The 144,179-nt window shown below is 41.7% G+C and overlaps 7 protein-coding genes and 3 pseudogenes across 11 annotated transcripts in view; 9 read left to right on the plus strand and 1 right to left on the minus strand.

Annotated features, from left to right (window-relative positions):
* The first annotated feature begins 4,021 nt into the window (after nt 1-4,021).
* LOC140199437 (gamma-crystallin S-1-like) lies at nt 4,022-8,288 on the plus strand. The gene is made up of 3 exons (XM_072261539.1): nt 4,022-4,045; nt 6,751-6,993; nt 8,013-8,288. The coding sequence occupies exons 1-3, from the start codon at nt 4,022-4,024 to the stop codon at nt 8,286-8,288; spliced, it is 543 nt and encodes a 180-aa protein (XP_072117640.1).
* A 7,864-nt stretch (nt 8,289-16,152) lies between these two features.
* On the plus strand, nt 16,153-18,264 carry LOC140198750 (gamma-crystallin S-1-like; annotated as a pseudogene).
* Nucleotides 18,265-26,686: 8,422 nt separating this feature from the next.
* Nucleotides 26,687-30,626, plus strand: LOC140199439 (gamma-crystallin S-1-like). Its single transcript, XM_072261540.1, has 3 exons — nt 26,687-26,698; nt 29,218-29,460; nt 30,351-30,626. The coding sequence occupies exons 1-3, from the start codon at nt 26,687-26,689 to the stop codon at nt 30,624-30,626; spliced, it is 531 nt and encodes a 176-aa protein (XP_072117641.1).
* Nucleotides 30,627-35,232: 4,606 nt separating this feature from the next.
* Nucleotides 35,233-39,551, minus strand: LOC140199442 (gamma-crystallin S-1-like). 2 transcript variants are annotated; one of them, XM_072261543.1, is made up of 3 exons: nt 39,543-39,551; nt 38,694-38,936; nt 35,233-35,508 (listed from the first exon to the last, which is right to left on the minus strand). In XM_072261543.1, exons 1-3 carry the CDS (start codon nt 39,549-39,551, stop codon nt 35,233-35,235), a joined length of 528 nt encoding a protein of 175 aa, XP_072117644.1. The 2 variants fall into 2 exon arrangements, with proteins under 2 accessions (XP_072117644.1, XP_072117645.1); XM_072261544.1 differs by having other exon boundaries at nt 35,233-35,501; nt 38,690-38,936.
* A 1,550-nt stretch (nt 39,552-41,101) lies between these two features.
* On the plus strand, nt 41,102-75,180 carry LOC140198752 (gamma-crystallin S-1-like; annotated as a pseudogene).
* An 8,430-nt stretch (nt 75,181-83,610) lies between these two features.
* On the plus strand, nt 83,611-85,497 carry LOC140199443 (gamma-crystallin S-1-like). The gene is made up of 3 exons (XM_072261545.1): nt 83,611-83,649; nt 83,739-83,981; nt 85,222-85,497. Exons 1-3 carry the CDS (start codon nt 83,641-83,643, stop codon nt 85,495-85,497), a joined length of 528 nt encoding a protein of 175 aa, XP_072117646.1. The 5' UTR covers nt 83,611-83,640.
* Nucleotides 85,498-90,817: 5,320 nt separating this feature from the next.
* On the plus strand, nt 90,818-93,595 carry LOC140199444 (gamma-crystallin S-1-like). 2 transcript variants are annotated; one of them, XM_072261547.1, is made up of 3 exons: nt 90,818-90,826; nt 90,924-91,170; nt 93,330-93,595. In XM_072261547.1, exons 1-3 carry the CDS (start codon nt 90,818-90,820, stop codon nt 93,593-93,595), a joined length of 522 nt encoding a protein of 173 aa, XP_072117648.1. The 2 variants fall into 2 exon arrangements, with proteins under 2 accessions (XP_072117648.1, XP_072117647.1); XM_072261546.1 differs by having other exon boundaries at nt 90,924-91,166; nt 93,320-93,595.
* A 10,786-nt stretch (nt 93,596-104,381) lies between these two features.
* On the plus strand, nt 104,382-106,980 carry LOC140198753 (gamma-crystallin S-1-like; annotated as a pseudogene).
* Nucleotides 106,981-120,691: 13,711 nt separating this feature from the next.
* On the plus strand, nt 120,692-122,616 carry LOC140199446 (gamma-crystallin M2-like). 3 transcript variants are annotated; one of them, XM_072261553.1, is made up of 3 exons: nt 120,692-120,700; nt 120,795-121,041; nt 122,348-122,616. In XM_072261553.1, exons 1-3 carry the CDS (start codon nt 120,692-120,694, stop codon nt 122,614-122,616), a joined length of 525 nt encoding a protein of 174 aa, XP_072117654.1. The 3 variants fall into 3 exon arrangements, with proteins under 3 accessions (XP_072117654.1, XP_072117655.1, XP_072117653.1); XM_072261554.1 differs by having other exon boundaries at nt 122,351-122,616; XM_072261552.1 differs by having other exon boundaries at nt 120,795-121,037; nt 122,341-122,616.
* Nucleotides 122,617-138,414: 15,798 nt separating this feature from the next.
* Nucleotides 138,415-144,179, plus strand: part of LOC140199445 (gamma-crystallin S-1-like) — a 13,719-nt gene continuing 7,954 nt past the window's right edge. The window contains exon 1 of the mRNA XM_072261548.1: nt 138,415-138,432. Coding sequence (XP_072117649.1) covers nt 138,415-138,432 — 18 coding nt within the window. The remainder of the gene's footprint in view (nt 138,433-144,179) is intronic.

Here is a 144,179-nt window from a genome sequence, read left to right on the forward strand (position 1 = left end):
GTTATATATTGTCCCAATAGTAATACCTATAACTGGTATCATCCCAAAGTCACTACATAATAGCATTAAAAAGTTAGACCTACATAGCAATATTAATGTAAATCATCAGAAAGCCACAATATTAAATACCACTTCAATAGTTTGAAAGTTTGTAACAATTGAGAAATGAGTGTACTTGGCTATGACCGTACCACAGGTTTTACCAGATTTAGCAGAGAAAAAAAAGTGTTTTAATAATAATAATAATTTTTATTGCTATAAAAATAGATACATGAAATGTGCCAGACAAAGAAAACAGAATTATCAGTTCAAAAACAATGTAAAAGGTATATACAGGACATTGAAACTAAATCTGACACACCAAAATGTCACCAACCCCAGCCCAGAATTACCAACTAACACAGAGAATATGAACTTTTGGTCTAACATCTGATCACACAGGATGACATGCAATCAAGAAGCAAGCTGGAATAGGGAGGAAAAAGGACACACACACATGATTGATGAAATACAGATCCCTGAAATTACAAAGGATATGCTGAAAGAGGTTATAAAAAATATCCACAACTGGAAAGGTATTGGCAGTGATAATATTCATAATTATTGGTATAAAAACTTTACTTGCCTTCATCTGTACCTATTAATACATATCAACAATGTTCCTAAAATTCCTGAAAACTGCCTGAATTTTTAACAGAAGGTAGAACATATCTTTTACTTAAAGAGTAAGTTACAAATGATACATCAAAATATCATTCTATTACTTGTTTACAAACAAATAGTAACATCACGTGTCTCACAACTAATCACCAGTAATTTGGATAACCACAATATACTTACAGAAGAGCAGAAAGGATGTTGGAAGGGTATAAAAGGATGAGGAACAACTTATAACGGATTCCATAATTCTAAATCAAGCCCTGCAGAAAAGCAGAAATCTTTCATGTTGCTATATTGCTATGTTGAAGGAGTTTCACAAGTAATATATATATATATAATTAATAGTATACATGGACGATTTGAAATTATACGCTGCTTCATTAGTAAAGCTAAAGGAGTTAATTCAAATAGTAGAACTATTTTTGAAAGATATAAACATGAACTTTGGACAGGATAGACGCAGAACATTAAACATAAAGAAAGGTGCAACAGAGCTAGTAGAATATAAAACAGAGCAGCAGGATACAATACAACTAATGGATGAATATGAAACATACAAGTATTTGGGATATCAACGAGGAAAGAAAATAGATCATAGTGTGATACAGGAAATACTTTTGACAAAATTTACTTCAAGGTTTAAGAAAATCAGCCAAACAGAGCTCAATATTAAAATTATAAAAAAGGCAATAAACACTTTTGTTATACCCATATTTACATATTCCTTTGGCATAATATCTTTCTCCAAAACAAATCTGGAAAATTTATTAAGAAAAATAAGAACTGAAATGACAGATTTCAGAAAACATGATGTATTAGATTAACACTACCCAGGACAGAAGTGGGAAGAGGAATTAAAGACATTAAAAATTTACACAACAGTTAGATAAACCTTCTAAAGATATACTTTCATCAATGAAGACAGGATTTAGCATTTCACAGAATCATATGCAATTCTGTTAAGTATATACCACTAACCTTAAATGGGATCACAACCCAGAGAAATAAAGACACTGTCACTATTGAGGAAAAAGTCAACAGATGGAATGGTATGACCCTCCATGGAAGACCCTCCATCTCCACGATCTGAGTGACTGAATGTCGCCAAGGAAGTGTCGAACACCTGGCTCAGAGTTGGATACCTCTTCCCAGAAACAGAACGGTTCCTTGTGGAAATACAGGACCAGGTGCTTTACACACAAGAATATATCAAAAATGCATAATAAAAGATCAACAAATTCAAGATGATAAGTGCAGAAAATGCCAAGGAAAAACAGAAACATTCGACACATTACAGGATCATGTAGCAATTTAACTCAATTTGATTACTTAACACAGGCACAATTAAGTGGCAAACATCATTTGTCAAAATCTTGCTTTAAATTACAAACTAATAAAAAAACACCATATCTTACTATAAGTACAACCCTGATCCAGTTTTAGAGTCAGAAAACCACAAATTATATTATGACCGATCCGTTATCACGGAAAGGATAATCCATAATAACCGTCTGCATATAATAATACAGGATAAACAAGCAAAACAACTTACTTAATAGGTACAAACAACAGGAATTCTGCAGATGCTGGAAATTCAAGCAACACACATCAAAGTTGCTGGTGAACGCAGCAGGCCAGGCAGCATCTCTAGGAAGAGGTACAGTCGACGTTTCAGGCCGAGACCCTTCGTCAGGACTAACTTCCTTCAGTTAGTCCTGACGAAGGGTCTCGGCCTGAAACGTCGACTGTACCTCTTCCTAGAGATGCTGCCTGGCCTGCTGCATTCACCAGCAACTTTGATGTGTGTTACTTAATCGGTATACAGGTAGCCACTCCAAACGCACAGAAATTATAGAAATCAAAATGTGTAAAACACCAGAAATATGCTGAATTAAAAGAGGAAGTTGAAAGACTTTGGAACATGAACAGGGTATACATTGTCCAGATGGTATCATTCAAAAGGCATGACACAATAGAATTAAACAATCTGGGCTACACAGCAATATCTATATAAATCTTCAGAAAGCCATAACTTTAAACACCACTAGAAAATCTGAAAGTACCTAGTATTCGAGAAATGAGTGTACTTGGCTATGCCTGTACCTCAGCTTTTACCAGCTTGAGCTGAGAAAAAAACTAATAGAGGTTAACACATTCACAATGCATAAATATTATCGAGCAATGGAACTTGATTCTGTCAGGACAGCATACAAGGACAAACTTCATCAACAGTTTATAACACAATATCCTGTCATGCAAGTAAATGCACAATGAATAGAAAATCAAATTGGAGTGAGAGTAAAAGATAACTTAATTCCTATAGACATGTTAAACCAAATAAAACATGAAGTTGCACAAGAGCTTCAAAGAAGCCAACCTAAAACTATAACAATGCTATGCAAGAGAATAATGAAGATGCAATCCACCAAAGTGCTGATGGAAATAGAATTATTTCAGCTGCTTCACAATCCAACGTTAACAGCAGCAACACATATGTAGAGCCTTCGCAAAATGCCGATGATAAAGCTGAGCTTACAGACAAAATTATCCAAATATTTAACACCACACTGACAGAATATATGGGTATTGATCCAACAAAGGGACCCCACATGTCAAAGTAAAATACATCATCAAAATTTGCAAAAATTGTTAATACTCTCAACAATATTATAATACCACAATATTTTGGAAAACTTGCCACAATTGAAGAACTACACATAATATACTGTGTAGCATTATCAGCAGTACAGTGCAATGGCTACAAAACAGAGGGACTCATTAATAGAGACCCAAAATTGAGCAATGAAATCAAAATACCATAATGGCAGAAGTGATTTTAAAAAATGAAAACCTAAGAGCAGAAATAGCCCACCTAATAGATATAAAATGGATAATCTGAGCAAGAATGATAAGGGAAAAGCCAAGGAAATACAAAAGGAAATGTAAAGTCCATACAAGAAATGATCAGCCTAACAAAAGCAATGTAGAATTTATAGAAACCAGTACACTAAAACAAAAGCTTGTGCACACAAAGCCAGACTAAATAGGTATATGAAATGTGCGAGAGGAAGCAAACAGAATTATCAGTTAAGAAACAATGAGAAAGATTTAAACAGGCCATTGAAACACACACACACACACACACACACACGAAGGAATGAAAATACCCGAAGTCACAATAGATATGCTGAAAGAGGTTATAAAAAATACCCACTAGAAAAGTATTAGCAGTGAGAAAAATGTACTTGCCTTCATTTGTACCAATTAATACATATTAACAATTTTCTGAAAAATCCTGAAAAAGTGCCTGAATTTTTGACAGAAGTTAAAATATATTTTTTACCTAAAAGGAGAATCACAAATGACCCATCAAAATATCATCCTTGTTTACAAAAAATATATAATTGAGACATTATGCACGTAAGACCATAAGACCCTAGACAAAGGATCAGAAGTAGACCATTCAGCCCATTAGGTCTGCTCCACCATTCCATCATGGCTGATCCAGGATCCCACTCAACTCATATACCTGCTCTCTTGCCATATCCTTTGATGACCTGACCGATCAGGAAACTATCAACTTCCACCTGAAATATACTCACTTACTTGGCCTCTATTGCAGTCTGTGGCAGAGTATTCCACAGATTCAATACTCTCTGGTTAAAGAAATTCTTTCTTACCTCTGTTCTAAAAGGTCGCCCCTTCATTCCCGAATCATCCTCGTGAACCTCCTCTGGACTCTCTCCAATGACAACACATCCTTACTGGGATATTGGCTCTAGGACTGTTGACAGTAATCCAAGTGCAGCATGACTAGTGTCTTCTCAAGCCTCAGCATTATCTCCTCACTTTTATATTCTATTCCCCTTAAAATAAATGCCAACATTGCATTTGCCTTCTTTACCACAGACTCAACCTGTAAATTAACCTTCTGGAAGACTTGAACAAGGATTCCTAAGCCCCTCTGCACCTCTGATATTTGAACCTTCTCCCCATTTAGGTAATAGTCTGCACTATTGTCCCTTTTACTAAAATGCATTATCATACATTTCCCAACACTGTATTCCAACTGCCACTTTTTTGCCCATTTTTCCAATTTGTCAAAGTCTTGGTGCAATCACATTGCTTCTTCAGCACTACCTACCCCTCCACCTACCTTTGTATCATCTGCAAAGCCATCAATTCCATTATCCAAATCATTGACAAACAATGCAAAAAGCAGTAGTCCCAATACTGACCCATGAGGAACACCACTAGTCACTGGTAGCCAACCAGAAAAAGCCACCTTTATTCCCACTCGCTGCCTCCTGCCTGTCAGCCATTCCTCTATCCATGTCAGTATCTTCCCTGTAATGCCATAGGATTTTATCTTGTTAAGCAGCCTCATGTGTGGCAACTTATCAAATGCCTTCTGAGAATCCAAGTAAATAACATCCACTGCCTCTCCTTTGTCCACCCTGCTTGTTCTTTTGTTACTATAGCACAAAAGAAATTAAACTACGCATAAAAGGTTGTCACCCTGTTGACATATTAAGCACATTTCACTATTGTACACAAATATATATTTCCTTTTCCAATTTTTGATACAGATGTTGTTGTCAATGTGGTGTTTGGGATGATTTGTCTGCAGATTTTAGAACTGGCTAATTTATACTGTTTTTATTGAAGAAATTTTTCAATGTTCACACGTTGATGTCACTGGGCAAAGAATTGCACAGCACAAGATTTTTGGGCACACTGGTCATTACAAGTTAGAGGGAACATTGCCTCAGCACTTTTTTATTTCTTTTCTGCACTACTTATATAAAATTAACTATTTAATCGTATATACTTCATTTTTCCCTATATTTATTTATCATGTACTTCATTGTGCTGCTGCTTTAAAGCTAACAACTTTCACAACATATGCCAGTGACATTGAACCTGATTCTGAATCTGATTCTTACTTTCATTTTGTAAGCGGTCATATCATTCACACCCTCACACAGCCTTGAGCATCCATCATTAATTCCAGTTTAGCCCATGAAATGCATTCCGGAGATCGTATTTGGACATCTTGTATCTTTGCTGGTCACCAGACCTGAATGCATCTCACCTGGCTCTAAGCAGATTACGGATCTCATGGTTCATCTAGGGGTCCTGGTTGGGGAAGGTGCTGAATGATTTTGTGGGGACACACTCGTCTGCGACTGCTTTTATAATCCACCAGCTTATCAGAAGCAATTACTAATTGATTGGCCTTTCTCACATCAGTAAAAAAAATTAACAGGAATGAGATAGCACAAGGAGGGTGAGGAAATCCAGAATGTAGAGATAATTGAAATGCTGAGCGTATGTGTACAGTTCTTCAATGACAGGAGAGTGGAAGGCTTTGATTGTTCAACGTGTTCACCAAGAGAAATGGAGCAAACATCGTGAATGCCAGAAGTGGAAAAACTACAAGGGACCACTGCGGAAGGCAATATTAACTCTTACTTAGAGGATCAAGTGGGTTATGAAGGGAGAGACAGCAGAGATTATTGAAGGCAAATCATATGTGACTCATCTGGCTGAATTTGCTGATGAAAGAATAAAGGTGGCGGATCAGTGTTGTGTAGCAGAAGCTGTACAGATCGATTGTCAAAAGATGTTTGTCAGTTTAATAAGGTGTCTCCTTAATGTAGGCAGTTTGGGAAAGTGATTCAGAAGGTTACTTTGACATAGGTGAATGGACCTGGGTGATATGTAGCTGTGAATGTTCCTAAACTGTTTAGTTGAAACAACAATTAAAATGATAAGAAAGCACAACTGAAAGAATCCACAATGCAACAAATGTCTTTGTTGTTTTTTGACAATAAATGAAAAAAAGGATTTTGTCACATTTTGCTGATGTTTAATGTTGTGTCATCAGAATAACAAGAAACTGCCTGGTGAGGCCTTTCTACCCTGTATATAAATACCAACTCGTGTTAGACAGTGAAACATTCAGCTGGTTACCAGACTCACTGTGTTCAATATGGGAAAGGCAAGGGCTACTCAGTAAATGAACTAAATGAGAATTCTTCATGAACACCTGATCAACTATTAACACAGATATGTTTCTTCCCACAGATCATCTTCTACGAGGACAGGAACTTCCAGGGTCGGCACTATGAGTGCAGCTCCGACTGTGCCGACCTCTCCCCTTACTTCAGCCGCTGTAACTCCATCCGTGTCGAGAGTGACTGGTGGGTGTTGTACGAGAGACCCAACTACATGGGATACCAGTATGTCCTGAGCAGGGGAGAGTATCCTGACTACCAGCGCTGGATGGGATTTAATGACTGTATCAAGTCCTGTCGCAGTTACCCACCTGTAAGTTGCTGTTGGTAACTGAATTTTATCCTTCGGAGTTTGGCTTTGCTGATGGAGAATTTGCCTCGGAAGTGCCTGCTGGGTATCAAATATGCCTGAGTGTATTATTATGAAGGGTATTTTGAGGCAAAGGAGGTGGTAGTGTTAGGTCTTGTAAAGAGAATTAAGTTGGATAAGTCACCAGGGCCTGATGGGATATTCCCCAGGTTACTGAGAGGGGAAGGAGATTGCTGGGACCTTGACCAACATCTTTGGATCTTCTTTAGCTATCTGGAGTTTAGCAAGAGTTTTGTTCACATCATTATAGGAAGGACGTCAAGGCCTTGTAGGGGGTGCAGAGGAGACTTGGCGGGATGCTGACAGAATTAGGAGGCACGTGCTATATTGTGTTCTTTTCTCTGGAGTGGCAAAGGCTGAGGGGGAGATCTGAGGGAGGTTTTTAAGATTTATAAGATTATGAGATTATGATAGAGTAGACAGACAGTATCTTTTTCCCCACAGTTAAAAGCTATAAAACCAGAGGACATACACTTAAGGTGAGAGGCTGCCTGCTGTGTTATTAGAGACAGACAGTTGGGTACTTCTGCAAAATGTTTTGTTAGGCACATGAATATGAGGAAAGTGGAAGGAAATGGACATTATTTAAGCAGAAGGGATAGTTTAGTTTGCCATTTAATTTAAATGATCACATAAATTTAAATTTACAAATTTAATTGGTTCAGCAGAATATTGTGGGCCAAAAGGCCTGTTCCTGTGCTCTACTGTCATATAATCTATGTTCTAAATGTAGAACTTCTCATATTTTCTCCTACATTTTCCTTTAGCTTCCATTTGAACCAGTAGTAATGCCGGTTGGAGACATTGTTGAGGCAAATGGTTAGAGAAATGATCAAATTGCATCTGACTTTATTTCCTGTTGAAGTCAATGGCCAGACTATGAATTAGTGTTCAGATGTAGTGTACAATGAGTGAATGACCTACGAAATATCATGACTAAAACTGTGTTTTTCCTATTCCAGTACCGAGGTGGAACCTACAGGATGAGGATTTACGAAAGGCCTGACTTTGCCGGGCAGATGATGGAATTCATGAATGATTGTCCCTCTGTCTACGATCATTTCTGTTGCCATGACATCCACTCCTGTCAGGTGATGGATGGTTACTGGATTTTCTATGAGCAGCCCAACTACAGAGGCCGACAGTACTTCCTGATACCTGGGGAATACAGGAGATACAGTGACTGGGGCGGCTACAACTCAATGATCGGGTCCTTCAGGCGTATGAGGGACATCTAAAAGTGGCTCTTGAAAATCTGATTTTATTTTGTTGAAATATTTACCAAGACAATAAAATACATTTGATGACACTATTTGCTCATTCGATTCATTTACCCTGATTCCACTGAAAATTCACAGTCAAACAGTAATCATCATCTGAGTACCACATTAAATTGTTTTACCACAGTTGGTTCCAATATACAGGTAACATTATGATGATTCATAGGAGGCTGAAAAATATAAACTGAATTGAAAGTTATTCTTTGCCTCGTGTTTTTGTGCCTATTGAGAGGCATTATGCTCCATTTCTGAATTTATTTCCAATGAATTTAATGAGTATAAATATCTATCTTTATGATTTCCATAATTCTGATGGTTCTTTGAAATGACTTTACAAAATAAATGATTTTACAATGACGAAGCTACGTAAATGGAGACATGGAATTAAACAGCACAGAAAACGATGCTTTTACAAAACATGATGAATTCAAGTTGAGACCAGCATGAACAACAAGGTGAAATGGACAGAAATCTGCTGGCTAGTTTAAACATATTTATGATTCTGTGTGGGACCGGATTGTGAAGGAGGGAAGTTGAGTGGAAATTGATGTGGAATGATTTAAAGCTGCAGAAGCTTCTAAGGAAATTTAACAAAATCGGAAAGAATTATTTAAACCTTAGTAAACACAGATCCGAAATAATGTAATTAGACTGAAATATAAGTCTTTGAAAGGATGATGAATCTCTGCAATTGTCTATTCGGAGACTGTAGAGGCAGATCGAGGAAGTGGAAACAGTCTAGGGAAATGGCCCAGAAGAGGACAATGACAGGTTCTGATGGAACTTTTTAACCTCTTACCACTTAATACTATAACAGTATGACAGAGATCGGGAAAGTGTATAGTGGTTTAACATAGAAGCACAATCTGAGCTGAAATTGAATCTTAACAAATCCACATATTTTTGGTGGTTTTCAGTTCACCTGGAATTAAATCAAAGCAGAGTGCTGAGAAGGTTTTAATTCTGAAAGTGGGCACCACAGATATTAGAACAGGGCTTTTTGCTGTAGTAAAGAGCAGCAATACCTTACTTCGGAAAGCTTGCCTCATGTCTTGTTGAGGGACAAAAGAACTTTTCCAGATTTAAGTCACATTTCTGTGTTTTTTTGGAGTCGAGTGAAGGATGACCTTATTGACTGAAATCACAGCCTAAACCACACAAAGGGGTTGATGTTGAGATCTTTCCACCACTGGGGTCTTGGACAGTTGTCACAGCTGTCAGATAATGGGTCAAATATTTAAAGTTGTGTTGTTGAGAAATATCTTCTCACTGAAATTGGCAAACCAACAACCCAGTAATGGAGGAGTTAAATAGCTGTAGTGTATGTATCAACTGAATGAACTGCCTGAAATAAACATCTCAGATGTAACTTCCTTAAACATAAGAACTTCCCCAGAGTGAAAGAAACTGATGTGTGACATTATCGAGGTTCTTAAAAAATGAATTGTGTATAAGGTTGAGGGTCACAGTATTTTTATGAGAGTAGAGGTTTAACATGAGACAGCTTAGATTTGGATGAGAGAGGAAAGAGAGGAACTGAGGAGCAGAAAATAGTGTATCAAACTGGAAACAACCAAACAAATGATTCATTGACACATCTTCGATACATGGACGATTTGAAATTATATGCTCCTTCCTTCATCAGGAAAGCTAAAACAATTAACTTAAAGAGTGGAACTATTTTCAAAGGATATAAACATGAACTTTGGACTAGATAACCGAAAAATGTTAAATATAAAGAAAAGTGCAATAGAGCGAGTAGAATATAAAGCAGAGCAGCACAATACAGTTGATGGATGAGTCGGAAATGTAATTAAGTATCAAAATACATAATAAAAGACCAAAAATTAAAAATGATTGAAGAAAATGTCAAGAGGAACCAGAACAATTCAGCACATTACGGTATCCTGTAGCAGTTTAACACAAACTGATTACTTGCACGGTCACAATCAAGTAAAAAAGTACCACTCACCAAAACCTTGCTTTAAAATGCAACCTCAGAAAAGATACCATACTTTATGATAAATAAAACCCAACCCACTATCACAGTCAGTCCTAGAAATTATATTACAACCAATCTATTATTACCTTAAGACAACCTATAATAACTATCCGGATAAAATATTACAGGCTAAACAAGAAAAAACAACTTATTTAATATGTAATGCCCTGTTTAAAATTTCTACTGCTAATGCCTTGGGGTTTTTCATTTAGGAGCTTTCTGTAAAAACAGCGTGTTCTGCTGGTAGAATGTTTTGGTTTCAGCTAAAAGATAAGGGAGTATGATGTTCAGTTTCTGAATGTTTTGTCAGCCAATCAGTATGGTGGAATTGGGAGAAGGTTCTAGAGTGAGCTGGGCGTAGAGATATTTGTGATGGACACTGGTGGGGTTTGTGATCTTATTGGTGGCAGCTGAAGAGAAGAGAATATTGGGAGGGATGGCCGTGGAATTCGATCCGACGGGAAGACGCGATTGCAAGGAGTGCTTCGTGAGAAGATGGAGTTCAAGATGCGAAGCTCTGCTAGTGATTGGTGATAGGAATTCAGCATCATGAGTAATGGTCATTTCCAGCTTTAGGATAATACCAACTCCAACGCCATATGGATATTCAAACTGGTATAACTGTAATAGGCCCTTTCTGTCTTTACTTTCTTTTGTTCCTCTTAATAACTGTTTGATAAAGCTGAAATTAGTAAATACACTTTCATTATAATTGTATGTGGGATATGACCTGTTATTTCTTGATGAATGATAATTGTGTATTGTCTGTATTTACATGGCATTCACTCAACTTGGTGTTCCATTAATCAGAACATCCCAACTTTCCTTTTTGTTGAACCCCATATCACACCAAACCAAGCTGTATATTGTTTATAAAACATAGCCTTCTCACTACTCAGTCAGGTAGCTGTTAGCAGAGTGGGCTAATGGGTCAAGATTGCAGTGACAAATAGATAGAACCATTCAAAACAGATATAAAATACAGAAATCAGCAATTAAAAAGAAACACCAGAAATATGCGGAATTAAAAGAGGAATTTGAAAGACTATAAAAAACATGAACAGGTTATACATTGTCTCAATCAGTGATCATAACACCATTAGTTTCAACTTGATATTGGACAAGGATAGATCTGGTCCTAAGGTTGACGTTCTTAACTGGAAGAAGGCAAAATTTGAAGAAATGAGAAAGGATCTAAAAAGCGTGGATTGGGACAGCTTGTTCTCTGGCAAGGATGTGATCAGTAGGTGGAAAACCTTCAAAGGAGAAATTTTGAGAGTGCAGAATTTGTATGTTCCTGTCAGGATTAAAGGCAAAGTGAATAGGAATAAGGAACCTTGGTTCTCAAGGGATATTGCAACTCTGATAAAGAAGAAGAGGGAGTTGTATAACATGTATAGGAAGCAGGGAGTAAATAAGGTGCTTGAGGAGTATAAGAAGTGCAAGAAAATACTTAAGAAAGAAATCAAGAGGGCTAAAAGAAGACATGAGGTTGCCTTGGCAGTCAAAGTGAAGGATAATCCAAAGAGCTTTTACAGGTATATTAAGAGCAAAAGGATTGTAAGGGATAAAATTGGTCCTCTTGAAGATCAGAGTGGTCGGCTATGTGCGGAACCAAAGGAAATGGGGGAGATCTTAAATAGGTTTTTTGCGTCTGTATTTACTAAAGAAACTGGCATGAAGTCTATGGAATTAAGGGAAACAAGTAGTGAGATCATGGAAACTGTACAGATCGAAAAGGAGGAGGTCCTTGCTGTCTTGAGGAAAATTAAAGTGGATAAATCCCCGGGACCTGACAGGGTGTTCCCTCGGACCTTGAAGGAGACTAGTGTTGAAATTGCAGGGGCCCTGGCAGAAATACTTAAAATGTTGCTGTCTACAGGTGAGGTGCCGGAGGATTGGAGAGTGGCTCATGTTGTTCCGTTGTTTAAAAAAGGATCGAAAAGTAACCCGGGAAATTATAGGCCAGTAAGTTTATCATCGGTAGTAGGTAAGTTATTGGAGGGAGTACTAAGAGACAGAATCTACAAGCATTTGGATAGACAGGGACTGATTAGGGAGAGTCAACATGGGTTTATGCGTGGTAGGTCATGTTTGACCAATCTATTGGAGTTTTTCGAGGAGGTTACCAGGAAAGTGGATGAAGAAGAGAAGGCAGTGGATATTGTCTACATGGACTTCAGTAAGGCCTTTGACAAGGTCCCGCATGGGAGGTTAGTTAGGAAAATTCAGTCGCTAGGTATACATGGAGAGGTGGTAAATTGGATTAGACATTGGCTCAATGGAAGAAGCCAAAGAGCGGTAGTAGAGAATTGCTTCTCCGAGTGGAGGCCTGTGACTAGTGGTGTGCCACAGGGATCAGTGCTGGGTCCATTGTTATTTGTCATCTATATCAATGATCTGGATGATAATGTGGTAAATTGGATCAGCAAATTTGCTGATGATACAAAGATTGAAGGTGTAGTAGACAGTGAGGAAGGTTTTCAGAGCCTGCAGAGGGACTTGGACCAGCTGGAAAAATGGGCTGAAAAATGGCAGATGGAGTTTAATATTGACAAGTGTGAGGTATTGCATGTTGGAAGGACAAACCAAGGTAGAACATACAGGGTTAATGGTAAGGCACTGAGGAGTGCAGTGGAACAGAGGGATCTGGGAATACAGATACAAAATTCCCTAAAAGTGGCGTCACAGGTAGATAGGGTCGTAAAGAAAGCTCTTGGTACATTGGCCTTTATTAATCAAAGTATTGAGTATAAGAGCTGGAATGTTATGATGAGGTTGTATAAGGCATTGGTGAGGCCGAATCTGGAGTATTGTGTTCAGTTTTGGTCACCAAATTACAGGAAGGATATAAATAAGGTTGAAAGAGTGCAGAGAAGGTTTAGAAGGATGTTGCCGGGACTTGAGAAACTCAGTTACAGAGAAAGGTTGAATAGGTTAGGACTTTATTCCCTGGAGTGTAGAAGAATGAGGGGAGATTTGATAGAGGTATATAAAATTATGATGGGTATAGATAGAGTGAATGCAAGCAGGCTTTTTCCACTGAGGCAAGGGGAGAAAAAAACCAGAGGACATGGGTTAAGGGTAAGGGGGGAAAAGTTTAAAGGGAACATTAGTGGGGGCTTCTTCACACAGAGAGTGGTGGGAGTATGGAATGAGTTGCCAGACGAGGTGGTAAATGCGAGTTCTTTTTTAACATTTAAGAATAAATTGGACAGATACATGGATGGGAGGTGTATGGAGGGATATGGTCCGTGTGCAGGTCAGTGGGACTAGGCAGCAAATGGTTCAGCACAGCCAAGAAGGGCCAAAAGGCCTGTTTCTGTGCTGTAGTTTCTATGGTTCTATGGTTCTAATAGTAATCTCTACAACTGGTATTATCCCAACCCAAAATCAGTACACAATAGCATTAAACAATTAGGCCTACCCAGCAATATTTATGTAAATCTTCAGAAAGCCGAAATGCGAAACACTACTTGAATAGTTCCTTGCAATTGAGAAATGAATCTGATTGGCTATGCCCATCCCTCAGCTTTTACCATCTAAAGCTGAGATAAAAACATACCAATAATAATAATAAATAAATAAGCAATAAATATTGAGAACATGAGCTGAAGAGTCGTTGAAGTGAGTGTAAAGTTCATAAGAAGAGTTCAGTCTTGGGACAAGTGAAGTTGAGTGAAGTGATTCCATCTGGTTCAAGAGCTTGATGGTGGAGGAGTAATACTGTTCCCAAACCTGGTGCTGTGAGTCCTGAGGCTCCTGTACCTACTTGCAGAGAGTAGCAGTGAGAAGAGAGTGTGACCTAAGTCATGGGTTTCCTAATGACAGATGCTGCTTTTCTGCGATAACGCTCCATGTAGATATGCTGATTGGCAGAAAGGTCTTTACCCAGAACGGACTTGGCAATATCCATTATGTTTTGCAGTGCTTTCCATTCAAGGGCATTGGTGTTTCCATACCTGGCCATGATGCAGCCAGGTAATATAATCTCAATAACACATCTACATAAATTTGTCAATGTTTTAGACGGCAAGCTGAATCTTCCTAATCCTCTAAGTAAGTAGAGACACTGCAGTGCTTTTTTCATAATTGCACAACAATGAGCAGCCACTTATGTTCTTTCAGCAACAAATTCAGCTGTGACTTACCTTCAATATTCTCAGCTGGGCAGAGTACTGGTCCTATGAAATTGTCACATGAAGGAACTTAAAGTTGCTGATTCTCTCCACCTCTTAATCCTCCAATGAGGACTGGCTTATGGCCCTCGGTTTCCTCCTCCTGAAATCAATAATCAGCTCCTTGGTCTTGCTGACAGGGAGTAAGAGGTTGCCCCTGTGACATCAGTCAGCCCATTTTAAATCTCATTTCTACATGCTGATTCCTCACAACCTGTTGTCACCTATGTCGCCTCATCTTACTTTGTAAGAAGTGGTAGCACTCAAGCTCTGCCACAGCCTGATGATCATTCTTCAGTGATTCAAGTCTACCCCTGAAACGTCACTTCACTCACGAAATGCATTGCAGAGATCATACCCGGACCTCTGGTAACTCTCTTAGCCACCAGACTGGAATGCCTCTGATCTGGGCATCAGCAGATGGTGGATTTCTTGATTCATCCAGGCTCCTGTTTGGGAAAGACATTGGGGATATACTGGTAGATAACACACATCAAAGTTGCTGGTGAATGCAGCAGGCCAGGCAGCATCTCTAGGAAGAGGAACAGTTGATGTTTCGGGCCGAGACCCTTCATCAGGACTAACTGAAAGTAGAGATAGTAAGAGATTTGAAAGTGGGAGGGGGAGGAGGAGATCTGAAATGATAGGAGAAGACAGGAGGGGGAGGGATGGAGCCAAGAGCTGGACAGTTGATTGGCAAAAGGGATATGAGAGGATCATGGGACAGGAGGCCTAGGGGGAAAGAAAACGGGGAGGGGGGGAAACCAGAGGATGGGCAAGGGGTATAGTCAGAAGGACAGAGGGAGAAAAAGGAGATAGAGAAAAAGAACAAGTGGATATAAATAAATGACGGATGGGGTACGATGGGGAGGTAGGGCATTAGCAGAAGTTTGAGGTCAATGTTCATGCCATCAGGTTGGAGGCTACTCAGACAGAATATAAGGTGTTGTTCCTCCAACCTGAATGTGGCTTCATCTTTACCGTAGAGGAGGCCGTGAATAGACTTATCAGAATAGGAATGGAATGTGGAATTAAAATGTGTGGCCACTGGGAGATCCTGCTTTCTCTGGCAGACAGAGCGTAGCCATTCAGCGAAACGATCTCCCAGTCTGCGTGAAGTCTCGCCAATATATAGAAGGCCACATTGGGAGCACTGGACGCAGTTTATCACTCCTGCCGACCCACAGGTGAAGTGTCGCCTCACCTGGAAGGACTGCCTGGGGCCCTGAATGGTAGTGAGGGAGTAAGTGTAAGGGCATGTGTAGCACTTGTTCCGCTTACAAGGATAAGTGCCAGGAGGGAGATCGGTGGGGAGGGATGGGGGGGGAGATGAATGGACAAGGGAGTTGCGTAGGGTGCGATCCCTGCGGAAAGCCGGGGGGTGGGGGAGGGAAAGATGTGTTTAGTGGTGGGATCCCGTTGGAGGTGGCAGAAGTTACGGAAAATAATATGCTGGACCTGGGGGCTGGTGGGGTGGTAGGTGAGGACAAGGGGAACACTATTCCTAGTGGGGTGGCGGGAGGATGGAGTGAGAGCATCCACTGGTAGATGATTGTTTGTATAAACTATAGTTAGTTATTGTAATCTGAGTAATTCATTGAGATATTGGCCTTTCTCACATCAGAAAAATGAATTAAAAGGAATGGAGTATTACAAGGATGTTGAGGAAATCCAGAATGTGGAGGCGATTGAAATGCTGAGTGTATGTGTACAGTTCTTCAATGACAGGAGAGTGGAAGGCTTTGATTGTTCAACGTGTTCAACAAGAGAAGTGGAGCAAACATAATGAATGCTGGAGGTGGGAAAACTACAAGGAACCACTGTGAAAGACAATATTAACTCACACTTGGAGGGTCAAGGGGTTCATGAAGGGAGAGGCAGCAGAGCATATTGAAGACAAATCATGTTTGACTCATTTGGCTGAACTTGCTGATAAAGAATAGAGGTGGCTGATCGGTGTGCAGCAGAAACTGTACAGATAGATTGTTGCAAGACGTTTATCAGTTGAATAAGGTATCTGCTCAATTTAGGCAGTTTGGGAAAGAGAACCAAAATGCTACTTTGACCTTTGTGAATGGACCTGGGTGATATGTAGCTGTGAATGTTCCTAAACTATTTGGTTTAGACAACAATTAAAATGATAAGAAAGCACAACTGAAAGAATCCACAATGCAACAAATGGCTTTCTGTTGCTTTTTGACAATAACTGGAAAAAAGGATTTTGTCACATTTTGCTGATGTTTAATGTTGTGTCATCAGAACAACAAGAAACTGCCTAGTGAGACCTTTCTACCCTGCATATAAATACCAACTCATGTTAGACTGTGAAACATTCAGCTGGTTACCAGACTCACTGTATTCAAAATGGGAAAGGCAAGGACTACTCAGTAAATGAACTAAATGAGAATTCTTCATGAACACCTGAGCAACTATTAACACAAATATGTTTCTTCCCACAGATCATCTTCTACGAGGACAGGAACTTCCAGGGTCGGCACTATGAGTGCAGCTCCGACTGTGCCGACCTCTCCCCTTACTTCAGCCGCTGTAACTCCATCCGTGTCGAGAGTGACCGGTGGGTGTTGTACGAGAGACCCAACTACATGGGATACCAGTATGTCCTGAGCAGGGGAGAGTATCCTGACTACCAGCGCTGGATGGGATTCAATGACACAATCAGGTCCTGTCGCAGTTACCCATATGTAAGTAGCAATTTCTTTTTCAGGGAATTTGATCTTTTGCAGTTTGGCTTTGCTGATGGAGAATTTGCCTCACAAGCACCTACTGGGTATCAAATATGCCTGAGATTATTAATATGAAGGGCATTTCAAGGCATAGGAGGCAGTAGTGTTGGGTCTCGTAAAGAGAATTAAGTTGGATAAATCCCCAGTCCTTGATGGGATATAGCCCAGGTTATTGAGAGAGGCAAGAACTGAGATTGCTGGGACCTTGACCAACATTTTTGGATCTTTTTTAGCTATTTAGAGTTTCGCAACAGTTTTGGTCGTCGAGGCTTTGGAGAGGGTGCAGAGGAGGATTGTCAATAATGCTGTCAGAATGAGAAGACGTGCTATAACGAAAGGGTGGACAATCTTGTGTGGTTTTCTTTGCAGCAGTGAAGGCTGAGGGGGAGATCTGAGAGAAGTTTCTAAGCTTATCAGAGGTATCGATAGAGTAGACAGACAGTATCATTGGCCCACAGTTAAAAAATATAATACCAGAGGACATGAATATGTTTTAAGATCTAAATGCAGAATTTCTCATATTTTCTCCTGGGTTTTTCTTTAACATATTTGAACCAGTAGTAATGCCAGTTGGAGACATTGCTGAGGCAGATAGTTAGTGAAATGATCAAATTGCATCTGACTTTATTTCCCATTGATGTAAATGTCCAGCCTGTGAATTAGTGTTCAGATGTAGTGTATAGTCAGAGAATAGTCTATAAAACATAACTAAAACAGTGTTTCCTATTCCAGTACCGAGGTGGAAACTACAGGATTAGGATTTACAAGAGGCCTGACTTTGCAGGGCAGATGATGGAATTCATGGATGACTGTCCCTCTGTCTACGATCGATTCCGTTACTGTGACATTCCATCACCTGTCAGGTGATGGATGGTTACTGGATCTTCTATGAACATCCCAACTACAGAGGCCGACAGTACTTCCTGAGACCCGGGGAATACAGGAGATACAGTGACTGGGGTGGCTGCAACTCAATGATCGGGTCCTTCAGGCGTATGAGGGACTTCTAAAAGTGGCTCTTGAAAATCTGATTTTATTTTGTTGTAATATTTATGGAGGTAGTAAAATACCTTTGATGACACTATCAGCTCACTTGGTTCAGTTATCCTGATCCCACTGGAAATCCCAGTAGGACAGTAATCATAATCTGAGGACCACATTAACTTGTTTTACCACAGTTGGTTCCAGTTAACAGATAACATTATGATGACTCATAGGAGGCTGAAAAATGTACACTGAATAGGAAGTTGTTCTTTGCCTCTTGTGTTATTGTATCCATTGTGTGGCATTGAGCTCCATTTCTGAGTTTATTTCCAGTGAATTTAATGAGTACAAATATCTATCTTTATGAATTCCATGATTCTGCTGGTTTGTGAAATGACTTCACCAAAAGTCACCTTTTTGTTTTACAAAACATGATGAATTCTACCAAAGTTGAGACCAGTGTAAACAACAAGAACACATGGACAGAAATCTGCTGGATAGCTGGAACATATCTATGATTCTCTGTGAGTCCGCATTGTGAAGGATGGAATTTGATGTGGAATGATTTGAAGCTGTAGAATCTTCTAAGGAAAGTTAACTGAAAAAGAAATAAGCAAGCATTATTTAATCCTTAGTAAACACAGATTAAAAGAATATAATAAGACTAAAAAGTAAGTTTTGGAGAGGATGGTGAATCTCTGAGATTGTCTATCTCAGAATGTTGAAGAGGTGGCTCATTTGGGATATTGAAAGAGAAGCAGAAGCACTTTTAGAAAGTCAAGATATGGGGAAATGGCCCATTTTAGGAGCAGATTCTGGTGGTGTGGCAATAACTTCTTACAAATTAAGACTATATTTGTCTGAAAGAAATATGGAAAGTGTGTAGTAGTTTAGCATAGAAGCACAATCTGAGTTATAATTGAAGTTCATCAAATCCACATGTTTTTGGCCGTTTTCACTTAAGATGGAATTAAATCAAAGCAGAGTGTTGTTTAGGGTTTTAATTCTGAAGGTAGAGTTAATAGATATTAGAGCAAGGTTTTTTGCTTTGGCAATGAGCAGCGATTACTATTACTTTGGGAAGCTTTCCTCATGGCTTGTTGAGGGATGCTAATGTAAAGATAGAAGAACCTTTTTTACATTAAAGTTACTTTTCTGTGTTCTTTGGAGTAGAATGAAAGATGATCTTATTGAAACAAATGACTGCCTAAACCACATATCCAGTTTAATGTTGAGATCTTTCCATCACTATGGGCTTTGAAAAAGTTGTCATAGCTACAATTATTTAAAGTTGAGGTATTGAGAAATTTATTCTCACTCAAACTGGCAAACCAATAACCCAGTAAAGTTACAGCGAATTTATCTGTTGTGTCATCTCATAGAATTGCCTGAAATAATAATCTCAGATGTAACCTCCTTAACAATATGATTTCCCCAAAGTGAAGGAAACCGATGGATGACATTAGAGAGGTTTTTAAAATTATGAGAAGCCTGTGGAAGATAAAGTATTTTTCACAGGGTAGAGGAGACTAAAATGAGAGGACATAGATTTAGGATGTGAGGGAAAAGAGGGGACCTGAGGGGCACATTTTTCCCACAGAGTGTGGTGGGTATATGGAACAAGCTACCGGTGGAACTTGTAATGGTCGGTACAATTTCACTGTTTAAAAAGTATTTAGACAGGTACATGGATAGTAAATATGAAGCAATGCAGGCAAGTTGGTCCTGAAGAGGTGAACAAATCGGTCAGCATGGATAAGGTCAGCAACCACATGGAAACATCTCCACCTGGAAGTTTCTTCCAAGCCACACTCACACAATTGAAGATATGAAAACAGCTGAAGTTACATTGGATATTTTTAAAGCTGTTATAAAAAAACTAACAACTGGAAAAGTACCGACAGTGATAATAGTCATAATTATTGGCATAAAAATTTACTTGCTTTCATTTGTACCTATTAACACATATCAATAATTTTTTCAAAAATCTTGAAAGAGTACCCGAATTTTTGACAGAAGGTAAAACATAACTCTTACCAAAAAGAGAAATCACAAATGACTCATTAAAATATTGTCCTATTACTTGTTTACAAACTATAAGTAAAATTGTAACTTCATGCATCTCATAACCAATCACCACTCACTTAGATATCCACTATATACCTACAGAAGAACAGCAAGGATGCCTTAAGGTCATGAAAGGATGTAAAGAACAACTGATAATAGATGCTGTAATTCCAAATCAAGCCTGGAGCAACAGCAAAAATCTTTCATGTTGCTATATTGACCAGTAAAAAGCATTTGATTCTGTTCCACATTCATAGTTAACTGAACTTCCTAACACAGTATATATAAACTACACCCAATACTTGTGTAATTCCTACATCAGATGAAGCATTGGTGCACTCTATCTATTGACAATTAAAAAAGAACAGCAATCGTTATCAAAATAAACCAATGCATTTATTAGGGCAACTCCCTAAGCCCATTGATTTTGTCTAGCTCTCTAATTTACTGAATTGGATGAAAATAGTGTATCCAATCAGAAACAACCAAACGAATTACACCTTGACACACCTTCTATTCATGGATGATTTGAAATTAAACGCTCCATCATCCGTAAAGCTAAAGCAATTAAATCAAATAGTAGAACTATTTTTGAATGATATGAACTTGAACTTCAGACTGGATTAGCACAGAATATAAAGAAAACTGCAATAAAGGTCATAGAATACAAAACAGAGCAGCTGGATACAAAAGGATGAATATGAAACATTTAAGTATTTGGGATATCAACCGCAGACCAAATAAATCATAGTACAATAAAGGGAAAACTTGCAACAGGATTTTCTTCAAAGCTGAAGAAAATTTGCCAGACAGAGCTCAATAGTAAAACTACAACAACAGCAGTAAACACTTCTGCTTGGACATAATTTCAAGTCCACATTGGGTAAAACTTGAATGTAAATCCGTACAAGGGTTCTCACTGGGTTCTATTTCAGGGACTTTGCTTCCCTTTGCTCTTTCTAAATTGCATAAACAACTGGATAATCCAATAGTTAAATATACTTTACGAATATGGTTTCAATTTCAAAAAATGTTTGGGTTGAATCAATTTATTTTAGTAAGTCTTATTACATCTAATTTTTTTTTCAACCCTCTATTACGGATCAAGCCTATTTGGTTTGGAAAACCAAGGGTACATTACGATTTTGTGATCTATTTTTGGATAACTGTTTCATGTCCTTTGAACAATTATCTAATAAATATAGTTCACCTGTGGCTCTCCGTAGCTGTTTGCATGCTACAGCGGCCATACCCCGGGCAACGACTTCGACAAGCTGGCTAAACCAGGCGAGAGTAGCCGATGGGTCTCAAACCCTGGGTGAGATAGGGAGTTGTCTATCCCAGCATGTGAAGACAGACTCTGGCGGATTGAGCGGACGAGACCAATGGAAGCTCCAACGGTCAAGAAGGTGGTCTCTGCAAATGTGGTGGAATGTGTAGAGCAGGAAAAGACACAGAAGACTTCCTGGTCATCCACTACGCCTAGTCCCATTTCCAGCCATCTCGACTCTGTCTTGCCACTGGATCCAGATGGGAATTGGGAAGAGAGAGTGAGGCTGACGCTGCACAGCTCTCCCTCACTTAAATCCAAATCACGCGTTAGTCTCGACACCATCATAATGGCGTCGAGGTCCCCATCGATGTCAATGGACGAACAGCAGTAGTAATAAATATAATTTGCCTAGATCACATTTCTTTAGATATTTACAGATTAGAAAATTTTTAAATACTGTTCTTCCTACCTTTCCAAATCTATATCTGTAGTGTTCTCGTGCAGTGTGCTGAAACTCTGACTAAACACCAAGTTAAACCGGATCCAATGAAGACAGAGTCGTAGTAAGGTTAAACATTTACTGTTCACTCTTCCACATTAACATCGTATGGTGAAAACTGTTGATAAAAAATACAAACATATACAGCGTCTGTTTCATTCTGGAGACCACCCGCACTCTCTTCTTTTAGCAAGTGTCTCCAGCTGCCCCGAGTAGTGGGCGAGGGGGGTCGTGTCAAACTGCCCTCGGGCTCGAGCTGACCCCGCGTTTGAAATTGAAAAGCCGGCACGTGCACTGCCCCAACCGCCGCTTCCTTAACAGAAACCATGTTAATATTTTTATTTCAAATACATTCTTTTGAACTTATGGCGTTGCTTCTATAATGTTTCTTTGTGGGTAGAAACGGAGCTCTTCACGATCATGCTGCACGCATGACACCCATCTTCACACCTTCTTCGAAGCGAAGTTACACACAAGACGCAGTGAAACCAGAGGTGATGTCATCACATGCCGTGATATACCATAGACAATGAATTTACCTTTGTTAAACTGTAACATAGTTATCAACTTTTAACTTTAACTAGAAAATAGTTACAAACAAATCATTTAAACCGTAGAGCCAACAAAGTCAAATAAATGTCTTAAGGGCAGCACACTCCCCGCCTGACCTTTGTAAGGTCACTATAAACATGGTATAGAACTTTAGTCTCCAGATCAGTCTTTAGGTAGAAGTAGAACAGCCTCTGTAACTGGTCTCAGGTTTCCTTTTCAGGGTACGTTGCAAAGATGTGAACCGGTTGACTGCCTGCTCTTTGTTGTTTGGCAAGCGCTGGCGCGGTTCTCTGAACGGTAGTGGGGTGACCCAGTTGTTTGCTTCGTCTCTAAAGACCTTTGTGTCCATTATTTTTAAGAAGATGGCATCTTTTACTGATGGAGCAAGTTTATTATCGTGCTTAGTTTGAGTGAAGACTGACTGTCCCAGTGTCTTCTCAGTTACTGTACTATGCTCGTGCCTTTGTTGTGCTTCCTTGATACACATAACACTTGTGGAGGGCTGAGAAGTTGAATGGCGGCCTCTTTCTAGCACATTAGTCTTGAGCGTGTTAACTGTCGGTTTGTGTATGTTGCCAGGGCACACCTCTCCTATCACCACCCAGCGCAGATCCAGACGTTGGACGAAGGAGGTGTTGTGTGGTACATTGACCTGCTGCCTGACTTTGTGCACCCTAAGAACGTCTCTTCCGAGTAGCAGGAGTATTTCTGCTTCCGGATCCAGTTCTGGGATGTGCTTGGCAATGTGGTGGAGATGGGGCTGGTGTAGCACTGCTCTTGGTGTCGGAATCTCAGATCGGTTGTTCAAGATCTCATTGCACACTAAGAGTGGAGGGAGACTGATGACGACTTTGCCATCCAGCGACTCGAGCTGGAAGCCTTCTGCCTTCCTGCCATATGTTTCTGCGATGCCAGAGCAAGTTCTGAGGTAGTATGGGAATGGATTACACTTTACGCTGAACAACTTGAAGAACTCTGGTCTCACTAGTGAGCGGTTGCTCTGGTCCTCCAGAATTACATAGGGTTTGATGGCCTTGCCTTTGGCTCCCTTAGGGTATGCCTTAGTGAGGCAGATCTTTGAGCACGAATGGCTCAACTGACCTGGACTACAAACTTCTGACAATAGTTGTATCAGCGTGATGCTCTCCCTCCCTGCCATCCTCTTGTAGGAGTGGAGGAGCCTTGGCAGTTTGCGGTGACGGGCCGGGATGCATGGCTCCATCGTGATTAGTACTGTTACATTCCGAGCACTTTACGTGGAACGTACACTCTTTAGCGAGGTGGGAGGTAGAGGAACAGCACTTAAAACATATTCTGTTTTCCTTGAGAAGGGCCTTTCTTTCGCCAAAGGGTTTGTTTCGAAACATTCTGCATTTTTTGAGGGGGTGAGGTTTGTTGTGCAATGGACAATTCTTGCTAGGGTCATCGTCGATTGCGGAGACTTCGGTTTTATGCACTGAGACGGGTTTATTGATGACAAAATTGTTCAAAATGGGTTCGACTGGCTTGGTGTGAGTTGTGGTGCTGCCTTGATTCATGAAACTAGTGTCGTTTCGCCTCTTTGCCTCCTTGCACACAAACCTACTAAAATACTCAAAGGCAGGGATCGACCACCATTCTCTTCTTTGTACTCTGAGCCAACAGACACCCATCTTTCCTGCAGCCCAAACGGAAGCTTGTCCAAAATTGGTCCAACTCCACGTGAGATATTCAGATACGACAGGCCACTTAAATACCCGTCTTCTTTAGCACCTTGAAGCTCCATGAGTAAATCTCCGAATTCTCGTAATTTAGTGTGGTCTTTGGTTGACACCCTAGGAAAATTGTCCAGCCATTGAAATAGCACCCTCTCAATAATCTCAGGGTCCGCATAGCAGTCCCAAAGTCTCTTCCATGCTTTGTGTAAGGCTAGTTTGGGGTTACTGATGTAAACTGAGCATATGCATTTCACCTGTTCACTTGATTCCTTTCCCAGCCACTTAGTCATAAGGTCCAACTCTTGGTTTGCTATGAGCTGGACTCCGTCGATGGCACTGGTGAATGAGGAGTACCACGCATGGTAATTTTTAGGCTTATCGTCAAACTGGTACAGTCCTGAATTGACGAGGTCTCGTCACGCTAAATACTGTGCCAAGGGTTCTGCTGCAGGTGGCGTGCTAGCTGGGGGAATGTGTTGGGGAACATATGACTGAGCGTGTACGTTCATGATGTGATTTGGTGTTCTGACTTCAGCCTTTGTTTCTGTTCTCGCCGGATCTGGTAAGTTTGGTGTCGGGAAGTATTCGTAATCAGCGCCTTCATACTTGAGTTTGTGGCAAGGGTGCAATTGTGAGTTGTCTTCCCCAGGTGGACCTATTATGGCAATTTTTGGTTTACCAATGACAGAACCAATTCATCTAACCTCTTCAGCTTGTCAGATGATTGCATTTGTTACATTAATGGCTAGAATATCCATTTTGCTGAATTGGAAAGAGATTAATCCTCCTACTACATTTCGTTGGTTCTCTCAAACTATGTTGTGCTTAAATTTAGAAAAAATTAGGAGCGTCATTTATGATCCTTCTATTAAATTCGAAAAGACTTGGAGGCCATTTATTCAACACTTCCATATGATGTAATTTGACCTTTTCCAAACCTATTCTATTAATTTAAAATATATGAAGAGAGGAGCGGAGTTAATGACACTAATGGTCCTATTTGATGTAACATTACAGCCCATGTCTTTTTCTTTTATTCGTTTAGTTGCTTAGTATTGTTTAGTTTAGTTTTTTGGGGGGTATTTTGTTTTTTTCCTTTATTTTTTCTATGCTACTTTTACTTTTTTTTACTTATATTTGTATTCTTATTTTGCAAGACTTTGGGAGTTTTTATATCCATGTGTTAATTGAGTTTATACTTTTATAAGCTAATTATTAATAATGTAAACCCAGTAGCTTTGTATTAATATTATGCTATGTTTAACATTTTGATATCAATTAAAAAATTGGAAAAGAAAAGAACACTTCTGCTATACCCATATTTACATATTCTTTTGACATGATATCTTGGTGCGAATCTGATCTGCATAATTTACAAAGAAAAATAAGAACTGAAATGAGAAATTTTAGAAAACACTATGCGCACTCGAGCACATTTTGAGTAACTCTACCTAGGACTGAAGGAGGAAGTGGAATATCCGACATAAAAAATTTACACAACAGATGGGTAAAACTCCTACGGATATAGTTTCATTAACAAAAACAGGATTCAGCATTCTATGTGAGCATATGTAATCCTGATAAGAAGTACACACAACTAAACTTAAATGAATGCACAAGCCAGGTAAATGAAGAAGTTATCACTATAGAAGAAAAAGTTAACCAATAGAAGAGCATGATCCTCCATGGAAGACATCGCCATGATCTGAGCAGACAAGATGTTGAAATGAAAGCATGGAGCACCTGTCTCAGAGTCGGAGACCTCTTCCGAGAAACAGAGGAGTTCCTTGTGCCAATATAGGACCAGCAGGTTAACACAAAAGTTATCAAAAATACATAATAAAAAAACAACAAATTCAGGATGATAAAAAAGGAAAATGCCAAGAGAAATCAGAAACAATCCTGCAGCAGTTTAACTCAGTCTGATTACTTGCACAGGCACAATCAAGTAGCAAGAATCATACACCAAAATCAAGCTTTAAAATACAACCTCATAAAAGATACCATGCCTTACTATAAATACAAGCGTGATCAAATTTCACATCAAAGTTCTGCAAGATATATTGTGACTGATGTCATAAGCAATGTGTATCAAGACCACGAGAAGAAGAGTCCGTGAAAGTGAGTCCATCAGTTGTGGGATCAGTTTAATGATGGGCAAGTGAAGTTGAGTGAAGTTATCTCCTCTGGTTCAAGAACCTGATCCTTGAGAAGTAATAACTGTTCCTAAATCTGATAGTGTGAGTCCTAAGGCTTCTGTACCTTTTTCTTGATTGCAACAGTGAGAAGAGAGTGGGTGGTGGGGTCCCCTGACGATGGATGATGCTTTCTTCTGACAATCCTCTGTGTAGATGTGCTCAATGATGGGGAGGGTTTTACTTATGATGGACTGGGTCGTATCCATTACTTGTAGTACAAGGGCATTGGTGTTTCAATACCAGCCTATGATACAGCCAGTCAATATTCTCTCTACCATACATCTGTGGAAGCGTCATTCCAAATCTTTGCAAATCTCTAAGTAAGTAAAGGTTCTGTCGTGCTTTCTTTGTAATTGGACAGCACTGATCAACCACCTCTATTCTTTCATCATTAAATTCAGCCTGATGAGTCATATGTGATTTGTCTTCAATAATCCCTGCTGGGCAGAGGACAGGTCCTTTGAAATTGTAACACTGAAGAATTTAAAGTTGATGATCCTTTCTACTTCTGATTCCTCCGATGAGGCCTGGCTCATAGACCTCCAGTTTCCTCCTCCTGAAGTCAATAATCTGCACTTAGGTCTTGCTGACTTTGAGTAAGAGGTTGCTGCTGTGGGACCACGCAGCCAGATTTTCAATCTTTTTTCTATATGCTGATTCATTACCACCTTTGACATGGCTGATGACATTCAAGTCAGCAGCAAACTAAAACCTGACGTTGGAGCTGTGCTTAGCCACACAATCATAAGTGTGAAGTGTGTAGAGCTGGGGGCTAAGCACACAGCCTCGAGGTGCGCCTGTGCTGATGGAGATTATGGAGGAAAATTTGTTGTCAATCCAAATTGACTGGTGTTTGCAAGTGAGTAAATCAAGGATCCAATTACACAAGGTGTTATTGAGGCCAAGGTCTTAAAGCTTATTGGTTAGTTTTGAGGGGATGATAGTATTGAATGCTGAGCTGTGGTCAATAAGGAGCATCCTGTTACACGCATCTTTGCTGTCCAGATGTTCTAGGATGTAGTAAAGAGCCAATGAAATGGAATCTGCTGTGGACCTGCTGTGCCAGTAGGCAAACTGAGGCAGATTTAAAAGGCTTCCCAAGCAGGAGTTGATATTTTTCATCATCAACCTCCCAAAGCACATCATCACAGTGGATGTAAGTGCTCCTGGACAATAGTCATTGAGGGAAGTTAGCATATTCTTCTTAGGCACAGACATAATTGAAGCTTGCTTAAGGCTGGTGAGTACCTCAGACTGCCGCAGTGAGAAGTTAAAGATCTCATTGAACACTCCAGGCAGCTGATCAGACAGCACAGGTCTTTAGTACATGGCAGGTCCCCATTGAAGTTGGATGGCCTCTGTAGGTTCATCCACATGATGGAGGCTCTCACTTTGGCCTCAGAGACTGAAAACACAGGGTCATCAGGGGATGTGGGTGTTCATGATGGTTTCTCCATGTTTTGATGGTCAAAATGAGCATAGAAGACACTGAGCTCATTTGGAAGTGAATCCCTGCTTCACCCATGTCTTGCTTTCACTTTGTACGAAGAGATAGATTTCATCCCCTGCCACAGCTGACGAGCATCCTTCAGTGATTCAAGTTTCGCCTGGAACTGCCACTTCTCTCGTGAGATGGCTTTCCAGATATCGTACATGGATCTCTTGTAACTTTCTTGGTTGTAAGACTTGAATGCCTCAGATCTGGGTCTCAGCCGATTGTGGATCTCATAGTTCATCCAGAGCTTCTGGTTGGGGAAGAATCTAAATGATTTTGTGCAAGCACACTCATCTATAATTGCTTTATAAACCACCAGCTTATCTGAGGCAATTATTGATTGATTGGCCTTTCTCACATCAGTAAAATGAATTAAAAGGAATGCGATATCACAAGTGTGGTGAGGAAATCCAGAACGTGGAGGTAATTGAAATGTTGAGTGTATGTGTAGAGTTCTTCAATGACAGGAGAGTGGAAGGCTTTGACTGTTCAACGTGTTCAGCAAGAGAAGTGGAGCAAACATAATGAATGTCAGAGGTGGGAAAACTACAAGGAACCACTGCGAAAGGCAATATTAACTCTCACTTGGAGGATCAAGTGAGTTATGAAGGGAGAGGCAGCAGAGATTATTGAAGGTGAATCACATTTGACGCATCTGGCTTCATTCACTGGTTTAAGAATAGAGGTGGCTGATCAGGGTTGTGTAGCAGAAACAATACAGATTGGTTGTCAAAAGATGTTTGTCAGTTTAATAAGGTGTCTCCTCAATTTAGGCAGTTTCAGAAAGAGAACCAAAATGCTATTTTGAACTTTGTGAATTGACCTGGGTGATTAGTAGCTGTGAATGTTCCTGAACTGTTTGGTTTAAACAATTAAAATGATAAGAAAGCAAACTGAAAGAATCTACAATGCAACAAATGTCTTTCTGTTGTTTTTTGACAATAAATGAAAAAAAAGATTTTGTCACATTTTGCTGATGTTTAATGTTGTGTCATCAGAAAAACAAGAAACTGCCTAGTGAGGCCTTTCTACCCTGCATATAAATACCAACTTGTGTTAGGCTGTGAAACATTCAGCTGGTTACCAGACTCACTGTATTCAAAATGGGAAAGGCAAGGACTACTCAGAAAATGAACTAAATGAGAATTCTTCATGAACACCTGAGCAACTATTAACACAGATATGTTTCTTCCCACAGATCATCTTCTACGAGGACAGGAACTTCCAGGGTCGGCACTATGAGTGCAGCTCCGACTGTGCCGACCTCTCCCCTTACTTCAGCCGCTGTAACTCCATCCATGTCGAGAGTGACTGGTGGGTGTTGTACGAGAGACCCAACTGCATGGGATACCAGTATGTCCTGAGCAGGGGAGAGTATCCTGACTACCAGCGCTGGATGGGATTCAATGACACAATCAGGTCGTGTCGCACCTACACTTATGTAAGTTTCAGTTTTTTTAGGGTGTTTGATCTTTTGCAGTTTGGGTCTGAAAATGGAGAATTTGCCTAGCCAGTGCCTAATGGGTATCAAATATGCCTGAGTGTATTAATATGCTCAGGCATTCCGAAGTGAAGGAGAAGGTAGTGTTAGTTCCCTTAAAGAGCAAGAATGTGGATAAGTCCCCAGGGCCTGAAGGGATATACCCCTGGCTATTGAGAGAGACAAGAAATGAGATTGCTGGGACCTTGACCAACATATTCATTTCTATTCTAGCCATCAGGAGTTTTGCATACAGTCTTGTTTGCACCATTATGGGAAGTATGCCGAGAATTTGGAGAGGGTGCAGAGGAAACTTGTCAGGATTCTGCCAGAAGTAGAGGGCATGTGCTATAACAAGAGGTTGCAATAGGCTGGGTTGATTCCTTTGGCATGCCGAAGACTGAGGGGAGATCTGATAGATGTTTATCAGATAATGAGAGGTATAGATAAAGGAGACGGACAGCATATTTTGGCCATGGTTCAAATACCAGAGGGTATGCATTTTACGTGAGAGTATATAAGTTCAAAGGAGACGTGAGGGGTAATTTTTTGCACAGAGTGGTGGGTGTCTGGAATGTGTAGCCCCGAGTGATGTTAAAGGCAGCTACATCAGGGACTTCTAGATGATGTTTAGTTAAGCAAATGAATGTAAGGGAAGTTGAAGGATATGAACATTGTTTAAGCAGAAGGGATTAGTTAGTTTAATTTAATTTAATTTAATATAGTTAGTGAAATCATCAAATTGTATCTGACTTTATTTCCCAGTCTGTGAATTAGTGTTCAGATGTCATTTATAATATGTGAATTCTCTACAAAACATCATTACTAAAGTTCAATGTTTCCTATTCCAGTACCGGGGTGGAAACTACAGGATAAGGATTTACGAGAGGCCTGACTTCAGAGGGCAGATGATGGAATTCGTGGATGACTGTCCCTCTGTCTACGATCGTTTCCGTTACCGTGACATCCACTCCTGTCAGGTGATGGATGGTTACTGGATCTTCTATGAATATCCCAACTACAGAGGCCGACAGTACTTCCTGAGACCCGGGGAATACAGGAGATACAGTGACTGGGGTGGCTACAACTCAATGATTGGGTCCTTCAGGCGCATGAGGGACTTCTAAAAGTGGCTCTTGAAAATCTGATTTTAACCTGTTGAAATATTTAAGGATGCAATAAAATATCTTTGATGAAACTATCAGCTCATTTGGTTCATTTCTTCTGATTCCACTGGAAATCACAATAGAACAGTAATCAGGATCTGAGTACCACATTAAGTTGTTTTACACAGTTGGTTCCAGTTAACAGATAACATTATTATGATTCACAGGAGACTGAAAAATATGAGCTGAATAACAAGTTGGTCTTTGCTTCTTGAGTTATTGTGTCCATTGTGTGGCATTGAGCTCCATTTCTGAATTTATTTCCAGTGAATTTATTGAGTATAAATATCTGTCTTTATGAGTTCCATGATTCTGATGGTTTTGTGAAATGACTTCACAAACGTACGAACAACATAAATAGAGACATGGAGTTAAACAGCACATAAAGCAGCAGTTTTACAAAACACAATGACTTCTACCGAAGTTGAGACCAGTGTTAACAACAGGTTCTGTATGATTCTACAGGTTCTATGATTCTGTACGGGTCAGCATTGTGAAGGATGGAGGTTGAGTCGAAATTGATTTGGAATGATTTGAAGTTGTAGAATTTTCTACAGAAATTTAACAAAATAAGAAATAAGAATGAATTCTTTAAACCTCAATAAACAGAGATCTGAAATATCGCAATGGGACTGAACTGGAAGTCTTGAAGAGGATAGAACTGTCTATCCCAGGGGTTGTAGAGGCAGATCATTGGATATTGAAAGAGAAAGTCGAAACACGTTTGGGAAGTCAAGATATGGGGTATTTGGCCCAGAAGAAGAAAGGAGCAGGTTCTGGTGGTGCAGTAATAACTTCTTACCACTTCATACTATCATTGTATGAAAGAGATGCAGGAAGTATTTAGCTTAGAAGCATGATCTGAGGTAAAATTGAAGCCCATCAGATCCACATATTGTTAGTGTTTTTCAGTTAACCTAGAATTAAGTCCATGCATAGTGATGTGAAGGGCTTTAATTCTGGCTTGCTGAGGGATGCTAATGTTAGGACAGATGAACCTTTTGAGTTCTTTTGAGTTGAGTGAAGGATGATCTTATTGAAACAAATAGCACTGATTTGTTGGGTGTTGTATATCTCCTTTGGAGGTAAATAAGGTGGTCAGTATTTTGGTTCAAAACCCACTATCAGGACTGAGAATGCAAAGAGATAACTAGTATTAGAGGCAATGGAGAGGGGTGAGGCAGGGGCTGGTGGGCAACAGGTGAAACTAGGTGAGGAGGGGGATGATGGGCAGATGGAGCCAGGTGTGTGGAGGGGTCAGGGTGGAGTTTGCGAGACCAGTGGGAAATAGGTACAAAACGATAGGGCGAGAGGAGAAAATAAGAGCAGGTGGAGCCGGGTGGAGGAAAACTCAAGGTAGAGAAAGAGGCTGGAAGGTGAAAAGCAGACATACAAAAGGCTGCAGGTACTGGAATCTGAGAAGGGAGGGATAATGGAGCAATATTTTGTGTGCATTCAGATAACAGTCCTTTACTTCTGAAGTTTTTTCCATTTCTCCTTCTCTAACTCCAGCTGGAGGTCGACCCTTTTCACAGTCTGATTACGCATATCGCTATTAGAACCATAGAACCATAGAACACTACAACAGAGAAGACAGGCCATTCAGCCCTTCTAGTCTGTGCCGAAACTTTATTCCGCTAGTCCCATTGACCTGCACCCAGTCCATAACCCTCCAGACCTCTCCCACCCATGTATCTATCCAATTTATTCTTAAAACTTAAGAGTGAGCCTGCATTTACCATGTCAGATGGCAGCTTGTTCCACACTCCCACCACGCTCTGAGTGAAGAAGTTCCCCCTAATGTTCCCCCAAATGTTTCCCTTTTCACCCTAAAGCCATGTCCTCTCATATTTATCTCTCCTAATCTAAGTAGAAAGAGCCTACTCGCATTTACTCTGTCTATACCCTCATAATTTTGTAAATCTCTATCAAATCTCTCCTCTTTCTTCTACACTCCAAGGAATAAAGTCCTAACCTCTTTAATCTTTCCCTGTAATTCAACTCCTGAAGACCTGGCAACATCCTAGTAAATCTTCTCTGCACTCTTTCAATCTTACTAATAGCCTTCCTATAGTTAGGTGACCAGAACTGCACGCAATACTCAAAATTTGGCCTCACCAATGTCTTATACAACCTCAGCATAACATCCCAACTCCTATACTCAGTACTTTGATTTATGAATGCCAGGATGCCAAAAGCTTTCTTTACAATCCTGTCTACCTGTGACACCACTTTCAGGGAATTATGTATCTGAACTCCCCGATCCCTTTGTTCCTCTGCACTCCTCAGTGCCCTACCATTTACTGTGTATGTCCTACCTTGATTTGTCCTTCCAAAATGCAACACCTCACACTTGTCTGCATTAAATTGCATCTGCCATTTTCTGGCCCATTTTTCCAGTTGGTCCAGATCCCCCTGCAAGCTGTGAAAGCCTTCCTCACTGCCCACAATGCCTCCAGTCTTAGTGTCATCAGCAAACTTGCTGATCCAATTTACCACATTATCATCTAGATCATTGATATAGACAACAAACAACAATGGTCCCAGCACAGGTCCCTGAAGCACACCACTAGCCACAGGCCTCCAGTCTGAGAAGCAATCATCCACTACCACTCTCTGTCTTCTCCCACACAGCCAATTTTGAATCCAGTTTACAACCTCTCCATGGATACCTCGTGTCTGAACCTTCTGAACTAACCTCTCATGTGGGACCTTATCAAAGGCTTTACTAAAGTCCGTGTAGACAACATCCACCGCCTTTCCTTCATCCACTTTCTTGATAACCTCCTCGAAAAATTGTACAAGATTTGTTAAACACGATCTACCACGCACAAAGTAAGGCAGCAAGCACCTCCTCCTCTTTAACATCTATATGTTCCATGACACTACTGCTTGTTTCCCTTCCTTCCATATATGTTATGCCAGTTTTCTGAGTAAATACTGATGCAAAAAACCTGTTTAAGATCTCCCCCATCTCGTGAGGTTCCACGCATAGACGACTTACTATTTTTCTTTCTCCTTAACTTTCTGAATTCCCCCAACACTCCCTATTGCCACCTGAACAAGAAGTCCTTGCACCTCACAATCAGGTGACAGGTGGATTCTGGCACCCATCTCATTCTCCACTCCCCCTTCGGTTTATATCCCACCATCTCACCTGGATGCACCAGTCAGTTCTTCGTGTGGCCCCTCTCTCCATAATTTTATACTGGCTACATCCCCTCTATCTTGCAGTCCAGATAGAAATATCAACTGCCCATGTCCTTCCCCAGAAGCTGCTTGGTCACTGGGCTTCTCCAGTCTTTTGCATGTTTCACCAATTCCATGTTGTTCAACCATTTTGGAAAGGAGAAATAAATCTGAAGTATCTGATACTGATGCACGAAGCACTCACAAGAGTAATGAATGAGGAGTGAGGGTAAATGTTATAGGCTTAAGGACAATGGAGAATCACATCTTCTTCTGAAGAAGAATTTTGGGTCCCCAAACTCAATCACTCATCAGATGATTTAGAAACATTAACTTCAGTAAGTGGTGTTAATGTCTTCTGTGCAGGCACTAGAAAGTTTATAGAAGGGATTTTTGAAAAATTACAGAATTGGTAAAATTGCAGAAGGAAGGATGGAAGGAAAATCCAGGAAAATGCAAATCCTCTGACTAAATGTCACATCTCAGGAAATGAGTGGACTAGTTCATCAGTGTTTGAACAGATATATCTGATTGAAGAGATCGTAGGTTTAGAAAAAATAGGACTTATCCCAAAATACAGTTTCACCATGGGCACATCCCTGTCCTCCATTAGGGATATCTTCAAGAGCCTTTGCCTCAAGAAGGTGGCATTCTTGAACCATATTAAGGAACCTCACCATCCAGGAAAGGCCTCTTCGCATTACTACTTTCAAGGAGTGTGTACAGGACACTAAAAGATCCACACACAACTTCTTCCATTTCACCATCAGATTTCGGATCAGTATGTGGACTCACAAGCATCACATCATTATTTACTTTTTTCACTATTCATTTACTTTTGAATCCTCTGAGTGCTCAGGTTTGCTTCTATATCTGAGGGGTGTGTTGATTGTTAGATTAATTCGCCCTGGTAACTTGTCTCATATGTGCAGGTGAGTCACAACTTGGGGGAAATGATGAGTAAAATATGGAGAGTTTTGAAAATGGGATCAATGAAGGATTAGTGCAGGTGGGTGATCAATAGTCAGCACTAACACAGTAGGCCAGAGGACCTCCTTCCATGTTGTATATCTGTCTAAGAGCAGGGGCCCACAGAGGTGTGGCAGGAGCTGAAGATGATCAGATCAATAATGAATTACATGCCCAGTGTGTGTATGGTTAAAATTTATCTCCACAGAGATAGCATCTAAGATGAGAAACAATCATGAGTTAAGGTCAATATTGTTCCAAACCATGAGATTCAAGTACCATTTTGTATATTTTATACAATTTAATACCAATACAAAAATAAATGAATGACAATGATAATTGCTTTGCAAAGGGTATTTTATTTTCTGAAATACATTCTCAGAATAATATCTTGCTTATTGAGTGTAAACTAGAAGTCCCTCATGCGCCTGAAGGACCCGATCATTGAGTTGCAGCCGCCCCAGTCACTGTATCTCCTGTATTCCCCGGGTCTCAGGAAGTACTGTCGGCCTCTATAGTTGGGATGTTCATAGAAGATCCAGTAACCATCCATCACCTGACAGGAGTGGATGTCACGGTAACGGAAACGATCGTAGACAGAGGGACAGTCATCCATGAATTCCATCATCTGCCCTCCGAAGTCAGGCCTCTCGTAAATCCTCATCCTGTAGGTGCCTCCTCGGTACTGGAATAGAGGATTTTAATGAATCTTTAATACAGTATAATCATGTCAAAAATGTGTACAATATACTGTAGATATTATATATAGATGCAGTCGTACCAATCCTCTATAATGATCAATAATTAATTATATTTCAGGACTATCCTTAATGAAATAATATGGAGAAAATTTATCTCTACATTGGGGACAGTTAAACTATAGACAATTGTGATTAAGAATGATATAGTTCACTGTTTCTACAGGAGACGGTGAAGAACCACACAATTTCATAAATATACATTAAAAATAAATTATTTGCTGTTGATCACATGAAAGGTATTTTAAGGATGTTAATACATCCTCTTTCTTCTTTTCCAATATTTTTTGTTGATTTCGATATAGAAGAATACAGAGTTCAAGAGAATACATATTATAAAACAAAAAAAAATATAATAGTACCAGATACAGTATATTGAATCACATTAATGAACTCCTTACTCTATATTCAATATAATCACATGAAAGTGTGTATGACAGAATTATGTTTCTGAAGTAGAGGCACCTTTTGCATATCTAAAAAGTTTAATACCTGGTTGAAGAGCAAGCTCTGGAGTTTTGAATATAGTATTACCAAAAAGAACAAGTTTTAAGGATTTAGTTCCACATAGAGATAATATGAGTCACTTAATGTAAAAGTTGTGTTAGAAGATGTACGTAAGTGCTGGTCTGTGTCTGTAAATAAGATGGTTTCTTAATATAAAAGAGATTGCAAGTTGATCTGTGGACTTAGAACCTGACTTCTTCATTGGTTTGTGTTACTTGACAAAAGTGAACCTGATCATCTTGAAAGTATTTGTAAATTATGGGAGAGGACAAATTGCTTCAACATAGAGTGAACATGGATTCAAACAACCTATTTCCATGCTTTAACCTCACTGTGACCTATGAAATCATGCAATTAAAAAGGGAGAATTGTGTAATCCAGTTCACACACAGCTTGATTCAGTGAATTAGGTGTTTCTGAACCAAACTCTGCACAGATGCATGAAAGGAGGCCACTCATCCCACTGAATCCTTGATAGACAATTTTTTCTTCTTTCCATCCTCTTACTATCTCTTATACGATAAATGGCATAGATGAAATGGATAGCCAGAGATATTTTCCCAGGGTGGTAATGGCTAACATGAGGGCTTATAATTTACAGAAGTAGGACAAAAGTATAGGGGATACATCAGAGGTGCTTTTTCCTACAGCACAGTGCAATAGGCCTGTACTGTGCTGTATAGTTCCATGTTTTCCACTCTCTGCCCATGATGGGTTACAGCACATCTAGAGTAATAGAGCACAAAGGTGGCTCTTCGGCCCAAAAGGTATGTGCTGACCACAATGCTCATCTCTCATTTGCCTACGTTTGACCCTTACCCTCTGATTAATTTTTCTTTGTTTTGTATTTTTTGTATTACAGACGTCTCAGACATCAATGTCCAGGTGTTATAGCTGCATTCATGTCATTGTATAAAACCATCACAAACTGACCAAATATTCTATGTGGCCCAATTAGACCTGAATAAAGGAGATACAAGAGATGGCAGATCCTGGAATCTCGATCAACACAGAAGGTACTGGAAGATCTCAGACAATCAGGCAGCCTCTATGGAAGGAACTTAACAGACAACATTTCAGGATGAGACCCTTTATCAAGACCAGCAAATGCTGGCTGACTGGCTGAGATCGCCCAGAATCTTGTGCGTTGACATTAATAAAGGTTCAGCATAAAAAGTCAAAGATGATAAATGTTACCTTTGTTTCTCTTGAAATGGTTGCTGTTAGATCTAATGTTTTTCCAAAATTTTCTGCTTTTCATTTCATATCCCAGCAACTGCAAGTTTCTATTTGTTTTTGATTCAGCATAACTTTTCTGCTCTATATTTAACACAGCTATTTACGGAGCCCAAGATGACACGATGACAAATATTTTGCTCACACCTTTTAATACGTCCTGATTCTCTGTCCCTACACCTCCTCTCCCCACCTTGGAATTGAGCAATTAAGTCTTCATTGCTTCTCCGCATTTGTTGGGAATCTCTCCACTGCTATTCCAGTTTCACCATACCCTGTGTGCTCTGCCATCTCCCATTCAGAAGCTCTACCCTGGTACATTCCCTTTAGGTTGGCATGAGCTAAATCCAGCCAGGTCTGCATCCTATTTGCCACCTGCATTCTGGGTCACTCTGTCACCTCTGCACATCTCACTACCGCCCACAACCGCTCTGTCCTGGTGGGTTTTTCCTCTGTCTTCTCAGCCTGGTCACACTTCACCCTACCCCATGCCCTGCCTCATCAGCCCACACCTCTTCACATTGCCCGCCATATCTGTTTTGGTGGCAACTTCACTCTGTTCACCCAACACAGTCTTTCCGACCTTCACCCTTTCAGGTCTGTTTTAATTGCACTCCGTGTCATCCTGCTGCCTCTTCATTCCCCTTTGATGCCCGCTGCCCCTGTGCCCTGCGGAGTTCGCTCTCACTTTGTTTTGCCTTCATCCTCACCAGTGCACTGGTTCATCAGTACGCATCTTCTCACATTGTCCCTGCTCACGGGCTCAGGTAGATACTTTGTGATTGCAGAGTTTCTGTCACTGTCACTGTCACAAACCTCAAACCTGACTAACCTATAGGTAAAATACATCTCTTCACTATCCTTTCAATGCTTCTAATAAACATCTTCCCATCCACATCAGATTCAGAATGGTTCATGAAGCCACAAACACTGCCTTACTATTTCTCTTTCACACTATTTATTTGCTTTTTGTAAACTATACTAGTTTCTATATCTTGCACTGCACTGCTGCTACAAATCAACACATTTCACAACTTAAGTCAGTGATAATAAATCTGATTTTGACTCTGATTGTTGGTTGTGCCCTCACAATCACAGATACAGATCTGTCTGTCAAAAGCAACAGGACTTTCAGCCTTCACAACAGATTCACTATTTTCCTGTATCAACTTCATTTCTGTTGATCAATTTAACAATATTTACTGACTTCAAACTTGGCCCCAAATGCCAGCAGCTAACTCTAGCATTCACAGCAGTTTAACATTTCAGAGAAAGAGCTTGTGCACAAGTGTAATTATTGCAAATCTCAGCCATTTTCTAGCGGTGTGCCAAGTGGCATGGAATATCTCAGTCACCAACAGCAACTTACAGGTGGGTAACTGCGACAGGACTTGATACAGTCATTAAATCCCATCCAGCGCTGGTATTCAGGATACTCTCCCCTGCTCAGGACATACTGGTATCCCATGTAGTTGGGTCTCTCGTACAACACCCACCAGTCACTCTCGACACGGATGGAGTTACAGCGGCTGAAGTAAGGGGAGAGGTCGGCACAGTCGGAGCTGCACTCATAGTGCCGACCCTGGAAGTTCCTGTCCTCGTAGAAGATGATCTGTGGGAAGAAATAAATAGCTTAAATCAGACTGGGGACACATGATGGTTACAATATAATTCACAAAATGAAAAGTGGTCTTGCCTTTCCCATTGTGGTGTACGGTCAATAACCAACTGACTACATGTAACTGTAACTGGGTATTTATATACTGGACAGAAAGGCATTTACAGCAATGCCTTTGTAATGTAAATGACGCAAACCTGAGGTCAGCAGAAAACAACATATGTCCCGTGAATGCTGAAAAAGCACCTGAGGATACGAGACGTGTCAGCGATCCAGTGATTGTTTTTGTTTTGCAGCAGGCAATTTAATTCTACAATGCAGTAAATCAGCCTTTTTCTTTCTACACTTTCATTCTAGAGTTTCAAAAAGTCATAACACTGAGATACATCGTAGAATCACAGTCAAAGAACAGAATATTCGGCCCACGCAAATCCATGGCAACCATCAACCACCAATGTACACTAATCCTAAATTAATCCCAGTACTTTATTCCCCCCACATTCTCATTAACTTCTCCTGAATTTTACTACTAATTTACACACTGGGAACAATTTCCTGTGGCCAATTAAGACAATAAGAAATTGGAGAAAATCAGGTCACTCGTCCCATCAATACTGCTCCTTTATTCCATCATGGCTGATTTATTATCCCTCTCAACCCCATTCTTATGCCTTCTCAAGGTAATCTTTGATGCCCAAACTAATCAAGAAATAATTAACCTTCACCTTCAATATACCCAATGCTTAGCTTGTACAGCCTTCTCTGGTAATGAATTCCACAAATTCACCAGCTTCTGGCTAAAGAAACTTTTCCTAATCTCTGTTCTAAATGGATGTTCCTATATTCTGAGGATTTTCACTCTGATCCTAAACTCACCCACTATAGGAAACATCCTCTCCACATCCAGTCGATCTAGGCCTTTCAATATTTGATAGGTTTCAATAAGATAACTCCCCATTCTTCTAATTCCAATGAGTCCTGGACCAGAGGCATCTAATGCCCCTTATATATTAACCTTTCCATTCCTGGGATCATTCTTGTGAACCCCCTCTGGGCCCCTCTAATGTCAGCACATCTTTTCTTCAATAAGGGGCTGAAACTGCTTACAATTCTCCAAGTGCAGTGCAACTGATGCCTCACAAAGCCTCAGGATTACATCCTTGTTTTTTTCATTCTAGTCCCCTCAAAATGAATGCTAACATTTCATTTGCCTTCCTTACTACCGGCTCAATCTGCAAGTTAACCTTTCAGGAATCCTGCATGAGGACCCCCAAGTCCCTTTGCACCTGGATTTTTTGTACTTTCTCCTCATTTACAAAATAGTCCGCATCTTTATTCCTTCTACCAAAATGAATGATCATGCCCATCCCTACAACTGCAGTATATTCCATCTGCCACTTCTTTGCCCATTCTCCCAATCTGTCTATGTCCTTCTGCAGACCCCTGTTTTGTCAACACTACATGCCCCTCCACCTCTGTCAGGCCTGCACAGGAAGGCACCTCCCAGTCTCCACACCTGCCATTCATTTCCGGCTCATCACCTGCAGTCTATCTAAACCCAGCTCTCATGCCCAGCCCTTGTCCACATCAAACTGGCCAGTCTCAGCCAGTTACTCCTAGCCCTTGTCCACATCAAACTGGCCAGTCTCAGCCAGTTACTCCTAGCCTTCAGTTACCTTATTGCCTGTTGTGTTAAGTATTCACTCTCTCTTATTTTGTGGCTCAATCTGGCTTGTTATTTTGCAGTGTATTATTAAAGAGCTTGCTCACTGCTAAATCATCTCCACTGCTCTGCATTTGGGTCAAGACTCACAGGATGGGTGAAGCATCGATTGACCCAGCAGAGCATGCTCGCCTGAAGGAAATGGTCCACCGACGCGAGCACACAATCCAGAAGCAGCAAGAATCCACTGACAACTTGCTTGCCATTCTATTCCAATTCTCCAACTTGATACAGCAACCTTGCACAAGTCAATCTCCTCCTTCTGAGCCCTGGATTCTGGTTCTCAAATGCTTCGACAGATCCCCACAATATTGGCACACCTTCCTGTTCCAGTGTGTCTTACAGTTCAGACTCCAACCATCTCTGTATTCCACAAGATTACCTTCCTCATCTCCCCCTTGACTGGGACAATAAAACCACCATCTGCAATAAAGCCATGAATGATTACATCACCAAAGTGCTACAGCATAGCTTCAATCGAACATCCCAGTCCCTAGCCAGTGCAGCTAGGGGTGTCTGTCGCTGCATCAACTACCATGGATTCAACAAAATCACCATTAAGAACCGCTATCCTCTCCCTTTGATAGATAGTGCATTTGAAATCTTCTGTGTGTCCCAGATCTTCACCAAACTGGATGTACAGAGTGTGGACAACCTGATCCACATCCACCAGGGGGAAGAGTGGAAGACGGCATTCATAACACCCACTGACCACTATGAATATTTGATTATGCCTTTTAGACTTTCCAAAGTCCATCTGTTTTCCAAGCCTTCATTCACAAAATCCTCTCAGACAAGCTGCACAGGCATCTGTTCATTGACCTCAATCATATCGTCTTCTTCTCTAAGGTCCCCCAAAGACCACGTCTCTCATATCTGTTCAGTCTTTCAGCATCTCCTCAAAAACCAACTGCACTGCAAGTTAGAGAAATGCCAGTTTCATACCCCAGATATTTTCTTCCTGGGTTATAGCCATGGACCCAGAGAAAGTGTACACCATCATTGTAAACTCCTGACCTCACACCTCCAACAGCTACAATGTTTTTGGGCTTCTCCAACTTCTACTGCCGTTTCATCAGGAATTACAACCAAATCACTGGTCCTCCCACCCTCCTCATCACATCAGACCACGCTTTCAACGACTTCAAGAGCTGGTTCACAACCACTCCCGTTCTTTGGCCTTCCATAACCCTTCGGACCTTTTGTGATAGAGGTGGATGCATGTGGTGTGCGCACTGGGACTGTCCTCTCCCAGCGAGGACCAGATGGGAAAAGGCACCCTTGTGCCTTCTTCTCATGTAAGTTCAACTCTACACAGCATCATTATGGAGCAGGGGACAGGGAACTACTCACAATTAAATAGGCCTTGGAGCAATGGAGACATTGGCCTGTGGAGAACACTGAGCATTTCTGACCACCAGCAGACCCACCAACTCAGTCCATGTCAGTTTGCTAGGCCCTCTTCTTCAAACAGCTCAACTTCACCATCTCCAACCAGCTTGGTTCTAAGAACACTAAGGTCAAAGCCCCGTCATGAAAATTCGACCCAGCTGAAATGGAAATTGACCTTCAGCCTATCATTCCATTCTTGCAGAACCTCACCCCGACCATCTGGGATCTTGAGAACCTGATCCTCCAGGCCCTACTGCACAATCCTGCTCCAGCTGACACCTGACAACTGCATGTATGTGCTGGAGGTCGCATGCTGTGAGGCACTCCAGTGGACCTGCTCCTCACCCCTCTCCAGCCATTCAGGCACATGCTGGACCCTGGGTTTTCTGTGACTCTGGTTCTGGTGGCCTGCCATGATCGCAGGTGTGCATCAGTTTGTTGTTGCCTGGCCTCAGTGTGTCCTGTTCAATTCCTCCAAGCTGCCATAGATTTCATCACGACTAGGCCACAGAGATTGTGACAGCGGTAGACCAGTGCTCCAAGGCGGCCCACTTCATTGTCCTCCCTAAACTTCATTCCGCAACTGAGAGGACAGATCTGGTTCGCCACGGTTTCCCTCAGGACATTGTATTGGACTGGGGCCCACAATTCATCTCCCACTTCTGGCAAGCCCTCTGCTCCCTCCTCCGCACCTCAGTGAGTTTGTCCTTTGCCTATCATACGCAGACCAACATTCAGTCCGCAAGTGGAGAAGTTTCTGCAATGCTTTGACACCCCTAACCCTTCTACATGGAAGGGGTATCTGCTCTGGACCAAACTGTCCTACGATCTACACATTTTCTCTGCTATGGGTGTGTCATCCTTTCAAGTGCTTCATGGCTACTAAATCCCATTGTTCCCTGCAGAGAAACCAATGATGTGGGTTACATCTGCCAAGGCCCTGGTTTGCTACTGGCAGAATGCTTAGAAAGGGCATGGAGGGCCATCCTAGCTGTCAACTGCACCTACCGCTGTCAGAACAACAGCCATCAGTGCCTGACCAGACTACTCCACCCTGGGACCACGACAGGCTGTTAACCTGAGCTCTGGCCCCGTGCACAGACTCCTGCATGCTCTCGCCCCAGTTCAGTGGTCCCTTCCAGCTCGCCCATGGCGTCGGTCCAGTTACTTACCATCTCCAGCTGCCATGGTCCCTCAGGATCGCACCTACCTTCCACGTCTTGCCTCAAGTACATTGTCCGTGGGCCAGTCAAGGTGGTCGAGTGGACACAGTTCACCAGTTGATGGATTCATGTTGTCGTGTTTGGCGTGTGGTCAACTGGGAAGGATAAGGCCCAGAGGAGAGGTCTTGGGTGTCATCCAGTTTCATCTTGGGTGCATCGCTCATCATGGAGTTCAAGATCATCCTAGGCCATCTGGTGCTGGCCATAGGACGGTGGATCCTGTCAGGTCTGAACAGACAGGCAACTTCTGGTCTCCACACAGCCAACAAGAGTCACCTTCCACTTGGTTCCAGCTCATCGTCTGAGCTTATTTAAACTCAGCTCCCATCCACAGTCCTTATTCACCCATCAAACTAGCTCGCCTCAACTAGTTGCTTCAGTTACCTCGTCATGTTAAGTATCTATTCCCTCTTGTTTCGTGGTCCCTCGTGGCTTGATATTTTGCTGTTCATTAATAAAGTGATTGTTCACCACTGCTCTGTGTTTGGGTCAAACCTCCTCTATATTTCCTGACAGTATCCACTTTACCACTGTTTGGCCCTGTAATGTTGATAGGTATTGAGATTTAACTGTACAGTCAAATTGAAAACCGTACAGGTCAGTGAGAATTAATATTCTTACTATTAATATTCTGTGCACAATAATGGGATACGTGACGTTCAATGTTATTCTGCTTGTGTTTATTTTGCTTTTTCTCATCAGGGTTTGTATGAAAGTCAGTCTGCAGTAGCAGAGAGCTTTTCATTCTTAGCAACAAACTTGTCACTGTGCTGGCACTGCACTCTTGGATGTGAGACAGAAGGATGAGGTTCAAACTCTTCCCTGGGGAACTGTGACCGGAATCCTGCGGCTGATCCATGGATCAGCACAGGAGGAGTGATGCACTGTGTGAGGTACTGCTCAGCTGGAGGAGGAGAACCATTACAAAGAGCAACAAAGTTCATCTGGTGCTCTGAAAAATATGACTATTATTGTGTAACATCACAGCAAACAGTTTGCCTGCTGTTTGTTGGAGCAGACACTGTTTTCCACATTGACACCATTGTAACTGTCAATATGTTTCAGACATCTTCATTCTCTATTTAAAAAACTCCTGGATTTGAAAAGGTGGTGAATTACTGCAAAAAGTGTAGAAACTTTCCTAGGTTTAACAAAGGTCTCTACAGGGGGACACATTCTGAGCCATCAATGATGGCCCTATTGACATTGGTGGAGGATATATTTTCTGATCATCTTCCTTACTACTTCAATTTCTTTCATTAATAAATCTTCCAGTTCTTTCTCCTCCATTAAAACAAAGCCAGCAAATCCTGTACCAAGTCCCACAATGAGGCTGAAGGGCAGGGGCACAGCAGACTGTGAGAGTGCTGCAGCATAACTCCAAAACATAAAAAAAAGCTAATTCAAAGAAAAACATGGATCCAGGAGATGACTCGTGTATGTCCTTAGTTTTACTTTAGCGAGACATGCACATATGACACGGTGGTGTGATGACGCATGCCATTTACGTACTTTTACATTTAACCTGTAGTGAATTATTTAAACAAAGAATGCTTAATCAACAACATATTTATAATATTACTCCAATATTATTAAAATATTAAATATACTCCTCCCTGCTTAGCTATAAATTCCAGCTCAATAGAGAATGCATCTCAACTTGTATACACAGTATACTATATAATACAACTACTATACAGACATCCACAGCATAGTAAATTTTAAATTGTCCCATTCAAACTGAAAGATTCAATCACTGTGGAGACTTTATTACTCTTGTGGGATAAAGTATTTTCTGATTTTGGTGGGGGAGCCACTTTGCTTGGCTGTGGAACAGTCTCAGGTTCTGGGGCCTCCTCCGTTATGATTGTCAGAGTTGACGCTGGATCTGCAGGAAGTGGTTCTTTTCTTCTGGATGTGCTGGCATCCAAACAGTGCATGGCAAGCCTTGCTGGACAACGTCCATCATGATGTGTGAGTACAGTGTCTGCTGTCACCATTTTGTTTGCCTTTTGGAAAGCCACCTCGCACTGCTTTGTCCATTGTCATTTCTTCCCGATTTGCAGTAATGGATTCAAAGGGTGGAGCACAGTAACCAGATGGGCAGGAACCTGTTATAATGACGAACAAATCCTTAACAAGACTACAATTGTGGCATGCCTTTAGCCTTAGGGAATCTATCACTGCTTGAATGTTTGCAGCACACTTGTGTATCATTGTGGCCATAGTAAGTGATGCTTGGTTTAAAGAATTCACACTTGCTATGTCATGCTCTGAGCTCATAATCTTTTAATCTTTTTAACACTGTTTTAAGATTTTGCAGATGTTCCTTCTCATCCTTACTGGTAACAATATGTCATCCAGGTAACACTGAGTGCTTGGGCAGCCTTGCAGAATCCAATCCATACCTTACTGCCATAGTGCAGGTGTAGATGCTACTCCAAAAATAAACCTATTATAGTAATAAAAGCCCTTTGTGAGCGTTTATGGTGAAAAACACTTGGACTGTTCTTCATCTCCACTTGCAGGCAGATCTTAGCTAAGTCCACTTTGCTGAAGTGTTTTCCTCCAGAAGGGTTTTCAAAGATATCCTCTATCCTGGGCAGGGCATAATGATCTTTATCATTGTTGGGTTGATGGTGACCTTAAAAACATCACAGATCCTGACAGACCCATCCTTATTGGCTACTGGGGCCACTGGCATTGCCCATGGGCTCCACTCAACATTGGAAGGAATTTATTCAGCTTGCGATCTAGCTCACTGGCTACTTTATCACAGATGGTATAAGAAATTGGATGGGCTTTGTAAAACTTCGGAGTTGAATTTTCAGTTAACACTATTTTACCCTTGATATGTTTGAGATTTCCAGTGCTATCCAGTACCTTTCTTAATTTACTTTCAGTTGAATTTCTTCAAGGTGATGTGGTGTGCAAAATTGGCATGCACTTCTCATTGGCTATTCCATTTTCTTCAAAATACTTCTCAATTTGCTCAGTGAACAATACACTGTTATCTCTTGTGCAATCAAACGAGATAGCGTGTACATTCACAAACAAAAGAAAATCTGCAGATACTGGAAATCCAGGCAACACACACACACAATGCTGGAGGAACTGAGCAGTCCAGGCAGTATCTATAGAAAAGAATAACTCAGTTCTGATGAAGGGTCTCGGCCTGCCTGCTGAGATCCTTTGGCATTTTGTGTGTGTTGCTTGTGTACATTCTAAGTTTTGCTTTTAGTGGATGGATCCACAATCAGGTTGTAGGAGTGTTAACCACTCATAACCCCACAGTGCTGCTCTCCCCAACCATTTTTACCGCATACGAGCCTAATTTGGTTGTTGTATTTCACGGTCACGAATTTTATTCCCTTAGGAGTTATCTTTTCTCCAGTATGTTCTTGATTCGTTACCTACAAGCTTCAGTTTAATATCTTTGACATGCCGTTCAAACTCATTTTGTGGAACGACTGAAACAGCTGAGCCCGTGTCCAATTCCATTTTACTTAATTTGCCATTCACTTCTGTTGCAAGTCATATTGCTTGTCTATTGTTAGTTTTTACGTTGTAAAAATCTCAAGGCTACACAGTCCTTTCACTCTCATCAGATTTCTCGTCAACAGCATGCAGATTATTACTCTTTTTGAAACTGCAACTTTTTATCTTTTCACTATGCAGTCCTTGTCTGCCTAGCATGCTCTTTGTACGTGATCTACTTCATTAAATTTTCTGCAAATTTTGCCTTTAAACTTGCATTGGTTTGGTGTATGTGAGCCCCCTGCCACAATGGTAACACAATTATTCAGCCAGGCCATTTCTGTTTAGCTGTTGCAATTTTGTTCACATTCAATTTCATTCCTGGCTGCTGCATCTGTCTACTGCTTCCATTGATACAATGATTTCAACTGCTCTTTAAACTGCAGGTTGTGCTTCATTTAGGAGCTGTTTTTGAATACTTTCTTGTAAGATTATACAAACTAAATGATCTCTCAGTGCATCATTAAGCCCATTACCAAACTGACAATGCTCAGACAATCTCTTCAATTCAGCCGTGTTTGCTGAAATTGGCTCTCCTTCCTTTTGATTCTGGTTTTGAAACCTAAAGCATTCCACAATAAAAATGCTTTGGGTTCTAAATGTTCCTGCACTACTTTCACTAATTCAGCAAAGCTCTTTTCGGCTGGTTTGGTTGGAGCAGTTAGCGTTCTAAGCAAACTGCATGCTTTTAAATACAATGCACTCAGAAAAATTGGCACTCACTTCTCACTGGCTATTTCATTTCCTTCAAAATACTGCTCAACTTGCTCAGTGTACAATATCCAATTATCACTTGTTCAATCAAATGAGATAACTTCTGTACATTCTTAGTTTTACTTTTAGTGAGACGTGTACATGTGATGCAGTGATGATTTTTGTCATTTCCGTACTTTTACATGTAATCCATAATGAATTATTTAAACAAAGTGCTTAATTAACCAAGTATTTACAATAGTCCTCAAATATTATGAAATATATACACAACATAGTTAGTATTGCTATTTCAGAAGTCCAGAGACCCAGGTTTAATCCTGAGTTCAGGTGCTGTCTGTGGGAGGTTTGTGCATTCACCCAGTGACTGTGTGTTTCTCAGTGCTGTGGTTTATTGCGGCTTAAAGCTATAAGACATCTAAAGGGCAATAGGAGCAGAAAAAGATCTTGTTAATTTGAGGGTTCTTGGTGTTGGAGGGGTATATCTGCTGACAACGTTCCATCTAATTTTTTTTGCAGCTGCACAGATCAACCATTGCTCTGAGCAGGAAATTTTTTACATGGCCTGAAAACTGCATGACATTTTATATGGTTTTTTTTTGGTAATGTGTCAGTGCTTAGTGGGCTGACGGTTTATTAGCAATGAGCTACCAACTTCCATTCTGCATTTACTGTTACAATTTGTAATAGTGTTGTAACTTGAAACACTGAGAATGTTAGTATATTGAAGCTCAAATATTTCAAAGTAAAGATTGTGATATGTTTATTATTTAGAAAATTTATAAATTATATTAATTAACAGAGTATTTCACAATTAGCACAGTTTCTAAATTATATTAACAATTGCAAAATTATTTTAACTATAAATGAAAATTCCAGCTGTGTGGCAACAAACTTCGTGTACAGGAGCATTTCAGTTACTGTGCAACTGCTTGCTTTGTGGAGCTTAGAGGGAACAGTGTCTGCTGAATGATATTGACAAAAATCTTGTTGACAGCAATATACCAAGGACTGCATTTCCATCATCAGTGATAGCAGGACTGAATTAATGAACACCACACAGAAGACCCATTTTCACATGATTGCAATGATGACTTCAATGAGGATGCATTAAAATCCGAAGATGTTTAACGCCCCCATGTTTAGGTTAGAATTTTGAAAGAGCTCTCCAATTAGTCCCTCTTTCCCCATACACCTACATGTATGTATCCCATTCTCTTTTTGCACCTGCTCTCTTTGCAGCAAGGCAATGTAGCAACATAAAATAGAGCTCTTAAAAAGATTCAGTTGACAAGGATACAAGCAAATGATGGTGTAGAGGATGGTGATATGGGAAGAGAACATATTGGCTGCTTTGATTTATTCAGCAATAAACAATCTGCAGGAAGAACAGCAAGTGCTTCAAGCAACAGCTGTGGAGGCAAAGAAATTGTAAGCATTTCAGGTCAAAACCCCATGTCAGAGTCCTATTTGCTTCCCATCTCACACAAGTGAGGCCAGATCTAATTGTTCATCCTCTTCATTGAAGAATGTGAGTGGCACAGGGGACCAGCTGTTATCCATGTCCTTGGATTCAGCACAGATCAGCTGATGGAGATATTTTTAACCTCTTCCTATTTCAGCGTAAAGTTTCCATCTGTGTTAAGACCACAATCTTCCTGGTACCTCAGAAAAACAAAGTAACATGCTTTAATGACTGCCCCCCAGTGGCACTGACATCTACATTATGAACTGCTTTGAGAAGCTGGTCCCAGCACACAATAACTCCTCAAATTACTGCAAATCACCTATCGCTGCAACAAATCTATGGCAGATGCCATCTCTCTGGCTTTAAAGAGAGCTGGATTCAATCCTCGGGTGTTTGCATCTTCTCCCTTTCCCTCATGAGTTTTCTCTGGGTGCCTTGATTTCCACGCACATCCCAAAGGTGTGCAGGTTGTAATGTTAATTTGGCTCAACAGGCTTGAGCAAGAACAGCCTTGGGCAAACATAGGCAGAGGTGCTAGGTAAGTTTCTGGCCGTTTTCTTTTTGCTAGTACATAGACATTGCACTGAGAATTTGTCCAGAGTTAGTGGTGTGTTCCTTGAATGAGATGTGGGAAACTTGGGAGAGCGTCAGTCTCCCTGACAACTCTATCTGCATGAAGCTCTTTAGACACCATGGTAAGGAACTAGAGCTGCAGCTGGATGACCTTCAGCTCATTTGGGAAAATGAGGAAGTGAAAGAAAGGATTTATAGGGAGGTAGTCACCCCTAAGTTGCAGGAAGCAGGTACCTGGGTCACTGTCAGGAGAGGGAAAGGGAATAGGCAGCCAGTGCAGAACAACCCTGTGGCCATTCCCCTCAATAATAAGTATAACACCTTGGATACTGTGGTATGGATGACCAACCGAGGGAAGCCACAGTGACCTGATAGCTGGCACTGAGTCTGACGCTGTGGCTCAGAAGGAAAGGGGGGAGAAGAGGAATGCAAGTGTGAGAGGGGATTCCATAATTAGAGGAGCAGATAGAAGATTCTGTGGGCATGAAAGAGACACACGGATAGTATGTTGCCTTGCAGATACCAGGGTCAGGGATGCCTTGGATCGGGTCCACACATTCTAAAGGGGAAGAGTGTACAGCCAGAAGATGAGGTATATATCGGTTCCAACAACACAGGTAGGACGAGGTAGAAAGAACTTTCAGTGTAATAATCTTAGAATTGCTGCCTGTGCCAGGCACCAGTGAGATAAGAATAGGATGACTTATTTGACAGATGAATGCGTGACTGAAAAATTGGCGCAAGAGGCAAGGTTTCAGATTTCTGGATCATTAGGATCTCTTCTGGGGAAGGTACGACCTGTACAAAAAGGATGGGTTACACCTGAACCTGAAGGGGGACCAATATCCTTGCAGAAAGGTTTGCTAGAGCTATTGGGGAGGATTTAAACTATTTGGCAGGGGATGGGAACTGGAGTGATGGGGCTGAGGATGAGGCAGTTTTTATACAATTAGATGTAATATGTAGCGAGACTGTGAGAAAGAACAGGCAGATGATAGGATAAAATTGCAGTCAAACTGTACAGTAACCAGGAGCCAAAATTGAAAAGGGTGATGAATACAGGACTAAAGGTGCTATATTTCAATGCATGCAGTATACAGAATAAGGTAGATGATCTTCTAGTGGAGTAAGAGATTGGCAGATATGATGTTGTGGGCATTATTGAGTCGTGGCTGAAAGACGTTCATAATTGGGAGCTTAACATCCAAGGATACCAATTGTATCAAAATGATAGGCAGGCAGGCAGAGGGAGCGTGATGGCTCTGTTGGTTAAAAAAAAAATGAAATCAAATCTTAGTAAGAGGTGACATAGGATCAGTAGATGTAGAATCCTAGTGGGTAGAGTTAAGAAACTGCAAGACTAAAAAGATCCTTGTAAAGGGAGTTACAGTATATAGAGCTCCAAACAGTAGCAAATACGTGGGCTACAAATTACAATGGAAGAATGCATGTCAAAGAGGCAATGTTACGATAGTCACGGGGGATTTCAATATGCAAGTAGACTGGGAAAATCAGGTTGGTGCTGGATCCCAAGAGCCGGAATTTGTAGAATGCCTACAAAATGTTTTTTTTTTTTTGGTTTTGCTTTAGGAGTAGGTCGAGGATTTGGAAGCTTGTTAGTGGTTGAGCCCACTAGGGGAATATCAATTATGGACTGGGTGTTTTGTAATGATGCAGATTTGATTAGGGAGCTTAAGATAAAGGAACCTTTAGGAGACAGTGATCATACTAAGGTAGAATTCACCCTGCAGTTTGAGAAGGAGAAGCTGAAATTGGATAATTCTGTACTGTAGTGAAGGGAATACAGAGCCATGAGAGAGAAGCAGGCCAAAGTTGACTGGAAAGGGTCACTGGCATGAATAGAAATTCTGGTAGCAATTTGAAAGTCACAAGAAAGGTACATCCATAAGATGAAGCAATGTTCTAAAGGGAGGATGAGGCAACCATAGATGATAAGGGAAGTCAAAAATAGCATAAAAGCTAAAGAGAGGGCATATAATATAGCAAAAATTAGTGGGAAGGTAGAGGATAAGGAAGCTTTTAAAAACCAACAGAAACAAACTAAAAAAAGCCAGAAGGAGAGAAAAGATAAAATATGAAGGTAAGCCAGCCAATAGTACCAAAGAGGATACCGACATTTTTTTTAGATATGTAAAGAGTGAAAAAGAGCCAACAGTTAATATTGGACCACCGTAAAATGCTGGAGAGGTAGTAATGGGGACAAAGAAATAGCAGAAAAATTTATTAAGTATTTTGCATTAAAATTCACTGGAAACCAGTAGCAGAATACCAGAAATGCAAGTGTGTCAGTGGGGCAGAAATGAGTATCATTGGTATTACTAAAGAGAAGGTGCTTGGGAAGCTGAAATGTCTGAAGGCAGGTGGACCACATGGACTACATCCCAGAGTTCTGAAATGGATAGCTGAAGAGATTGTGGAGGCATTAGATATGATCTTTCAAGAATCAATAGATTCTGGAATGCTTCTGGAGGACTGGAAAATTGCAAATGCTACTCCACTCTTTAAGAAGGAAGGAGGCAGAAGAAAGGAAATTATTGACCAGTTAGCCTGATCTCCGTGATCGGAAGATGTTGGAGTCTATTATTAAGGTTAAGGCTTTGGGGTACTTGGAAGCACATGACAAAATAGGGGGAAACTTGTCTGACAAATCTGTTGGAATTCTTTGTAGAAATAATTGGCAGGACAGACTGAGGAGTCAGTTAATGTTTATTTGTATTTTCAGAAAGACTTTGACAAAATGTCACACATGAGGCTGCTGAGAAAGCTAAAAGCCTGTGGTACTGCAGGAAAGATACTAGCATGGATGGAATCACAAACAAGAGAAAATCTTGACAACGGGATGGGAAATGGTGAAGTGGGGTAGGGTGTGGGAGCATTACTGGAAGTTTGAGATATTGATGTTCATGCCGTCAGGTTGGAGGCTACCCAAACAGAATATAAGGTGTTGTTCTTCCAACCTAAGTGTGGCCTTATCCCAACAGTGGAGGAGGATGAATGGACATATCGGAATGGGAATGGGAAGTGGAATTAAAATGGTGGCCACTGAGAGATCCCACTTGATCTGGTGGACGGACCGTAGATGCTCGGCAGAGCGGTCTCCCCATCTGTGTTGGGTGTCACCGATTTACAAGAGGCCACACCGGAAGCACCGAACACAGTATATGATTTCAACAGATTCACAAGTGAAGTGTTGCCTCACCTGGAAGGACTGTTTGAGGCCCTGAATGGTAGTGAGGGAGGAGGTGTAGGGACAGATGGGCACTTGTCCTGCTTGCAAAGATAAGTGCCAGGATGGAAGTCAGTGGGGAGGGATGAATGGACAAGGGAGTTGCGTAAGGAGTGATCGCTGTGGAAAGCAGAAAGTGCAGGGCAGGGAAAGATGTACTTGGCGGTGGGATCTAGTCACTACGATTCAAGGCCCCAAACAGTCAGGATAAGGCCACACTTGGGTTGGAGGAATGATATCTTTTATTCCATTTGGGTAGCCTCCAACCTGATGGCATGAACATCGATTAACATCAATTTCTCAAATTTCCAGTAATGCCTCCACAGCCCCCCACCTTCACCATTCCCCTTCCCCTTGTCCCTCTCTCATGTTATCCCCTTGTCCTTGTCTCTCTCTCATGCTATCACCTTGCCCACCCATCTCCTCCCCCTGGTGATCCTCCCTCCCCCTTTCTTCTTTCTTCCATGGCCTTCTGTCTCTTTCACCAATCAACCTCCCAGCTCTTTGCTTCATCCCTCCCCTCCGTTTTTGCTATCGCCTGGCGTTTCTCTCTCCCCTCCCCCCACCTTTCAAATCTACTCAGTTTTTTTTCTCCAGTCCTGCCGAAGGGTTTCAGCCCGAAACCTCGACTGTACTTTTTCCATAGGTGCTGCATGGCCTGCTGAGTTCCTCCAGCACTTTGTGTGTGTAGCATGGATGGAAGATTGGCTGACTGGAGGGAGGTAAAAAATGGGAATACAGGGGTCTTTTCCAGTTTGGCTGCTGGTGACTAGTGGTGTGCTGCAAGGTCAATGTTGGGACCACTTCTTTTTCATGTTATATGTGAATAATTTGGATGAAGGAATTGATAGTGTTGAGGCCATGTTTGCAGATGATACAAAGATTGGTGGAAGGGCAGGTAGAGTTGGGGAAGCAGGATGTCTGCAAGGACTTAGACAGATTGAGAGAACGGGCAAAGAGTGGAAGATAGAATATACTGCAGTGTAGATACGTGCATGGTTATGCACTTTGGTAGAGGAATAAAGGTATAGACTATTTTCTGAATGGGGAGAAAATAAAAAAATCAGAGGCGCAAAGGGACTTGGGAGTCCTCATGCAGGAGCCCCTAAAGGTTAATTTGCAGATTGAGTCAGTGGTAAAGAAGGTAAATACCATGTTAGCATTCATTTCAATAGGACTAGATTACAAAAACAAGGATGTAATGCTGAGGCTTTATAAACTGGAAAGGTTCAAAGGTGGTTTATAAAAATGGTTCCAAGATTGATTGGCTTCTCATATGAAGAGCATTTGATGGCTATGGGCCTGTATTCACCAGAATTCAGAAGAATGAGGGATGACTTCACTGAAACCTATTGAATGGTGAAAGGCCTTGATTGAGTAGATGTGGAAAGGGTGTTTCCCATGGTGGGAGAGTCTAAGACCAAAGGGTGCAGCCTCAGAATAGAGGGGCGTCCTTCTGGAACAGAGATCAGGAGGGAGTTCCTTAGCCAGAGAGTGGTGAATCTGTGGAATTCTTTGCCACAGGCAGCTGTGGAGGCCAAGTCTTTATATATATTTTAAAGTAGAGATTGATTGGTCAGGGCATGATGGGATACGGGGAGAAAGCAGGCGATTGGGGCTGAGAGGAAAATTGGATCAGCCATGATGAAATAGCAGAGCAGACTCAATGGGCCAAATGGCCTAATTCTGCTCCTATATCTTATGGTCTTAAAAGGCATTGGTCAGACTGCATTTGGAGTATTGTGAACAGTTTTGGTTCCCCTTATCCAAGAAAATGTGTGCTGGCATTGGAGAGGGTCCAGAAGATGTTCATGAGAATGATCCCGCAGAGTCCTGTCTAGAAATTTGCCTGCTGCACTGGAATCTACTGTGTGCATAGAGCCTTCAGGGTGCGAAGAAAGACAGACAGGTAGAGTAAGTTGGGCTGTGATTTAGGAATGAGTGGTTGGGTTGAGCTCACCCGTCTCTTTTTGGAGATGCCATTTTCCTGGACGTAGTGGGCATTTGATGCCTGGTTAATTGGCTGCTCTGCAGTCGGCGCACAGGTTATTTCTCCACTGATACTCATATCTTTAAGTGAGCTCTTCCTGACTGCACAGGTTCTGAAGGCATTGCTGATGAGGGTCCAGCAGCCTAAAATTGTCCTGGAAATGGAATTGGAGTCTGGCTGGTGATCTGGAGTGTCGTTCCATAAGATACTTGTGAACACGGAGGGCCAGAGCAGTGAGGCTTTAGAGCTAGTGAGCATCTCCCAGGTAGACAGCTCGTCTTTCAAGTGTTCCAAAATGCCATGATGTTTATAGGCTAGCAGTGCTTCTGCATTCCAAATGCACTCCACTGCAAGGGTCCTGAATTCCACAGTGTAATCCAGCACAGAGCATGAGCCTTGATGCAGACAAAGTATTGACCTGCTGCCTCTCTTCCATTTCCCGGATGGTCAAAAATCCAACGCATCTTAGCGATGAATTTCTCATATTCATTGCAGATGCTGGTTTTGTTGCCCCAGTCAAGGGAGAGATGAGGAAGGCAAACGTGGAATACAGAGATGGTTGGAGTTTGAGCTGTAGGAAGCAGTAGAATAGGAAGTCGCAGCATCAAGTTGGGATCCATCAAAGCATTCGAGTTCCAGAATCCAGGGCTCAGAGGGAGGAGGTTGCTGTATGGAGATGAAGAGTTGGAAGAGATTGGCGAGCAAATGGTCAATGATTAATTAACTGTTTCTGAACTGTATGCACATGTCGACGGACAACTTCCTTTAGGTGAGCATATTCCGCTGGGTCAGCCGATAGTTGAGGAAATGCAGAGAAGCTTGACCCAAACACAGAGCAGCAGAGACAATTTTGCAGTGAGCAATCCCTTTAATAATAAACTACAAAATAACCGGCCACATGGAGTCACAAAACAAAAGAGAATGGATAATTAAAGCGTCTAGGCATTAAGGTGAGTGAAGGCTAGTAGTAGTAACTGGTTGAGCTGACTGGTTCAGTGAGTGAACAATGACTGTCGATGGAGCGGGTTTAGGTAGCCTGCAGGTGACAAGCTGGAAACAGGTGGCAGGTGTGGAGACTGGAAGATGCCTGCCTGTTCAGGCCTGGTAGATACTTTGCCTTGATGTGAACTCGAACTCTGTAGGATGCACTGTCATAGAAAGAGCGGCGTCTCTATGCTTTTCATTCAAGTTAAAATATGCAGTACTTTATTCATGAAAATAACTGAAATATAAAAACGCAGAGCAGTCAATTCAACATTTTCATAACAAACAGTGTTATTCCATTACTTCACATGAACACTAATCGGGTATCATCATTTACAAGTTTTAACTCTGTGGGAATTTAACATAAATTTTGTGTACACTTCCAGGAAAGCTCTAAACTGTGGTCATTCCAAATGGGCAATTTACAAATCTATTAAACAATAATGAGTTGCAATGCTTACCACAATTTTAGATCCTCTTTCTCCGTTCCAATCCCTGTGATGTCCGTTGGCATCATAGAGAGCAGACACCACATGCACCTTCTCCATGAACGAGTATTGTTCAACTAAACTGTCACGGCTGTATTAGAACTAAGAGCACTTCTACACAGCACATACATACCAATCTAAGTGAAGTCATTTGTTAACAAGATAACTGAGGGAAAAATGGGAAAGGCAAGTGCCCCTTCTCAGCTCATCTCCTTACCTGCCCATCACCACCCTCCGGTGTGCCTCCCCTTTTTCTTTCTTCCATGGCCTTCTGTCCTCTCCTATCAGATTCCCCCTTCTCCAGCCCTTTATCTCTTTCATGAAACAACCTCCCAGCTCTTTACTTCATCCCTCCCCCTCCCAATTTCACCTATCATTTGCGGTTCTTCCACCCCTCACCCATTTTCTACCTCTTGACTCTTCATCTTTTTTTTCTCCAGTCCTGATGAATGACCTCGGCCCGAAACGTCGACTGTATTCTTTTCCATAGGTGCTGCCTGGCCTGCTGAGTTCTGCCAACACTTTGTGTATTGCTCAGACTTTGAATGTTGCATTAGAGTTCCTTATTGTGTAATTACTCATTTCTAAATATTATTTAATGGAAAACCTGTTGCCTCCACAAATTATTTTCTACGGGGACAGGAACTTCCAGGGTGGGCACTATGAATGCAGCACCAACTGTGCCGACCTCTCCCCTTACTTCAGCCGCTGTAACTCCATCCGTGTTGAGAGTGACTGGTGGGTGTTGTACGAGAGACCCAACTACATGGGATACCAGTATGTCCTGAGCAGGGGAGAGTATCCTGACTACCAGCACTGGATGGGATTCAATGACTCTGTCAGATCCTGTCACAGTTACCCTTCCATAAGTTTCAATTTCTTTTCTCAGTGGATTTGGTTTTTAGCATGCTGTGCACATTGTGGATCTATGACTGGAGAATTTGCTCAGCAAGTGCTAATGAGTATCAACTGCACAGCTTCTCACAGTTATGTTTCCCACTGTGCCACATCCACCTTAACTGAATCAACAGCAATGCCGGTTGGAGGCATCGTTGAGGCAGATAATAAGTGGAATGATCGAATTGCATCCAACTTTAATTCTCATTGAAGTCAATGTAGTGTAAAATGAGTGAATAATTTACAAAACATCATTACTATAGCTGCTTTCTTCTTAGTCCACTGCTGAGGAGGAAACTAAGGGATGAGGATTTACCAGAGGGCTGATTTTGGAGGGCAGATGATGGAATTCATGGACAACTGTCCCTCTGTCTATGGTCATTTCTGTTACCATGCCAGGTGATGGATGCATACTGGATTGCTTGAAGTAGCAAATAAGAGAGCAACATCTTGTTGTCATTACGGGGATGCTGGGGGCAGACCCAAATGCAAGACACAGACACTGAAGTACTAGGAACAGGACTAGGTGATTCAAGCAAGCAAGGGAAGCAGGGAAGAAATTACGCTGGATAAGACATAGCCCCTGGACGAGGCTACGATACAGGGCTTGGGCTAGGACTAGACTAGGAAAGTGGGACCTGGATGAGGAACTAGGAACTTTGAACCTGGACAAGGACTCCGAGCCAGAGACTGGGTCTTGACTCGGGCTCGGACCCTGGATCGAGGCGTGGACAAGATGCAGGTACAGGATGAGGAGTGGCAACAGGACTGGACAAGAGATCCCTGGACAGGACGAGGGAACTCCAGCACAGGACGGGGGATCCCCAGCACCGGGCTGGGCGAGGTATTCCTGGGCTGGGCGAGACACATGGACAGGATGAGAACATGAAGCCTTGACTTGGTCGAGGGAGACAGGAATGCAGAGCCTACGCAGAACACAGAGCCTTGGTCTTGGGAGACAGGAACGCAGAGCCTTGTTCGAGGGAGAACAGGAACATGGAACACAGAGCCGGGTCCCCTCTTTGGGAACAGGACTTGGGGCCAGGGCTCTACACAGAGTCAGGATCCCTCCTAGGATGCAGGATGTAGGGCCGGGACTCATACACAGAACACTGAGAGACCTATCTCCACTCAAGGTAGCTGCAAACGGCTGGACCTACCCAGCAGAGGTGAGGGCACAAAGAGACGGTTCTCAACACAAGGTAGCAGCAAACGGCCGGACCTACCTAGTGAAGGCATGGACACAGAGACGCTTCCCAATACAAGGTAGAGGCAAACGGACAGACCTACCTAGCGAAGGCGTGGACACAGAGACAGTTCCTAACTCAAGGTACTGGCAAACGGCCAGACTTACCTAGCGAAGGCAAGGACACAAAGAGACAGTTCCTTATCTAGACACAGCAAGGCCCCAATCTTGCCCTGGCGGTTGAACCTGACGGCGTTACAGGTGAGGACACAGGCAAATGTAGCAGTCGAGGCTTCAGAAGGAAGGGGAAGGAGAGGGAACAGTCCAGCAACTGAAGCTGAACCCAGGAGCTGTTTATGTAGCCAGCCCAGAATGAGAATCATGTGTCTCAATTAAGGTACACAACAGGACAAGGGAAAACCAGAAAACCTGGAATAAGGATCCATGGACCAGACCATGAACCAGAATGCGGAAATCACGGACCAGATCATGATACTTATAGGCTGGTAGGCACTTAAAAACAGCAAGTCTTGTCAGGAGTGAGCCGTTGTTTGAAGTAGTGACTAAGAGAGCAATATCTTGCAGGGCAGAATCCATTTGAAGCCAGCAAGTTTCAATAAAAGTGAGTCTTATTTGGGCCAATAAAAAGAAAGGTTGTTTTATTGGTGCAGCAATTGCGGGAGTGGCCATTATTGGAGTGAGTCAGTATTAGAGTGGTTGGGCTTTGGTAAGAACAGATGTAGGCTAAAGGTGCTGAGTCTTTTGAAGTCTTTTAATTGATTGTAGAACTTAAGTTTAAGAAGTTAGAGCCAAAGGTATAATAAGTGTAGGCAGTATGGCAGTTAAGATATGGGATTGCAGGGTACCTAACAGTCTCCCTAATGACTACATCTGCAATAAGTGCAGCTTCAGCTCCTGAGTGCTAAGGTCAAGGAACTGGAGCTAGAGCTGGATGCACTCAGGACCATCCTGGAGGCTGAAACCTTATAAATGAGACCTTTACCAAGGTGGTCACACCAGAGTGCAGGCTTCAAATAGTAGATGGGTGAACTAAGGGAAGAAAAAGGTTAATGCAGGGTTCCCCTGTGGCCATTTCCTTAAGCAACAAATATAACCCTGTGGATATTGCTGGGGGCCGGGGTGGTGGTGTGGGGATGACCTATCAGGGTACAGCAGCAGCACCAGGGCCACTGGCCCTGTGGCCGACTCTTGGGCTCAGCACCGAAGGGTAAGGTCAAGTATAACAATAGTGTTAAGAGACTCAGTAGTTAGGGAGATGGATAGGAGATTATGTCGTGGCGATAAAAGCACCAGGTTAGTTTTTTGCTAGGGACAAGGATGCCTCAGACTGGTTGCAGAATATTATCAACAAGGTGTGTGATCAGCCAGATGTCGTGGTGCACATTGGCACCAAGGACATGGGTAGAAAAGGAGAAGAGATCTTGTGCAGTCAGTATAGGGAGACAGGGGAGAGACTAAAGAGCCGGATCTCCGAGGCGGAAATCTCTGGATTACTCTCAGGGCCATGTGTTAGTCAGGGCAGGAATAGGATGATAGTATAAAGATGATGGTATAGATGAATGGGTGACTGAGGATCTGGTGCAGGGGCAGGTTTTCAGATTTCTGGATCAATGGGATCTCTTCAGAGGAAGGTATGACCTGTACAAAAAGTGTAGCTTACACCTAAATCTGAGGGGGACCAATATCCTTGCAGAATGGTTTGCCAGAGCTGTTGGGGAGGATTTAATCTAATTTTGCAGTGGGGTGTGAACTAGAGTGATCGGGCTGAGGATAGGGCAACTGGTGTACAGCTAGCAGCCGCAAATAATGAGGCTTTGAGGAAGGAAAGGTAGATGATAGGGCAAAACTGCAGTCAGTGGGATGAGCTGAAGTGTAATATGGGAGCAAAATCGAAAAGGGTGAGGAATACAGGACTGAAGGTGTTATATTTGAATGAACACAATATATAGAACAAGGTAGATGATCTTGTAACACAGTTAGAGATTGGTAAGCATGACATTATGGGCACTACTGAGTTGCAGCTGAAAAAATATTATAGTTAGGAGCTTAAACTCCCAAGGATAGAAATTGTATTGAAAGGACAGGCAGGTAGGCAGAGGATTTGGAATGGATCTGTTGGTAAAAAATATAAAATCTAGTCCCTAGAAAGAGGTGATATAGGATCAGAAGATGTAGAATCCTTGTGGGTAGAGTTTAAAAAACTGCAGAGTAAGAAGACACATATGGGATTACACAGAGATCTCCCAACAGTAGCCTGGATGTGGGATAAATTGCAATGGAGATAGAAAAGGCATGTAAAAAGGACAATGTTACAATAGTCATGGGGGAACTTCAATATGCAGGTAGATTGGGAAAATCACCTAGGTGCTAGATCTCTAGAGAGGGAATTTATAGAATGCTTTTGAATTTTTTTTTTTAGAGCAGCTTGTGGTTGAATCCACTAGGGGAAAGATAATTCTGGATCGGTATTGTGTAATAAACCAGATTTCATTAGGGAGCTTAAGGTAAAAGAACCTTTAGGAAGCAGTGATCATATTATGATAGAATTCACCTTACAGTTTGAGGGGGAGAAGATACAGTGGAGTAAATAGAATTACAGAGGTATAAGGGAGGAGCAGGCCCAAGATGATTAGAAGGGGACACTGGGAGAGATGTTGGCTGAACAGCAATGGCTAGAGTTTCTGGGGACAATTTGGAAGGTTCAGGACAGATTCCTTCCAAAGCTGAAGAAGTACTATAAAGGGAGGGTGAGGCAACTGTCTGACAAGGGAAGTTAAAGATAGCATAAAAGCAAAAGAAAGGGTATATAATACAACAAACAACAATGGGAAGTTAGAGGATTGGGAAGCTTTTAAAAACCAATAGAAGGCAACCAAAGAGGAAAGATTAAATATGAAGGTAAGCAAGCCCATAATATTAAAGAGGATACCAAAAGTTTCTTTGGGTATACAGAGTAAAAGAGAGGCAAGAGTGTTTAATGAACTACTGAAAAATGACAATGGAGAGGTAATAATGGGTGTCAAATAAATAGCAGATAAGCTTAATAAGTGTTTTGTGTCAGTCTTTTCTGTGGAAGACACGGGCAATATGCTAGAAATTTGAGAGTGACAGGGGGCAGAATTAAGTGTTGTTTACTAGGGAGAAGGTGCTTGGCAAGGTGAAAGATCTGAAGGTAGATAAGTCACCTGGACCAGATGGGCTTTAGAATTTTTATTTTAATCCCGCTCCTATGTCTAATGGTCTTATGGATTTATGGATCTTCTATGAGTAGCCCAACTGCAGAGGCCAACAGTATTTCCGGAGACACAGAGAATACAGATGATACAGTGACGGGGGCAGCTACAACTCAGCTATTGGGTCTTTCAGGCGCATGAGGGAGTTCTAAAATTTGCTCTTGAAAATATCTTTGTATCTTGTTGAAATATTTATGGAGGTAATAAAATACCTTTGACATGATCAACTCACTTCATTCAGTTACCTTGATTCCAATGAAAATCACAATAGAAAAGTAATTTTTATATGGTGATACAGCATGGAACAGACCCTTCTGGCGCAATGAGCTGCAACTCCCAGCAACTCAGCTATTTAACCCTAGCCTAATCACAGGAATATTTACAACGACCAATTAACCTGCTAATAGGTAAATCTTTGGAACGTGGGAGGAAACTGGAGAACCCGGAGGAAACATATGCACTCAGTGGAAGGACATACAAACTTCTCACAGACAGCAGAATTGAATTCTGAATTTTGATACCCCAAACCGCTAGTGTTGTGCTAGTCGCCAAGCCACCATGAGGTTTGAACGCAGTTGGAATATTGTGGACAGTTTTGGGGCCCCTTTTAGAAGAAAAGTTGTGCTGCCACTGGAGAGTGCCCAAAGGTAGATCATGAGAATGATTCTGGCAATGAAAGGGTAACATACGAGGAGTGTTTGGTGTCTCTGGGCCTGTACACACTGGAATTTAGAAGAATGAGGTGGAATCTCATAGAAACCTATCGAATATTAAAAGATCTGGATGGAGTGGGTGTGGAGAGGATGCTTCCTATAGTAAGGGAGTCCAGGACCAGAGGTCACAGCCTTAGAAATGAGGAACATCCATTTAAACAGAAATGAGGAAATGGTTTTTTTAACCAGAGGGTGGTGAATCTGTGGAATTCTTTGCTATAAATGGCTGTGGAGGCTAAATTATACACACAGTGATTTCCAGCATCTGCAGACTTTCCCTTGTTTGTGGAGGTGAAGTTGTTGGGTATATTTAAACTGGAGTTTGATAGGTTCTTGAGTAGTCAGAGCCTCAAAGATTGGGGAGAAGGCAGGAGTATGGGGTTGAGAAGGATAATAAATCAGCCATGATGGAATGGCAGAGTAGACTTGATGGGTTGAATGGCCTAATTCTGTTCCTGTGTCTTATAGTCTATGGTCTTATGGTAATCATAATCTAAGGAGCTCATTAAATTGCTTCAGCACAGTTGATCCCAGATAAATGATATCACTGCAGTGATTCATAGGAGGCTGATAAATGTAAACTGAGGGGAAATTTATTCTTTGGTTTTGTGTTATTATCTCAGTTGTGCGGTATTTTCCTCCATTTCTGAAACTCCTTTCCTGTGAATTTAATAAGAACAAGTATTTATCTTCATGATTTCCATGATTCTGATGGTTTTTTGAAATTACTTCACAAAAGTACAAACATAAATAGAGTCATGGAGTTAAACAGCCCAGAAATATAATGAATTCTACCTAAGATGAGCCCATTTAGTTAAGCCAACAGGAAGACACACAGAAATCTGCTGGATAGTTTGAAGACATCTACGATTCTGCATGGGTCAACATTGTGAAGGATGGAATTTGAGTTGAAATCGATGTGGAATGCTTTGAAGTTGTTGCATTTTCCAAAGAAGGTTAACAAAATATAAAGCAGGAATTAGTTAACCGTCATTAAACACAGCTCCAAAGGAATGTAATAAGTCAGAAATGAAAGCCCTGCAGACTTGGTGATGATTCTCTGCAATTCTCTATCCTAGAGGGTGGTAAAGGCTACATATTTGAAGATATTGAAAGTGGAGATGAAAACGTTTTTGGAAGATCGGAAAATTCAGCACAATGGAGAACTGGCGCAGAAGCAGACTTGAGGTCAGGGACCGAATTAGCTTTGATCACGTTGAATGGCGAGAAATGGTTGAGGGGCTTGAATGCTGACTCCTGTTCTTATTTCTTAGTGTTCTAATGATCTAAAGTGGAGAGAGATATACTCAGCATATTAATATCTGCCCCTGTGATAAATGACCACATAATCTATTGTTGATGTTGTTTTACCTCTGCCTTGAAAATAAAAGGATTTAGGAATGAAGTTGTGTTACCTATCAGCTCATTAAATAGGCTCAATTTTACTCTGAGGAAAACAAAGGTTAGAGGTTTGTTCTTCCTCCCAGTCAACATGATCATTCCCAGAATCAGGTTTGTTATCACTGGCATGTTTTGTGCAATTTGTTAACTTAGCAGCAGCAGTTCAATGCAATACATAATATAGAAAAAAGAATAAATAACTAAATAAATTAAGTATACTTATTATGAATAGATTAAAAATCGTAGAAAAACTGAAATAATCTATATTAAAAAAGTGAGGTAGTGTCCAAGGGTTCAATGTCCATTTAGGAATCAGATGGCAGAGGGGAAGAAGCTGTCTCTGAATCGCTGAGTGTGTGCCTTCAGACTTCTGTACCTCCTACCTGATGGTAACAGTGACAGAGACAACATCAATCTATTTGATAGTTTGTTCTCCTCATGTTTGGCTCTTTAAGTTATAGTAATACTGACTATTTTCTGAGAAGTATGAGCTGCACGCACTGCACTTCCAAAGAGTCAAGCAGAAAGTTGCATGTAATCTTAATTCCATATGATGGTCTTCCAGTGAACCCTGGTGAAGTTGCCTGCTTGTGCATTTTGCCACTCAACCTCCCCCGCCACCGCCCCATTTGATCAGAAGGCTAATTTTGCTTTATTTCACAAATAGAGACAATTAAAGCAGGCTTTTATTGGCACGTTTGCGGAGAAGATGTCTTGTGGCTGCATTGATTGTTGAACATGCCATTATTTTATCAAAAAACAACAAAGGACGTTGACAACTCCAGCCACAGTTACTGGTACAAAAGTATGCCTTACTATCTCTGTAATGCTGTGCCCTTTATGTTCTTCATGATAGCAGAGTAAAGGTCAAATCATGACTTCACAGCTGATGGATCTGCTTGTCACAAAGGAACATTGGGAACTGCAGAACATGATTCATTCTCCATGTTAACCCGGAGCTGAATTCTCGGGTGCATGAGGACTGAATAACAGAGGGAGCTGCAGCCTAGAGGAGAGATGTGGACTGCTGGGGCTTTTTAGTTAGCTCCCTCTCCAGCAACTTTTCTTTGAGTTCACTCTGTACCAGTCTGGGTAAGCAAAATGAATTCAGTTTACAGAACAACCCAGTTCAGAACTCTTGCATGTAGTTTAATTTTTGATCAAATGTCGCAGATAAATATAAGTACCGCCCCTACAATTGATACTACATATATGTCTCAGGGAAGCAGCATCCATCATCAGAGACCTTCACCACCCAGGTCATGCTTTCTTCTCACTGCTGCTGAAAGAAGGTACACAAGCCTCAGGACTCATATAACCAGGTTCAGGGACAGTTATTGCCCCTCAACCATGAGGATCTTGAACCAGAGGGTGTAACTTCACTCAACCTCACTTGCCTCATTGCTCAATTGTTCCCACAACCTATGTACTCACTTTCAAGGGCTCCTCATCTCATGTTTTCGTATTTATTAGTTTTTTTATTTTATACTATTTCGTTTTTGTATTTGCAGTTTGTTGTCTTTTGCGCACTGGTTGAATGCTCAAATTGGTGCAGTCTTTCATTGATTTTATTATGGATTTATTGAGTATGCCCGCAAGAAAATGAATCTCATGGTTGTACATGTATTTCCATAATAAATTTACTTTGAATTTTGAACTTCAAACATGTATTGTTACACAAAATTTTGAGAGGTATAATATAAAATGTTGCAAACTATTGCACTCTAATCGGACCTCTGCATGCTGTATCAGAGACCATTTAACTATTAAGTTCACTTGCTGACCTTTCTGTCAGCCATTCCCTGGTAACCTACCTTTTTCATTCTCAATGTTACTTATTCTCTAATCCAGGATAACTTCAGGTAGGACTCGCCATGTCTACCATTTAGACTATTCTGCCACTGACTCTTTACAAGGTGTCATTACAGCTCTTTAACCCTTATCTGTTTTCTAGCGCTCTCTACACATAATCCAAAAGAATCACACAACCTTCTCCTTTGATCTATTAATCCTACTTATTCCGTGAAGGAATGTTTGATGTCCAATCATTAGTACATCAGATATTTTGATGGAGGAAAGTTCTTTTGAGTTAGCAGCAGTCAAAAATAGTTGCGATAAAAAGTAATGAGTAAGGACTAACTTCAGTGGCAACTTAAAAAAATACATCAAGGAGATGAAAAACAATAGGTTGGTTAATTAGATGAGGTTAGGTGAAGTGTAAATGCTCAGGTATACCATTTGGGACAGATTTTCACATGTCATTAATTTGATAAACTGTTTCTTAATGTTTTGAAATATTACCTGCAAACTTTTATAAAATCCTTCTTCAATCCATGTCTGTCTATCTCAAACAGGAGTTTCCAACCTGGGGTCCACAGATCCCTTGTTCAATGGTAAGGTGCCATGGCATTAAAAAAGTTGGGAACCCCCGTTCAAGAAAATGGACATTGATATATTTACCTCAAGGAAGGATGAGATAACGTGGCTGTCAAAATTTACTTTTATTCTCTGTGGAACTTCTCTGAAATTTTTAACTCATATTTCTATTAGTTATTCAACTTCTAACTAGAAAGAAAAAGTAAATCCAAAATACTGTTTTGCACAAGTCAAGTAAGATCTTCATGACCATAAATAGAACCTTGCACAATATAGCTGCCTCTATTGGCCATAAAATTGTTCGATGAAGTGTTTTCTGAGGGATTAATAAAGACAAATATTGGAAACTAAACTCAATTGCATTAATACACTAAACATTCGATTATCAGCTCATAACCAAAGCAATTTTATGTGGAGTGTCAAATTGATAACTCCAATTACTACTGGTAGCCACTCTGAATACACAGGAATCTCAAACTTTTATCACAGCTCTTCGCCTCTCTCATTCCAGCTATATTCTGATGTCAAATTTCTCTGGATTTTGACAACTTCTCACAATTTCACAGCAATTGTGTTGGAAGATCTGATGGCTGGATCTTGTGTTCTTCATTATTTCAACGAAGAGGATCGTTACAGGGAAAATACTTTAAAATTCCAAGTAATTTATATTTTTTGGATTAATTGGCTATACTTAAAGAAATTCATATATTTAAATATATTTTACTCTTTAAAACATATTCTAATACTTACATGCTCCATTATATTAACAATAAGCATTTTAAATAAAAATTAATAGTATCATTTATTTGCAATATATTTCAATGTTTGTCAAAGTCAGACACATACAAAGGCTGTAGGTTGACATTTAACAGTTTGTAAAATGGCTTAACCAGCTGATGCGCAGTTTTTGAGGTAAGTGTGTGCTTTTTACCAAAGGGGATTCAAATAGTTTTAGAAGAGAATGTTAGCACAGATTATTGAAGGCAAATCATGTTAGTCTCATCTGAGTTCTCAAATGAAAAAACAGATGGCTAATTGGTGCTGTGCAACAGATGCTGTATGTATGGATTTTTGAAAGGTATTTATCAATGTGTGACAATTTTATAAAATATGTCCTCAATTTAGCCAATTTGTAAAAGAGAACCAAATGGCTACTTTCAACTAAGTGAACAGATGAAGCAACTGATTCTGAACCATTTGGTTTAAACAACAAAGTGACAAGAAAGCAAAACTGAAAGAATCCATGATATAGCAGATGTCTTTCAGCTGTTTTTCTGCAATAAATGGAAAAAGAATGTTGTTGCTTTTTGCTGATGACCAAACTTGAGTCACCAGAATAACAAGAAACTGCCAAATGAAGCCTTTGTGCCTGCAGGTAAATACCAGCTTGTGTCAGACAGTGAAACGTTCATTCAGTTATCAGAAACAAGAGAAAATCTTCAGATGCTGGAAATCCAAACAACACACGCACAATGCTGGAGGAACTCAACAGGCCAGGCAGCATCTATGGAAAAAGTACAGACGGAGTTCAACAAGGGAAAGGTAACGAGCACCTCGTATATGAACTAAATTAGAATTATTTGTGAACACCTGAGCAACTATTAACACAGATATGTTCCTTCCCACAGATAATCTTCTACGAGGACAGGAACTTCCAGATTCGGCACTATGAGTGCAGCTCTGACTGTGCCGACCTCTCCCCTTACTTCAGCCGCTGTAACTCCATCCGTGTTGACAGTGACTAGTGGGTGTTGTACGAGAGACCCGACTACATGGGATACCAGTATGCCCTGAGCAGGGGAGAGTATCCTCACTACCAGCGCTGGATGGGATTCAGTGACACAATCAGGTCTTGCTGCGGCTACCCAAATGTAAGTAAAACTTCATGATTGACTTCTGGAAAGTATAGATCACTTCCAGTGGCTGTGCTGTATTGTAGAAATAACTTGTCATAAGATTTTCCCTGCTTATCACACATTGTAGCTTTTGAAGAACTCCTTCTGTTTGACTTCATTCTAACAATGAATGCAAAGACTCTATTTTCCTACCTGTCAAAGATTATAAATACTTTGGTATTTATGAACCATTCTGCACTTGGAAAATGGTTAGAGCATCTACAGTTGAAGTCAGAAGTTTACATACACATTAGACAAATACATTTAAACTCAGTTTTTCACAATTCCTGACATTTAATCCTAGAAAACATTCCCTGTCTTAGGTCAGTTAGGATCACTACTTTATTTTAAGAATGTGAAATGTCAGAATAATAGTAGAGAGAATGATTTATTTCAGCTTTTATTTCTTTCATCATTTTCCTAGTGGGTCAGAAGTTTACATACACTTTGTTAGTATTTGGTAGCATTGCCTTTAAATTGTTTAACTGGGGTCAAATGTTTAGGGTAGCCTTCCACAAGCTTCTCACAGTAAGTTGCTGGAATTTTGTTCCATTCCTCCAGACAGAACTGGTGTAACTTGCTCGCACACGCTTTTTCAGTTCCGCCCACAAATTTTCTATCGGATTGAGGTCAGAAAATGATGTCAAGTCTGGTTCATCCTTGGGAGCAATTTCCAAACACCTGAAGGTACCACATTCATCTGTATGAACAGTAGTATGCAAGTATAAACACCATGGGACCACGCAGCCGTCATACCGCTCAGGAAGGAGACGCATTCTGTCTCCTAGAGATGAACGTACTTTGGTGCAAAAAGTGCAAATCAAACCCAGAACAACAGCAAAGGACCTTGTGAAGATGCTGGAGGAAACAGGTAGACAAGTATCTATATCCACAGTAAAACGAGTCCCATATCGACATAAACTGAAAGGCTGCTCAGCAAGGAAGAAGCCACTACTACTCCAAAACCGCCATAAAAAAGCCAGACTACGGTTTGAAAGTGCACATGGGGACAAAGATCTTACTTTTTGGACAAATGTCCTGATCTGATGAAACAAAAATTGAGCTGTTTGGCCATAATGACGATCGTTATGTTTGGAGGAAAAAGGGTGAGGCTTGCAAGCCAAAGAACACCATCCCAACTGTGAAGCATGGGGGTGCCAGCATCATGTTGTGAGGCTGCTTTGCTGGAGGAGTGACTGGTGCACTTCACAAAATATATGGCATCATGAGGAAGGAAAATTATGTGGATATATTGAAGCAACATCTCAAGACATCAGCCAGAAAGTTAAAGCTCGGTCGCAAATGGGTCTTCCAAATGGTCATTGACTCCAAGCACACCTCCAAAGTTGTGGCAAAATTGCTTAAGAACAACAAAGTCAAGGTATTAGAGTGGCCATCACAAAGCTCTAACCTCAACCTGATAGAAAATTTGTGGGCAGAACTGAAGAAGCATGTGTGATCAAGGAGGCCTACAAACCTGACTCAGTTACACCAGTTCTGTCTGGTGGAATGGAACAAAATTCCAGCAACTTACTGTGAGAAGCTTGTGGAAGGCTACCCAAAATGTTTGACTCAAATTAAACAATTTAAAGGTAATGCTACCAAATACTAACAAAGTGTATGTAAACTTCTGACCCACTGGGAAAGTGATGAAAGAAATAAAAGCTGAAATAAATCATTCTCTCTACTATTATTCTGACATTTCACATTCTTAAAATAAAGTAGTGATCCTAATTGACCTAAGATAATGAATGTTTTCTAGGATTAAATGTCAGAAATTGTGAAAAGCTGAGTTTAAATGTATTTGGCTAAGGTGTATGTAAACTTCTGACTTCAACGTATTTATACAATATAGAAGGGGAATTTGTTACCGAGAAGGTTTTGAATATGAATATCTGACTGCTGAGAGACAAAGAAAACTGACATTATTAGTTTGATCCAATATACTGAAATAAATAAGGGGAACTTTACCTTAAATATCATCTGACTGAAATTTCAGTTCAGATATTATTTGACCAAAGAAAACCTGCTGGAGGAACTCATTAGGTCAGACAGCATCTGTAGAGGAAAATGGACTATTGCTGTTTCAGATCAAGACCCTTCATCTGGACAGGGTAGGCACTTCCTCCCATAGATGCTGCCCAGCCCAGTTAGTTTGGCTTTTGCTCCAGGTTCTGCAGTCTCTTTCGTCAACATTTGATCACACAGTTTTTCTTACTCTGAAGGAGTCTCCTGTTTGTCTGGGCTAAAAACAGTTAGTTCATCAAGAATTCTTCTGGTCATGTAAATATTTCACTGTTATCTCATGATGCTCAGTCAAACACCTGAGTCAAACAATCAATCCAACAGTCTCGTTAGTGGACCATTCTGAAAGATACTATCACCAAAAAGGTTGCACAAGTCTATCTTAAGGGTAATTAGTGAAGAGCAATGACATGCTCTGGCAAATGGTCTAGAAAGACCTATTAAATGCATTGAAAGGTCACAGTATCAAATGAGAAGAGATCAAGTCCAGTAACAATCAGGAAATGTAGTCAATACAATCAATGGGCACTATAAAATCTTTCTTAGTAATGGCCTTATCTGTCTTAGCAATAGTCTCATACTGTCTTCCAGACCCTGACCAAGTGGCTGCTCTCTTTTTTGTAGCTTCCATGATCCATTCATTCCTTCTCACAACAGGGAGCACACTGCAACTTGCATCCATTTTGAATTTACTGTGACACTAATTACATCATTTTATATGTCAGCTCAAACTGAATTAGTCCATTTGGTCCAACATGTCTGCCCTGCCATTTGATCATGACTTTTCACTCTCAACCCCATTCTCCTGCCTTTACTCTGTAAACTTTGATGCCCCTAATCAAGAACCTATCAACCTCTGCTTTATATATACCCAATGACTTGGCCGCCACAGCGATCTGTGGCAATGAATTCCACAGATTCAATACCCTCTAACTAAAGAAGCTCCTCCTCATCCCTGTACTGAAGGAATGCCCTTCTATTCTGAGGCTGCATCCTCTGGTCCTGGACTCAACCACAAATGGAAACACCCTCTCCATGTTCACTCTGTCTAGTCCTTTCACTATTTGATAGGTTTCAGTGAGACCCCCCACGCCCCCCCTTCTAGTCTTCTAAACTCCAGTGAGTACAGATTTAGTGCCATCAATGCTCCCCATACATTAACACTTTTATTCCTGTGAACTTCCAGTCACAGTGTTCACTCATAAGACTGGGCCCAAGCATGGAGGGACAGCAGACTCTCTCTGTTGCGGTGGTCGCTGGCACTGGCTCAACCTAGGAGCAGTGGACAGCAGGCTCATGACTCAACCCAGGAGCAGAGAAACGGCGGAATGCCCATGAAGAGACGGAAACAAGAAGTTAGGTGCAGGAATACCAATAGAGGTTAGAGAGATGACTGAATGACACTGTGAGACAAATCATTCTCTACAACACAGTAGGACTCCGCTAAAGAGCTAAATAGTGACCCCTTTAAATAATCGTAGAATACGGGAAACACGTGCCAGTTGCAATTAACCTGATAAGATTAAACCAAAAGCACAAGAGCTTCTTGCAGCCTTTCTCAACCTCTTTGTCCTGGAGGAACCCTTGAAATAATTTTCAGGTCTAGGGAACCCCTACATAAAAATTATTACATCTACAGCCTGCAGTACATTAGTGTGATCAGTAGGTTGTAGATATAATAATCCAAAAATAATTGTCAATCATCTTTTGAATATAAAATAAATATTTAGCCAGTTTACTTGGAATAAAAGTTTATCTTACCTTTCCTGAAATTAATCTTTCTTTCCCTTTCATAAATTTAAAAAACTCACAAGGCAGTAATAATAAATTTCTCAATTCAGAGTTGAACTTGAGATAAGCCCACAGGGATTTTACCAGTTGAAATGAGACCATTTCTATCCCTGCTTGTTAATCAAGTAAAAGCTTACTCACTTATGTAAGAAGTTGAAAACTGCTGCAAAATGTCCATTGCTTTCCCATAAATGGCAGGATACTCATCTTTCACAGAAATCCACAACTTGTCCAGGGACAGGTCAGTAAATGTCATCTTGAGTGCATGATCAGATGCAGCTCGCAAAGTTCTTCCTCTTCTATCAAAGTCAAGCTCTCAGGCTGAGCAGAAGATTCAGAGAAAATGTCTCTCACCCAGTCATACACTTGTGTCGAAAGGGAGGAAAAATACTGTTCAACTTTGTTCTACAGTTCATCCAGGTAGCTTTCAATAAGACTTAAGACTTTCTGATATCCTTCCTCACTCTCAAGCCCAAGCAGCAGTGGAAACATTTCAAGATTTCCTTTTTCAACACAATTTTTCCAAAGATTCAGTTTCCTTTAAAATCTGAGAATTTTGTCACTTGAAGTCAAAATGCTTTCTCCAGGGCCTTGCAGAGACTTGTTCAACTAATTCATATGAGGAAAAATATCTGTTTAAGTAGGCTAGTTTCTCCAGCCATTCTTCAGCTTCAAGGTACTCAGTAGAATCTGTCCTACTGTCTTCTTGAAAGTACTCCTGCAATTCACCTTTCAGCTCAACCATCCTGCTAAGAACTCCTCCTCTGCTAAGCCACCAGATTTCTGTGTGTAGCAGGAGATTGGTGTACTCTTTGTCCAAGTTTTCATACAGTTTTTAAAATTCTCTAGTGAACTGCTCTTAAAGCTACTAAATAACTTGTTTCCTAACCCTTTTACTGACTATGACTTTATTTTCAAAAGCTTTGATCTGTTTCTGTTTTTTTTTGGGATTCCAATAGTCATTAAAAAAAATCAGGGCTTTTATGTGTCATGCAGCAATTGTTACATTTGTAAGTTGGCACAGTGGAATAGGACAACTTTGATCCCCAATTCGTGTAAAACCCATTGATAACTAGCCTTCGTTGTAAAGATGGGCTTCTTTGTGTCCGTTGTTGTACTAATGCAGTGCAATGGCTCAGAAGATCATTATTCTTCATCATTAGCCTTATTAGAATTGCCTGTAGACCTAGGCCTAGAATAATCCATCTTCCATCTCACCCTCCTCTTCAAAAATCACCACACTGGACCGTCTTTAGAATGGAAGTTTTCCTCCAGTTTTCTACTGCAATCGCAGTTTGTTTTCTCCCACGAGTCAGTTGGCAGCGCATAAGGGGGAAGTGGGGAAAGGAAAATCAGGAGGGAGAGGTTGACGTCCAGCCCAAGATGGGCAAGTCCATTCAATGCCTGGAAAGCACACTTTGCGCTCACCATCAGCCTGACGTGCTCCCCTCCATGCAATACAGCAGTTGCCAATTATCAGCAGCCTCCCGTAACTCATGTCAAAAACTGAGCATGGGGTCAACCAAATAAACACGGTCTGCCATACTGAGCTCAGAGAACTCTAACAAGATTGCTAAGGGGGCTGCTTGGTCACTGCCCACACTAGCATACTGCATTGTGCAAAGTTCAAAAAACTATGTTTTTTTTAATACAATCTCTTGTGGAATCCCGGATTAATGGCTCTAGTTAAGATAACAGTCAGTAAATACAGAGTGGGAAAGCAAAGAGTGGGAATAAACGGGACCTTTTCAGAATGGCAGGCAGTGACTAGTGGGGTACCGCAAGGCTCAGTGCTGGGACCCCAGTTGTTTACAATATATATTAATGACTTGGATGAGGGAATTAAACGCAGCATCTCCAAGTTTGCAGATGACATGAAGCTGGGCGGCAGTGTTAGCTGTGAGGAGGATGCTAAGAGGATGCAGGGTGACTTGGATAGGTTGGGTGAGTGGGCAAATTCATGGCAGATGCAATTTAATGTGGATAAATGTGAAGTTATCCACTTTGGTGGCAAAAATAGGAAAACAGATTATTATCTGAATAGTGGCCGATTAGGAAAAGGGGAGGTGCAACGAGACCTGGGTGTCATTATACACCAGTCATTGAAAGTGGGCATGCAGGTACAGCAGGCGGTGAAAAAGGCGAATGGTATGCTGGCATTTATAGCAAGAGGATTCGAGTACAGGAGCAGGGAGGTACTACTGCAGTTGTACAAGGCCTTGGTGAGACCACACCTGGAGTATTGTGTGCAGTTTTGGTCCCCTAATCTGAGGAAAGACATCCTTGCCATAGAGGGAGTACAAAGAAGGTTCACCAGATTGATTCCTGGGATGGCAGGACTTTCATATGAAGAAAGACTGGATGAACTAGGCTTGTACTCGTTGGAATTTAGAAGATTGAGGGGGGATCTGATTGAAACGTATAAAATCCTAAAAGTATTGGACAGGCTAGATGCAGGAAGATTGTTCCCGATGTTGGGGAAGTCCAGAACGAGGGGTCACGGTTTGAGGATAAAGGCGAAGCCTTTTAGGACTGAGATTAGGAAAAACTTCTTCACACAGAGAGTGGTGAATCTGTGGAATTCTCTGCCACAGGAAACAATTGAGGCCAGTTCATTGGCTATATTTAAGAGGGAGTTAGATATGGCCCTTGTGGCTAGGGGGATCAGAGGGTGTGGAGGGAAGGCTGGTGCAGGGTTCTGAGTTGGATGATCAGCCATGATCATAATAAATAGCGGTGCAGGCTCGAAGGGCCGAATGGCCTACTCCTGCACCTATTTTCTATGTTTCTATGACATTATATGCTCGAAGAATTCCAACAGATTTGTCAGGCAAGATTTTTCCTTAAGGAAACCATGTTGACTTCAGCTTTTTTTTTTAATCACGAGTCTCCAAGTACCCTAAAATCCCACCTTTAATAATGGATTCATTCTATGGTCATATTAGAGGTGTATGAAGTGTTTAGTAGCCAGTAGCCAGCTGCTTCAATAGATATTGTGAGTTATCCCTTCATCAGAATCTGACCTATTTAAATTCCTAACGAGGAGGTTTTACATTTGTACATTGGCTTCAGCAACACAATCTTCTTTCCATTACAGTACAGGGGAGATTCCTACAGGATTAGGATTAGGCTTGACTTTGCAGGGCAGATGATGAAATTTATGGACATCTGTCTCCCTGTCTACGACTGTGTCCATTACTGTGACATCCACTCCTGTCAGGTGATGGATGGTTACTGGATCTTCTATGAACTTCCCAACTACAGAGGTCGACAGTACTTCCTGAGACCAGGGGAATACAGGAAATACAGTGACTGGGGCGGCTACAAATCAACCATTGGGTCCTTTATGCACATAAAGGGATGATAGTTGATTTTTGGTAAACATGATTCAGTCTTTCAGAAATCTTTAGCAAAATAAAGTCACACTTATTATAAAATAACCTTTGTTCAGGCATTTTTTGATTAATATGAAACTCAGTAGAAATTAATCTCAGTAATAACCTTATATTAATAACTTCCATCTTTGACATTATCAACTATTTTATCAATTAATACAGCCACAGGTCCATGATTTATGTTTGTTGACATTTTGCTATGATGACTTCATGAAAGTAGCGGCGATCTTTCATTTAGTGACTGTTAACTATTGCCAGCCTTTGCCATGTGCAAAGAAAACTGGGAGTAAAATGCAGCACCGGAAGTGTGAGGAGTCCCAGGATTTAATTTGCCTTCAATTTCAGCTGCAGATCCAAAACAGTTCTTCACCAAGGAAGAATATCGGCAACGCACCCTACAGTTGAAGCCACAAGCAATATTATCTACATTTAATGGAGAAAAAGATGCCTGGTTCATTGGCCATCTGATCTTTGCACTTTAAATCAATTGCAAAACACAAAAAGTGCCTCCTGTCATTTTTCTTGACAGATTCTGAGAAGGATATATTTTACAAAGAAAATCTTGATAATCATGTAAACTGAATGTGGGAAGTCTAGGAGACCTCCAGTCTCCCAGATAAACACACCTGCACCAGGTGCAACAAACTACAGCTCCTGAAAGAACGTATTAAGGAACTGGAGCAGCAGCTCGATGACCTTCGATGCATACAAGAAAACAAGGAGGTCATAGACAGGTAGTCACCTCTAGCTTGCAGGGAACAGGTAAATGAGTGACTGTCAGGTGAATGAGGGGAAATACAAAGCCAGTGCAGAGGATACCTGTGACCATTCCCCTCAATAATAAGTATATAACTTTAGATACTATTGAGGCATACAGGCAAATGGGGTGGTAACGTAGTGACTGGATATCTGGTACGGAGTCTGTTGCTGTGGCTCAGAAGAGTGGAGAGGTGAAGAGGACTGCAGTGTTGATAGGAAATTGCTTAGTCAGAGGAACGGAGATGTGTTTCTGTGGGTACAAAAGGGATGGGTTACACATGAAACCGAGGGCAATATCCTTGTAGGCAAATTGCCTAGGGTTGTTTGGGTGGGTTTAAACTAATTTGGTAGGGGGATGGGAATCGGAGTGACAGTTAGAACTAGAACGTTACCTGGGTTTCATCTCCTAAGTTACAGAGACAGGTTGAACAAGTTGGGTCTTTATTCTTTGGAGTGTAGAAGGTTGAGGGGGGACTTAATAGAGGTATTTAAAATATGAGGGGGATAGATAGAGTTGATGTGGATAGGCTTTTTCCATTGAGAATGGGGGAGATTCAAATAAGAGGACATGAGTTGAGAGTTAGGGGGCAAAAGTTTAGGGGTAACATGAGGGGGAACTCAGAGAGTGGTAGCTGTGTGGAATGAGCTTCCAGCAGAAGTGGTAGAGGTAGGTTCGTTATTGTCATTTAAAGAAAAATTGGATAGATATATGGACAAGAAAGGAATGGAGGGTTATGGGCTGAGTGCAGGTCGGTGTGACTAAGTGAGAGTAAGCGTTCGGCACAGGCTAGAAGGGCCGAGAAGGGCTGTTGATAAGGCAAAATTGCAGTCAACGGTTGAGTTGGAACGTAAAAGGCGGGTAAAACCAATAAAGGTGAATACAGGACAAAACATGTGATATTTGAATACGTGCAGTATACAGAAAAAGGTCAATGAACTTTTAGCACAGTTACAGATTGGTAAGTATGATGTTGTAAGCATCTCTGATTCATAGCTGAAAGATTATAGCTGGACGTTTAATGTCCAGCTATACAATTGCATTGAAAGGACAGGCAGGAAGGCAGAAGGGTGGCATGCTCTATTGGTAAAAAATGAAATTAAAACATTAGGAAGAGTTGATATAGGGTTGGAAGTTGTTGAATCATTGTGGATGGAGCTAAGGAACTGCAAAGGTAAAAAGACCCTGATGGGAGTTGCATACAGAGCCCCAAAGAGTAGTCAGGATGTGTTCTACAAGTTACGATGGGAGATAGAAACTGCCCGCCAAAAGTTATCATAGTTACGGGGGATTTTAATATGCAGGCAGATTTGAAAATCAGATTGGTGTGTGATTCCAAGAGGGGGAATTTCAAGAATGCCTGTGAGAGAGCTTTTTTAGAGCAGCTCATGGTTGAGCCCGCTAGGGGACCAGCTATTTTGGATTGAGTGATGTGAATTGAACTGGAATTGATTAGAGAGCTTAAGGTAAAAGAACCTCAAGGGTAGTGTGATCATAATACGATCAAATTCACCCTGAAATTTGAGGAAAAAGAAGCTAAAGTTAGCTGTATCAGTATTACATGCAATGGAGTAAAGGAAATTACAGAGGAATAAGAGATGTACTTGCCAAAGGAAATTACAGAGGAATAAGAGAGTTGGCCAGAATTGATGGAAAAGAACACTGGCAGGGATGACAGCAGAGCAGCAATGGCTGGAATTTCTGAAAGCAATTCTGAAGGCACAAAGAGGATGAAGTACTAAAGACATGATGACACAATCATGGCTAACAAGTGAAATCAAAGCCACCATAAAAGCCAAATAGTAGAGCACAAATCAGTGAGAAGTTAGGGGATTAGGGAGCTTTTAAATACCAACAGAAGACAACTAAAAAAGCATTAAGAAGGTAAAGATGGAATATGAAAGTAAGCTAGCCAATCATATTAAAGAGGATATGAATATATTCTTCAGATATTTAAAGAGCAAAAGAGAGCTGAGAGTGGATATTGGACTGCTGGAAAACGATGCTGGAGAGGTAGTAAGGGGGGACAAGGAAATGGCGGACAAACAGAATAAATATTTTGCATCAGTCTTCACTGTGAAAGACACTGGCAATGTGGTGGAAGTTCTAAGTCTGAGGAGTCATGAAGAGTCGAAGATTGCTGAGCCTCTTGCAATGATCTTTGCGTCATCAATAAGGACGGGAGAAGTACCGGAGGATTGGAGGGTTGCAACTGTTGTTCCCTTGTTCAGGAAAGAGAGTAGAGATAGCCCAGGAAATTACAGCCAGTGAGTCTGACTTCAGTGGTGGGCAAGTTGTTGGAGAAGATCCTGAGAGGCAGGATTTATGAGCATATAGGGAGACATAATCTGATTAGGGATAGTCATCATGGCTTTGTCAAGGGTAGGTCATGAAATACGAGCCTGAATGAATTCTTTGAGGAAGTAACAAAACACATTAATGAAGGTAGAGCAGTGGATGTAGTGATTATGGATTTCAGTAATGTATTTGATAAGGTTCCCCATGCATGGCTCCTTCAGAAGTAAGGAGGCATGGGATCCAAGGAGACCTTGCTTTGTGGATTCAGAAAGCAAAGGGTGGTTGTAGGTGGTTCATATTCTGCATGGAGGCCAGTGACCAGTGGTGTTCCATGCGGATCTGTTCTGGGACCCCTCCTCTTTGTGATTTTTATAAATGACCTGGATGAGGAAGTAGAAGGGTGGGTTAGTAAGTTTGCAGATGACAAAAAGGTTCGGGGTGTTATTAATAGTCTGGAGGGTTGTCAAAGATTACAGTGGGACAACAATGGGATGTAGAACTGGGCTGAGAAGTGGCAGATGGACTTCAACCTAGATAAGTGTGAAGTGGTTCATTTTGGTACGTCAAATTTGAAGACAGAATATAATATTAATGGTAAGACTCTTGGCCGTGTGGAGGATCAGCGAGATCTTGGGGTTTGTGTCCATGGGACACTGAAAGCTTCTGCGCAGGTTGACAGTTTTGTTAAGAAGGTGTATGGTGTGTTGGCATTCATCAACTGTGGGATTGAGCTCAAGAGCCTTGAGGTAATATTTCAGTTATATAAGACTTTGGTCAGACCCCACTCGGAGTACTGTGTTCAGTTCTGGTCACCTCACTGCAGGAAGGATATGGATACTATAGAGAAAGTGCAGAGGATATTTACAAGGATGTTGCCTGAATTGGAAGGTGTACATTATGAGAATAGATTGAGTGTACTTAGCCTTTTCTCCTTGGAGCAACAGAGAATGAGAGGTGACCTGATATAGGGGCATTGATAGTGTGGATAGCCAGAGGCTTTTTCCAGGGCTGAAATGGCTAACATGAGGAGGCATAGTTTTAAGGTGCTTGGAAATGGGTACCAAGGGAATGTCAGGGGTACATTGCTTCACACAGAGAATGGTGGATGCCATCTGTTGGCTCTGTGAGAAAGCATGAAGTTGGTCAAATCCTACCACCTGATACTTGAAGCAAAAATATGTCGTACTTTTACTGCAAATCAAATTACCTACATATTACATTAATTTTATCATTGCAACTAAAATTACCACCACTGCACAACTCATTAAGGCAATAATATCATCAAGTGGATGCTAGCCATGACATCATTGCATATGGGACTCTGTGAGGTGAAAAGTCTCCAGGTGTCTATGGCTTCACCTTGGTTACTTTGAGAGCAGAACAGGGCATTAACAACTTGCATTTATTTTGCATCTTTAATGCAATAAATTGAAACTCCCCCCCCCCAATATTTCATGGCACCATTACCAAACTTAACTTAAAACAGAGCTTTGTAAGATTAGGACAGGTGATAAAAGCTTAATCAAAGTAGAACTACAAAACACCTGAAAGAAGGTAAGAAGGATTGAGAAACCCGGATGTTCAGAGAGAAAATTTCATTGTCTGGAGTCTTGACTGCCGTAGACTTGATCACCAGTGGTAAGGCCATTTTAGTTAGGAATAACAGAATGGTTATAAAAGGAATGCGTGGCTGGGGAATTTATAGAGCTGAAGAGGTAAAATTCACAGGGAGGTCTTGAAAATAAGGATGATAATTTTAAACAATTTCGTTATTACATAAAGAACTAACAGAGTCAGTTTGTGCAAGATGATTGGTGAATGGAACACGATCTGCTGTAGGATGTAGAACCATAACCATAGAACCATAGAAACTACAGCACAGAAACAGGCCTTTTGGCCCTTCTTGGCTGTGCCGAACCATTTTCTGCCTAGTCCCACTGACCTGCACACGGACCATATCCCTCCATACACCTCCCATCCATGTATCTGTCCAATTTATTCTTAAATGTTAAAAAAGAACCCACATTTACCACTTCGTCTGGCAGCTCATTCCACACTCCCACCAATCTCTGTGTGAAGAAGCCCCCACTAATGTTCCCTTTAAACTTTTCCCCCCTCACCCTTAACCTATGTCCTCTGGTTTTTTTCTCCCCTTGCCTCAGTGGAAAAAGCCTGCTTGCATTCACTCTATCTATACCCATCATAATTTTATATACCTCTATCAAATCTCCCCTCATTCTTCTACGCTCCAGGGAATAAAGTCCTAACCTATTCAACCTTTCTCTGTAACTGAGTTTCTCAAGTCCCGGCAGCATCCTTGTAAACCTTCTCTGCACTCTTTCAACCTTATTTATATCCTTCCTGTAATTTGGTGACCAAAACTAAACACAATACTCCATATTAGGCAGGAAAGTTCTGTGTGTTTTCATTGAGGAGGGGGGTGGAGTAGAGTTTTAGCTTAGAAAGTTTAAGCAAAGGTATATTGCAAAATTATGGACAGAGCTTTGATCTTAATTATGATATAGTACCAAAGAGGTGTTAATAGGATGACAATTTATGAGACCTGCCTTCAGAGGGCAGATGAGGAATTCATGGACGACTGTCCCTCTGCCTATGATCAGTTCCATTATCGTGACATTTACTCCTGCCAGATGGTGGATGGTTACTGGATTTTTTTATGAGTAACCTCACTAAAGAGGTCGACAGTATTTCCTGCGACTGTGAAATGCAATGACTAAGGCAGCTGTAATTCAACCACTGGGTCTTTCAAAAACTCAAGAGATTAGCAGAAAAATATAATCCTGTCAGACTGAAGTCTTGAGAATAATAATAACATCAGTTCAACCTGACAAATACCCTTCATTTTTGATCAGACTACAGTGAAGATCAATGTAAAGTGGATGGAATGATTCAGAGCCTCATTTTAAATAATCCCCCTATTTGATGTCAGCTCATGCATATACTTCAAGTCAATAACTTCAAATTTAGGAATGTATGGCACTCATATTATTGACAATTTAATATGCTGACCTTCTTAAAGTAAGAATGTAGTATTCAGTCACTCTGACACAGGACTGTGAAATTGAAACCATATTATTTTACGTGATGCAATGAAAACTGGAATTGAAATCAGCCCCTTGTAGAGAAGAATTATTGGTAGGATTTTACCACCTTCATGCTTTCTCACAGATCCAATAGATGTATAAGATGATGAGAGGCATTGATCGTGTGAATAGTCAGAAGCTTCTTCCCAGGGCTGAAATGACTAGCGCGAGAGGGCATCGTTTTAAGGTGCTTGGAAGCAGGTACAGAGGAGATGTCAAGGGTAAGTTTTTACTCAGAGAGTGGTGAGTGTGTGGAATGGGCTGCCGGCGACGGTGGTGGAGGCAGATATGATAGGGTCTTTTAAGAGATCCCTGGATAGGTACATGGAGCTCAGAAAAATAGAGGACAATGGGTAACGCTAGGTAATTTCCAAGGTAAGGACATGTTTGGCACAGCTTTGTGGGCCGAAGGGCCTGTATTGTGCTGTAGGTTTTCTATGTCAACTAAAACATTGACATCAAAAAGCAAAAACAAGGAGAATCCACTTCCAATGTTGACTACTTTTAGGTAAGAAATACAACCATTTCTCAATGTTTAAAACATATAGAACGTGAGAGATTTTGGCTTTAATTCCTTAATGTTGAAAACCTGACACAATAAAACATAAAGACAAAGGACTAAATATTCAGGAACTCTGAAAGAGGAGACAAAGATTCTGCAAATATCAGGAAGCCTCAGCGAAAAGAGAAAGAGAGCTAAGTTTTTAGGTTGTCAGTGAAAGCTTAGACAAACAATGAAATGGTTTCAGAGATAGCTTGATCTTACAGCGATGTATAATTGAGCAGTTATTTGCACAGACTTCTCAGACATCAAAAAATCTCTTGATCTCAAGTTCAAGTTCGGGTTATTATCATTCAGCTGTACACATGTATGCAGCCAAACAAAAACAATGTTCTTCTGGAACCAACGTGCACAACACAGGACATACAGCACTGCTCAAAAGTCTTAGGCACACATATAGAGATAGGGTCCTTTACACTTTTGCACAGTCCTGTGATTGTTAACATAGAGCAGAGAATGAATTTATAAATCAGGTAGGAGAAAAGGATGTTGGGAATGGCGAGGCTGGAGCACCATGGGAAGAGAGAGGGACAGATGGCAGAGAAGAAGTGCCGGGGTGGGGTATGGCACGGGTGCAGGCACACTCAGCCCATGACACCAGCACGGTCATTTGATTCCAAACAATTGGTATATTGATAATCACAGAATGTCTCTCTGGTGCTCCCTTCCCCTTTTTCCAACCATGATTCCCCTCTCCCTGCCCCCTTCCCATTCTTAGTCCACAAATAAGACTTTTGCAGAGTACCATCAGACAGATGAGAGAAGAACAGAATGGAAGTATATAAAACACATCCAATGACTAAGGGACAATTTCTTTATTGGCTTCAAATTATCAACAGTCATCAGCTTGCAGTTTCTATTGACTTTTAAAAACTCTGTTGTGAATGGTGTTTGACACTGAAGGTAGGGAATTCAAACATGCACATTTTACCAAATGATCAATGTCTGTAACTGAAACAGGAAAAGAAACTGTGATTGTGTATGATCATCCAATCTACTTAACATGCCAACGAGGTAGAGGATGACAACCTTTTGTGCACAGTTTAAATTCCATTGTACACTAGGAGCAAAAACTGCAAACGCGCACACCTTCGAGGGAACACTGACTGCAGGCTGCCAAGGTGAAATATAAGCCACTGTTTCTCTAGTTTGCATCAAGCCTCACCCTTGCAGTAGAAGCCAAGGATGGACATGCTGGTGTGGGAATAGGAAGGGGGATTACAATGGATTGCAACTGGTGGCAACAGAACCAACTGCAACAGATTGGGGGTGGGAGTGGTGGTTGGAGTTCATGCAGCCCTGACTTTTTACAGGCTAATTTGTTCGAACCATTAAAGTGGACAGACATTGAAGTGAACAGAATCGGCAGCAAATCAGGCACCGTTCAGGTGTTTTCCAGGCCATTGCTATTCCAGAAAGACTTCATTGATCTTTGTGGATTTTCAGCTCTGAATCATTCAGACTGCAGTGCAGCACGTAGAATCAAGATAATCAGAATGGCATGAAAGCACATGGCTTTGAATAAGAGAATGAGCAATGAATAAGGGAGTTCCTGAAATAACCCTAACTCATTTTAATTTACAGTTTATTATGCTGATCTGCACTTGGGATTTGTCGAAATAACACAGCCATTCTCTTTCAGGATGCTCACTCAAATATATGAATACTGAGCATCACCAGGACTTGCTTATCCAACTCTGAACTTAAAATGGGAAAGGTAAGGTTAACAATCAAAACAATCGTATTTGACTAATTATTCATTGGAACAGGTAAAAATTTAATTGATTTTTTTTCTTTTCAACACAGATCATCTTCTACGAGGACAGGAACTTCCAGGGTCGGCACTATGAGTGCAGCTCCGACTGTGCCGACCTCTCCCCTTACTTCAGCCGCTGTAACTCCATCCGTGTCGAGAGTGACTGGTGGGTGTTGTATGAGAGACCCAACTACATGGGATACCAGTACGTCCTGAACAAGGGAGAGTATCCTGACTATCAGCGCTGGATGGGATTTAATGACTGTGTCAAGTCCTGTCGCAGATTCCCACAAGTGAGTCATCTTTTATGTTTGCATACTTTATCCTCAACAAGGAGGATAAAACTGTAAATTGTTGTGCATTTGATTGAATTCTCACATTGGTGGAAGTACCCCAACTCTTTCCATGTATAAAAAGAATCTGTTTGTGAAACACTTTCATTATCTCACATTTGTACATTTAATTAAGTTTCTCTGTGCAGTAACTATGAAGCTGAAAAGCTTTATTCCTGGAGCAAGATTATCTAAACCAGCATAAAATGCACACTAGTCCAAAATTTAAGCAATATGATTGATTAATTTGGGGCAGCATGGTAGCTTAGTGGTTAGTGTAGCACTATAACAGACTATCAACCTGGGTTTAATGCCCACAGCTAGTGTTCTCAATATGACCATGTATGCTTCCTCCCAGTGATCCAGTTTCTTCCCACATTTTAAAGATGTCCAGGTTAACAGTTTAATTAGTCACTGGGGTGTTAATGAGTGGTGTGTGCACACTGGGCGAGCATGGCCTATTACAGTATTGAATGTCTACATAAATAAAATCAAAATAAAATGATCAGACAAATTATTGCGCCTTAAGTAAGCTGAGAGGAACAGGATTTAAACTTATTGAAAGGTTCCTTGTCATTGAAACTTATAGTTTCAACTGTTATAAAAAATATATTAAGATTACATGACAGAAAACCATCTCATTTAAATCTAAGCATTAACTAGATATTGGTAATTGAAGTATCCTATTTATGTGTACCCCTGATAGAAGCAGACTTGGATCTCCTGTTCCAAACCTTTCACTACTTTATTGCATCTCTGATTAGCTTGGACAACCAGGAGATTGCATCCTTTACTCGTATTTTTTCATTTTGTTGTTATTTCAGGTGTTGGTTACAGAGGGGATGGCATTTATTGTGATTTTTCAACTATTAGATGGATCCCACGGAGGCTGCCATTTTGTTCTACTGCCTGAAGCCACCACACATACCACAAAGAATGTTAAGCTCCAATAAAAATGACAAAAAGTTTCCACTACGATAAATCTAAACAATCCACTTAAATATCAAAAAATTAAATTATATTTGTGGCTCTCAGAGCTTTACAAGGGAAATGGATACTGCCTTCAGTCAGTAGATGATCGGCTGCTTCATTAGAGCTAACTCAGTTGTTCCTGGTTCTGAAACATTATCTACACTTACTTGAAAGATCATGTCTCACCAAGAGGCACATCAGTACAATTATAATCTTCTTTCTATTCCAGTACCAAGGAAGAAATTACAGAATAAGAATTTATGAGAAACCTAACTTTGGAGGCCAGATGATGGAGTTCATGGACGACTGTCCCTCTGTCTACGATCGTTTCTGTTACCATGACATCCACTCCTGTCAGGTGATGGATGGTTACTGGATCTTCTATGAACATCCCAACTACAGAGGCCAACAGTACTTCCTGATACCTGGGGAATACAGGAGATACACTACCTGGGGTGGCTACAACTCAATGATCGGGTCCTTCAGGCGCATGAGGGACTTCTAGATTTCCATTGTGAGACATAATCTCTCTGAAGTATTATTGGGAATAATAAAATTGTCTTCTTTATAAGCAACTTCCGTGTTTTGTGTATTCTTTTTTAAAATACTGTGCTATGTGGGAGTGACATACTGTACATTTTGTCTCAATAAAGTTAAAAAGACAAATGTTCAAGTAAATCATTCTGGATAACTATATCCTTTAGAAACAAAGGTCAAAGATAAGGCATTGTGGATAAGATCTTTTTCAGAGGGAAATATGCAATAGTGATATTAAAACTATGTCAATTTACTGTGGACGTCACACATCAAAATATGATCAAATGAGAGCAAAGATGTGAAGAGGACTAAGTCAAATCCTGTCTCCCATGGAGACACAAGAGACTGGAGATGATGGAATCTGGAGCAAATAAACAAACTGCAGGAGACACTCAGTGGATCAGTCAGCATCCATGAATGTACAGTTGATGTTGCAGGTCAAGATCCTACTGACCTAGTCCTGATGAAACTCCTGACCTTATTGTAACAATGAACAAAGGCACTGAAGGGACACTAAAGCTAGCGGATATAGAAGCAAAACAAGTATACAGGCATCATATTCATGACTTTCTTGGGAGAAGAGGCCTGCCTAACCCAAAATTACATGATATTTTTAAATGCAAAACATCAAAAGCAACAGCAAGACAATTCAATAGTTACAATGTCTCTACAATGCTTCTGTTGAATTACATATAGTTTTCACACACCTCCTTCTTCATACCCACACTCCAGACACCCAAAATGAATGTTAAGCAGCATTCTCTCTCTCTCTGGATTCACGCACATGCAGACATCAAGTGAGTGGGAGTTTTCTGATTTGTAATCAACCCCAGTCTGCTGCTCCAGGGAGACTTTTGTTCTGAGCTGCATTTTAAATTCAATCTATGTTCAAATCTGAAGATTGGCTGCTGCTGAAATTAATATTTGCTACGTACTCTAGCTCCAGAATATGCCCTAACAACTCAAAATATTAATTGTCCATTTTCCTCCTTCTCAACCAAGCAGTGAATTTCAGTAGTACTGTCAAGGTTTCTTATCGCTGATCCGTTATGAAAACATTTTAATTCACAAAGTATAGTCACAACCACTTTGAAGTCTAAATATTAAAGTAATCAATTAAAATATGCTGCAGGTTACTTGAATAATCCGTTTTACTGACAAGTGTAACTTTATAATCAGAGGCAAACAAAATCTGACAATATAGGCAAAGAAAAAGCAACATGGGGTGCAATCATTTAACACTTTCCGGGACCATTCAGTGAAGTACAGTGGTTTCCAATAAACAAAGTGATTTTCAAATTTAATCACTGCTGCATTTTTGGAAAAGTGGTCAATTTACACAGGTCCCAGATGCAGCAATGTAATAATGACCGAGATACACTCTATTTCTTGTGATACTGGCTGAGGGATCATTACTGGCCAAGACACCAGGACTGATCTCCCGCTGCTCTTGAAAAAATAGAATCTATTCATTTCATCTGTGAGAATATCAGCAGCCTCACCTGCAGGCACTGCTGTAATAAGATTTTTAGATAACAGGCTAACTAAAATTTGGAGTGTATAGGCCCAATCTACTCCAAATTTCCATTAAAAAAATATATAACACAGGAATCAATCTGATGAAATGTTCCTGCACTCTTTCTATCTCAAGAATATTCTTCCTTAGATAGATTACCTCTAATATTTACAGTATTTGCTTTATTTGTTACATATGTATTGAAACACCAATTCTAAACGTATGGATGGAAATTACAATGGATATTTACAAAATGGAGAAGGTAACAGCATCTGTTAGTTATAAGTTGGAACAATTTTATTCATACCGGAAAAATGGTTTAACTACATAACACCTCATAGGCCTGATTTTATTCTCATAAGTCAATGAATATGTTGTAAAAAAACATAGTTTTCTTCTTTTGATTGTTCTTTTTTTCCTCTCCTTTCTATAAGTGTATACCTCAGATAAATATTATGTGGAGATTTGTGACAAATACGATTATATGATATATATGTACAGTATCTGAAATACATCTTATGGAAATGTTTGTTTGATGATGAAATGCAATAAAAAAATAAATTACAAAAAAAAAAGAAACACTGAAGCATACAGTGAAATGCATCATTTGCATCAAATCAAATCAGCGATGATTGCACGGGGCAGCCCACAAGTTGCCATGCTTCCAGCACCAACATAGAATGCTCACAACTTGGTAACCCTAACCATACGTCTTTGGAATGGGAAAGGAAACTGGAGCACTCGATGGAAATCCACGCAGTCACGGGGAGAATGTACAAACCCCTTTCAGACAGCAGCGGGAATCCGTGATTGCTGGTGCTGGAAAGCAATGTCCTACCCTGCCGCCCCTGACCAGATTTGTACATGAATAACCAGACTTGTATAGTGTATTCCAAATATTGTCCAGATACTGTCTCACACTGAGCCTATATAAATGGAACAAGACTCCATCACTCAGGTCCTCTTGCAATAAAGGCCATATTACCATTCTCATTCCTAATCGCTTGCTGTCCCGGCCTGTTAGCTTTTCATAATTAATGTACAGGGAGACCTGGGTTTCTCTCAGCTTGCATTCTCTCATTGGTCCACAGACTCTGTGGTCCATGTGCATCTTGAGTTGCAGTATTTATCTATGATCTAAACCAAAACTAATAAACAAATAGGAATCCCAAAACAAATCGGGAAACAAGAGAGATGGCTAGATCTTCACTGAGAGATAGTACCAAGTTGATAGTAGTTGGTGGTAACGTGAGGTAAGTAGACATAAAATTCATAAATTATGCAGCATTGCCTGTGATTTGCCTCCACTTATTTAACACTGTTTTCAATGCCAAAACCTTCCTGGTTCAGAAAAAATAAAACCATAGAAAGTGAAGCTTTAGAAGCTGAGCTTGCCCTGTGAAAGGGGACCTGTAATGTCCCATGCTCCCATTTTTGTTCTTGCCAGCTCTGCACCATCACGAACCTGTCTTTTAAAATTAATCATCAGATCTACTTGCTTCAGCTTTATAGGAAAACTTTATAATTTGCAACTACTTCAGTTAACAAAAATCTTGTCATACCCTCCTCAAACTTTTGACAAAGATTTTTAATCCAGATCCTCGATTTACTAATTCACTTTCCAGAGGAATTAGTAGAACAGCAGCAGAGGAAAGTCAAGATTGTAACATGTCACGATGGGGATTCAGGTTCCTTCTTCTCCATTATCACTCATGAACAGTGGGTTACACTGCGGGGACCAGTGTTCATTGTCATTTCATTGTCCACACTCAAGACAACTGTCTGGGGTGCTTGTGGGAAGGAAGCTGTAATACTGCAGAAGGTTGCCTGTTATGTGGACTTCTCTCACTCTGTGAATGAGTGAGATCACATGCACGTCATGTGAGGGTGGAATGTGTCTGGAAACGCACTATAGGTGTTAGGCTGCCTTACTGGTTGTTGATGTTGTCTTTCCAAGTATTACCTGCCAAGGCCTTCATTCTGCGGCATGGTAATGTTAGCGGTTAGCGTAATGCTTTTACAGTGAAAGCAGTCACTAGTTGGGGTTCAGCTTCTGCTGCTGCTGGAAAGAGTTTGTACATTCTCCCTGTGATCATGTGGGTTTCTTCTGGTGGTCCAGTTTCTGTCCACATTCCAAAGACACACAGTTAGGATTAGTGTGTTGTGGGCACGTTATGTTAGCACTAGAAGCATGGTGGCACTTGTGGGCTGCCCTGCACATTCCTCACTGATTGGTTTGATGCAAAATGATGCATTTCACTGAGTTTGATGTTTCAATGAGCATCTTTGTGAGGTCATGAGCTGAGCCCCTTAATGTGGTCACAGCCAAACTTGAGTTTATTCTCATATGCACAGCTCACGCTGTGTTGTATTGAATTTTGTAAAATATTGGATGAAAGTCTGAACAGTTCCAGGTGACACTTAACTCTTTGTGAGCTCGCAGCATGTAAGGTGTTTGTATAAGTTAAACACTGTTAAATGTTTGCTGAGAGCAGCTGGATTCTTTCTTCACTTCAGGCACTAGTGGCATGAGGATGTCTGTAAATGAACACATGAGTTGTTTGAATGAGAGAAACCATGCTGCGTTAATGGCATGAGAAAAAAAAGACCAAAGAGTTTGTCTGTCTCTATGTGGCTTTTTCTACACTCGTGGAACCCCTATTTAATGGGAACCTTTTCCCTCAGTTCTTGAAACTTCACCTACAGCAAGGAAATTGCAATTGGTGCCTAGGACATAAGGTGGTTTCATCAGTTAGAATTTGGACTTACCCGACAACAGCAACAATCAAGTCCCCTGACAACAATGGCAATCAAGTGGTGACTAAGAATCAGGAGCCTTGAAATGTTTGTGGAAATCTTTTTAACATATTGCATAGTATTATGTGCAGAGTACTTGTGCTTTCCATTTAATGATAATAAATTCAGCTCAAGTTACCTCTTCGTGTGCTTATACACTTATTACTACATCTTCTGGACATGTAATTTTTTGGATCGTTTGAGTCTGATCAACACAGCCCATTACACATGCATACACAGGCACAATAAAAACTTACTTGCAGCAGAATCACAAGCACATAGCATCACAAGAAAAATTTAAATTAAATGCAGTTTTTACAAGAAAGAACAGAATCAGGACAAAGATATCCACTTTAGAGCAAAGTTCTAACTTCTGACAAACTTCTACAGATATATTATTGAAAGTGTCCTGCAAGGTTACATGATGGTGTGGTATGGCAATCAAATACTCAGTAGTGTAGTTAGCTGCAGACAGTAGTGGACTCTGTCCAATATATCACGGTCACATCTTTTCCCACCAACAGCAATCTCTACAGAAGTCTCAAGATTGAAATCACAACATACAGTCAAGGGACCTGGTAAGATTTCATACAGGTGGATATATTGGCAAGGTTGTGTTTGGTGTGAGGGACAGCTGCCACATATCACTTCGAGTTCAAAGGATGCCAGGATGTTCTGCAGTCAGGCAAAATCATCACTTTGAATAATGTAGAGTGATCATTGTAAATCATCAACAAATAAAGTGACAAGACAGCAAAATAAAAAGAATCAGTGACAAATCAGGAGTCTTTCAAGAGTTTTTGCACTATGAGTTCTCACGTGCATTTAATTGATACAGCATCTGCTGAATATCAATCCTGACTCATTAGAATAACAAAAGTACAGCCTAGTTAGCCTTTCTGCTCAGCATATAAATACCCAGCTGTGCGAGGCAGTGCTACACACGCTCAGTCACTCAGTCAACTGCGAGCTCAAAATGGGAAAGGTAAGGGCAATTTTGTTTAAGAACTGTATTAAACATTTTTAGAGTATCTTTGCTAGTTAGTGCACCTACTAATTTATAAACCAATTTCTTCCCACAGATCATCTTCTACGAGGACAGGAACTTCCAGGGTCGGCACTATGAGTGCAGCTCTGACTGTGCCGACCTCTCCCCTTACTTCAGCCGCTGTAACTCCATCCGTGTCGAGAGTGACTGGTGGGTGTTGTACGAGAGACCCAACTACATGGGATACCAGTATGTCCTGAGCAGGGGCGAGTATCCTGACTACCAGCGCTGGATGGGTTTCAGTGACTGCATTGGATCTTGTCGCAGCTACCCTTCTGTAAGTTCCTATTTTTGGTTTTTATGTTTTAATCAAGAATGAAGAGTAGGAAAGGACATATTGCTTGATATTTCATTTCTTTTTGTCAACTGTGAAAAGATTTTGGATGTTTCTATATGTATTTAGTAGTTGTAAGTGATAGATCTAATTAACCTCATCTTTATAATAGAACAGATCCTGCAGCAAGATGTTCTCTATTTAGTATCTACAGGAAAGGTGGTCAGCACATAACTAAAGCTGAAGCACCATTTGATAAATTGTCTCAGTAATTATGTATAACTGAAAGATGAATTACTTGATTGGAGTACAGAGTGTAAGTGGATCATTTACAGAAAGATTTGTAACGTGTTTTCACCTTTCACAATTCTTTCACCTATGCTAAAAAGAACCATAAAATTAAATGAGCGAAATATCATCAAATTGAGTCTGAGAATTAGATATCACTAATCAACTTATCCAATGTATGTTCCAAAATGGAATCAATCAATCAGTCCCTGAAGCAAAGATACAGGAAGTCTGAAATTAAAGCAGGAAGTCTGTAAATACTCTGCAGTTCTGGCATTCTCAGGTTGATACGCTTTAACTTGCAGAGCAACAGAATTTCATCTGCTGGCTTAGCATGTTACAGCCCTCAGAAGTCAATACTAAATTCAGCAATTTCAGACAACCAACCTCTCCTCTTACGTATCAGAACAAATCAGTTCAAATGAAAGGTTATCAACAGAAAGTCTTGATTCAGCACAATACAGGCCCTTCAGCCCACAATGTTGTGCCGAACATGTACTTACTTTAGAAATCACCTAGGGTTACCCATAGCCCTCTAATTTCTAAGCTCCATGTACCTATCCTAGAGTCTCTTAAAAGACCCTATTGTATCTGCCTCCACCACCATCACCAGCAGCCCATTCTACACACTCACCACTCTCTGCATAAAAATTTACCCCTGATATCTCCTCTGTACCTACTTCCAAGCACCTTAAAACTGTGCCCTCTTGTGTTAGCCATTTCAGCCCTGAGTAAAAGCCTCTGACTACCCATACGATCAATGCCTCTCACTATCTTATACACCTCTATCAAGTCACCTCTCATTCTCCATCGCTCCAAGGAGAAAAGGCCAAGTTCACTTAACCTATTCTCATAAGGCATGCTCCCCAATCCAGGCAACATCCTTGTAAATCTCCTCTGCACCCTTTCTATAGTTTCCACACCTTTACTGTAGTGAGGACCAGAAATGAGCATGGTGCTCCAACTGGGGTCTGACCAGGGTCCAATATAGCTGTAACATTACCTCTCAACACTTGAACTCAATCCTATGGATGATGAAGGCCAATACACCATATGTCTTCTTAACCACACAGTCAACCAGCTTTGAGTGTCCTATGGACTTGGCCCCCAAGATCCTTCTGATCCTCCACACTGCCAAGATTCTTGCCATTAATACTATCATATCTGCCATCATATTTGACCCACCAAAGTGAACCACCTCACACTTTTCTGGGTTGAACTCCAAATGCCGCTTCTCAGCCCAGTTTAACACCCTATTGATGTCCCGCTGTAACCTCTGACAGCCCTCCACACTATCCACAACACCCCCAACCTTTGTGTCATCAGCATTCATTAGAGTTCTCTGGATTTCTCCTTTATTTCAGATTCCCAGCCATCTGCAGCTCTATTGATATTGTTTTCTCTCTCGTCTGCCCTATTCATCTCTATTGGAGAGAGACCATCAAGGTTTCACCACATTTCCTCATTCTGTAGTATCATCACTTGCAGCATCCAGCCTCTCTTCTTCACCAACCTATTATGGACATTCCTTTATTCTTTTTATCCCTCTCCCTTTAACATCCAATTAGCATTAACTGCTGCTCCCTCCACAGCTGTCGCTTGATCTGCAGGTTTTTCCACCTTGTTATGATTTTATTTGATGATCTTGGCAATTCTTTGCTTTTCTCGTTTAAGTCATGTGTGAAATAAATGCTGACATCGGCTATCAAACAGTAACTGCTTCCACAGAGCTTACTGCACCGTCTCTTGGGGTTCAGAAACTTATCTACACCCTAGTCTTCCAACCCCATCTGTCCTGCTGCTTCATCTGGAAGCTGGAATAGATTATTCTTAGCATCAGCCCAATTATACTCTTCTTTCTATTCCAGTACCGTGGAGGCATCTACAAGATGAGGATTTACGAGAGGCCTGACTTTGCAGGACAGATGATGGAATTCATGGACGACTGTCCCTCCGTCTACGATCGTTTCCGTTACCGTGACATCCACTCCTGTCAGGTGATGGATGGTTACTGGATCTTCTATGAGCAGCCCAACTACCGAGGCCGACAGTACTTCCTGAGACCTGGGGAATACAGGAGATACAGTGACTGGGGCGGCTACAACTCAACCATTGGGTCTTTCAGGCGCATGAGGGACTTCTAGGTTATTGCTGCAAAGAATGATCTTACCTTTCTGAAATAAGAATAATAAAGCATTATTCACTTCACTATTTTCATGAGTTTCCATTTATTGTTTACAGATGAAAGTTCTGAAATAACAATGATATCTACTTCACAAAGAAAAGCATCCTCCTCTGCTTAGCTGAAGTCAGGCAATTTTAATTATTAAATTAAGCACGAAGGATCCACCTACCAGGCTTTTTTCACTAGCTGATGTGGGGTCTACGTTATCTGACGCAGTAGCCCTTGGATTCAGAGCCAAGTCTTGTGTTGCTGGTCTCTTTCATTCTTGCTTTTCATGCGTTCCCTTTAGCCCCTTTCCCCTCCCCCACCACAGCTGTACTACCCTCTATGGCTTGCACGACTCTCAAAAGCTAAAGCACTCACTCAGGAAGAAGGTGCCTAGTCTGAGTGGTATCAAGTCCTTAGGCAACTCCAGCTGAGGGTTGGCTGCTTGCATCCCTAGTGGCAGCGAATCCTCTGACGATCAGACATATTTAGAAAGGCAGAAATATATTTCAATCATCAAAACTTTAAAAAAATCTTAATGATGATTTTATAAATTACCCCAAACTTGGGTGAATTAACTTAAAACATGAATATGAGTCAAAATAAATTTAAAAAATAAGAAACACCTTCTTTCACTTATCTGTGTAGGAAGGCTAAATGAATGAGATTGCCACTTGCAGTTTCCATAAATCTGTGAATCCAGGTGCAAAATGCATGACCTACTCTCTCCCACACCCCAGCACAACCCAGAATTGCTCCTGCACTCAAGGCCCTGTGTTGGGGTTAAGCGATGTGTGTGCTGCCTGATCCAATATCTCATGCAAAAACACCACCCCTAAAATGTAGTGCCACCTCGATGTTCAGATGGTGAACCCTATCATCCTATTTGGAGCTGAATTCAGTTTGATTCCTAAAGCTCCTGACTTGGAAAACATAGCAACATAGAAAACCTACAGCACAATACAGCCCCTTTGGTCCAGAATGCTGTGCTGAACACTTTAGAAATTACCTAGGATTACCCATAGCCCTCTATTTTTCTAAGCTCCATGTACACCGGAGGGCAGAGCTTAGTCAAGGTGGCACTAAATAGCAACTCGTTTGCTTGCATCTTCAGAAACAGCTCTGTTTCCATCTTCAATATCTCTATTTTTCCCATTCAGGGTTCTTTTGAAGACCCTGACCTGGAGTTATACGTTGACTTTGGTTCTTTGCGGCAATGGGACCCGCTCTCAGGGTTTCACGACTGGCCAGTATCCCACATGACAAGGGTACGGCCTGAGAGTTCGGCTCACCTTTGGAGGCCTAGGATCTCGGGGCTCTGGAGACAGGAGGATCGAAGGTCGGTGTCCCGACAGACTGGTGTGTCGTGGGAGCCAGGAGATCTTTGGCTGTGTGCTCAGAGACCTGAGATCTTTGGGCACAGAGCTCGGAAAAAGCGACGTAATGGACTTTTAACATTGTAAACCAGCAGGTTGTTTGTTGTGTCTCCCCTCTCGCTCTGAAATGGAGACATCTCTTTCTCCCTTATTGGGAAGAATATGTGGTATGTTGGATACTGGGTGAATGCGTTGCCTTTGGAGTACTGCAAGTCTGTGTCTTTGCTGCATGCTTGAGTGCTCGGTGGAGGGTGCTGATGCTTTTTTTTTGCCAGTGGGAGAAGGGGGGGGATCATTGCTTGCTGCTGCTTATGTGTGGAAGGGAGGGGAGCTGGGGCGGGGGACTTTGGGGTTCTAACATTTAATTGTCATTCAAACGTTGGGGCACTCCTCTGCTTTTGTGGGTGGTTACGTAGTAAAAGCATTTCAGGATGTACATTGTATACAGGAGGAAATCTGCAGATGCTGGAAATTCAAGGGTCTCGGCCTGAAACATCGACTGTACCTCTACCTATAGATGCTGCCTGGCCTGCTGCGTTCCACCAGCATTTTGTGTGTGTTGTTTGTATATTGTATACATTTATCCAACATTTACCTTTGAAACCCTTGAAACCTATCCAGGAATCTCTCAAAACACACTATTGTATCCGCCTCCACCACAGTCACTGGCAGCCCATTCCACGCACTCACCACTCTTTGCATAAAAAACTTACTTCTGACATCTCCTCTGTGCCTACTTCGAAGCTCCTAAAAATTGTGCCCTCTCGTGCTAGCCATTTCGCCCTGGAAGAAGCCTCTGACTATCCACACGATCAATGCCTCTCATCATCTTATACACATCTATCAGGTCACCCCTCATCCTCCCTCACTCCAAGGAGAAAAGACCAAGTTCACTCAACCTATTCTCATTAGACATGCTCCCCAATCCAGGTAACATCCTTATAAATCTCCTCTGCACCCTTTCGGTAGCTTTCACATCCTTCCTATGTGAAGTGACCAGAACTGAGCACAGTACTCCAACTGGGGTCTGACTAGGGTCCTATATAGCTGTAACATTACCTCTCAGCTCTTAAACTCAATCCCATGGTTGATGAAGGCCAATACACCGTATGCCTTCTTAACAACACTATCAACCTGCATAGCAGTGTATGGACACGGACCCCAAGATCCTTCTGATTCTCCACACTCCCAAGAGTCTTACCATTAATACTATATTCTGCCATCATATTTGACCTAACAAAATAAACCACCTCACACTTTTCTGGGTTGAAGTCCATCTGCCACTTCTCAGCCAGTTTTGCATCCTATTGATGTCCCACTGTAAACTCTGATGGTCCTCCACACTATCCACAACACCCCCAACCTTTGTGTCATCAGCAAATTTACTAAGCCATCCCTCCGCTTCCTCATCCAGGTCATTTATAAAAATCACAACAAGAAGGGTTCCCAGAACAGATCCCTGAGGCACACCACTGGTCACCAACTTCCACGCAGAATATGACCATTCTACAACCACTCTTTGCCTTCTGTGGGCAAGACAATTCTGGATCCACAAAGCAAGGTCCCCTTGGATCTCATGCCTCCTTACTTTCTCAATAAGCCTTGCATGGGGTACCTTATCAAATGCCTTGCTGAAATCCATATACACTGCATCTACTGCTCTACCTTCATCAATGGTAAAGGAGATAGAATTGTGCTCACTATCTCCAAGATGCTCTCCCACTGAGAGACATAACACCTGACCAGGTTCATTTCCCAATACCAGATCAAGTACAGCCTGTCCTCTTGTAGGCTTATCTACATATTGTGTTAGGAAACATTCCTGAATACACCTAACAAACTCTACCCCATCTAAACCCCTTGCTTAGGGAGATGCCAATCAATATTGGGGAAATTAAAATCTCCCACCATGACAAAGCTGTTAATATCGCATCTTTCCAGAATCTGTCTCACTATCTGCTCCTTGATATCCTTATTACTATTGAGTGGTCTATAAGAAACACCCTTCCTGTTCCTAACTTCCACCTACAGAGACTTAGTAGACAATCCCTCCATGACTTCTTCCTTCCCTGCAGCTGTGACACTATCTCTGATCAGCTGTGCCACGCTCCCACCTCTTTTGCCTCCCTCCCTGTCCTTTCTGAAACACTAAAGCCTGGAACTCTAAGCAGTCATTCCTGCCCCTGAGCCATCCAAGTCTGTAATGGCCACAACATCATAGCTCCAAGTACTGATCCACACTCTAAGCCCATCCGCCATGTTCATGATACTCCCTACATTAAAATAGGCACATCTCAAACCATCAGTCTGAGTTTATTCCTTCTCTATCACCTGCCTAACCTCCCTCTCACACTGTCTACAAGTTTTCTCGATTTGCGAGCCAACCGCCCCTTTTTCAGTTTGGTTCCCACCCCCCAGCAATTCTAGTTTAAACTCTCCCCATTAGCCTTAGCAAACCTCCCTGCCAGGATATTGATCCCCCTGTGATTCAAGTGCAACTTGTCTTTTTTGTACAGGTCACGCCTGCCCCAAGGGAGGTCCCAATGATCCAGGAATCTGAATCCTTGCCCCTCGCTCCAAACCCTTAGCCACACATTTATCCTCCACCTCTACTCCTATACTTACTGTCGTGTGGCACAGGCAGCAATCCCGAGATTACTACCTTTGAGGTCCTGCTTCTCAACTTCTTTCCTAACTGCCTGTAGTCTGCTTTCAGGGCCTTCTCCCTTTTCCTGCCTATGACGTTGCTATCAATTTGTACCACAACCTCTAACTGTTCACCTTCCCACTTCAGGAAATCGCGGACGTGATCAGAAACATCCCAGACCCTGGCACTTGGGAGGCAAACTACCATCTGTGCTTCTTTTTTGCATCTACCGAATCGCCTGTCTGACCTCCTAACTATAGAGTCCCATATCACTGCTGCCATCCGCTTCCTTTCCCTACCCTTCTGAGCCACAGGGCCAGACTCTGTGACAGAGGCATGGCCACTGTTGCTTCCTCCAGGTAGGTCATTCCCACCCCCCCCCAACAGTACTCAAAGAGGAGTACTTACTGTTAAGGGGGACAGCCACAGGGGTACTCTCTAGTATCTGACTCTTGCCCTTTCCTCTCCTGACTGTTACCCACTTATCTGTTTCCCGAGGCCACGGTGTGACTAACTGCCTATAGCTCCTCTCTATCACCTCCTCACTTTCCCTGACCAGACGAAGGTCATCGAGCTGCATCTCCAGTTCCCTAACGCGATCACTAAGGAACTGCAGCTTGATGCACCTAGCACAGATGTAGCCATCCGGGAGTCTGGGAGTCTCCCGGACATCCCACATCTGACAGCCAGTTCAGAACACTGGCTTCACAGCCATACTTCCTAATCCTATTCTTCACAAGTAATTTACCTTGCCTCGACCTGTTGTTGCCGAAGCCCCGTTGAGCTAAAGCCCTCCTACTCTGACTTCCTCTACTCAAGTGCCCGCTCTATAAAGCTATTTTCTTTTAAAATTCTTCCCGCTGGTCTAACTTGCTGACATCCAAGCGCCTGCGCAGTTGTGCCTCGATTAAACCGCTGAAGAAAAAATGACCTCCTTTTAAATTCTTCCCACAGGTCTAAATCACTGACGTCCACGCTCCTGCTCAGTCGTGCCTCGATCAAAGCTGAGCATTATTCATTGAATGGTTCTTAAAGCAAGGCCATGATAATGCCTGGAGGATACTGCTGGAATACATGTAATTGTTTTAACCAGCCTGTCATCTGAACAATTTATTATTCAGTGAATGCCGTTCTTAACTTAGCCATAGAGTCACAGAGCTACACAGCATGGAAGCAGGTCGTTCTAACTAAATCACCCATACTGAGCAAGATACCTCTCCGAGCTGGTCCCTTTTCCTTGCATTTGTCCTATTTCTCTCTCATTTTTTTCTTTCCGTATAGCGGTTCAAATGTTTTTGAAACATAGTAATTCACCCACATCAATAGTTTCCCCTGGCAGCTTGTTCCAGACAGCCACTTATGAAGAAAAATTGCCCCTCAGGTCCCAATTAAATCTGTTCCCTCTCAATTTAAATCTGTGCCTTCTAGTTTTATATCTCCAACCCAGGCAAAAAGACTGTGAAACTTCCACCTTTGTCTGTACCCCTCAGGATTTTATAAAGCTCTATGTTACCCTTCAGCCTCCTACATTCCAGGGGGAAAAAAACTCATCATATCTAGTCTCTCCTTGTAACTCAAGCCCTCCAATCCCAGCAACGTTCTGAAGGATCTTTACTGCACTCTTTCCAGCTTAGTGACATCCTTCCTACAGCTCTGTGACCTGAACTAGACACCATCCTCCAAGTGTGGTGTCACTAACATCTTGTACAGTTGTTATATTATGTCTCAACTCCTGTACTCAATGCCTTAAAAAATGAATGCAAGCTTGCCATACTTCTTCATCAACTTGTCTATCTGTGTCACGGCTTTTCCAGGAACAATGTTCCTGTACCCACCAGCCTCCCTATACTACAGCACTCTCCAGAGCTCGGCCATTTATTGTTTGAGTCCTGTCCTAGTTTAACTGACCGTAATGACCCTTTACGCCTGTCTGAGTTAAATTCCATTTTATGTTCCATGGCCCACTTCTCCAGTTGCTCTAGATCCGTTGCAATCTCAGTTTACCTTTCTGCTGTCCACTGCACAACTATTTTTGATGTCATCTGCAAATTTACTTTCCATGCTACCTGCATTCTCGCCCGAATAATTAATATAGCTGCCAAGCAACAGTGGACCCAGCACGATCTCTACAGCATGACCCTAGTCACAGCCTCTAATTCAAATAACAGCTGTACACTACCACCCTCTGTTTCCTTGCACCAAGCCTATTTTGTAACTGGCTGACTAGCTCTCCCCAGATCACCTTCCAGACTAGCCTACCACAAGGCACTACCTTCTTCAATCTTGTTACCTCCTTAAGAACTCAATCAAATTTGTGAGGCACATTTTCCCATACTCAAAGCCATGTTGACTATCCATTATCAGTCCTTGTCTTTCCAACACACACAACATGTTTGGGGAACTCAGCAGGTCAGCAGTATCTGTGGAAAGGAGTCCAGCCTACCCTTAGAATCCCCTCATGTTTCCTTCCTGCCAAGGTGACTACCCCTTATCAGTCTTTTACTTTCCCTGAGGAAGTTTAAATCTTCCCTTCGAAGGGTCCTTCCGAAGGGTCTTGGCTCAAAGCGTCGACTGTACTTTTTCCCATAGGTGCTGCCTGGTCTGCTGAGTCCCTCCAGCATTTTGTGTGTGTTGCTTTCTTTCCCAAGTGTAAATAGATCCTGTCCCTTAGAATCCCCTCCTTTTTCCTTTTCTGCCATGAATAAACCTCATTTCAACTCTTCATTTCCTTCCATAGATCCTGCCCGATGTACTGAGTTCCTCCACCATTTCGTGTATATTTTTCCCTCTTCAACCATCGCTCCCTAATCCTGCTAGATTTTCCAGCTGATTTAGGGAGGTATTTCATTGAACTCCATGAAAATATAGTCCATTCAGAAACAGCCTCTCCGTGAGAAGGATTCGTCTAATGGAAATGAAGGAGTTGAATTGGGAAGAGGATTACTAGGTTAGGGTATGCCAGAAGATTGCTAACAAATGGCTAAAAAACTCAGTAGATTAGAGTACTTTAAAAAGTTCAGTTAAAATGTAACCTGGAAAAAAGTATAGTATACCAACTGTCAGTAAGAGCCATCATCTACATATACTGTATATAAAAAAAGTACTGGTAAACATTGGTGCTAAGAGTGAGACTGGGGAATTAATGCCAGGAAATAATAAGGTTAAAACTTTGAACGAGTATTTCGTATTTGTATTCATTGCAGAATAACAGGCATCAGGAGGTAGGAAAGCAAATCAATCTCACCACTAGGGAAATGATACCATGCAAACGTCTGGCACCAAAGATATACATATCCCCAGCACCTGGTGGTCTGCATCCTAGAGTGTGAAATGAGAACAGAGGAAGGGGATGTGTTGCCTCTGATTGATGACAAAATGGGACTCATAGGAATACTCTGAGAGATGGCTTAAACTCTGTGGGCCAAATTGCCTTTTGCAATGCAAGGAAAGCTTATGCTTTTCCAATATTACTCTACCCAAAAGCATCACTTTAAATTATCCGCATTGAACTCTACTAGAACTTGCTTTGTTATATCTTCAATTTAAGTCATTCACAACTTAGAATGAAATCTAACTATCACAGCTTTATACGTGTCAAAATATGAAGAGCTGCATTTTACTTTGCCCATGACAGGACAGCAAGGGCAAGAGTATGTGATGAATAAATGAATCAAATACAGTATTCTGAATGTGCTTTGCACTGTTACATATTGAGATACTGAATAGACCAAAGCTTAGAAGTTTGTCAAGGATGAATATCAATTAATGGCACTTTCTGAGCATTAAGTCACTCAGCAACGTTATATGGAAAGATTCTTAGTGGGAAGGATAAATGGGATTTGTAGGGAATGGGTAACAAGGTTTGGGCATGAGGTCATTGGGTTGTCAGAAGCCAGAATCCTACAGAAACCAATCAATCTTCAACTACTATGATTGTTAATTGTACTAAAGCAATGGCTACTGAATTATTGGTGTTTGTGCAATGAATATTTAACTTGGATTAACAAATTCAAGTCTAAACCAAGAGGAACCATAAGACTTAGGAGCAGAATTTGTCCATTCAGCCCATCGAGTTGACTTCACCATTCAATCATGGCAGATTTAACTTGCCTCTCAATACAATTCTCCTGCCTTGTCCCTATAAACTTTGATGTTCTTACTAATCAAGAACCCACCAAACACCACTTTAAATACACACAATGACTTGGCCTCCACAGCCATCTATGGCAATGAATTCCAAATATTCATCTCACTCCAGTTAAAGAAATTCCTCCTCATTCTGCTTGTAAGGAATTTAAGAGATTTCATTGCAAACTCTCTCAGCTCTGCCTTTCCCGGTTCACCATCTTGTCCATGCTAGGTGACAACCTGTTCTTATCTTTATCCCTACAGTATATACCATATTTGGCATGCTTTGAGGCATCTATGAATTCTGCTCTCAATTTAATTTCCAAAAAGAATAAGACCCTAATCAAATATTGACTCTTGTTATCAAACACAGAAAATAGAAGCATGAATTGCGATCATTTCTATTTTACCCACTACTCTGGATGGCTGACAGCATGTGACAGGTAGAATTAGACCATAAGACATAGGAGCAGAATTAGGCCATCTGGCCCATTGAGTCTGCTCCACCATTCAATCATGGCTGATCCTTTCTTTTTCTCTTCCTCAACCCCAGTTCCCGGCCTTCTCCTCGTAACCTTTGATGCCACGTCCAACCAAAAACCTATCAATCTCTGCCTTAAATACACCCAACAACCTGGCCTCCACAGCTGCATGTGGCAATAAATTCTACAGATTCTCCACTATTTGGCTAAAGAAATTCCTCCACATCTCTGTTTTGAAAGGGCGCCCCTCTATCCTGAGGCTGTGCCCTCTTGTCCTAGACTCTCCCACCATGGGAAACATCCTTTCCATATCTACTCTGTCTAGGCCTTTCAATGTTTCAATGAGATACCCCCTCATCCTTCTGAATTCCAGAGGGTACAGACCCAGAGACATCAAACATTCCTTGTATGATAACTCTTTCATTTCTGGAATCATCCTTGTGAACCTCTTCTGGACCCTCTCCAATGCCAACACATTTTTTCTAAAATGAGGGGCCCAAAACTGTTCACAATATTCAAGGTGAGTTCTCACCAGGGCCTTATAAAGCCTCAGCATCATATCCTTGCTCTTGTATTCTACACCTCTTGAAATAAATGCTAACATGGCATTTGCTTTCCTCACCCCTGACTCAGCCTGCAAGTTAACCTTTAGGGTGTACTTCATAAGGACTCCCAATCATTTGCATCTCAGATTTTTAGATTTTCTCCCCACTTAGAAAATAGTCTGCACATTTATTTCTGTTACCAAACCGCATGACCATGCATTTTCCAACATTGTATTTCATTTGCCACTTTCTTGTCCATTCTTCTAACCTGTTTAAGTCCTTCTGCATCCTACCTGTTTCCCCAACACTACCTTCCCTTCCACCAATTTTCGTATCATCTTCAAACTTGGTTACAAACCCATCTATTCCATCATCTAAATCATTGATATACAGCATAAAAAGAAATGGTCCCAACACTGACCCCTGTAGAACACCGCAGGTCACTGGCAGCCAATCAGAAAAGGATCCTTTTATTCCCACTTGTTGCCTCCTACCAATCAGCCAATGCTCTAAACGTGTTAGTAACTTTCCTGTAATACCATGGGCCCTTAACTTGGTAAGCAGCCTCATGTGTGGCACCTTCTCAAAGGCCTTCTGGAAGTCCAAATATACAACATCCACTACATCCCCTTTATCTATCCTACTTGTAATCTCCTCAAAAAATTCCAACAGGTTTGTCAAGCAGGATTTTCCCTGAAGGAAACCATGCTGACTTTGTACTATCCTGTCCTGTGTCACCAAGTATTCCATCACCTCATTCTTAACAATTGACTCTAACATCTTCCCAACCACTGAGGTCAGGCTAACTGGTCTATAAATTCCTTACTATTGCTTTCCTCCTTTCTTAAAGAGTGGAGTGACATTTGCAATTTTCCAGTCCTCTAGCACCATGCCAGAGTCCAATGATTTAATGAACTAATGTCATGAGGAAAGATGTGTACACATACTTTGTCATCTCTGAAGTAATCTGTCCAGGAAATTTATTATTCTCAGTTCCAAAAAGGCCAAAGTATAAAGGGAAGGCTAAAGGTGGGAGGGAAACTACTCCACAGACACAAAATTTTATTTTAAAATTAGTTATTTCTGCAATTTTATCTGTTTGACCAGTTCAAAACAATCATTTACCCTATCCCAGCCATGTGCTCATAAATCATTTTGAACCTTTTCAATCCAGAATCTACTGAGTAATATGAAGAACATGTCATATACAAAGTCATAAGTAAAGGAACCTGCTGCAGTTAAACATGTCATCACCTACATTCAACAACATCCCACCAGACCTTATGAAACAGAACTGTGCAATTCAGAACAGTGAATGTTCCAGGACTGCTTTGTTCAAATTACAAACAAAATGACCGGCAAAGAAAATTGGAAGAACCGATGAACTGATGGTGTTACCTGAGTGATTTTCTTCCAACAACTGCAATGTCTGTTTTAATTTTTTTTCTCCTTATTTTCAGTAGTGGTTCATTGTAATGACAAAAGAATAGCCAAGAGAGGCCGTTTTATGCTCAGTATATAGACACCAAACTACGTGGAACAGTGAACTGTTCAGTTGGTTCCCAACCTAACTGAACTCAAAATGGGAAAGGCAAGGGCAACTCATGCTTTTTATTATGATTTATATCTGCTGGTTTGAGAAACTAATAATTTTCAAATCTGTATATTCTCACAGATCATCTTCTACGAGGACAGGAACTTCCAGGGTCAGCACTATGAGTGCAGCTCCGACTGTGCCGACTTCTCCCCTTACTTCAGCCGCTGTAACTCCATCCGTGTCGAAAGTGACTGGTGGGTGTTGTACGAGAGACCCAACTACATGGGATACCAGTATGTCCTGAGCAGGGGAGAGTATCCTGACTACCAGCACTGGATGGGTTTCAGTGACACAATCAGGTCCTGTCGCAGTTACCCGTCTGAGAGTTATCATTTGATGTGCTATATTCCAGACTGATTCAGTACTTAATATTGATCCTTGAGTTGGTAAATTTAGCTCATCTACACTCAGCGGCTATTTTATTAGGTACACCTGAACACCTGATTGTTAATGCAAGTATCCAATCAGCCAATCACATGGCAGCAACTCAATATATATATCACGGCGCTGGAGCAGGGAGCCAATCGCAGGCCAAGTACTGTGCAGACCATGATATTTATTGAGTAACAAATCCAGAGGAGCATCAAGGTTAAGGCAGAGTTCAAAAAATCCAGAGAAATCCTAAAATCAGAATCAGGAAAACTCGCTGGCACAATCTGGCAACAAACGGGTGAAAACACAGGAGTAAAATACACTGAGCAATAAACAGAGAGGCAGATAATAGGTGGAGCACAATGGGACACAGGTGGCAGCAATACAGGTAATAATGAGAAACAGGTGAGGGTGGAGTACTCAGTGACACAGGGGCCGGAGTAGAGCAGGGGCAGGGACAGGAGCACATGGGGCATGAAAACAAACAAGAGCACATGGCAATACAAAATCACAGAATGACGGCTGGGGGAAACACACAAAAAGACAGAGTTTAACTGGAGATACTGACAGTATAAAAGCATTCAGATATGAAAACATCCAACAAGCGGCAGTGGCCACTGAGTTTATGTCTGTAGACTTCTGCTGCAATAGTCCATCTACTTCAAGGTTCGATGTGTTGTACATTCAGAGATGCTCTTCTGCACACCACTGTTGTAACTCATGGTTATTTGAGCTACTTTTGTCTTCCTGTCAGCTTGAACCAGTCTGGCCATTATCCTCCGACCTCTCTCATTAACAAGGCTTTTTCACTCACAGAACTGGTGCGCACTGGATACTTCGTGGTTTTTGAACTAGAGACGCTAGAAATTGTTGTGCATGAAAATTCCAGGTGATCAGTGGTTTCTGAGATACTCAAGTCACCCCGTCTGGCACCAACAATCAGTCTGCAATAACAATCACTTAAATCACATTTCTTCTCCATTCTAGTCTAAGCAACAACCTCTTGACCATGTCTGCATGCTTTTATGCATCGAGTTGCTGCCACATGATTGGCTGATTAGATATTTACATTAATGAGCCAGTATACAGGTGTAGCTAATAAAATGGTCAGTGTGTGTATTTCACTCATTTATAGAACAAAATTATATGGCAGTGCACACTGTTACCAAGCTTTAAATAAAATTCATTGGTTCAACTGATAGATGGTTTCAGCTTTGATCTTATTGTTCATGATCCCTCTGCAAGCCCTTTGCATTTTACCTACAGAGACTAAATAAATATTCAGAATTTCATTACAAGTAAAATTGCATTGAAGCATCTGACCATTGACAAATCTGATTTCACCACCCCACACAGAAGATTATCTCAGCTTTTGTAGTTTTGTAGATGACTTCAACAAGTAGAGCCAAATAGCCTAATTCTACTCCTATGGATTTTTCAAGGTCAGTCAAGTTCATTATCATATGTATCCTATATGCGTGCATCGAAAATCTGCAACTGCATCACAGGCACATACAATCACATAAACAGCATTCACAAGCAAACATAAATTAAGCTCTTTATTCCTTCCTTATTGGGTTATGTCTATTCATCTTGTGCTTGATTCCAGTTACAATCATCTTTCTATTATCATAAGACAGGAGCAAAATTAGGCCATCTGGCCCATCGAGTCTGCTCCACCATTCAATCATGGCTGATCCTTTTTCTCTATCTCCTCCTCAATCCCAGTTCCCGGCCTTCTCCCCATAACCTTTGATGACATGTCCAATCAAGAATCTATCAATCTCTGCCTTACATATGCCCAATGACCTGGCCTCCACAGCTGCATGTGGCAACAAATTCTACAAATTCATCACCCATTGGCCAAAGAAATTTCTCCGCATCTCTGTTTTGAAATGCGCAGAGAGAAGGAAACTACAGGGTGGGGGTTTAAGAGAGACCTGACGTTGGAGGGCAGATGATGGAATTCATGGATGACTGTCCCTCTGTCTACGATCGATTCCGTTACCGTGTCATCCACTCTTGTCGGGTCATGGATGGTTACTGGATTTTCTCTGAACATCCCAACTACAGAGGCCGACAGTACTTCCTGAGACCCGGGGAATACCAGAGATACGGTGGCTGGGGTAGCTACAACTCAACCATTGGTTCTTTCAAGTGCTTGAGTAACTTCAAGTCTGTTTTTGTAAAGCTTATTTGTCACTACAATTAAACATTTCTATTATATTACTACTTACTTCTGCACCTTTACAAAAAGTGTAAACATTGGTGGATCTCACAAGTATTGATGGCATGGCACAAGTATTAATAAAAGCAATTGTTTGTTGATTTCTGGTGGCCTCTTTCAGTTCGAACTAGCAACCTGTGTTCTTAAGAGACAATGTTGTCTCATTACTACAAGCAGGTTACATGGAAGCAAGTTTTTTCTCCGGGACTTTTTCTTACCAAGACAGCTTTTATTCCTGCTTGTAATTTTGCTTGTAAGCAGCTCCTTTTGCAAATAGATCCTTGACTTTCTGACCAACAGGCAGCAGGCAGGGATAATCATATCCCTCTGATATGATTATCCTCAACTTTGTTACCCAACAAAGTGGCATCCTCAGCCCACTAATCTACTCCCTTGGCCAGGGGCTGAGAATGTTTTTGAGAGCATGTCCACAAATTGGCAAAAAATTCCAAACAATTTTCTTGCATGCCATGGTAACCTTGAGCAGAGATTATCATTGATTCATTAATCAATAACAATAATATGGAAAAAAGATGAGTTCTGTTGCTCATTTATTGTTTTATTATTAATTAAAGCATTAGAGAGCCATTGATGTAACCTGTCGCTACAGCTTGTAATAAAGCAGGCTTGTTAGCTAACTCTGGATAACAGCCACGTGGCTCAGTTTTGCATGGGTAACCATGGGAAGGCCACCTTCAATAAGCAACTTACATCTCGGATCGGGATGATTTGGGTTCAACCAAACAGGAAAGTTGGAATGTTACAATGAGGGAACAGAATTGATGGTGAATCTGGGTAAATGTTACTCTATGCAAAGTTATTGGTCGCCAGGAAATAACAGACCTTACACTAGCATAAAATTAAAGTGGAAGTCTATTTCATAGTCATAGTCATAGTCATACTTTATTGATCCCAGGGGAAATTGGTTTTCTTTACAGTTGCACCATAAATAATTAAGTAGTAATAAAACCATAAATGATTAAATAGTAATATAAATTTTGCCAGGGAATAAGTCCAGGACCAGCCTATTGGCTCAGGGTGTCTGACCCTCCAAGGGAGGAGTTGTAAAGTTTGATGGCCACAGGCAGGAATGACTTCCTATAACCCTCTGTGTTGCATCTCGGTAGAATGAATCTCTGGCTGAATGTACTCCTGTGCCCAACCAGTACATTATGTAGTGGATGGGAGACATTGTCCAAGATGGCATGCAACTTGGACAGCATCCTCTTTTCAGACACCACCGTCAGAGAGTCCAGTTCCATCCCCACAACATCACTGGCCTTACCAATGAGTTTGTTGATTCTGCTGGTGTCTGCTACCCTCAGCCTGCTGCCCCAGCACACAACAGCAAACATGATAGCACTGGCCACCACAGACTCGTAGAACATCCTCAGCATCGTCCGGCAGATGTTAAAGGACCTCAGTCTCCTCAGGAAATAGAGACGGCTCTGACCCTTCTTGTAGACAGCCTCAGTGTTTTTTGACCAGTCCAGTTTATTGTCAATTCGTATCCCCAGGTATTTGTAATCCTCCACCATGTCCACACTGACCCCCTGGATGGAAACAGGGGTCACCGGTGCCTTAGCTCTCCTCAGGTCTACCACCAGCTCCTTAGTCTTTTTCACATTAAGCTGCAGATAATTCTGCTCACACCATGTGACAAAGTTTCCTACCGTAGCCCTGTACTCAGCTTCATCTCTTCATTTACAGATGTTTCAACTTTAACTAGATAATGGGGGGGGGGGGGAAGAAAAGGGCGCCCAGTACAGTTAAACTAGTCTAAATGTGCTCATAAACGTGAGAGCTAATTTTTGCAGTAGTTGGGATGCTGCAGCTCAATAGCTCACGTGCTAAACCCACATTCTGTTTGAAGGACACCGGACACAGTTCCAACTTCCCTCGAAGACCATTTTCAATGACCCGGTTAACTCAAGGGTTTTGGCACTTCTCCCTTTGAACTATTCGTCTGCACAAAGCACTTCTTACAATGGGGTCTCCCCTTCGGGTGGGATTCTCCAAGCACCATCCCTCGTGCTCTTCTCTGCACCTCCAAACCAGAAATCTGATCCTGCCCAGCTCTCTCAAATGTTCTATGGTATTCCCCCCTCCCCCCGCCCCCCGATTGGCTGACACAATGTTCCTAGGGTGAACAAATGTTCCTTATCTCAGCTGACACTAGTTTATTGACACTAGTCAATAAAGCGAAACTAACAGAACACAGTGCATTTGCAAAAAACTGCTAAAGTAAAGTTCCCAACAGCAATGCAGTAGAAATACAATTTTAATCAGGGTATTATATTGAAATAAATGAAGCACTTTAGAAAACATTAAAAATTATTAATATTGATCCTTTAAAAAGTAATTTGAAAAATAATATCACTTCTATGTAGTATTGATATTGTACACATATATCAGAAGAAATGTGAATGTGACACTATAAGCTTTGATGCATGCTCATTACAGATCAAAGAAAGGAAAATAAACATTCTTTCTTCTTAATGAGACTTTTGATACTGCATTAATATTGACAAACATTTTATATTCAGCTTGTATTTGGTTGTTCTGAGAGTTATGCACATAGCACATGTGGTAAACCATATATATATGTTGTAACTGGGTTAACTGTCTGGACACGCCCCTCTGCTGACTGCCCCTGTGGCTCCTCCCACAGACTCCTGTATAAAGGTGTTTTGCCTTGCCCCTCCCCCTCAGTCCGGGGGCAGACACTCACCATGGAGGTCGTATTGTACAGCAAATAAAAGCCTTTCAGTATTTTACCCAACTTCAGTCTTTTGGAGTTATTGAAGGTGCTTCAATTTTATTCGCTGTACATTTTAAAGCATGGAACATGTACTTTGACCCAACAAATTAAACCTCGATCTGCAAACTCCTGAAGCTGGAAACGTTTTCGAACTCTGGCTGGCTTGCTTCGAAGTGTACCTAGAAGAGATTAAAGTGACCGACCCCATAGCGAAGCACAGAGTTCTACTCTCCAGGGTCAGTCCACAGGTCTATTCACTGATCAGAGACCAGCCGAGCTACGATGGCGCAATGAGTGCCTTCAAAAGACAATACTTGCGGCCAATAAACAGCGTCTATGCTCGGTACCGCTTAGTGACACGGCAACAACGGCCCGGGGGATCAAGTGCTGAGTTCGTCCGAGCCCTGCAGGCACTCGTGCGGGCCTGCAATTGCCAGGGGCTGACGACGGCGCAGCATGCAGAGCTCCTAGTGAGAGGCGCCTTCGTCACGGGGCCCAGGTCAGTGTACGTGCACCAGCGGCTGTTGGAAAAAGCCGATCTTACCTTAAGTTCAGCGATCGAGCTGGCCGACATGCTGGAGGCCGCTGTACATAACTCCGAGGCTCTCCAGGCACGCGATCTCCCGATGGCCTCATGGGCGCCGCAGACTCCACAACCCGCCGGCGAATCGACCTCGGCTGCTGCCAGTCACGAGTGAACGAAGTGCTACTTCTGCGGACTGGAGAAGCACCCCGGAAACGCTTCCCGGCCGGAGAAGTTACCTGCTCCAGCTGCGGAAAGAAGGGCCACTTCGCGAAGGTCTGTAAGTCCAAACCGTGAGTGGGATCGAGCAGCGCCACGTGCGAAACATGGGGGTCACCATCTTGCCTGCCGCCATCTTCCCTGCACGCCACCACCATGTGCGAGACATGGGGACGGACATCTTGGTCAGCGCCACCTCCCACCGCCTACGACCAATGGGTGCTCATGGGGCACCCCACCGCGCCGGACCAAGACAGTGACCCAACCCTGGCTTCCGAGACCCTCGACCAAAGCGCTTTCCACCAGCTCGCAAGGTCAATGATGGACATCCTGGTGGAGGGGCACAGGACAAGCTGCCTGTTTGACACAGGCAGCATGGAGAGTTTTATCCACCCGGACACGGTGCAGCATTGTGGACTCATGATACGGCCGGTAAGTCAGAGGGTCACCATGGCTTCCCGGTTGCATACAACAGACATCCGGGCGGGTTGTGTAGCGACACTAGCAGTGCAGGGCACAGAATATCGAGACTTTACATTACTGGTCAGGCCTCAACTGTGTGCCCCTGTGCTATTGGGGCTCGACTACCAGGGCCACCTGAAAAGCGTGACAATGAAGTATGATGGGCCCCTCCCACCAATCACTGTCGGAAATCCTCAGTTTTGTAGGAATACGTCACATACCCCGCTACTGACCACCCACACACACCAACCTGCGCATCCACCCAATACCATGCCAACAGCTGCACTACGGTCACCACCTGTGGCCTCTCCACCCTCAAGATCCCTCCCCCCACCGCTGTTCGCCAACCTGACCCCCGACTGTAAGCCTGTGGCAACTAAAAGCAGGAGGTACAGTGCGGGGGACAGAGCTTTCATTAAGTCAGCGGCTGCTCAGGGAGGGGGTCATTGAGGCAAGCACAAGTCCTTGGAGGGCGCAGGTGGTCGTTGTTCAGAACGGGGAGAAGAATAGGATGGTCGTGGTCTATAGCAAGACCATCAATCGGTTCACGCAGCTCGACGCGTACCCTCTACCCTGCATTGTGGATATGGTCAATCAGATAGCACAGTACTAGGTGTACTCGACCATAGACCTAAAATCCGCTTGCCATCAGCTCCCCATCCACCCGGAGGATCGCCCTTACACTGCCTTCGAGGCGGACGGCAGGCTTTATCAATTCCTACGTGTCCCCTTCAGTGTCACGGATGGTGTATCTATCTTCCAGAAGGCAATGGACCGGATGGTGGACCAGTGCCAACTGAAGGCCACGTTCCCATATCTGGATAACATTACCATCTGCGGTCACGACCGGCAGGATCACGACAACAACCTCCAAAAATTTCTCCAAGCGGCCAAAGCTTTCAATCTCACCTATAACAAGGACAAGTGTGTATTTGGGACCACCCGACTTGCTATCCTTGGGTGTGTCGTGGAGAATGGAGTCATTGGCCCTGACCCCGACCGTATGTACCCCCTGTTGGAACTCCCTCTTCCCAACACCCTCAGAGCCCTCAAAAGGTGCCTGGGCTTCTTTTCATATTACGCCCAATGGGTCTCTAACTACGCAGACAAGGCCCGCCCCCTGGTCAAGTCCACCACATTCCCCCCTCAGCCGAGGCCCGCGCGGCCTTCAGCTGCATAAAAGGGGACATTGTCAAAGCAGCAATGCATGCGGTGGATGAGACCATTCCCTTCCAAGTAGAGAGTGACGCCTCCGACTTTGCACTGGCTGCTACCCTCAACCAGGCGGGAAGACCAGTGGCATTCTTCTCCCATACCCTTCAAGGCCCTGAAATTCGGCACTCTGCGGTAGAGAAAGAGGCCCAGGCCATAGTGGAAGCTATAAGGTACTGGAGGCACTATCTTGCCGGCAAAAGGTTCACCCTGCTAACTGACCAGCGCTAGTCGCGTTCATGTTTAGTAACCAACAGCGGGGCAAAATCAAAAATGATAAAATTCTGAGGTGGAGAATCGAACTCTCCACCTACAACTATGACATCATGTACAGGCCTGGGAAATTCAATGAGCCCTCCAATGCCCTATCCCGGGGAAAATGCGCCAGTGCGCAGATCGACCGGCTATACACCCTACATGTAGATCTTTGCCACCCGGGAGTCACCCGGCTTTTCCACTTCGTGAAAGCCCGGAACCTGCCTTACTCCCTTGAGGAGATCAGGATGATGACCAGGGACTGCCAAGTCTGCGCAGAGTGCAAACCGCACTTCCACTGACCCGAAAAGGCACAACTCATCAAGGCCACCCGCCCCTTTGAGCGACTGAGTGTTGACTATAAGGGCCCCCTTCCCTCCACCGACCGCAATGTGTACTTTCTTAACATTATCGACGAGTACTTGCGGTTCCTCTTCGCCATCCCCTGCCCCGATACCACTACCACGTCAGTTATAAAAGCCCTGCGCAAACTCTTCACTCTGTTCGGATACCCATGCTATATCCACAGTGACAGAGGGTCCTCGTTTATGAGTGATGAGCTGCACCAATACCTACTGGCTAGAGGAATTGCAACTAGCAGGACCACGAGCTATAATCCCTGAGGGAATGGACAGGTGGAGAAGGAGAATGGCACAGTGTGAAAAGCCACACTCAGCCCTCAGGTCAAAGGGACTGCCAGTCTCTTGCTGGCAGGAGGTCCTTCCCGAGGCACTCCACTCCATCCGCTCCCTGTTATGCATGGCCACCAATGCCACCCCTCATGAGTGACTCTTTTCTTTTCCCAGAAAGTCGACCACTGGGGCCACCCTACCAACTTGGTTGATGTCCCCGGGGCCAGTGCTGCTCCAGAAACATGCGAGGAGCAATAAATACTCCCCAATGGTGGAGAGGGTTCACTTACTTCATGCGAACCCCCAGTATGCCTATGTGGTTTTACCTGATGGGCGGGAGGACACGGTCTCCATCCGCGACCTGGCGCCCGCAGGAGCACCGGGCCCCTACCCTGAACACTCCGTGGTGACTATTAACCCCGTTCCCACTGATATATATACCCACGAGACACCGCGCACTCCAAGCCCTACACAGATACCACACCACACTCCCATACCGGGTGCGACGCACACGCATGAGGAATTAACAACCCCTAATGTGCTGGCACCTCAAGTCAGGCCGGAGCCAGCACAACCGCCGTCACCAATGCAATTACCACCGGTGCTACGTAGATCACAGGGACGGACCCGACTGCCTGATAGACTTGACCTGTAAATATACTTGTTTTAAATATTGTCAGTCACTTCACCCCCCGGGACTCTTTTAAAAACAAAGGAGGGGTGAATGTGGTAAACCATACCTATGTTGTAACTGGGTTAACTGTCTGGACAGGCCCCTCTGCTGACTGCCCAATGTGGCTTCTCCCACAGATTCCTGTATAAAGGTGTTTGCCTTGCCCCTCCCCCTCAGTCCGGGGCAGACACTCACTGTGGAGGTCGTATTGTACAGCGAATAAAAGCCTTTCAGTATTTTACCCAACCTCAGTCTGTTGGAGTTATTGAAGGTGCTTCAGCACATTTCATAAGTAAGCGTACTCCTGTAATTAGACGAGGCCAAGTTCATCACAGAAAATAATGAACATATCTATGAAAGTACAGTACTGCTAATACTGCGATTGCGACATTTTGCAGACAGATACAAGTTTCAGGACTGGAATTTCAGAGTTTTGGAACTTTTTCTCTCGATTTGATTCAGTCACTAACTGATCTCTGGTAATATTTTCTAGTTCAGCCTTTGTCAACAAATTGAGCCTTGCAAAATCAATCAATTGGATTTCAAAATTCTCAGGATCAATCCACTGCAACATTTGCAAAGGAGATTGAAGTCAAGTAGCATGGTGCCATGAAAACAACTTTCCCGTCAGTATCAGCAAGACAAAAGAGCCGGCCACAGACTTCAGGACGTGCTCCTGTTTATGACAATGGTGCTGAGGTCAAGGGGATTGAGAGTTACAAGTTCCTGGGAGTGAACTTTACCAATAGACTCTCCTAGTCTAACCACATTGACACCATGGCCAAGAAAACTTACCAACATTTTAATTCCTCTGGAAGCTAAAGAAATTTGAGAAGTCCTCTTTGAGCCTTGCCAATTTTTATTGAAGTATCACCAAAAGCTTCCTGGATGGAGAACGGCTTGTGATGGCAACTGCTCTGCCTATAACCACAAGAAGGAACAGAGAGATGTGGACACAGAAACCAGCCTCCTCTCCATGGACTCTGTCTACACTCTTTGTTGCCTCAATACAGTAGTAGTTCAAAGTCCCCACTGCCCCAGACATTCTTTCTTCTCAGCCTTCCATATCACTAGGGTTAAGGACAGCTTCTATCCCACTGTTATAAGACTATTGAACAGATCCCTAGTTTGATGAGGTGGACTCCTGACCTGACAAACTACCTCATTATGACCTTCCATCTTACTGTTTATCTGCACTGCATTTTCTCTAACTGTAACACTTTATTCTGCACTCTATTATTGTTTTATCTTGTGCTACCTCAATGCACTTTTGTAATGAATTAATCTGCATTAACAGTATGCAAGTCAAGTTTTTCATTTTACCTTGGTACATGTGACAATAATAAACCCATTTGCCAATTTAACAGTTCCCAAAGTAACTCTTAAGTAGTTCTCTAGCTCACAGTCAAAACTGCATTATAACTAATGTGGCCTGTACAATACAAAAGTTTTCCCAGCAATGGAACACTGGAGACTACCTTCTGCATGACCAATAACTTGATCCTGTTTGTGTTTTTTTGCACTAAGGTCTTGCTTTTGCCCAGTCTTTCTCTCTCTCTCTTCATGAATTGTATAAATTATATATTGTTTATTTTCAGTGTATTGTCTGAATCTACTCGCCTGTGAAGCTCCTGTAAGCAAGTTTTTAATTGTACCTGTATCTCAACATACTTGTCCACACAGCAATAAACTTGACTTGATATCTCTAGAGTAAATATAGAGAAAGAATCTGTGGAAAAAGAACACTCGTTAGTTCTGTTTCTCGATCAACAGGGCGCTATCCGTCCTCATGGAAGTTTCCAGCATTTTTTGTTTTAATTTCAAATTTCCGGCATCAACATTCCTTTGTTCTTCACATCTCTGGGGCTCTGTGCTTCTGAGGAACGTGACAGAATTGGTGTTTTAATTGTTTATAGAATATTAGGGATGATATATGGGTAACTATAGTTTCATTTTAACCTGGAGATGTAGTACAGTCAATGTCTGTGGTCAATTAAGAAGATAACATTGGATTTACATGGAAAAGTGTTGTAAAACCTACGTCCTGTTATGAGAGCACACAAAAGTATGAATTTAGGCGACAAATCAATGTAAAAATGAATGATAAAGGAACGATGGACAAATTTCTTTTAAAATGCTTCAGTCTTTCAAGGTAGGGCAATCTCATCTTTGAAAAATATTATAAACAAGATCAATGATGCTTTAGAGATACAGTTCCTTTGGAGTAATGTGAGCAGTTTTACACCCCTTATTTTTGAAAGAATGTGCTGAAACAGGAGAGGTGTCAAAGGAGGTTCACAAAAATGATAAGAGGATTGAATTGCTTGTCATATAAAGAGCGTTCAATGGCGCTGGGCCTATATTAACTAGAATTTAGAAGAATGAAGAGTGATCTCATTGAAACCTATTGATCGGTGAAAGGCCTTGATAGAGTGGATGCGGAGAGGATGGTTCCTATGGTGGGAGAGTTTAAGACCAGAGGATGCAGCCTCAGAATAGAGGGGTGTCCTTTTAGAACGGAGATGAGGAGGAATTTCTTTAGCCAGAGAGTGGTGAATCCGTGGAATTCTTTGCCACAGGCAGCTGTGGAGGCTAAGTCTTTATCTATATTTAAGGCAGAGGTTGATAGATTCTTGATTGATCAGAGCATGAAGGGATATGGGGAGAACGCAGGAGATAGGGGCTGAGAGGAAAATTAGATCAGCCATGATGTAATGGTGGAGCAGACTTGATGGGCCAAATGGCCTAATTCTGCTCCTATATCTAATGGACTTATGGTTTTATGGTGCATACTATAAAACAATTACATGTGGAAATAGAAATGATCAATTAATCCATAAGAGATTAGATCTGGACTACTTATAAGAAAGACAGTTATGCTTTCTTATTAGGCAGTATGTCCAAATATAAAACATGGTACCTGAAGAAATCAGATCATAAAACTCTGTGGTAAGATATGACTTCTGTAGATTCTCAAGTAGTTTTGCTATCTAGAGAGTTTTGTGGAATTTTACGATAACAGAATATAAAATCAACACAGTTAAATGAACTGAAGGAGATGCAGGGAACTGTTAGTTTACCAGAATGTATTTCATTTACAAAATTTTGCAGTCATACTGCAGGAATAAAAAACTTTTGAGGCTGTTGTAACAATATAGACAGGGTGTTTTTTTTTTGCTACGGAGCACTGAAACAGGTCCATATGTCTCTCTATACTAATCCCACTTACCTGTGTTAATTCCATGTCTGTGTTTTGTCCACTCCTGCTCAGATGTCTCTTAAATGTTGTTAATTTTTTTGCTTCCGCCAGGTCCTCCAGCAGCTCAATCCAGATATTACTACACTATGTGAAAAATTGGTCCCTTGGGTTTCTTTTAAACTTTCACCCTCTCACCTACATTCTCTAATTTTAAACAACCTACCGGGGAAAAAGACCCCTACCATCGAGGTCTTTCATTATTCAAAGTTCAAAGTAAAATTTATTATCAAAGTACATATATATAGGCATCCATTAGTCTCATGAGACCATGGATTTGCACCTTGGAAGGTTTCCAGGGTGCAGGCCTGGGCAAGGTTGTATGGAAGACCAGCAGTTGCCCATGCTGCAAGTCTCCCCTCTCCATGCCACCGATGTTGTCCAAGGGAAGGACATTAGGACCCATACAGCTTGGCACCGGTGTCGTCGCAGAGCAATGTGTGGTTAAGTGTCTTGCTCAAGGACACACACGCTGCCTCAGCCAAGGCTCGAACTAGCAACCTTCAAATCATTAGTCGAACGCCTTAACCGCTTCGCCATGCGCCAATAAATGTCACCATATACAACACTGAGATTCATTTTCTTCCGGACATACACTGTAACTCCAAGAAACATAACGGAATTAATGAAAAACCGCAACCAACAGACAGACAACCAATGTGCAAAAGACAACAAAATTGTGCAAATACAAAAGAAAAAAAAATGGTATTAATAAAAAATAAGCAATAAATATTGAGAACATGAGATGAAGAGTCCTTGAAAGTGAGTTCATAGGGTGTGGGAACCGTTCAGTGATGGGGCATGAAGTTGAGTGGTTAAACAGCCTGATGGATGAGGGGTAATAACTATTCCTGAACCTGCTGGTGTGGGTTCTGAGGCTCCTATACCTTCTTTCTGATGGCAACAGTGAGAAGAGAGCATGGCCTGGATGGTGGGAGTCAATGATGATGGATGCTGCTTTCCATGTAGAAGCACTCAATGGTGGGGAGGGATTTAGCCGTGATGGACTGGGTTGTACTCATCACTTTTTGTAGGATTTTCTGTTCAAGGACATTGGTGTTTCCATATGAGGCTGTGATACAGTCAGTCAATATACTCTTCTCCACATATCTATGGAAGTTCATCAAAGTTTTAGATGTCATGCCGAATTTTTGCAAACTTCTGAATAAGTAGGGGCACTGCATGGCTTTCTTCATTACTGCACTTATGTGCTCGGCCCAGGACAGGGCCTCCAATAGTATAATGCCAAGGAGTTCAAAGTTCCTGAACCTCTTCACTACTGATTCCCCAATGAGAATGGGATCATGGACCTCCAGTTTCCTCCTCCTGAAGTCAATAATCAGCTCTTTAGTCTTGCTGACATTGAGTGAGAGGTTGTTGTTACGTCACCAGTCAGCCAGATTTTCAATCTCCCTCCTATATGATGATTCACCACCACCTTTGATTCAGCCTGCAGCAGTGGTGTCATCAGCAAACTTGAATATGGTATTGGAGCTGTGCTTAGCCACACAGTCATAAGTATAAAGCACGTAGAGTGGAGGGCTTATCACACAGCCTTGTGCTGCACCTTTACTGATGGAGATTGTGGAGCAGCATTATTGCCAATCCAAACTGACTGCAGATGAGGAATTTGAGGATCCAATTACATGAGGTGTTATTAAGGCAAAGGTCTTGAAGCTTATTGATTAATTTTTAGGGGATGATGGTATTGAATGTTGAGCGGTAGTCCAAAAAAAAGTTCAGAGCAAATTAATTATCAAAGTACGTATATGTCATCATATACAGCCCTGAGATTCATTTTCTTTTAGCCATACTCAATAAATCCAATAACCATAATAGAATCAATGAAAGACTGCACCAACAGGGTGGACAACCAGTGTGCAAAAGACAACAAAATGTGCAAATACAATAAGAAAGAAAAAATAGCAATAAATATTGAGAACATGAGGTAAAAAGTCCTTGAAAGTGAACCCATAGGTAATGGGAACATTTCACTGATGGGGCACGTGAAGTTGAGTACCAATTTCTCCTCTGGTTCAAGAGCCTGATGGTTGAGGAGTACTAACAGTTCCTGAAACTTGTAATGTGAGTCCTGAAGCTTCTGTGCCTTCTTCCTGATGGGAACAGTGTGACGAGTGCATGATGTATACACCTTTACTCTCCAGATGTTCCGGGTTGACTGAACAGACAATGAAATGGCATCTGCTGTAGACCTATAGTATAATATAGTTGTGAAATACCCTGTAGTTAATGTGTGTTAATGAATATAATCTATAAATTAAAGGGCCGCACAGTTTTCAGGCTGTGTCAAAATTTCCTGCTCAGAGCAATGGTTGGTCTGTGCAGCTGTGAAAAAAATTAGACAGAATGCTGCTTGCAGGAGTTGATATGTTTCATTACCAACCTCTCAAAGCACTTCATCACAGTGGATGTAAGCGCTACTTGATGATAGTCATTGAGGAAGGTTACCACGTTCTTCTTCAGCACCGATATAATTGAATCTAGCTTGAAGCAGGTAGGCACCTCAGACAGCCAAAGAGAGAAGTTAAAGGTATCGGTGAACAATCTGAAATGATAGAGGTATATTTTATATAGCTCCCTCATATCATGCCAGAAGGCTTTACTTCATTAAGGGTTTGAGGAGATTTAGTACGTCACAGAAGTTTCTATAGGTGTACTTTGGGAAGCATTCTGACTGGGTGCATCATGGCCTAGTATGGTAGCACCAATGCACAGGATCGCAGGAGGCTACAGAGGTTTGTAGACTCAGCTAGCCCCATCATCGGAACAACCCTCCCCACCGTCAAGAAGGTCTTCACAAGATGGTGTCTTAAGTGGGTTATTGATGTGCACGAGCCATTGAATGATACTGTCCCAGTTCCTCACTATGCTGTAGACTGAGAACAGAATGATTGGGTGGTTATTAGTTAGAGAGGATTAAAACTGCTTTTTAATTAATAGAACGCACTTAGCTGTAAGCCTCTGTCAATGTACAGCTGCTCCTGGAACATAAGTTTTCACCACTGCAACTGAGATGTTGCCTGGCACCATTAACCATTCCTGTGTCTAGTTCAGCCATCCTTTTACTTCTCTTTCCCATTATGATATATATTCAGCCAATTTAAAAATTAAAATAGCAAAAAAGCAAAAAGAACAAAAACCTGCCATGGTGCATATTCAGAACTAGTGAACACCACTGACAAGCGAATGGAGTGTCAGCAAGTAATAATAGTATATGCGTGCCGGATCCTAAAAACCCCTGTAGTGTTCAGCTAAGCATGCACTGATGGAATTAAAGCAACTTTTGCTGACTCTTCACCCTGACCTGTTTGGGAATATGTCTATGTCATTGTATCAGCCTATCAAAAATGGGTCCTTTGTGCTCAGGACTTGTTTGAGAATTGCAGTGGAAGCAGGCTTTAAGGAGCACAATGGGTTTTAATGCATGGTCATTCTATACACACAATTAAAATGGCATAGAGGCAAAATGAGACCAAAGACACATAGGTGCTTTTAAGTGCTGCCTTTTACAAAAAGACTTTATGTCATGTGCTTTGTTGTTTTTAATGCTGATTTAAAAAAATTGCAATTATTAGAATAACAAAAGCACATTCTACACAGCCTTTCAGCTCGGCATATAAAAATGGTTTTGTGTGAGGCTGTGAAACATTCTGTCAGTTACCAAGCTAACTGTGAGGCTAAAATGGGAAAGGTAAGGACAATATAGAATGTATATGTTGTATTAGAACTATTTATTCTATTTTTCTTATTTAGAAATTATTGATAAACCTGCTTGTTTTCCACAGATCATCTTCTACGAGGACAAGAACTTCCAGGGTCGGCACTATGAGTGCAGCTCCGACTGTGCCGACCTCTCCCCTTACTTCAGCCGCTGTAACTCCATCCGTGTTGACAGTGACTGGTGGGTGTTGTACGAGAGACCCAACTACACGGGATACCAGTATGTCCTGAGCAGGGGAGAGTATCCTGACTACCAGCGCTGGATGGGATTCAATGACACAATCAAGTCGTGTCGCACCTACCCTTACGTAAGTTACTACAGGAGGCATCTATGTTCTACTCAATCACCAAGGTGACCACAGGATTGAGTATATTTTTCCTCCAGCTTCAGCACTGATTTCAACTCTTCACTCTAGTAGTTCGTTGGAAGAAGCCTTGCCAATTCCCAGTTACCAATTCACTGTAACCAGTAAAAGTTAAACTTCTGTTCTTGCAGTCAATTTACACACTGGACATTAAGGCCATTTTATATCTACTATTTAAAGATGTTATGGCATTATATGATGTCCAGTCTGTTGCAAAGCTCCAGAGGCTTTGGAGCAAAACAAGTTGCTTGTTTGTTATAGATCAATGATTTAGAGTCAATAGCGATTGTCCGTATTGAAACTGAACATGACAACAAACATCTGGCTGCATTTGCCTCCATCCCTTTACTTCTATAGTGTACCTTAGTAGCAGCAATTTCTTCCCACCCCACCCTCCACTGTCAACACTATGCATACCGTGAAAAAGACCACACAATAATAACAGATAATATTTTACTGATGTTGACTAGAATCTATAACAACAGCTCCCCATCTAGTCTATAAACTAGTCTTTATCCCAGGGTCAAATTCTTTAATACTTGAGGGTATTCACTTGAGGTGAGAACAGGCAAGTTCAGGGAAGTGCAGGACAACTCTTATGCACAGTGTGTGGGTGCCTGGAATGCTCTGCCAGTATGGGTAGTGGAGGCAAATGCAATAATGGTGCTTAAAAGGCTCTTAGATAGACACACGAATGTGCAGATATTAGCATATGAATGGAAGGATATGGACATTGTGTAGGCAGAAGGGATTAGCTTAGTTAAGCATTTTATTAGTTCAATGCAACATTATTGGTTGAAGGGCTTGCCCCTCTGCTGTACAGTTCTGTGTTCTATCTGCTGTATGTTCTATATTCTGTTTACTCTATGGTCTATGTTCTATCTACTATATGTTCAATGTTCTATTTACTGCATGTTCTATGCTCTATTTACTCTATGGACTATGTTATAGAACATAGAATATATGTACTATCTATTGTATGTTCTATGCTCTATATACCCTAGGTCTATGTTCTATCTACTATATGTTCTACGTTCTAAGCAGCTACTTTACCATATAAAGGTAAAGACGAGCAGTTTATTGCTAACATAACTCAAGCTTTGTAAACCTGCTTGGTAAAAAACTATTCCACACATCTCTAACGGTGTTACCTGGTCCCTGCCACAGTAATTTTTTTGGGTATCTCTCTCCATGTAATATCAGAATATGCATTTCCATTATGGTTACAATTGTCTTTCTATTTCAGTACCAAGGAGGAAACTATAAGATGAGGATTTACGAAAGACCTGACTTTGCAGGGCAGATGATGGAATTCATGGACGACTGTCCTTCTGTCTACGATCGTTTCCGTTACCGTGACATCCACTCCTGTCAGGTGTTGGATGGTTATTGGATCTTCTATGAACATCCCAACTACAAAGGTCGACAGTACTTTCTGAGACCCGGGGAATACAGGAGGTTTGGTGACTGGGGCAGCTCCTGTGCTACCATCGGGTCCTTCAGGCGCATGAGGGACTTCTAGTCTGTAACCATGAAACATAATCGATATCCTGTTGAATCCATGGTCATTATAATAAAACGATCTCTATTGCACCATTATTTTGCTTAATGGCTTCATTTTGAAATAGAAAATCCAGACATCAGTAGGATCAGGGAGTCTCATGCAGGTATTTCTAAACCGTTATCTTGCAGTAATGTGACAATCACAGACATGATCTGAATTGCAACAAATTGATGTGATGTAATCCCAGCCAAACTCCTCAGAATATGTTCATTGAGATATTCGGTGGTGGTCTAGGAAATGTTTGTGTGCCAGTAATAAATAGGATTCATTCAGGGTGTGGGGGTATTTGGGAAGCTAAATCCCTTACTGCCCACAAATTTAACAATGCCTGTCATAAAACTGAGAAGTGACTAAAGCATAGTGAGAGTTTGCAGTGAACAGTTCCAAACTTCTACCACCCTCACTCAACTTTAATCTTGAAATACCGGGCTCTAATTTTTAAGACTATCTCACCTGGTCAAAGATTTCCTTACCAATAAAAAAATACTTTCCATCTACCTGTGTCAGTTTCTCTTAATATCCGTCTATTGGCGTAGTGCCGTTGAGTAAGACAGTGCAGATACAGGCTCTTCAGCTCAACCAGCCTACACTGACCACCCAGCTAGTCCAATTTCCTGTGTTCAGTTCGTATCCCTCTAAACATTGCCTCTCCAAATGCTCCTTAAGTAACACTACTGTACCAGCCTCAGCTACTTTTACTGGCAGCTCATTTAGTCACCACCTTCAATGTGAAAAAGTTGTCCCCGATCTCCCTTTAAACCTTTCCCATCTCACTCTAAGAAAACTTCAACCAAACTGTGCATTAGCCTTACAAATACAAATACATGCAACTCTATATAAGTTCTATATCTCTCCTCATAATTTAATCTATGACTTTTTTTCTTTCAAAGCCAATGTGTTCTTCTGTAGTGTGGTGCCCAATCTACTTGCTGTGCTCTATCCATCGCTTTGAATTGGGTGATATTAATTCTACTGCATTGTACTCCAGTCCTCTCGAGATAAAGACCAACATTGCATTAGGCATTGAGTCAGTTGATTATTTCCTGTACCTGTCCATGGTGTTTTATCTGACATCCTCTGGATTTCCATTGATTCTGCTGTTTGGTATTTAGAAAGAACTCCACTCCACCCTTTATAGGTTGAAAGTGGATGGTCTTACGTCGGCCTACAGGGAAATCATCTTGTTCTGGTCCTTTGATTAATCTTTGTTTAAGTATAATTTTCCTCACCTGAAGTTGTAAAAATAGCTTGCAGTAGGTATGAAGCAAGCGTGGGAGTTTACAAATGACAAAGCCAAGTTATTATTGATGAAACATGATGAAACTCAAAGGTTAATAGATCATTGATTGGTCAGGAAATGAAGGGATACAGGAAGAAGACTGGGGCTGAGAGGAAAATTGGATCAACCATGATGAGCCAGGGTCTCAATGGTCTAAATGGCCTAATTCTGCTCCTATATCTGACAGTCTTATGGTCTAAACATAATTCATTCTTCTTTAGACATATGCTTCATTTTAATAGGTCCAACCTTACCCAGTGTTACATCAGATTAGATCTGACACCTAACCCCTTACATAAGTGGTCCCTGATTGTATATATAGAGGAAGAACTACCTACAAAATTAAGTGTACGTACCTTGAACTGAACACACATAAAATACCATTTTATGTCCACTGTTTAACCTAACTCCTGAGATCCTCTGCCTTGCAAAATGAGCTACAACTTAGTATAGTTGCTTCAAGGCAGGAATCCACATTTTTCATCTTGTTATCACCCATACGTGTTGGGCACATGGCCAAGTGGTTAAGGCGTCCGTCTAGTGATCTGAAGGTTGCCAGTTTGAGCCTCAGCTGTGGCAGCATGTTTGTGTCCTTGAGCAAGGCACTTAACCACACATTGCTCTAGTGTCTGTGCAAGGAGTGGCACCCCACACAGACTTCGAATCTGCACCTTGTAAGGCATGAGAATGCCCAATGCAGGCCTCTCATGGTCTGAGTCGACGTTCCCTCCTCCCTCTCCCAATGACATATAACCCCTTTTTATCTCAATCCCATGGTACACAATCAGGACTTACATGAGAAAATAATAAGAAAATGGAAAATAAATCCATCTTATCCTGGCCCATTGAACTAATTACTCCAAATCTCCATCTCCAAGTCATTGGAGACCCAAGTCACCCCAACCACAATCTATTCCAGCTGCTACCATCTGGGAAACAATACTGCAGCATAAAAGCCAGGACTAACAGGCTCCAGGAGAGCTTCTTCCACCAGGCCATCAGACTGATTAACTCACTCTGATTTGAGTGTATTTCTATGTTACATTGAGTGTTCTATTCATTATAAATTACCATGATTGCACATTTAGATAGAGACGGAATGTAAAGATTTTTACTCCTCATTTATGTGAAGAATGTAAGAAATAAGTCAATTCAATTTTCTTTCCATACCATGAAATGAACGTTGCAACTTCTTTGCTGCTTCACGTCATTTTAACCATTTTTATATGTAGGGTGCCACAGTAATGTAGTAGTTAGCGCCACATTACTACAGCACCACCAACCCAGGTTTAATTCTTGCCACTGTCTGTAAGAAGATTGTACACTCACCCTGTAACCATGTGCGTTTCCTCCGACTGCTCCGCTTTCATCCCACATGGCTTATAAGGTTAACTGGTCGCATGCTGTAATGGGCAACACAGTCTCATTGGGTCAGAAGGGCCTGTTAGCATGCTGTATCTCTACATTAAAAATATATATTCTCTATCCTCATGAATCTCTGGGCTCACTTGAAGCAAAGGGGACAGAAAATAATCATTCATCCCCTCAGACAGAGCTGATCAATGCCTTAACTCCAGGTACCCACTCTTACCTTTCACCCTCTCATCAGATCATTTCTCTTGCTTATTCTGTGAACAGTGGGCTGATCAATCTATTCCCCATCAACCTGGTAGATCAGGCACTCACACTTGACAACTTCTCTTTTAACTCCACTTCCAGCAGATAATTGTTGTCAGTGAGTGAACATTAACTGGCCCCATCAATTTTTGCCTTTTATAGGACAGGTAAAGCAACGCCTTTTGGCACACCCATTTCGCCCTCTGCAGACTGTCCAGTCTGACTCAACAGTGAGTTCTGTGGTGAGAGAGAAATGAAGTTGCAAAACAAAGCCCCTTTTGTTTTCTCAGATGGTCATAAAAATTCCAGATCCCAAGACACTGATTAACTATTAATACCTTAATCAATGAAGCAGGATCATGGTCAGTAGGACATTGCTGCTTGTGGGAACTTGTCAGTGAACTAGCTCTGCCTTTCTCCATTTCAACACTGCCTGCACTTCTGTAGTAGCAGTCAGTCCTTTGGAGTTAAATGGCTTTGGCAAACTAGAAGCTGTAGAATAAATTCAATTCTTTCCTCTTGTCTCTGTTTCAAACCTTACAGGGACCTGCAGTACAATGGAGCAGAGTCAGTCAGAGCCATTTGTCCTTGCACATCTCAATAACGCTGCCATAAATATTTCCAATTTCTTTGGATTGCTGTGACTGCACTGAGCACTTTCTGCTTCTGTTGACCACAAGAAGATATTCTCAATAGTTGATATTACTTATTCAATCTCAATGCACTGTGTGATGAATTGATCTGTATGAACAGACACAAGTTTTTCACTGTATCTTAGTTCATGTGACACTAATAAACCAATGCCAATAGTAGTTGGTGACAGCTATGGAGGAGATAATGGGTGCATTCAGTCAGCACTACACCCAGATGGGTCCCCCATCCACCTGCTATTGCTACTTCCTACATTTCTAGGTTGAGCATGGCTCAGGGTGCATACAGAATGAAGCAGTCTCCTCTGATGCTTTATCTTTTGTTTTCACTATCACATTTCATGAAATGCCAAATTTCAGGCCCAGCACCAAAGGCATAACAAAATTTTTATAATGGAATAAAAATCACTGAGCTTAACTGTGTTAAGGATCCGGCCTGAACACTGGGTCAAAGGGCCTCTGCTGGTAGCTCTGGATCACGACAATCTTTAATTTCTGTTTTCTTTCACCTGGCCACGTGGGTTCTGGCCCAGGCCCTTTCCTTTTTGGACTTCCTCCAATTACCTGCTTATCTCCTCATTTGCACCCACCTGTGTCTAATTTTCACTCATTACTCTGTCCATTTAAACCCTACCTTGACTAGCATTCTCTGCTAGGGGGTTGGTGGGAGAGTTTTTAATTGGATTAAAGATTTTTTGTTTGGTAGAAAAATTCAAGTTTGGATTGGATCAGAATTATCAAAACAGTACATAGTGGAAAATGGCACACCTCAAGGTAGTGTGATTAGCCTGTTACTTTTCATCATTATGATCAATGATGTCTTCACAAAGGTACCAGTGGATATAGGTAGGTCACTGTTTGTGGATGATGGGGCCTTGTGGAAAAGAGGTAGGAACATGGACCATATAATCAGGAAACTACAAGAATTGATGAAGTGGTGGAGTGGGGTTATGATTGGGGATGTAGATTTTCAGTAGATAAAACTCAAACTGTATTTTTTTACCAGGAAAAGGGTTGAGGTAGGTTAAGGATGTATGGGGTTGAATTAGAAAGGGTTGCATCATTTAAATTTCTGGGAGTTATATTTGATTCACGATTAACATGGGCAGACCATATCAGGAAAGTTGAGGAGAAATGTAAAAAAGTAATAAATGTGATGAGATGTTTGACTGGTAGGGAATGGGGAGCAAGTTGTTCAGCTTTGAAGAGAATGTATGTGGCTTTAGTAAGATCTGTATTGGATTATGGAAATATAGTATATGGATCAGCAGCTAGGTCTCTTATAAGGAAACTGGATGTGATTCAGGCTCAGGCCTTGAGAGTGTGCAGTGGGGCTTTTAAAACGTCACCAGTGTCAGCACTACAGGTAGAAATGGGAATAATGCCTTTGGAACTAAGAAGGATGCAACTGATGGCAAACTACTGGGCTAACTTGCAGGGGCACAATGATTCTCACCCTACTAAAGGAGTATTGCAGGAGTGCTGGGAAAATGGGAGGTTTCAGAGGGATACCTTTAGTCGGGTAGGGAATGATATCGCGAAAGAATTTGGAGTGTTTGATCTAAGGATAAGTCCTTCAGTAGTTTATCTGGTTGTAGCTCCATGGAAGCTTGTATGGCCTGACATAGACTGGCATTTGTTAGAGGTAAAAAGGAAAGAAAGATATAAAACAGATTTGGTAAAGGCATTTAACTGTCATGTGATGGAAAAGTATAGTGATTATACTCACATTTATACGGATGGTGTGAAGGAACCTGAAACAGGAGTGACAGGGTTTGGGGTGGTAATACCAGCAAAAGAAATTGGAATCAGCAGAAGAACATCTAATAAGTTAGGAGTGTTTACAGTGGAGATGCTGGCAGTGTTGGTTGCATTGCATTGCAATGTGTGCAGAAAGCCAGACAAGCCAAAGCATTGATATGTTCAGATTCATCCTCAGTTCTAGCAAGTTTAAGGTCTTTTCACACAAACAGTTGGCAAGATGTACTTTATGAAGTCCTTCAGTTAGTTACAAGAATTGCAAATCAGGGAGGTCAGGTAAAATTTCTATGGGTTCCAGCACATGTAGGGGTGAAGGGGAATGAGAGGGTGGATGACTTGGCAAAGAGGTCGTTAAAGAAAGAAAATGTGGAAATTCACATTATCAGTAAAGCAGAGGTTAAGTGTGTAATCTGGGGAAAAAGTCAATCAAATGTGGCAAGATGGGACAGGGAGGGGAAAGGGAGGCATTTATATCAAATACAAAAGAGTGTTGCAGTTACTAGGGTAGGTAATGGAAACAGAAGAGAGGAAATTGTGTGGACTAGGTTAAGGCTGGGGCATTGTGCATTAAACAAAACATTGAAAATGATAGGGAAACACCAGACAGGATTGTGTGAGGAATGTCAGGAAGAGGAGTCAGTAGAACATGTAGTTCTGAGTTGCAGGAAGTATGGGATACAGAGAGATGAGAAATAAATTAAGGGAGTTGGGGATGCAGGAATTCACACTAAAAGGGTTGCTGTGTGTGTGTATGTGTGTGTGTGTATACACACACACACACACACACACACACACACACACACACACACACACACACACACACACACACACACACACACACACACACACACACACACACACACACACACACACACACACACACACACACACACACGCATTCTCTGCTAGTTCGTCCCAGTTCTGACCTGTGTCGTTCTAGCCTGTCATTGTGACTTCTGCCAACTGATTTTGCCTGTTCTTGGACCTGATTTTTGCCTGTGTGCTCTGGATGGTCTGCCTTTCCTGTTTAAGACCTCTGCCTGCCATTTTGGATTTGTGCCTGCCTTCTGTTTTTGAAAGACTATTGCCTTTGTGCTCCCTAATAAATCCTGGTGAAAAAGTATTCATTGGTCTGCACTTGAGCCCACTGAAACCTGACAAACTGCTGGACTACAATGCTGTATGTTAATTGCACATTGCCATTTCCTCTTCTAAAAGCTGATCTCTTCCCTGTGAATGGTAGTATGTGGGCCCCCATGTCCAAAGGATATGGGTGCCTGTGGCTACCTGTAAGCAAACAAATCTCAAGATTGTATAATTTATACATGCTTTGGTAATAAATGTATTTTAAATCTTTGACCCTATACACTGACCTATAGACAAAGCTGACTGTACAACAGCAGTGTGGGATAATGGGGCACATCAATGTGCTTTCTGTCTATTGAAGTCACAATTTTCTGCCTGTTGCATTTAAGGTCCAATTGCTGTACTGAAGTACTTAGCCAATGCTGGGCTTTCTCCTGAAGAAAAAGAACTAAGAAGGACCAACCAATTCAGAAGTGTGGGCTAAAACTATACAGATAAAACAGAGGCACCTGAATGCTCCCATTGGCCAGCAATTTCTGATAAGAAACATCAATAAATTACAAATCATTATGCAATGCCGGTATATCTGTGATATCTGCCCATCAATTTAGTTGCTGTACTTATTGGCCAGTAAAATCACCACAGGAATTTAACAACAGTATCTAACAGTACCAGTTTCCTGTGGTGACAAGGAGATGGCAGAGAAACTGAATAAATACTTGTGCATCTGTTTTCACTGTGCAAGACAATAGCAGTATGGTGGAGGCAACACTCACAACACGCTGGAGGAACTCAGCAGGTCGGGCAGCATCCGTGGAAACGATCAGTCAATGTTTCGGGCTGGAACCCTTCATCAGGACTGAAATATTGACTGATCGTTTTCACAGATGCTGCTCAACCTGCTGAGTTCCTCCAGCATGTTGTGAGTGTTGCTTTGACCCCAGAATCTGCAGAGTATTTTGTGTTAGCAGTATGGTGGAAGTTCCAGGTGTCAGAGGTTATAAAGTGTGTGAAGTTATCATTATGAGGGAGAAGGTTCATACGAAACTGAAAGATCTGAAGGTAGATAAGTCACCAGGACCGGATGGTGAACGCTCCAGAGTTCTGAAAGAGGTGAATGAAGAGATTGTGGAGGCATTAGTAATGATCCTTCAAGAATCACTAGATTCTGAAATGGTTCCCAAAGACTGGAAGATTGCAAATGTCATTCCACTCTTCAAGAAGGGAGTGAGGCAGAAGAAAGGGAATTATAGGCTCGTTAGTCTGAACTCAGTGGTTGGAGTCGACTGTTAAGGATGTCATTTCAGGGTACTTAGAGCCACACGATAAAATAGGCCGCAGTCAACATGGTTTCCTCAAGGGAAAATCTTGCCTGACAAATCTGTTGGAATTCTTTAAAGAAATAACCAGCAGGATAGGCGAAGGAGAATCGCTGATGTTATGTATTTAGATTTTCAGATGGCCTTTGATAAGGTGCCACATATGAAGCTGCGAACAAGCTATGAGCCTATGGTATTACAGGAAAGATTCTAGTACGGATAAAGCAGTGGCGACTGGCAGGAGGCAAATAGTGGGAATAAGGGAGTTTTTCTAGTTGACTGCCGGTGACTAGTGGTGTTCTGCAGGAGTCTGTGTTGGAACCAATTCTTTTATGTTATATGTTAATGATTTGGATGATGGCTTTGTTGCAGATTTTGTAGATGATATGAAGATAGATGGAGGGGAAGGTAGTTTTGAGGAACTAGAGAGGCTACAGAAGGTCTTAGACAGATTAGGAGAATGGGCAAAGAAATGGCAGATGGAATACAATGGTGGGAAGTGTATGGTCATGCACTTTGGCAAAAGAAATGGAAGTGTTGACTACTTTCTAACTGGAGAGGAAATACAAACAAAAACTGAGGTGCAAATGGACTTGGGAGCCCCTGTGCAGGATCCCCTAAAGGTTAATTTGCAGGTTGAATCTGTGGTGAGGAAGGTAAATGTGATATCAGCATTCATTTCAAGAGGCCTAGAATATAAAAGCAAGGATGTAATGTTGAGGCTTTACAAAGCACTGGCGAGGCCTCACCTGGAGTATTGTGAGCAGTTTTGAGCTCCTTATCTTCGAAGGGATGAGCTGAAACTGGAAAAAGTTCAAAGGAGGTTCACAAAGATGATCCTGGGTTTGAATGGGTTGTCATATGAAGAGTGTTTGATGGCTTTGGTGCTATATTCACCAGAATTCAGAAAAATGAGGGGTGACCTCATTGTAACCTGTTGAATGGTGAAAGGCCTTGATAGAGTGGATGTGGAGATGATGTTTCCTATGGTGGGAGAGCCTAAGACCAGGGGATACAGCCTCAGAACCATTGGGTGTCCTCTTAGAACAGAGATGAGGAAGAATTTCTTTACCCAGGGAGTGGTGAATCTGCGGAATTTGTTACCACAGGCAGCTGTGGAGGCCAAGTCTTTATGCATACTTAAGGCAGAGCTTGATAGCTGCTTGATTTGTCAGAGCATGAAGTGATCCGGAGAAGGCAGGAGATTGGGGCTGAGAGGAAAATTTGATCAACCGTAATGGAATGGTGGAGCAGAGTCGATGGGCCAAATGGCCTAATTCTGCTACTATGTCTTATGGTCTTACGGTGGAATGATTTGTCAGAGTGTTAACCTTCCTTACTTGTACAGAAGTGAACAGTGTGAAAAATCAATTCTGTATGTTGTGTATGACTGATGAATTTACAAAATGTTGATGTTTAAAATTTTATTTATTTCCCATTTCCATCTCTTTTCTTTCAGTCCAGTCTTTCTTTGCATTCATTCTATTTCCCTTAATGCCCCTAATTTGACACTGAATTCAATATTTTAATTCATCCTGTCTCCAAGTTTTTCAGTGATTTATTCCTCAATCCTTTAATCTCATCAGTGTCGGATATACATTCTGTCTTGCTATTCATCACAATCCCTTTGTCAACATGTTGTTGTTACCAGCTCTCACTTCCAGTAGCTTTATCAGTAAGTCATCTAAGCCAGTGGTTGCCAACCACCGGGCCGCGGACTGGTACCGGCCCACAAAGCATGTGCTACCGGGCCGTGAGGAAACGATATGATTTGGCGATATGAAACGATATGAGTCAGCTGCACCTTTCCTCATTCCCTGTCACACACTGTTGAACTTGAACGCAGGGTTGCCAACTGTCCCGTGTTAGCCGGGACATCCCATATATTGGGCTAGATTGGTTTGTCCCATACGGGACCGCCCTTGTCCTGTATTTCCCCTGCTAAGGTAGAGCGTTCCTATGAAACCGTTCGTAAGCGGAAATGGTGTAAAGTGAAGAAGCAATTACCATTAATTTATATGGGAAAAATTTTTGAGCATTCCCAGACCCAAAAAATAGCCTACTGAATCATACCAAATAACACAAAAACCTAAAATAACATTAACATATAGTAAAAGCAGGAATGATATGATAAATACACAGCCTATATAAAGTAGAAATAATGTATGTACAGTGTAGTTTCATTTAACAGAATCAGGAAGATAAAGCCAAAACTGACTTGTAGAAAAAAAACTGGCACGTACACACATGGGCACGTCATGTATGCGCACGTCACGCATTCTCACACAGGTGCCCGTGCAAAGCTTCATGGTCGTGGTAGTCTTTCTCAGGGTAAACACAAGTGTCCCGTATTTGACTGCTACTTTTGTCCCTTATTTGGGAGTGAGAAAGTTGGCAACCCTACTTGAACACACCCCTTCTGCCCCCATCGGCCATTTCTCAAGAATATTGACAATACTAAACCGGTCCGCAGTGCAAAAAAGGTTGGGGACCCCTGATCTAAGCAGTAAGATCAAGTCAAAATAACAAAACAGAGTAGGGGATACTCTGCTTCAGTGAACTCTCAACCATTAGTGATGGTTTGTTACATCATCCAAAAGTTATTTTCTTCTACCCATTTCTCCAATGTACTAATGATGGGCCAAATTTTTCTTTGAAAGACCATAAATGCCTTTTAGCAGTGACTAACAATATAATTTCAAGGGGCTTTTAAGAACTGGCCACCATATTGTAAGTATTATGTCATATATAAAACCGACCACTTAGAAATGGCAGATTTCCTTCTCCAAATGGCACTAAAATTCATGATATAGTGGACAGTGAAGAAAGTTATCTACAATTATTATCGAATATTGGTCAACTAGGGCATGTGAAGTTAAATCCAGATGACCGTGAAGTGTTGCATTTTGTAAAACAAAGCAGGGCAGTACTTCAAGGCTCAAGATTGTTTAATGTCATTTCCGGTACGCAAGTGTAAAGGAAAACAAAATAATTGTTACTGCGGATGCAGTTCCTCAGGAAAAAAAACAATAAAATAAAGAACATAATAATAAACAATGTAATAAATAGAAATGCATAAGATAACTTTTATATACATAAATTGATGGAATGTCCATAAAGTGAAGCTAGGCACAGGAGTGTCTGTACATAAGATGACTCCGACAGGAAATGATAAAGTGTGGTGAGGAAGGGGTGCGGAGTGGGTGGAGGTGTTGACCAGTTTACCGTTTGTGGAAAGGAACTCTCCTTGAGTGTGGCGGTCCTGGTGTGGATGCTACATTACTGTATCCCTGATGGCAATGGGACAAACAGTCCATGAGCAGATTGGTGGGATCTTCCATGATGCTGCTTGCCTTTTTCCAGCAGCTTTCTGTATATATGTCCTTGATGGTGGTAGGATGGTGCTGGTGATGTGTTGGGCACTTTTGACTACCCAGTGTAGAGCCTTCCTGTCAGCCACAGTGCAGTTTCCATACTGTGCAGTGATACAGCATGTTAAGACGCCCTCTACTGCACATCTGTAGAAGGACATGAGTATAGATGTGCATTCTCCTGCTCTCTTCAACCTCCTCAGAAAGTAGAGGCATTGGTGAGTTTTCTTGATTGTGTAGAAAGTATCTGAGACCATGAGAGTTTGTGTGAGATGTGCACTCCCAGAAGTTTGAAACTGCTCAGTTTTCAGTGCTGTGCCGCCAGTGTAAAGAGGGGTGTGAATGGTATGAGCTCCACCGAAGTTGGTAACCATCTCCTTTGTCTTGTTGACATTGGGGAAGAGGTTATTTGTCTGGCACCAGGCTCCAAATTCTTCCACCTCTCTATAGGGAGTGTCATCATTGTTGGTGATGAGCCCCACCACTGTCGTGTCGTCAACAAACCTGACAATGTGATTTCTCAGGCGTTTGGTCGTGCAGTCCTGTGTGAGCAGAGTGAACAGCAATTGGCTCAGCCCATACCCATGTTGAGGATGATGGGGAGGGATGAACAGTTGTGCATCCTGACCATCTGAGGTCTGTTGGTTAGAAACTCCAACACCCAGTTGCACAGTGGTGTATTTAGACCGAGGAGTGGGAGTTTGTTCACCAAAGTCAAAGGATTCAAATGATTCAAAGTACATTCACTATCTAAGTATGCTCACATACACAACCCTGAGATTCGTTCTCCACAGACAGCCAAGCCACAAGACAAAGAAAACCATGGAACCCATTCAAAGAAAAACATCAACGCCCCTACGCACAAAAAACAAATCACACAACTGGCAACAAGAACATCAACACAGCCACTTGCAAACAAAACCATGTAAACGGCAACAAGAAAGAATGAGTGAAAACAGAATATAATACACAAAATCAAAAGTGTCCATATACAGTTCAAATCCATGTCCATATTCAAATTTGCCCACAATAGCAACAGAAGAAAGGAGCGACCAGGACCTACAGTCCAATCTACAAACTGCAAACCCAGAACTTCAGACCATCCTCAACAACACTGAGGGAGAGAGAAATCATTCGAACACAGGGACCTCTTCCCTCGGAAGCAGTAAGCGAGAGGCTGGTAGATGATGCTGAATACTCGCTTTCAACACTCACCTTGATATTTTCAATCATCTTTGATGCTTTAATCAGTGAGATCAGCAAGATAGTCAATCATGGAATCCTGCCTCACCTCTAAGCTTAGCCTTGAGGCTGCTTGCCTCCCAGAAACTTCTCAGAGACAGCATAGTGCCAAGTCACTCAATTGGCTCAAGAACACACTATCAAACTGTAGACTACAGGCTTCCATGGTACCAGAACCACATTTAGCAGAAAAATAAGACATAGAATGTCGCCTGAGGTAGTGTTTTTTGCTGGCATCATCTGTGGGACTATAGTGTTGAATTCCAAGCTGAAATTCAGAAACAGACATAATAAGTGGACAGGACCTGGAAAGCAGCATCCATCTTCAAGGACCCCTAGCATCCAGGCCATGCTCTCTTCTTGCTGCTGCCTTTAGGAAGGAGGTATAGAAGGTTGAGGTCTCACTCCACCAGGTTCAGGAACAGTTATTACCCCTCAGTCATCAGGCTCCTGAACCAGAGTGGATAACTTCATTCACTGCAACACTAAACTTATTCTGCAACCTATAGACTCACTTTCATAGACTCTGCAACTCATGTTCTTTATGTTATTTATTATTTATCTATTTCTTATTAATATTGCTTGTGTTTCTTTTTGTATTTGTTCAATTTCCATGTTTTGCACATTGCTTGTCTGTCTTTGCTCGTTCATTGATTCTATTGTATTTCTTTGTTCTATTGTGAATGCCTGCACGAAGAATCTCAGGGTAGTATATAGTGACGTATATGTACTTCGATAGTAAATTTAAACTTTGAACTTTCTGAACATTTTCACACAATGGATGGCCTCTATATGCAATGTCAGAGTAATTGGTAGGAGTGCATAAAATTACAACACTTAAAAGACATTTGGACAGGTACATAGATAGGAAATGCTCAGAAGGGTATGGACCAAACATAAACGGGACAAGCTCAGATAGGTAACCTGGTTGGCATGGATAAGTTGAACTGAAGGGCTTGTTTCTGTGCTGTTTTGCTCTAACTCTATGACTTTATGAATTTAGTTAATTTGATTCACTGTTAGAGTACACAGCAATAATTAAAGGCTTATCTGTGTATGTAACATTGTCTATTTGGGAAGTGATGTTACCTACGTAACCCCAAATTTATCGTTATTAATTGGTCTCCAATAGTAAAATTTCTCATTAGCTTGTTTTCCTGTTTCACAACTTGTAGTTGAAGTCTATGTGAAATATAATTGAAATTGTAAGGACACCGAGAATTCTGAAGTAATTTTCATTGTAAGGTATTGTTCTCACCACTGCATGACTGTTTAATTAAGGACAAATAGGAAATCTGGGTAGGTACAATCATTTATGGAACTAAAATCTCTAAAACATTTATTGGACTTATCAGTGTCAGTTGACCAGGGAGGATAACTTTTTTGTTTTTACCTGCTTCAGTGTATCTTTCCATCTTCTTCTCATACAAAAAAAAAACAAGATCAAGGGCTTTGTTCATTTATTTAGAACGTAATCCAGTAATGCAGAAAATTGTTATGTTACTTTGACATTTAACAATGGTGTGGAATAGTGGCCATGACTGCAGAAAAGGGAACATCTAAAATCTTTGTAATAAGTATGTTCATATATTTGTTGTCCATAGAGGGAAAGTGCAATAAGATCTGTCTAATGGAGAAGACTTCAGTTAAAAACAAATTGGGTTTTTCACAATGTTCAGCATCATATACCCAGGAGCAGGATCATTCCATGATGTAACAGTGTCTATACTTTTCTTCAAATGTAGAGGGAACCATGTCAAAGGATTCCTCTGTTAGTTTCCACCTTCAATATCAGGGCCTAATCCTTCCAGTTTTGTTAAGGTGTTATTAATCATTCCTGCAAGTGATTCTTTGCCTCCCCTGGTATCTACTGTATGTTCCTTTCATCTACAATGTGGTCAGAGTGAATGTTTAAGTGGGCAGGAGCAAGCACTTTGCCAGAGGCAAGTATTTAAGTTTTCCAATGTTAGTTCTCATATGGCCAAGAGGTAAGGGCCATTTAGTGATACTTAAATTGGAATCATCTTTGCTCACATATCCCCTTAATCTAATAGTCTCTGAGACATTAAGTTTTAGCGGTGTCTGAGACAGATGAGACAATTTCCATAGTAAATGAGACTTTGTGAAAAGCAAATGGTAAGTAAGGCAGCACTGAACAATATTATTATAGCTTAAGTATTAAAAGTAAAATACAGCAAAGGCAACACCTCTTCCTGGAGTTTGAGTCCTTTTCTTTCTGAAAACAGCATCACATTCTGAATCTATTATCTCCAGGCAACGTATCTCTGAGATCTCCCTGAAGTGAACAGGTTTTTCGTTCTTTCTCAGATCTAAACATATGTTTTATCCTTTGAATACATCTCAACAACCCTCCCTCCCCCCCCCCCCCCCATTCTATCAGAGTGTAGGGTTCTGTGATAGACTCACATACTGGTCTAATATAAGGGTTCCACTCATTCTGGGGGGATAAACCCTGCTGGGACAGGTTTGATGTTCTCTATGGAGACAATTTTACTTAACATTCTTGCTTCCTCTCCCAGACTCGATTACCACGGTCCTATCATTGATAACCTGGGTAATGAGACAAGGAGTTTTCCAGTTAGGACAGAAACGAGGATCAGAATTATTTCGATGGATTTTTTTTTTTTTCTTGGACCCAGCCCCTTTTTGTGGTCTCCAAACTGTCTTGTCAGTTTCCATTGATTTCTCTTGAATTCCCATAAATCCCCTCAATTCCTTGAGGAGACTTGTATCGGACATAGGTAATGGTTGGCCTGTGTTAGGGGGTGGGTGTGTGTGTGTGTGTCATCCGTTAGTTGTTTTTGACCATGGGTACTGTGCCTCTGGTAGTCACTGGTTCATCGAGCAGCGTCAACTGTGGCGATTGAGGCCAATTTTGGAACGGTAGGCTCTGCCACAGTTGCTGCATGTGTAGGGCATCATGAAATTGTTGTCTGCTGTGCTCTCAATTTAGCTCTCCACTCCTCAAACTGACTCAGGATCACTCTTTCGCCTTGCTCTGGGTGTTGCTGAAGAGTATCTTGGCATTTGTTGTGGTCATCTGCTGTATCCTCCCAGCACTCTGTTGACTTTTAAGGCTTTCATGATGCGCTTGTAGAGGTCCTCGAAGTGAAGCTGGGGTCTACCAACGTTCCTCTTGCCTGTTGCTAGTTCTCTGTAGAGGATGTCCTTTGGAAGTTTACCATCCTTCATATGACAGTCGTGGCCCAGCCAGCGCAGTCTGTGTTGTCTTAAAAGTGTGAACATTGTGGGAAGTTTAGTGTGGGAGAGGACCTCAGAGTTTGGGACTTTGTCTCTCCAGGTGATGCCAAGGATGTGGCAAAGGCTGTGCAGGGTGAGAACTATTGAGTTTCCTCTCCTGCTTGGAGTAGATGGTCCAAGTCTCACTACCATATAGGAGGGTGCTGATAATGCATGCATTGTACACAGCAGTCTTGGTCTTTGTAATGAGTTTCGGATTCTCCCAGACCCGCGAGGAGAGTCGAGCAAGGATTGATGCTGTTTTGCCAATACGCCAATTGATTACAGCATCGAGGGAGAGAGTGTCGCTAATGGTCAACCCCAAGTTTGTGAACTCGTGGACCACTTCTAGACTGTAATTGTCGATGGTAATGATTGGTGTCTCCACTACATTCTGGGTAAGGAAATTTGTTTTCTTTAGGCTGATGGTAAGCCCGAAGTCCTTGCATGCCTTAGAGAAGCAGTCCATGAGAGTTTGTAGTTGCTGTTTGGTGTGCGAAGTTATGGCAGCATCATCGGCAAAGAGCATGTCATGTATAAAAATCTTTTGCACCTTTTTTTCTTGCTCTCAGGCACGCAGGGTTGAACAGCTGCCCATCAGACCTGGTGTGCACGTAGGTGCCTTCTGTCGACTTCCCAAACACGTGTTTCAATAGCAGAGAGAAGAAGATGCCGAATAATGTTGGGGCCAACACACATCCTTGTTTGACTTCACTACAAATAGCGAAGGGTTCTGATAGGCTGCCATCGTACTGAACAGTAGCCCTCATGTCATCACTGAATGACTTGTACTCTGTGAGAGCTGCACGCTTGGCTTCGATGACAGGAGTCACGATGTTGGACTTTGCCTCAAACCAGTCACTGCTCTTTGTGGTCTTTCTTCCAAAGATAGAGTGCTGATTTGTGGATGGTGTCACAAAGGTATGACCACTGTTCTGTTGCAGTATCTCCTTGTAAGGAGGTAGTCATAGAACCCTGTACTGACTTGGCAAACTGGCCAACCTTTTCTGACTGTTGTGTTGATGCGAGGTTATATGAGTGGGTGATTAGTACAGAGTTGATGAAAGAGCGCCTGGTGATGATCATGTCTAGTTGGTGCCAGTGTTTAGACCGTGGATGTGATCATGGGATCTTGTACTGTGACTTCATCTGAAAGTAGGAGTTAGTTACACAGAGGCCGTGATAGGAGCAGAACTCTAGGACGCATTGTCCATTGTCATTTATTTTGCCATTTCCAAAGTGGCCAAGACAAGACGGCCAGGAATCGTTATCAACTCCCACTCTGGTGTTGAAGTCACCAAGGAGAACGAGGTGCTCATCTCTGGGAATATTCCTGACAACAGCTTCTAATTTGTTGTAGAACATGTCTTTTACCTCAGGTGGAGTCAAAGTAGGGGCATACACACTGACGAGAGGTACTGGGCCATGACTGGTGTGTAGGCGGAGAGTCATAAGTCATTCTGATCCATTTTCTGGTGGCTCCATCATTTGCAAGAAGGAGTTCCCAACGGCAAAACCCATTCCATGTTCATGGGGCTTGTCTTGGTTCTTTCCCTGCCTATGACTACCTGAGTTAGCTATCAGGAGAGTATTTAGGTGGACATTGTACATTATAAAATAAGGCACAACATTCTTGTGTATTCCTTTTTTTGCTATTGGCATTTTGTTCACAGACAACTGCACTTCAGGGACAAATGTAACCTACTTTGCCTGTAGAGTGGATCAGATTTAACAGACCTCCATAACCTCCCAGTTCCTTCCCTTCACAAGGCCACTCAACTGTGGCTGGAACAGGGTGTTGTACTCCGCTTGCACAGTATACCTGCTTGTTCACACATGGCCTGAAAGTCTTTTATCACTGAAAGAAGACACTCAGTCAGCACGTAGGCAGGCAGGGTGCCAGCATATGGGAATATGGAGTGTTGGAGTGCTGTGATGGTTGCAGTCTCGCTACAAGAAGTCGTGGAAACTAACCACATGTATCCCGAACAAAGATCAATTACCCACAAGAATATACTTATTATGTTTCCAATAAGGTGAGGATGCCAGAAATAGGCCTATGTAATCAATTTGCCACATTTGCAATGGTGCAGTTGGTAGGAGGTAATTTTGTGACCACCCCTTTATTTTACACCAGACATCTTTACAATTTGCAACAAATTGCTTACAATCACTCAACATGTAAGGCCATTGACATAACATGGCTAATTTTTCATGAGTCCCTGTCTTCTAGAATAATTCTGTCCGAATCCTTGGTGGACTTCTCAAATCAATGCTTCCTGTTTCTGGGCAGGATGTATTTGCTTCTTATCTTTTTTTAGGGTGGAATACCATGTTGAAAATTCTTCGGAATTGGGTTCAGTAGAATTCTTAAAACATCACCTGTTTTTTATATATATATATATATATATATATATATATATATATGTTACTTGATTACTACCAAAGCCCTGGCCTTTCTTATCTTAATAAGACCCATCTCAACAGCTTGTTTAACTTGTTTGTTTGCTAGTTTTTTCCCATAGGTTGTAAGGGGCCTGCGGTGTCCCAGGATATGTAACACCTGTACTAATAATCTAGTCAATAATAATTCATAAATATTCTTCCAAATGGACAAATTAGGAAGCAGTTCTCCATCTGGTAGCTGACCAGAAGAGAAGATCTCTTATAGCCACATTCCTAACATAACTAGAGTCAGTACATATGCCAACTGGTTCTGTTGTATTTACTTGTTTTAAATATCATTCTAGGGCTTTAGCCTCTGTATATTGAGCTGTATGATTGCCGAAAGGATGTATTTGCAACTCGTGGTTCAAATTCAGTTTCCAATAAAAATCTTCCTCTGATGTATAATCAATATCAGGGATTTAATTGAATAGATCCATACTTCTGAATTTTCATTGCTGATCCATCACAGTACCATATTTGAGAATAGTGCTCTAAAGGATGTCATATTCTGCTGGCTTGTGGTGAGGGCTGCATACCATCACAGACTTCAAAGCCAAATATAGTGGTGCCAACAACATTGCGGCCTCTCTCCCAGATGAACTCAATCACTTTTATGCTCAGTTCAATGTCGCTAACTCTGAGCCTTCGGGGAAAGCCACCACTACAACTTGCAATCTGATCATCTGAGGCTAAGGTATGCAGATGTTTCCAACGAGTGGACAGTCACAAGGCTGCGGGACCGGACAGCATACCAGGCCGAGTACCCAGGATGTGCGCAGCACAACTGGCAGGTGTGTTTACTGACATTCTTAATCTCTCCTTCTCCTAGTGTAGAGTGCCCTCTTCCTTCAAATTATCCACATTGTCCCTGTACCAAAAAGACCAAGGTAATATGCCTGAACGAATGGCATCCTGTCACACTCACCTCAATAATAAGCAAATGCTTTGAGAGGCTGGTCAAGGATTACATCTGCAGCATACTACCACCCACACTGGATCTCCTACAATTCACCTACTGACACAACCAATCGACAGACGATGCGATAGCCACTGCTCTACACACCGTCCTTGCACATCTGGAGAAGAAGGATGCATTCAACACCATAATTCCCTCCAGGCTTGACAACAAGCTCAGAGACCTCGACCTTGACCCTGCCTTGTGCAGCTGGATCCTGGACTTCCTGTCAGATTGCCAGCAGGTGGTAAGAGTGGGCAGTCTCACGTCTACCCCTGTGACTCTCAGCACAGGAGCCCTTCAGGGCTGTGTACTAAGTCCCCTCATTTACTCCCTGTATACCCATGGTTGTTTTGCCACCCACAGCTCCAATCTGCTAATTAAATTTGCCGATGACACGACATTGACTGGCCTAATCTCAAACATTAATGAGGTGGCCTATAGGGAAGAAGTTATCTCTCTGACACAGTGCTGTCAAGTAAACAACCTCTTTCTCAATGTTGCAAAAACAAAGCAGCTAGTTGTGTATTACAGGAGGAATGGAGACAGGCTAACCCCTATTGACATCAATGGATCTAGGATTGAGAGGGTAAACAGCTTTAAGTTACTTGGTATCCACATCGCCGAGGACCTTACATGGTCTGTACACACTAGCTGTGTGGTGAAAAAGACTCAAAAGCACCTCTTTCACCTCAGATGGTTGAGGAAGTTTGGTATGGGCCCCCAGGTCCTACGAACTTTCTACAGGGGCACAATTGAGATCATCTTGACTGGCTGCATCACTGCCTGGTATGGGAACTGTACTTCCCTCAATCGCAGGGCTCTGCAGAGAGTGGTGTGGACAGCCCAGCACATCTGTAGTTGTGAACTTCCCATTATTCAGGACATTTACAAGGACAGATGTGTAAAAAGGGCCCAAAGGATTATTGGGGACCTGGGTCACCCCAACCACAATCTATTCCAGCTGCTACCATCTGGGAAAGAGTACCTCAGCATAAAAGCCAGGACCAACAGGCTCCGGGACAGCTTTTTCCACCAGGCCATCAGACTGATTAACTCACATTGATTTAAGTGTGTTTCGATGTTACATTGACTGTTCTATTTATTATAAATTACTATGATTGCACATTTAGATGGAGATGTAACGTAAAGATTTTTACTCATGTATGTGAAGGATGTAAGAAAAAGTCAATTCAATTCAATTTAAATCAATTCAACTCAATTATTGAGAAGATAGCTCTGCATCTCCCATGACAGGTAAGGATCATAAATCATAGCTCCTAAAAGTTTCCTACTTTATGTTATCTTGTAAAAGTATTTGACATTCCCCATATTCAGTTATGATAGATCTGCATTGATTTGTTGGTAATTTGCTATCATTTTTCAAAGCCTCCATCTCTATATAATTATGGGTTTATCCGTTGCAGTAGTCTTACTTCAATAAGTGTTGGAATACCATAGTAAGACATCACTGTAAAGCAGTATATTTCTGTTCTGTTTGAGGTCCTCCATTGTTCCGAGGATGCTGGGTCCCAGCTGTCTAGGTGATGGTCAAGCCACTACACAAGCTAGGGTAGACAATATGGTGAATGAGCTGTTGCCCATACAGTAGGCTCCTCCTCTCCATGCCACTGATAAATCCAAAGGAACACTGGAGACTGATACACTTTGACACTAGCAGCATCACAGGAGTTGCCAGTCAGTGTTGAAGTCAACATAGGACTGCCTTAGGGATTCCAGCTCTGGAATTTTACTCAGGGTTTACTTTGAAAGCCTTTCTCTTGAGTGGGTATCGCCACAAAGCAGTGGAGGTTTGAGATCAGAGTTTTCTTTCTCCTAGATAAGCTGCCAACCATGGCTGATGTGCCCCATCTGCCTGAAGCAACTTGTTTTAAGGTGCCAGTAAATGCTTTTGCCCTGTCTGTAGAAACAGTTCCAGCAGGTTTAGTAACAAAGCCACACGCGAAGGCCAGGAGCTGGACTTGATTGTCAGAGGCTACTTGAGGTGCACACTATTGGGAGAATAGTGGGAACTTGTCCCCACTACCTGCACTGCCTATGACCTTAAGGAACCTTTCTAGATGAGTTATAATTTATGCAAAGCACCATGGCTCATCATAAATTGTAAGGAGAAATTTTGAAATGTAATCAAGAGAAGATCCAGAAGCCTTTAATTTAAATAGTTTTTTCTTCTAGGTAAATGGATTATTGGTTCAATTATTCCTCACAAGTTAACATTAAAAATTTAGAATCACTCAGAGAAACTCCAGTAATATGTTCTCGAAAGCCTTAGATTGCTCCAACTCAAGTCGTATCTCAGAAACATTAGCTATTCAAAATACTATTGGTCATGTTTGTTAAATAATCACTCCTCTGTGAACATAACAAATCTCTCAGTTTCTCAGATTTTCATTATACATGTTAACCTAATACATTTTCCCTTCATTACTAAAGCCTCTGTTTCAATAAAACCTGGATTGTGTTTTCACTCAATCTTACTTACTGAAATTAAGCAATTTATGCCTGATCCTC

Source organism: Mobula birostris, chromosome 6, assembly GCF_030028105.1.
Source record: "Mobula birostris isolate sMobBir1 chromosome 6, sMobBir1.hap1, whole genome shotgun sequence".
NCBI lineage: Eukaryota > Metazoa > Chordata > Chondrichthyes > Myliobatiformes > Myliobatidae > Mobula > Mobula birostris.

Excerpts from the sequence above, each read along its gene's own strand:
- LOC140199437 (XM_072261539.1), top strand. The coding sequence starts at position 4,022 with ATGACCCATCAAAATATCATCCTT. Across the intron at positions 4,046-6,750 it reads CCCATCAAAATATCATCCTT|ATCATCTTCTACGAGGACAG; the intron begins GTTTACAAAAAA and ends TTCTTCCCACAG. Across the intron at positions 6,994-8,012 it reads CCTGTCGCAGTTACCCACCT|TACCGAGGTGGAACCTACAG; the intron begins GTAAGTTGCTGT and ends TTCCTATTCCAG.
- LOC140199439 (XM_072261540.1), top strand. Across the intron at positions 29,461-30,350 it reads CGTGTCGCACCTACACTTAT|TACCGGGGTGGAAACTACAG; the intron begins GTAAGTTTCAGT and ends TTCCTATTCCAG.
- LOC140199442 (XM_072261543.1), bottom strand. Across the intron at positions 35,509-38,693 it reads CCTGTCGCAGTTACCCACCT|TACCGAGGAGGCACCTACAG; the intron begins GTAAGTTGCTGT and ends CCTCTATTCCAG.
- LOC140199443 (XM_072261545.1), top strand. Across the intron at positions 83,982-85,221 it reads CCTGTCGCAGATTCCCACAA|TACCAAGGAAGAAATTACAG; the intron begins GTGAGTCATCTT and ends TTTCTATTCCAG.
- LOC140199444 (XM_072261546.1), top strand. Across the intron at positions 91,167-93,319 it reads CTTGTCGCAGCTACCCTTCT|TACCGTGGAGGCATCTACAA; the intron begins GTAAGTTCCTAT and ends TTTCTATTCCAG.
- LOC140199446 (XM_072261552.1), top strand. Across the intron at positions 121,038-122,340 it reads CGTGTCGCACCTACCCTTAC|TACCAAGGAGGAAACTATAA; the intron begins GTAAGTTACTAC and ends TTTCTATTTCAG.